Source organism: Pelodiscus sinensis, chromosome 13 (assembly GCF_049634645.1).
Source record: "Pelodiscus sinensis isolate JC-2024 chromosome 13, ASM4963464v1, whole genome shotgun sequence".
Taxonomy (NCBI): Eukaryota; Metazoa; Chordata; order Testudines; family Trionychidae; genus Pelodiscus; species Pelodiscus sinensis.
The window spans coordinates 5,893,735-6,037,913 of record NC_134723.1 but is presented as its reverse complement, the minus strand read 5'-3'; the positions used below and the strand labels follow the sequence as shown (position 1 = coordinate 6,037,913).

General features: G+C 42.3%; 1 long non-coding RNA gene across 2 annotated transcripts; it reads right to left on the bottom strand.

Moving 5' to 3' along the window:
• Nucleotides 1-37,775: 37,775 nt before the first annotated feature.
• On the bottom strand, nt 37,776-114,188 carry LOC142831274 (uncharacterized). Of its 2 annotated transcripts, none has more exons than XR_012906981.1 (4): nt 114,001-114,188; nt 101,460-101,576; nt 65,199-65,411; nt 37,776-38,576 (listed from the first exon to the last, which is right to left on the bottom strand). It is a non-coding gene; the product is annotated as an uncharacterized LOC142831274 (long non-coding RNA). The 2 variants fall into 2 exon arrangements; XR_012906982.1 differs by having other exon boundaries at nt 101,460-101,557.
• Nucleotides 114,189-144,179: the final 29,991 nt, after the last annotated feature.

Genomic DNA, 144,179 nt, shown 5'->3' with positions numbered 1-144,179 from the left:
CCACCTCTTCATTCTTCATCTTTAGCAGGTCATTCTAGACAACCCAGAAAGGCCATGCAGGGCAGATGACCAGTGTGCCAGGCCTATTTCGCCCACCCCCTTTCCAACAGATGATTGTACTTCCTGTGTACTTGGACTCACGTTACCACAGGTCAATATGTTCCAAGTACTGTGAAACTGGGATATACCCTACAGCAGTGGTTCCCAACTCTTTCGAGCATATAGACCCCTTTTCAATCAACTAAAATTTCACAGACCCCCTCTCTTATTTTTAAACTTTCAATGGATCCCTGGCAGTCCTGTTGCAGACCACCAGGGGTCTGCAGAACACAAGTTGGGAACCACTGCCACAGTTTCAGTCCCTATCACTCTCTTCATCATCCCTCTTTAGGGACTACTCTCACTATGCTGTCATCCTCCAGAAGACCATCTTCTCCATGTAGGAGCCTCTTGAAAGATACATATTTCCACATGCCTGTCAAAACAGCAGGCTGTTCCTAAAATTCCTGCTCAGTAATACCTATTATTGCTTTGCCGTCCTGCTCTTTGCCAGAGGTGCAAGTATTTGTATGAGTAAGCTGGTCCACTATTCAGGTTCCTCCTCAGCATTCTGGCCCTGATGATAAATGAGGACAAATGAGTACTCCGCCCACTTCAGAGAACAAAAGTCTCTATGGAGGAGCTGGATTCTACAGTGGCCAGGACTTTTTCTAGCACGAACCTGAAACCCCATCCAACCACACCTGTAAGGAACTGCTTCTAACTTCTGGGTCAGAGTGTTTCCTACACATTTTGTTTGGTATGCCAAATTTCATCTTAGATAGTTGCAGGGCTTTGATAAGGTCTAGGTAATCCCCATCTCATCACCCATTCAACATGCTCATTCAGCAGCTGTTCTCTGGACTAGTGGATGAATTCCAGCTAATGTTTGTGTATGAAAGTTCCTTTCTCTCCTATCCTATCCACATGACTCTGGTTATGGGTTCTGCTTCTTTTGAGTAAGGAACTCCCCAAGACACCTTAAGGACACCTGGTCATAGCAAGATTTGATGCTCCACATAAACATTAGGAGTTGAGAGCTATTCATCCAGCTTGTCAGGCCTTTCTCCCTCACCTCAAGGGACAAAGTCTCCATAGACAACTCTAGGACAATGACAGAGAAGAGTCAATTGTAGGAGTTTTGTATCATCAACTGAGGTGAAAGTAAGCTAATAAAGCTAGGTTCAGTGTCTGCATCCAGGTGACCCATGGATGTAAAGGGCTACTCCAACCATCCTTCTCTTTCTTGTTACTGAACGTGACTACACACACCTTGGTGGTAGCAGCTAGGGCATGTGTTGAGAATTTTCCTGAGACTTCAGTTAAAAGGGGTCCATTTCTGGAAGAGAAATAATCCTTTCCCTTCACCCTTGGAGCAGAGTAGGGAGGCATCAGCAAGACACTGCCTCACATAAGGATTCTAGAACACACGAGTGTTATCCTAGAAATATAGGTTCTGAAAGGGACAGCTTCCGAAAATACCCTGCTTGGCTCCTGCTCCATACCCCTCCCATTAGCTTGGCTCTCTTAGATATTGTGGTGCCAACTGCCAGTCAGCCATTTTCTGCAGCCCAGTCCCAGAGCAGGTCTCTCTCTCCACCCGGACAGTGGGGTATTCTGTAGGCAGCAATTCCACTTGCTTGAACAACAGCAAAATAGGGCCTTAGGAAGAGCATTTTCAAGCTAATGATCAGATCATGCCTGCATCCTTTCCCTCTTCATCACCTTTTATCGTTGTTGTATCCTCATTGAGAATGCATCCTGATCTTTCTAAAATTGACCCGGGATGGCAGATTGCCTTGAATTTCCAGTGGAGAAATCCCATAAGCTCCTGGGCATATTTCTTCCTCCCTCCCTGGATGTCTTGCAGTGCCAACAAACAAGGATGTGGTAGAGGCAGCCAAACTCTTCTGGCAGATACCTACATTTCTGGTGCTGTATGCAAATGTGCTGATCATTCATTTAAAGTCTTATTATCAAGTTTTGTGCATTTCTGTATGTATCCTGTGTTAGGATCAATAGTGTCAGCTGTTCAGACAATAGGGGCTATCAACATGTGTGCTTCAATACAAAAAGAGCCTAAAAGATTTGGTTTATTAGGATTCATTTTTTAAAATCCGTAGATAAAAATCGCCAACAATTAAGCTTTATTGATAAAATATGATTACTCACATTGGGACAATATTTCTAAATTCATGGTCGAAATTCCATAAGACAGAGAAGAATTTAAGTTTTTTGACTCAGAAAATCATCTCATGGTATATACTTCCCTACAGACTATGTTAGTTCAGAGTAACGACAGTTATTCCTAAATAACACTACCATATAGACATACCTTTTAGCTGTCCCTGAACTCCCCTCACAGGAGTCTCCCCAGGGTCCGCCATCCCCAAGCAGCTGCCACATCTGTTTTGACAGGGACCACTGCTCCTCCCACCTTCTTTTTTAGGTCTCCCAGATCCCTCATAGCATGGACTCTCATCTTTCCTGCTGTCCATCAGTCCCCTTCCTCTGGTGCACTGATGGTGGAGACCAGCCAGGGATGGCACGAACACCCTTTGCAAAGAAGAGTTCTGAGTATCTGGGATCCATTGTCCCTTTAACCAGGCAGTAGCCCCAGTCTTGCCTTCCGATTATGTCGGGGTGACTGTCAATGCCCACATTCTCCACTACGTGTAGCAGGTTGGACTGACTGAGGAGGCACATTCTGCTAGTCATGCAGGGAATTAGCTCTTGCCAACTCCATGGTACCCTCCTCTGGCAGTCTCTCACCCACGGTGATCTGCTTTTTCCATCTCATGACCACTCCAGCATTCCTCCCCTTTGGGGAACCAGCTACCTTCCCAATTCCACCACTTTCCTCGGTGACCCTTACAGTCCTTAATCTAGCTCCTTCCTTCAAGAGTAAACTGCAGTCTGAATTGGCCACTCTCCTTATGGGCTAGAGGAGGGACTTGCTGCCTATTTCCTCTCTGGCAGCCTCCTGCAGCCCTAGTTCCTTCTCCCATCCTGGGAGCGGATCAGGCTAGAGCTCTCCTGGCTCCCTGTGACCATCCTCGCTACTGCTCTGTCCATGGTACCTATGTAGATATTTAGGCAGTGAGTTCTTCTCCCTCCAGAACTGGAGAGAGACTGAGCTCATTTTATGCTGGCCACCAGGGTCCTGACTGGTGGCCTTAAACCTTCTCCCTGTTGGCATCTAAAACAGCCCTTTTCTAGGCTGTTTTAACCCCTTCTTCTCCAGTGCAAGGTAACTGCTGAGTCACAGAAGGGACACCATTCCAGACCTTGTTCTATCACCACCCACTTTTCGCATCCCTCTTCAGAGATCACTTTCCCAAGATCATGCTACACAAGAAAGTAGAATCACTTCTAAGTCTCAGAGCTGTTGAAGAAGTGCCTCAAGAATATTGGGGAATAGGATTCATTGCTGATACTTTGTGTATTACCCAAGAAAAAGGGTACTTAAAACTGACATCCCCACCCAGAGAAGTGAAAAATCAGATCGACAGAGCGAGAAGAGTACTCAGACATGAACTATTTCAAGACAGGCCAAGAAGAGAAAAATGAATTCCACTTGTCATCACCTATAGCCCACAACTTAATCCCCTCCAATGCACTATCAACAATCTACAACCTATCCCGGAAAATGACTCCTCATTCTCACAGGACTTCGGCGAAAGGCCAATCCACACCTACTGACAACTCCCTGACTTCAAACAGATCCAATAACCAAGCAACACACCTCCATCATAATTACCCAGGAACCCATCTCTGCAATCAGTCCTGGTGCCAACTCTGTCCACACATCTACACAAATGATTTCAACATTGGACCCTACCATATCAACCACCACACCAGGGGATCATTTAACTGCACAGCGACTAATGTGATCTATGTAATCAAATGCCCCACTGCCATGTATATTAGCCAAACTGGACAGTCTCTATGGGAAAGAATTAATGGGCACAAATCAGATATTCGAAAAGGCAACACACCGAAACCTGTTGGAGAACAATTTAACCTGCCTGGGCGCTCATTAATGGATCTCAAAGTCACTGTGTTGTTTCAGGCCAATTCCACAAGCCAAATACACAGGGAAGCATTGGAACTTAACTTCATTTATAAGTTTGGGACTCATCATAAAGGTATGAATAAAGACATTATCTGGCTAGCACACTACCTTCCACATCCTAACGACTTAACCAACCGATCAATTTGCACCTTCTCTATCAGCTTCATGTAACATTAACACTCTAATTCACTATTTTCTCCCTTCCTTCTTCCCACTCCCATCTCCTATTTATTTTGGAACTGGACTCCATTTATCTGAAGAAGTGGGTTGTACCCATGAAAGCTCATGATACCACCTACATGTTTTGATAGTCTTTAAGGTGCTGCTAGACTATTTGTTGTTTTTTAAGTATTTTCAAGAACATGGTGACTGGTACCATATTCTGGATTTGAGACATCCACATATTCAAGTTCAGGATAATAATGCAAACTTCCCACCCGAGAACCACAGGAGTGGGATGTGGCTCTTGACCTCAAAGACATCTCTTTCCATGAAGTCAATTAATCTGCTCATAGATAATCCTTAAGGATAATCCTTAAGATGGGCAATTTCCATTATAAGTAAAGTGTTCCTCAATTTGAACTATTGACAGCATTTAGGATATTTACCAACTGCCTTGTGGTAGTAGCATCTTCTCTGAAGAAATGAGGAGTCCAAATTTATCCAAACCTCAGTGAAAGACTAATTTGAGGGAGTTTTCTGCAACTGCTGACTGATACCATTCACCAGACATGCCAGTTTTCACCTCCCTAGGCCTTAGTCATCAATGAAAAGTTGGCATTAGTACATACCCAAGAGATAGACTCAAAAAGGCCAATATTTGACTCCACTACAGCCCCGGGACGGCTCTGACACTGAAATGAACCTTATTAACCAATGGCAGGCCTAGTCACAAACATCAGTGAGTACTCTCAGTCATGTGCCCTATTGTATGCTCATAATTCAGCATGCCAGACCTCCCTGTCAATGCATGCCAAGGTGTTGAAGTCTGTATATTGGCTCAGCAGACATAATCTAGGCATGACAGTCTGTATCCCTGTATAAATCTTATCCTTAAATTGGTAGAAAGATCTTCTAAAGGTACCTTTCTCTCCACCGTTGCCATTCAACAACCTGGCGACTGATACTTCCAGTCTAGGGTTGGGAGCTTACCTATATCATATCTGGAACTAAGGACTCTATACTGCTCAAAAGCATACTCAAATGTCCTGAAACAAGAGATACTCATTGGGATGTATAATCTTTTTTCTAGTACCAGGAGGATTGACCACTTAGGGTAAGTCTACACTGAACAATTATTTAAAAATAAGCTGTTCCAGAAGAAATACTCCAAAATAGCTTGTCTACATTACAGGGAAACCTTGAAATTAGTCCAAGCCAGTCTCCTCTAATGTGGATGGCTCTCTCGATTTAGAGCCCCAGGAAGCACTAGGGAACAATTATTTTCAATGGCCCAAGGGAGGAACTAATTCAAAATAGCAGCAGTGGACCATCCACACTGTAGCTATTTCAAAATAGTTATTTGGAATAGTCATTATTCCTCATGGAACAAGATTTACAGAAGTCAGAATAAGCCATCTGTTAATTTGAAATTATTTCAAAATAACAGAATTGCTGCCGAAATAACAATCACGGTGTTATTTCAAAATAACATCAGTTATTCCGAAATAACCGTGCTGTGTAAGACCACGCTCAGATTATGCTGGACAAAACCACAACAATGTTTCAGCTCACCAGGTAAAAGAAAGCAGATTTCCTCACTTCTTTGTCAAGAAGCAGTGTGACGTTAGACCTGGTGCATTCAACATATGATAGCACTTCACTTATCTGAATATTCTCACAGTTTATCCCACTTGCAGGATGTCTGCAAGTGAAGTTGGGGAGTGAGGCTATGTCTACTGTGCAGAGGAAGATCGAAGCTGCTGCAGTTGATCCTCCAGGGTTCAAAGTAGCAGTCCAGTTAAGTCAGCTAATTCAAAGTGAGAGGGGTGCTTTGGTCGATGCTGGTGACCCCGCATTCATGAGGAGTAAGGGAAGTCAAAGGAATATCAGGCAGAAATTGATACTCTGCACACTATCCCCTTCTTTAAAATGTTATGTGACCTGATTTCCTATTCCATATTTGAGGACCCCTTAATTTTATTGAGTTGATTTTTGTTATGTTGACTTAAAATAAGAACTTCGTTTGCTTGGAGCAATGTCCACTTCATTTTTGTCATCTTCCAGTCTATTAGGTTAAAGAAAAAACACTAGTTAACATCTCAAAAGCTTTGGAGGGAAACACATCAACTAATAGCTTCATGGCATGTATCAATAGAAATCTAGCATGTTGGCAAGCAGTTACCCACACAAATTGTCACAGTAACTTCAATTATTGCATATTTAAACAACTTAGCAATATCAGAGGCAATGTATACCCCATTTCTGAAATAAAAGCCTTTATGTCCATTAAGATCACATTCTTCAGTATTCTTCAGCTTTATTCCTTTTGCAAAAAAGAGATTGTCATTCAAATGGGCGAAGAACATTAAACCCTATTATTTGAACTCTGACTGACAAATACATGGTCCTAATAAAGAAACCAATTTACAAACTATTTCCTTGCAGCATTATGCAAAGAGATAGAGAATTAATTTCATATTCTCTCAATCCCTTTTCAATATTCTAATTTTCCAGCCTCCCATTTTAATGTTGATGATTCTGATCACTTCTGTATGACATGGAGGATGCAAGTGAGGACTACATGAGCAGCCAGACTTTTCGTAGTCCGGGTTCTTAATAATATTGTGGTTTTGCCAGTACAAATTTCATACTTTTGGCAGTCTTGTCAAGTCTCTCAAATACAGTAGATATACTCCTTTTTAGTGGCCTAGACTATTGCCTCTGAGGTTGGATTAGCTGGACATCTGGGGCTAGAGATTTTCTCTTAATCTTTAGAATAATGCAATGCAGCTATGTCTTTCCTCTGATGTCCATCCAGAGGATCCTGTAGTCACTGAGATGTGTTGAGATGCTGCTTTATCCTGGCCGGTTGTTGCAGGTGAACAAAAGACAGGAACTGCCAAGTCTACGCTGAACGTTCCACGAGGAACACATGAAAACGAGCTGCATAGTAATACAGATTCATTTCTATCCCAGAGCTGCTAAAAATGTGTTTGGCTTGTGTCTGGGAATTACAGAGCTGCAATTGTATTCACCTCTGACAGTTAATAGATGCTGCAACATGATTGTTTGAGGAAGGGAAAAACAACGTACAGTGTTTGCATTTGATTAGCTTGTTTGTCTATAAAGAAGGGTGATGTGAAATGTTTCTGAAATAACCATTCCAAACCAAATCTGAATGTCTTCTAGGTTTAGATAAGAAACTGCCTCCCTTCTTTCTATATTCTCCAGTCTTCCTAAATTCTCCATGAGACTGCACCTCGCTTCCCAAAGCTTTCTTGCTTATGACAGGGATGGGCAATAATTTTTTTTTTGGGGGGGGGGCTCACGTCACCAATTTTGGTAGTGGTCACAGGCCGGCCCTGGAAAGGGAGGGGGCCTTAGCCAGAAGGGGTGGGGCCTCGGGTAGAAGGGGTGTGCCCCTGGTGAGGGGAGAGACTTTGTGTGTTACTCCATGGAGGGAGGGGAGCATGTGAGGTCTCTCATCCCTGCCCCATCCCCTGCCGGGGGTGCATGGCACCCAGAAGGAACTACCAGCCTGAAGAGTTGGCAGTTCCCTCTGGTGCCGCACCTCCCTAGCAGGGGGAGGAGACTTGGTGCGCTACCTGCCCCCAGGCCTTGACTGGCTTGGGCATGGGGGAGTACATGAAATCTCCCACCCTGCCCAGCTCATGTGTACAATACCTAGAGGAAACCACCAGCCATTTTAAGCACTCCCCTGTGATTGGTCTGGGGGTGTGGGCATGACAGGATGGGCCGTGGGCCAGATCAAATGGATGGTGGGCACAGGCCATATCTTGCCCACCCATGGCTTACGACTAATGTGAGCAGTCTGCCTCTTAGAGCTAATTACATGTGTCTTGAAATTTCTTGCATATGGAAAGACGTCAGGGTACATACACAATATATAGAAATAACAGAGCAGGGCGTGCTAGTGGAGGAGTGACCTTATATGTCAAAGAAAGCATAGAGTCAAATATAGTAAAAATCTTAAATTAAATTGTACCATAGAGTCTATGGATAAATATAAATCCCATGCTTGGCTGATAAGAATTTAGCATTAGGACCACCTGACCAGGATGGTGAAGGTGATTATGAAATACCTAGGGAGATTGGAGACACTATCAAATGGATAATTTGGTAATAGCGGGGGAAGGGGACATTTCTGTGTACATGTCACCTTTGGAAGGGGTGCATCAATATAATTTCTAAACACCATTAACAACTGCTTTGTGGAGCAGATAGTCCAGAAAGGCAATTCTTGATTAAGACCTGAGTGAAGTACAGGATCTGGTCCAAGTGGTGAACCACTCAGTTTAATAGCGACTATAACGTAATTAAACTGAACATCTTTGGAGGCAGGAAAACTCCAAAGAAGGCTATGACACTAGCACTTAACGTCAGAAAGAGGAACTACACTTAATGAGGAAACAAGTTAAATGGGAATTAAAAATAAATAGTCACCAGAGTCAAATATCTACATAGAAACTTTAAAAATAACACCACGCTACAAGTTCAAATGAAATGTATACTCCAAATAAAGCAAACAGAAAGAAAAGAAAAGATGCCATCATGGCTGAGAAGCATAGTCAAAGAGGCACTTGGATGCTAAAAGCATCCTTTAAAAATTGGAAGTCAAATCTTATTGTGGAAAGTAGAAAGAGCATAAACAATGTAAAGTCAAATGTAAAAATATTATTAGGGTGGCCAAAAAAGGAAAAGAGGAACAATTAGCAAAAAGAGGAACAATTAGCAAAAGACTCAAGAACAAACAGCAAAATAATTTTAGAGTACATCAAAAGCCTGCCAAATAATTAGCGGGATCACTGCCCTAGGAAACAGTGCCATTGCAGAACAGCTAAATAAATTCTTTGCATTGTCTTCACTGCAGAGGTTGTTAGGGAAATTCCCACAACTGAGGTAACAAATTACAGGAACTGTCAGGTGTTGATATAGGAGATTTTGGAATAATTAAACAGTAATAAGTCATCAGAAACAGATGGTATTCGCCCAACAGGTCTGAAAGAACTCAAATATAAAATTGCAGAACTACTAACTGTGGTATGTCATTTACTACCTACGTCATCCTCTGTACCAGGTGACTGGAAAATAGCTAATGTGATGCCAAGTTGTTTTTTAAAAAAAGGGCTCTAGAGGCGATCCTGGCAATTACAGGCTGGTAAGCTTAATTTCAGTACCAAGCAAATTGGTTGAAATTATATTAAAGGATAGTATCAGAGACATAGAGAAGCCAGTGGGCAGGCTGTGTACAACCCCACTACCCAGACCTAGATTCAGGCAACACTAGGTAAGTCTTCTTGTCTGCAATATTTATAGTTTATGTTTATGGCCCAAATCCTCAGTAATATGCAACAGTCTAGGTCCATAGAATTCTGTGTAGCTATGCTGAACTACATCAGCTGAGAGCTTGCCATTAAAATCAGTGTTCTTTTGGAAGACCCAATAGTCAAAGGCAAGGAGACTGATCCACCTTTAATTAAGTGAGTTCCTCAATGTACCTACTGCTTTTCTTTTGACAAAAGGAAAGTTATTATGAGAATAAAGCTGGATATTCCCTGATGTGCTTAAAGTACAGAATGGATAAAAGTCCTTTCTGCTTTTTTAACAAGTGTAGTGTTCTGTGTTACTATAATAAGAGCATTCAATGTGAAGTCCTTAACATTCACAGTAAAAAAAAATACATAAAACAGAGATATGGAGAAAGCAAAAATCTCCTGCTCTAAGAGGAAAGGAAAGATGCTGCAGATTTTCCAAAAGAAATTATTGAAATGTTATGTACTGCATGTTAGAGGGCTTGTTTGATATGAAACATAATGTGAGTTCATTGAGCAGTCATGTTTTACCACAAGAAACATTGCATGGTAAAGATACTGCAAATCTGGAAATAACCACATGCATGAAAAGTTTGTGCAGGCTGGCTGCTTGCATGGAGTGCCTATTTTGTTCTAATCAGCCTAACAACAAAAAAGAAACCCAAGAGAACTTGATTAGAAATTGAAAGGAATTCAATTTGGTCTCATCAAATTCCTTACCTAATTATTTGATGTGGCATGCACTGTGAGAGCTAAGTGAAATTGTATCATTTTTTGTTGCATAAAATGGGACCTCAGATGAGTTGCCCTTCAGGTTCCTCTTGTTTGGAGTGTTTCTTGAATCACTTCCAAAAGCAATAAGTCATCTAAATTTAATTTGTAAATTTATTTCTCACACTGTGAAACCTTTGGAGGTGGCTATTAGTTTAAACATGAAAATGGGCATTCTCCCTTTTAAAGAGCTGATGAGAGAGTTGAAGGGAACTCAAGTTCATGTAGTACATATCTTCTACTCTTGAAAGGAACAGAAGATATATTTTGAATATCTGTTCAGCTCAAGGGAATTATTTAATCACACTTAATTAATGTCACATTGAGGAAAAAATGGGATATTTGATCATCCTGCCCTGTTAAACCACAAACTCTGGTCTCCCCAGCCAAGGCAAACAGTTGGGGTCAAAACTCCCCAGCACAGCAACACAGACTCTGATCTGCTCAGCTTTGGGAAGGTTCAACTATAAAGCCATTGAAAACACCCCTGAACACCACCCTCAAAAGGGACCAATACCCCCAAATAAATCCATCTTGCGCTGTGTAAAAGTTTTACAGAGAGAAAGCTCATAAGTTCAACTCATTGTCAATAAAAGAGATATGCACAGTGGTTGCTTCTCCACAAGTATCAATTATTTACACTGCCCTTGATAATAAAATGTTTTTATAAAGAATAAAAAGTAGGGCTTGAGTGATTGTAAATGAAAACAAATAAAAGTCTGAGTCACTAAGCCAAAATAAACACCAGCTAATCCTAAAAGAGATCATTAACACATCATAATTCCAATCTAGTCCTTAGCTCAGATGCAATTGCTCACATGCCAGAGTTGATCTTTCTCTTGCTTGGGTCTAACAGCCATTTCAGTATCCTTCAGGTGAGAAGGTAGTTTCAAAGGCCTGTTGGAGATAAAATACAGTTTGCTTTCCATTCCTCAAGTAGACTTTCCCCAGGGCGGGAACCATTGTTTAGTCTCTCCATCCCCATGAAAAATACCAGAATCAAGATGCATTCCAGTGCTAGGTAGTATGGTCACATGTCTTTTTAGGACAATCCACGCTTTGGTCTTACAGGAAAAACAAAACTATGCACAGGTCATTGACTTGATCACCGAGACATTGTTCCTAAAATATCATTAATGGCTTTTACTTGAATACCTGGACTATCCTATGATTCAATTCTAGCCAACCAATTACCAAATTCAATTGAATTGATTTACATTACTGTAAGCCCATGGATGAACACGCTGTTCAGTGCGTTACTACAGGTTTCAAGTTAATAGGTCTAACGTCACATACAATAAAGACACTTCTACACAACTAGGATACATAGATTCCTATATAGATTTGTTAGATTACAACTTTTAAAATGGCATGTTACGTGACGAATTTTGCATAAAGCATCTTTGAGTTATGCCTATTCATATGCCAAATTTTCATAAAGTATGGGGAGAGGTGTGACAAGCAGTGTTTTGAATCTAAAAACATATCGATCCATTTTGCCAGAGTGGATAAGTACAAAGAGGTGCTGATATGGTAATTTCAATTTTGCCAAGAATATTGAACTTACATAAGAACTTCAACTTGAAGTGTTTGGTTCTTGCTTAAGCAAGACTTCCCATCTTCTGTGGAGGGTGTTAGGTGCAGGGCAGACCTGTAGTAACACACTGAATAGTGTGTTCATTCATGGGCTTACACTATTGTAAATCAATTCAATTGAATTTGGTAATTCGTTGGCTAGAATTGAATTATAGGATAGTTTTCCATTTAAAAAAGTCTCCCTAGCTTTGAAAGAGGAAAATATCAGTCAAAAGGTAAAAATCTAGAACCAAAAAAAAAAAAAAACCAATTGAAAGGTGCTTGATCGATTACATTACCTTGACAGAACTAGAGTTGAGCAGCACTGAAGAAGTAGAACTGAAAGTCTAACGGCATGTTGACATAGTCTTGACTATAGACATGGGAATAACAGTGTGCACCAAAGTGCTGCACTGTGCAGCATCCAAATGGAAGAGTCAGACAGACTAAAAAGTTTGTACTTCACATGTTTGTGGTCCTGTTTGAAGAGAGACACCCTAAAACACCAGCTAATCCTAAAAGAGATCATTAACACATCATAATTCCAATTTAGTCCTTACTAAACGATACATTAGTAAGAGTCCATGTTTTATTGTGTGCGCTATGGAATTAGGGAAACTAAGAAGCACATGTTGTTGCTTTGTTTAATTTAGAATAGGCTCTAATTGTTTAAAGACAAGACCTATGAGATAGCAGCTCCAATTTCCATTCTCACTATGTAACAGACCAATTATAAAAGTGGTTCAAAGGTTATAAAAGTTTAGTTACAAAGTTTCTTCTCTGACAATACTAGCCTTATGTCTTCCCCCTCTATCCCTACAGACACTTTAATGTCAGGGCAAGTTTCTGTAGCTAACGATGTATATATATTAGCATTCAGGGTGATTCACACAATCTGTTAATTAGGCCCTACTCTTATCATATGTGATAAGTCCAAATTGATCAGCAGCCTTTGTGGACTCAGGCAATAGAACTTACCTGAATATTAAAAGTTACAGACTAACACAGCTACCCCTCTGAGACTTTTTACCTGAATATTGCGCATTATGAATAATTTCTAAGGGTCGGGGGATTCATTTTACTGAGAAATCACAGCAGAAGGCAAAGTAAGTTTAAAGGAGCCCATGAATGTTGATGAATGGGAAGTTCCATCCTGAACTTAATTAACAGAAATTATTCTATTAGTTTTCCTGTTCTCTGGTTGGAAGAAAACATTTCAGGATCTAGACAGCAGCAGCACAATAAACATATTTAAGTTTTGGAACATTATTATATCATGAGCTTTCCATGGAGTAATGGAAAGTGAAATAGGTGAAAACTTTTCCTGGGGCTTCCTCATGTTATGCTTATAAGAAGCAAATGGCTCATTTTTCAGGGAAAAGAAATATACCATGTTTATTAAAAATACAGTATGAAAAGCAGCATATGCATTTACACGCATACACACACTTCCTGCAGATAATCTTACAGTTCTCAGTCTGCCATGGCTTAAGTCAATCTATTAGCCGATTAGATTGAATACGAGTGAGGAGTCAGAGTCTATCAATCACCATTTGTGGCTCCTCTGAGGCTTGGCTTGTAGGATCAGACCTAGAGTCCAATGGCAGGAACACCCCATTTTTATGCTCGTCATGCTGCAATCTGTGAAGTGTTAATCTTGGGGTTTCCCCACAGTTATCCTTTGATGTTTATGGTCAGGCTTCATTATCTCCCTTCTGGTTGTGGGCTCATCTTTGGGAGTGTCTGCCTTCTCCAGGGCTTCTCTTCTGCTCATTCGTTCAGCCTTGGGCATAACAGATGCTTTCTGATCACCATCATTGTCAAATCTTCTTGACCATCATGAAGACTTTCACACATATTCTTCACTCACACCAAACACTTGTATTACATAGTTACTAGAAGTCACAACTTAGCTGGCAATGTAGACAAAAGACACGGCTTAATTTGCAAAGCTTACAAGAGTCAAGACCTTGTAGCAGGGGTTGGAAACCATTTTTGCCTTGGGGGTCACTGACCCACAGAAAAATCAGTCGGGGACCACACACAAGTGAGAAGCAGAGGGACTGGAGCACTAGCACAGGCTCCCCAATGCTGGAGGAGGGACCCTGAGCATGGAGGACCAGAGTCAGGCAAGCTGGGAGCTACATCCTCCCCTAGGCCTTATAACATTGTTTAATCATGAGAGGCAGGGTGAAACAGAAGCATAGAGAATTAATAAGCAAATCATTATATAGCACTTATCATCATTATACTTGTATTTTTATACCAACACTAAAATACTACATTTTGGCTACAGTCATAATTTGCAAAGAGTCCTTTGGATGAGTGTCTCTTCTGCAAAGACCAAAGTCTATACAAGTGCACTAAGCTTCAGTATGTAACATGCTGGAGCCAGATAGAACAAGTCTGGCAGTGAATGGAGAATTAGGTTCTCTGATGGTAAGAAAGCACCATCTATACACAAGCTAATCAGGGTCACATTTTCAGGGAAAATGGTGAAAATGGATCTGAGTTGCAGATGTGCAAGCCTGGAGCTGGACTTAGCTCAACTTTCCCAGAGCTTATAGAGCAAAGTGCAAGTCTAGTGTTCCAGTTTGGACCCATGTCTGAGTCTGAGATGAGCTGGGGAGATCGGGCATGTTTCCTGGCTGGAATACACCTCTTGTGATGCCCCTACTCATCTGATTCCCTGTTGCGCCAGTCAACTAATTTGGTATTTTATTGTGGGAGATGTAGGACTCCAGGAAGCGTTGCCCATAACTAGCAGTATTGCCCTTATTGTAGGCTATGGACTATGCTGTCTGGAGTCCTATATCACTTGTTGTGTTTATCTGGATTATTCCTGAAAAAATCTGGGCAGCTTTTCATGGAAGCTTTGAGTTGGGACTGCATGACTGAAGTCTTCTTCTCCCAATTAAAAATATTTCATTTTTCTAATAAGAGCATCAGCAGCATTTTTTTCCCCACTCAGGGTGAGTTAGCAATGACTGTTCAAGCCTTTCATAGAACATCCTAAATATAGGAAGAGCAATTATCAGAGAGTATGAGATTATATCTAGAAGTGAGAGATAAATGTGAAATGGATATGCAAACATGTCCTTAATTTCACTAAGGCAAAAGAAACAAGCATTGCGATAATACCAATTAATGACTTCTCTGTACTTTTCCCATCCTTTATTTGCCATCTGTTATCTCTCAAATATTGAAAAGAGAGGGGGAAAGAGCAAGTAGCCATTTAAATCCCAATGTAGGATCTTCTGTGGGAAGTGGCTGTTGGGCAGATTTGTGATGTTTCAATTGTCTGTTTTGAAGACGCATCCGAATTTTTGATACACAGCATCTCCTCAAGATAGAGCCACAGATCATAATATTTTTGACACAATTCATAGGTTTCCAAGAGCCCAAACTATTATATTTGTAAGATTTTTGGGGTCCTTTCAGCATTTTATTTTTGTTTTTGAAAGCTTAGGTAAACCACTGTATAATCAGAAGTTAAACACATTTAATGGAATTGGACCGCTGGTTGTTGAGAACATATTTAAGCCCTAAAGGGAGTGCTGTAGCATTACAGTCTTTGATACTTACTTATCTTGTCTTCAGCTTTGCTTTCAAAGAATGCAAAGATTTTAACATTAGCAGTATCGGCTTGGGAGCTGTTTTTACCTGATGGTAGAACCATGAAAGCATAATTGCATAGGTAAGCCAGGTCCTTCAATGCAGAGAAAAAAAAGATTCCTATAACCAGAAGGCACATATGACTATTCTATTGTGTGTGAAATTGTGGTAAACCAGGACATAGAACTAAAGTCCAACTTTGCAGGTACAATGCAAATGAAGCAGCCAGAGAACTGGGTCTCTGATGGGGTTCCATAACACTGGAATGGCTTCATGGTTGGGAAATCAGGGCTGTATCTCAAGCTGGGAGACCATATGTGGGATTCCTAGAGAAGTGGAGACTTATGCAGCAGCACCTAGTGAGGTAGTCTATTTAGTCTGTTTCAGCAAAAAGAAAGAGTCTGAGTCACTTTAAAGACTAGCAAATTTATTAGGGCACAGGCATACATTAATCTTAGATTTTTTTGACGAACCTATGAACCTTTAATTCCAGACCAATTCAGATGGAGTCCATAGAGAAGTTTTGATTTGCCACTCAAGAAGCGCTTGTGCTGTTGCAATTTTTCAAAAGATTTGGAATTCTTTGTAACCCATGTCTTATCTAAGTGTGGTCTAAATGAGCTCTCCCTTGACATCAAGTGATGAGCTGGGGGAAGAGAGCTCAGGAATGGACCTTGTTTCCATAAACACACCCGCTCTTCCCAAGTGCACAGCGAGATGGAGCTGCTGTGCCCAAATGATACCATAGGGCTGGGACTGGAGTACAAGTCCCTTTGCTATTCGGTGCAGGGGGCAATAAAGTGTTGCTATCCTTAGTATGTGAATAAAGAGCAGTGCAACTGTGCTTGGCCTGCCCAAAGTGAGGGCTTTAGCCTCAATTGCACTTGCTAAGTAGAGGAAAAATGTACTAACTCCCAGGGGAAATGAGACTTCCCTATTACCCACTGAAGTCAACAAGAGCCGAAATCATTGAGAGCCGTGCTAAGAGATGAGACCTCAAGATATCCCGGGGATTTCAGTAGAGAGAGATGATGGAGTGGCTGGTGGCAGGGAGGGTGATGGTGCAGCCATGGCAGAGTGCAGCAAGATGAATGGTGCTGCAGCTGCCGATGAGGCATGGCTCAATGCATTCCTATCCTCTGCCCCCAACATGGGAGGTGAACTCATGCAAATGCACCTCTGAATTCTGGGTCTTCACTGAGCCAAGACAACAACTGTGGGTGGGGTAGAGTAGATAGAGAGGGGAATGAGCTCGAGCCAATTTTGTGTTGCATTGTTAAAAGGAGCTCAAGATATTGAACCTGGCTCTTTTTGCCACCAGTTTCACCTTCTTGGGTTAGCCCCAGGGTGCATCTAGATTACATTCCTCTTTCGAAAGAGGAATGCAAATGAGGGAAATCAAAAATGCAGATGAAGTGCTGATTTACAAATCTCATGCTTCATTTGCACAATTGCATCCCATCACTTTTTCGAAAAAGGTTATTTTTTTTAAAAAGCAGTTTAGATGCGGTTCTTTCAAAAAAAAGCCCCCCTTTTTCAAAAGAACCCTTATTCCTAAAAAAAGTGAGGTTTAAAGGCTTCTTTAGAAAAAGACATTTTTTCCCCTAAAAGAACCGCATCTAGACTGCTTATTTTTTGAAGAAACCTTTTTCAAAAAAGTGATCGGACATGGTTATGCAAATGAAGCATGAGATTTGTAAATCAGCACTTCATTTGCATTTTTGATTTCCCTCATTTGCATTCCTTTCGAAAGAGGAATGTAGTCTAGATGCACCCTCAGAAATGTGCACTTCTTATAAACCAATCTTTTTAGTCAACATTGATGTCAAAATCTTATATAAAATTTTTGTGCACTGCCATTGGAGAGTTCTCAGAAAAGTTAACCTAGTCACATGAATGAGGATTTTACTATAACAGAAATTTCTTTAGTCATGTTTGATGTTTTATTAAACATTCTTCAGTTCCCTAGGAAGAAAAAGACCTCTGCAATTTTCATCTTTATGGACAATGAAAACTATTTTCACCGGGAGTCCATTCGTTGTTCTCAAAAAGGGCTTTAGAGCAATTTCTCTGCCTTATTTTGGCTAACTTATTTTAACTGTGTATTATTGCATTTTGTTCGTAGCTCTTCAATTTTCTACAAGCATAGTATAGTACATTATGTAGTGTTTCTACATGCTCTTTAACTACTTTCATGTTCAGTCTTAATGGTAGCTGAATTTTAATGATATACAAAACAATTTCTGTATCTATGATTAATTCTTTAGAAATGTAAGATACCTGGCTATTATTAACGCTGAGTGGTGTATTGTATTAGCATGAATACATAAAGAAACTCAAGTTAAAAATTAGTAAAATGAATTCAGAAACAATAGGAGAGAGTAGTCCAAGATAAAGAAGGGGTTTGACATGCCCTTCTCTACGTTACAGCTTACTGGATAAATATCAGCTGAGAAAAAAACTAACTGACTTTCAGAAAAGTGATATGGGATTTCCTGATTAAATACATTTTTCTAAGAAGGCGTCAACCTGCAACCTTCTAGGGGTTCTGGACTATTATCAGAGTGGTGAATTAGCGGGTATAAAGGAGGACAGGTGTATTATTACTTTCAATATGGGTCTTTGTTGTATCATCAGACACACAAATACTATCTCTCTTATACTGCACTTTTGATCAAGCTACATAGAATCAGATGCACCAGAGATTTTAAGAAAGACCTATTAGCTCTCCCCAAATCTTTCCTTTCAAACAGACTTCAACGATCAAATCCACTAACTTTCATCTATCGATGGATCAGCACTGCTAAGACATTTGGTACAGTATCCCCTTGGCGATGCTTTGGTCAAAACAGAAGGAGTCTATATTCGAAAGGGGTCCAGACTCTTCCCTTTTCCAGCACTCCTGGCAAGAAGGATGTTTAGTTGCCAGACTTACCTTTTTCAGTTTTGTCAGTGAAACAGATCTGCTTTGTGTCATACAACTGCAGAGTTGTGTTCTTCCAAATAAAGCTAAATGTTTAGGAAGTTGTACGCAAGGCTCCCCTTCAGACAAGTAACAGCATCCATTCAGATTACCACAGAGGCCTCCTTGACACACTTAAACTGACACAAAATTCAAGGGAAACGGTCTCCCGAGGAAACAATGATACGCATCAGTCGACTCGAACTAAGTTTGGAATGCATGCAAACACTTCTTACCAATGATAGGAAACAAATTGGTATCAGTAAAGACAGACAACATAGCCTTGGGGCAGTGTGCTTCCATTTGCTATGCACAGAAGCCTGAAACTATGGAACTACAGGTTGGCCCTCCCTCGGGACCTGACCAGTCCTAGATGAGGGATTTTGCCAGATGAGAGGAGGTGTCCTGTCCTCATTGCCTTCCCCCTTCCCCCCAGTGCTGGCTTGACTACTGGCTGAAGACTTGTTCTCCCCTGCTGCTGATCCTGCTGCATCACGCCAAGCGCCCAGCCCCGCTCTCTGTGCCGGGCTTCCCAGCCCCACAGGACTCCTGGCCACCAGCCCTCCACCAGAACTCTGTTCCTGCAACATCCATGCTGGACCCACAGATGTTGTCAGACCAGAGAGTCCCAGTCAATAGAAGTTCAACCTGTAGTGCATTACCCATAATATAAGTATTGCTTTCAGAATGCTACAGTTAGAACTTTTCTGAGGGACATATGTTTCTCCTAAGCAAAGGATGCACGGGGAGTGCCTGTCCGAGACAGACATTGCTTCCTTGCACAAAGTGCATTTTTAATGCAGGTGAGCCTGGTATTATTTTAGTATTGTCTTTGTCTAATTAAATGTAAAGGACAACTTGGAGTTGTGCTTTCCATGGGTTTTTTTTTAATTAATTTGAAACTGGAACTTAAGACTAAACATAATACTAAAACTGAATGCTATGTAATACTTATATCTATTGAATAACTAACTCTACTCTCTAAATTAATTTGTTTTTCCTCTGTTTCAGACACTGCTTATGGTGCTCCATTGGCAACTGAGGATGGGTGAGAAGAAACTGAGAGGGGCCAGGACTCGTGGGCACTAATGGAATCACAAGTTACCTTGTGTACGTGAATCACAGGTTACCTTGTGTACGTGAATCCTGACCAGGCACTGCTACCAAAGTCTCTGATCTGTGGTTCCAGGATGCACCGACATCTACAATGGAGCAGGGACACACATCTCAAAGAATCACAGATACGTCACAAGGTAACTTACCTTCTTTTCTTGGGGGTTAATTTTCTGGAGAGGAGGGATTATTAATGATAATTTCGATATTTGGGGGTTAAAGAGTGTCTGTTACAAGGAGCCTTCATAGCTCATGTCTTTTCCTAGGTCTCAATTTCTTTGCTATGTTTTCCTGTTGCAGTTCTCTGTGGTATTGTAGAGGATGTTACTGTCCATGGCCTTTCTGACCCCCTAAGTAAGGGGTTATGCTTCAGAAATTCTTTATTCTTTACCACCTTAATTAAGAGTGAGGGATTTTTACTTTGGGTGGTATGCAGTGCAACAAAGGAGTGATCTGGAAAACCATTTGTCCTCAATATAAAGATTCTTCCATCCTCCTGTCTGTCCAACAGTTTCACAGACCACTTTGATCTCTATCTCTATAGAGAGTCCTCAGTACTCAATGTGATTGATTTTTGATTGCCACAGCCATTGTTCCTGTCTATAAGAGTTAAATCTCTTCCTCATACTGGATGTGTCCAGATTCTGTCTTAACCAATCCTAAAGGTAGTGTGGATTATTAACTGTCCCTTGCTATGAAGTATAAATTATCAGATCCCAGGGGCATATCACAAAGCCCTAAACAATTAGGGAGAAAAAAATCCAACTTCTTAAAAACGCATAGACTTTTCTTCCTTCCAGGTCCTTTTCTTTCCTTCACTGACAGCTTACAATGTCAATTATGGTGTGCTTTTTCTCCCTCCTACTCTATTCTTAGTAATTTGTGATATAAATTCCTTTGAGAAAGCATGAAGGCATATTGGGGTTCAGATTTGTAACTGCATCAGCTCCCTTTTATTTTCCCATTCCAAAAATTGGTGACAACAATGAGTTTGACCCTGAATTTCCTTGTTGTTTTGATTTGATAGGTCTTTAATTGACAGTTATAATGATGGTGTGGACAGTATTGCTATCATAGGATCATTTTTCTAAGTGTCTGTGTGTGTGTGTATGTGTGAAAATCTACAGTTACAAGAATAATAGCTAACTTCCCAATCAGGTGCTCTCACCTTCTGACCACTGTTGGAGATGAGCCGCATCTACTCTGATTTAAATAGCACTGATGTCACACTTCCATTTCTGTATCTCTTTTTCCCTCTTCCTTCATCATCCAATGAAGTGAGTTGTAGCACACGAAAACTTATGCTCTAATACCCTAATAAATTTGCTAGTCTTCAAAGTGCCGCCTGACTCCTTGTTTTTGCTGAAACAGACTAGCACGGCTACCTCTCTGAAACCAGTTATAGGAATGTGTTCCTGTCATTATTTTTTATGTGTACAGAGTCTGTAAAAGTTCAAGGGATTATAATTTTTCCTATTTGACACATTTTTGGAAGCTTTGCTTTGGGAAAATGATAGAATACAATCTACCGAACAATAATTCTTAAAAAATATTAAGTAGAGGTAAATATAACTTCTTCTGAAATTATGCCGTATATAACAAACTTTAGTTTCAGACTTCTGTTGCATAGGTGACACCTTCATAATTCTCAAAATGCTTTTCTTTTCCACTGGGAAGAGCTAGTAAAAGTGAGAAGGAAAAGCTTTACAATTTGTTTGGAGACTGCTTTTGTAAACTAACAAACAAACCATTTATAGGGTAGGAATGGCATTTGTAAAATTTAGTAGTTCACCTCCAAATGTGCCCAAGGAGCTAATTACTTTGCTGCAACTTGGGGAACATGACAAAGGCCACTCTCTCACAAAAGTTCTTTTCCATTTATAAATAGCATAGGAAAATATGCCTCACATCAATAGCCATGGACAACCACATACTTACAAAAGATGTACATAAATACACGTGCTCTAACATTTGTAATGTAATTGGCTTCACAGATGTAGACACATACACAACACTGTAAACAGAGCATCTAGACCATACACCTAAATTAGAAGTCCCTAACTACTTTGTTGTCTAAATAGGCAGGACTTATATAAAATGGTAACCACGTAGATGTTGCTATCTCAAATATGTAAGCCTATAAATGTGTCCTTATTAGGACTGAAGGATGGATTTTTGGGGGGTTTCTAGACACTGTGGTGAAGCTCTGGCTGTGTTCTGTGCTTCTGGTGGAAAATGTTTGCCTCAGAGGCTCACTGTGACCCTCCACACAGACTTTTCTTTTCTAGAGGCAGGGGTCATCATAGGCTAGTCCACAGTTTGGGGTGAAAACCCCTCCACAGGACTGGTCTTTCCTCTCAGAGAGGGAATCTTTGTAGTGGCATGGGGAGGTTTGGGGAGAACCCAGGCCTGCCCACTACTCTACGTTCCAGCCCTGGGACCCTAAAGCAGCAGCAACAGAGAGGGTTTGTTCTACTCCCAATCTCGCACCTTGTTCTCTAAGTCACTTCCTCAAACAGTCTCTCCCACTACCTTTCCTCTGGCACCTGAGCAAGTTAGTCCTGGTTCTCCGCAGAACTCTGCCTTGCTTGTAGTCCCCCGCGTACACTTAGTACACTTTCTCACTCTTACATCCTGGGCTACTGCAGGGAGGCTTTATAAACAAGCCCCAGCAGGCCTCAATGGGCTGCAGGTGCTCTGATTAGCCTGCTGCTTCTGGCAAGTTCTTAATTGGCTCCAGGTGCCTGCCTGATTCTGCTGTGCTAGGCTCAGTCTTGTTTCCTCAAGGAAAAGGAAACTGTTCACCCAGAGCCCAGCACGCCTTCCCTCCATTAGTGTGAGGCAGCCGGCTGGTCTGGGTCTCTCACCACACCTAGTGGGATATTCCAAACCACCTTCATGCCTAAACTCATGGGCTACGTCTACACTGGCCACAATTTCCGGAAAAGCCATGCAAATCAGGTAAGTCAGGATAGGGAAATCCGCGGGGGATTTAAATATCCCCCGTGGATTTAAATAAACATGTCCGCCGCTTTTTTTCCGGCTTGGGGAAGTAGGAATAAGAGTAGGAATAAGAGATCCTCCGGAAAAGGGCTTTATTCCAGAGGATCGCGCCAGTCTAGACGCTTTTTTTCTGGCTTTTCCCCAAGCCGGAAAAAAAGCGGCGGACATGTTTATTTAAATCCGCGGGGGATAGTTAAATCCCCGCGGATTTCCCTATCCTGACTTACCTGATTTGCATGGCTTTTCTGGAAATTGTGGCCAGTGTAGACGTAGCCATGTTGAAATCAATGAGTGAGTCATACCTAAATGCTTCTGAAAATCCAGTAGGCACCTAAACATCTTTAAAAAAAATACGGCCTTATATTATCTTCCTTATGCCAAACCTGAGTACCTGGTTTTGGTGCAAAAATATGCTGCTTGGGGGATGGACGCCACCCCCGGGACCACAGAGCATGTGTCGTGCTGTCCCACACAGCTTTAGACGTTTGAAGTTGGTGCCTTTTCAGGTTCTATTTGTGTTTGGTGCTGGGGGTTATCAGTGTATTTAGAGATTTACTATGGGTGTTTTGTTCAGCCTCCAAAATACCTGAGTAGTGAGGCTGATATAGACCTTATTGCCCCATCCTTCTTGTACCATGCAACCATACTATACTCTTTCTTTTGCTATGGGACAATATGTTTCCACAGATGAAGAGGGAAATATTTGCTTCTCATTTGGGCCAGGAACTCAGGAGCCCTGGGCTGTATTTTTGGCTCAACCACAAAAGTGCTATGTGACTTTGGACAAGTCCCTTTAACCTTCCTGTGCCTCAGTGTACCCATGTGAATTGACTATGTTACTAGTCTCAGAGGGGATTGTGAGACTTAATGCATTAAGTTGGCAAAGTGTTTTTCTGACTTCAGATGAAAGGTGCTATAGAAGTGCAAAGTATTATTATATTCCACATAATTAGATGATGTACTCAGGGAAATTTAAAAAGACAAAGCAAATATTTCCAGAATGTCTTCAAAATCCAATCACTCAGTAATTCCATCTGAGGAAATGGGGAACAAAGCACTGCAAACACCAGAGCTTTGCACCTTTAAGTAATGATGATTTATTTAAAAGTGCTCTATTAGGAACGCTTTGTTCTCTATTCCCTCAGGTCAGATCAATGACTGATTGGTTTGATTTTGAGTGTGTTGGCTCTGCTTTTAAAATGTCCTTTTCGCTAACATTTTACAAAGCTGCAAACCTTGTACAACTTCCATGGGCAGAGAGTTATATGGACCTATGGGCACCATCCACTTTGTCTTACACACTCTCTTTCTCTCTTATTAATCAATTCTATTCTACTCTGGTTCTTAACGTGCATTCAGCATCCTGGTGTTTGACCACCCTGGTTTGCTCCATTTCTTCATGGTCACCCCCTTCAAAATCCTCCTTCTGCAGAATTCCCCTGTAATGTGGCAAGGCCCTAAAGCCTAGTGGGCCATAGAGAAGTCCTCCCAGAAGGCTAGAGTGGCTGTGGAGGAAGTAGCTAATCAGGATCCAGGAAGCGATATATAAGAAACTTGCAGTACTAGTAGCAGCTCATTTGCAGACCAGATCTGAGAGGGTACATCTATACTAGCCCCCTATTTCGAAATAGGGAGGCTAATGAGGGCTACTGAAATTGCTAATGAAGCACGGGATTCAAATATACCGTGCTTGATTAGCATATTCCCGGCCGGTCGCCATTTTGGAAACTGACTAGCCCAAAGTAACTGCCCATGTCTATATGCATCTAAACCTCATTCCACAAGGAGTAACAGTTAATTCGAACTAAGGGGTTTATCTCAGAATCGTGCTTCTCTGCCGTGTGTACACGTAGGCAGTTACTTCAGGCTAGTCAGTTTCCAAAATGGCGTCGGGCTGGGATTATGCTAATCAAGCATGGGATATTTAAATCCTGTGCTTCATTAGCAATTTCAGTTGCCCTCATTAGCCTCCCTAGTTCAAACTAGGGGGCTAGTGTAGATGTACCTGAAGGGAGAAGGTCTGTTGTGGCTGGCTGGCAGAACCATGGACAGCTCCCAGTGGAGAGCTGTTGAAAATGATGAACTGAAGTAAGAACCCTGAACTAGGGGCAAGAAACTGTCTCCAGGAAGAGAGGCCTTGGATTGCACCCCTTGCTCCTGAGTGAGGAACCAAAGTGAGAGAAAAGGGACACTAGCAGAGGGTACCGGGATGAGCTCCTGTAAGGCTTATGCTCCAGAAGGGGTTTTGATTTCACACAAAGCTGTGTGACTTGGCCAGAGTGTTTAGTAGCTAAAAGGGCTTTTCAAAAGGGCAATGCATGCAAATGCACTCAGTCAGATGGGGGTACTTGTGGGAGGTGAGTGCCATCCCATCACACCCCCACTTGTGGGTCTTCTGGTATCCCTCTTCCTCCCTTGCCCATACTACAATCTTATTTGGCATGCTAGCAACCCTGAACTCAATAGTGGGCTGTAATATTATCCCTATTATTGTTAATCACCAAGTACTAAAAGCTATCCTGTAGTGTACATTGCAAAAAAAAAAGGTGAGGACCTAGCAGCAATGACTTAAGGCCCAACACTAAAACATCTACATTTTAATTCATTGTGCATAGAGAATTGTGGTGCCAAGGGGCAGAAGAAAATCCAGCCAAGTCTCTCTGAACTTTTACAGCTGTTCCACTCTGGATAAGTAAATACTCTTTGGAGGAGAGGGACTGTACCCTGGGTCTCCTGCATCCTGTGAGACATCCTTGTGTGTGCCCTCTCTCTCCTCCCTTCTCCCCCTATGACTCTTCAAATATTTATCCAGAGTGAGACTGGAGAGAGGCCCCTATCAGAATGTCCCATAGCCCGATGGTTGGGCATGCACCTGAGAGGTGACAGATCACTATTCAAAACCCGTCTCCTTATTCAGTGGTGAGGTGATTTATCCACCTCCACTTATCCACACCTCAACCACACTAAAGGTGAACACCCTAACGATTTGGATGAAGCTGAGGGTCTGATCTTGGAGGTGGACTGTAAAACCAGTACCACTGGCTGGATTTTAGAAGGATATTTGGGGAAGGAGAGGGACAAGTCAAAAGTTATGCACATCCCTACACACCACATTAAATCAGGTATGATTGACTAGTGTGGCATTGATCCATTGCTGAGGTAGAAGCTAGAAGTCATCCCCCAGAACACTTGCTCACCTGCAGACTCAGACTCAGAGCTGTTGAAGAGAAAAATTGATAGTTCTGCCCATCTCTTACTAACCTCTCCTTATAAGTACCTATATCTCTCAGAGAGAATGTTTATGAAGGGGAATCCTTTGGGAGTCAGTAGGATTGTTATCATTCTAATTTTCCATTCCTTCTGTATGTATGCATTTATCAGTGTGCAAACATAAACTACCTTCAAGAGGTTAATGGGCTATATCAAGACCAAATAGTGTCTAAAGGCACAGAAATGCCATTGCATGGATTTTTCCCCTGAATTCATGTTGATGTTGGTGAAATATGAAACTATTCTTTAACCTGTGCAGTAAACAGCTGCCTTACTCTCTTAAGACAGCCCCCTGGGTGATTGGACTCTGACTGGGACGTAGAGGTGTTTCTGCATTACAAATAATGAATAGTAATAATAATCCTTGCAGAGTTCAAATCAAAGAGAATGTTGTGTAAAAACTGATGGAATGGAACCATACTCTAAGTTTTAAATGGAGAATAAGTTCTATAAAACTTCTCACTTGACAATGTACCTCCCGCATGGGTTTTGGGAATGATTGGCCAATGTCTCTGAACACAGAGCTCATGACTGTATTACTGCCCTTAACTGCACTTGATTTCTTCAGAACAACTTCACATTCTTTGGGGGAAACTGGGAAGTTATTTCGGATGATATTTTTGCTCTATTTGCTAGACTGTGGGATTCATTTTATCTACCCTTGAGTACATTCGCAAAGAAACAGCTTTAGTCAAATTATATACTTCCTACTAGATGTATTTCTAGATAAATGTTTCTCTTTTTGTACAGAGCAGTCTAAAATGGAAAGAAAAAGTAATGAACCCTTTGGAAAAACAATAAAAAAGTCATACATTGTCATTTCAAACTTTTAAAACTAATTCTTTGAACTTTAAAATGAGATGGACTTTTCCCTGATGTCCAATATGAAGAATTAAAGTACTATACATTTTAACACAGATGTAATTTGTTGCCAAAAATTGGCAGTTTTGCTCATTGCCAGAATAAGTAAAAAAATTCTAAAACTATGTATCAGTAAAAGTTCTTGGTATATTTTTTGACACATGAGGCAAATGTGATCAATCCTATGGAATTTGAAAACAGTTGCTTTTCAAGAAGCAGGAAGTTTAATGCCCTCAAGGAATCTTAACTCTGGTCTTTTAACAAGGTTACATAGTGACTCCAGAATACAAGGAAAAAATCTAGGTCTATTATCATCTAACATAGGGCTGAATAATACATTTCTAGCCACAGTAGTTACTAACTTGGCTTTTTCCCAGAGATTCTTTTCCAGAAACTCATGAACAAAGCAACCAAGGTTGACATTTAGGTCTGATTAACAAGCTAAGTCTATTGTAAATGGAATAAAAAAAATTAATTGTTTTTATGTTTAACTCTTAATTTGCATCTGTAATGAGATGTGACCTCACATAGGCTGATGGCTTTTGTTTTCTACTGTTTTGAACAACATCAGGTTTCAGATATTCCCAATAATATACTGCATATTGTTTTATGCATATTTCTCTCTTAAACATACAAAGTTGAAATGGTATTTTTTTCTTTGTGCAAGAAGTATTTTTTTCTTTACTATATCAGGTTTGAATTCTGTCAAGTTTACAGTTTGGAAAAGATAGATTTGAAGATTTCCCTATTTAAAAAAAAACTTACATTCCCAAACTTTTTAACGAGTGAGGTCTAATCCTGTTATCTTCATATATGGAACAATCTTTATTCATGAAAGTAGTTCCATTCTCTTCATTGTTAGGAAAAACTACTCATGGGAGTAAGGATTGCGGGCCATCTCCTCCTCTGATGCTCTCTTAATTTATGGTTCTGTGACTTGTCCTTAGGTAGATATAGTAGTCAGATACTTGTGTTGGTTTTTTCACATTGACTTTTCATGACTTCTTCATCTTGTTGGTTAACATAATGTGTTGAGGTAACATAACATCCATGCACTCACTAGAAATGCATATTGTGAAGAGCTTTGTGGACACACAAGCTGACAAATTCTTTTGTACATTCCCATTAAGAACTGAAACACAAGCCCTACTGGAAATGCTATTGAATTGATATTACTTGAGAGAGTTTTCTAAGGAAAAGCACATGAATAGTAATTGCAATTTCTACTCTGAATTAGTGGTTGAAAGTTAATTTGCAAAAGATTTTAATAAAAAATAGTTAAATTCCTAATGTGTTAGCACCACATATGCAAAATATTCCAGCTCTTCAGTAACTGTACATTGGAAGAATAGTTGTTGCATACAAATGAGCACAATTAACTTTGCACTTTTTTCAGAAATATCCTATCTGGTATAGCCACAACAGGCAGTTTTGTGGGGCTTCAGATTCCAGTCAGCCCACAGAAGTGAGATGATAGAAAATTTTGCAGTATAACAATTTGACGACGTTCACTGTTAACTCAGCAATAACTATATGTAAATTACCAAATGCCTCGGTGTTCAGCTTTTAAAGTTATTATCCCAAGATATGAATATTACTTAATAAACAATAAGCACATGCCAATTATCAGCTGATATACTAAAGCTGGGAAATCCCTAGACTGCTTTCCTTGAGATAAAACCTCTAGTTTTCTTTGTTCCCTATGATTCTATTCTTGTATTACACTAATGCCTATAAACCAAATGTCACAGCCCCCCCGTGCTTTATGAAAATTGGCTTATGAATATGCATATGTCAAAGATGCTTTATGCAAAATGGGTCATGTAACATATCATTTTAAAAGTTGCAATGTGCTAAATCTGTATATCTCATTTCTGTACATGTAACTTTGCTTGTATGTGATGTTGGAAATATTAATTGGGGACCTGATTTTAGTCCACATATTCTAGTAAAAGCCATTTTAGGGACCTAATTGCAGGGAGATCTAGTCATTGACTTGTAAATAGTTTTGTTTTCTCTTTAAACCCAAAGTGTGGATGGTCCGACAAAGACATGTGATCATGGCACCTGATGCTGGAATCCATTTTTTATCTGGTACTTTTCCACTCAAGGTGAGAAAAATAAGAACTGAATAGGAAGAATTTCCACCTTGGACAAGAGATATAAAGCTGGGGGGCGAGGGAGGAAGGAACCAAACAATATAGGGAGTTGCCAGATGCCAGGAGACCCATTACTTATCACCTCAGATGTTTGCCAGAAACATCTAAGATTGAACAGGGTGAAGAATTGGGCCCAAGCTGTGAGGCTCCTTAGCTTGTGAAAAAGGTGATTAGAATTTGCATGTAACATTAGGATTAGTTGGCCTGTTTTGTTCATTTTGCTTAATGACTTACTTTAATGTGTCTGTATTCACTTGCATTCAGTTAAATCCTACTTTTTACACTTAGTAAAACTCTTGTTTATTATCAAACCCAGTGTAAATAATTGTAAATAAGTATGCATAATTGTTACTTGGGGAGGAGGGAGAAGGAGCAGCTAGTGTACTTATCCCTTTTCTCATTGTTAAAGAGGGCTAAGCTTATGAGTTGTCTCTGTGCAAAACTTTTATACAGAGTAAGATGGATTTATTTGGGGTTTTGGTCCCTTTAGTGGTTTGGGTTCTTGGGTGCTGTCAACAGCCTTATAACTGAGCCCTCCCAGAACGGAGCTGGATCAGTGTCTGTGGTGCTTTCCAGGGGGTGGGGGAGGCAGTAACTCTAACTCGATGTCTTAGCTGGAGGAGACCAGAGCTTCTAGCCTAGTGGGGGCTCCTGAGGTCTCTCCCAACCCTATGATTCTATGCCCCAGAGGGCAAGAAGGCAGGTGTCCTTGATCAGCACACTGTGTTAGAACTGGAGAGGGACTTCTGTGATCCAGCCCATTACACCCAGGTTTCCTGCAAGCTGTGCAGCTGTCTAATAAGCCCTGTGCAGGGGCCCAGGGCTGTCACATGGCAGCTCCCTGATGGGGCCAGAGGAGAGCCATACTTCTCCAGCCCAGCAGGGAGATGCCAGCTCAGGTGAGAGGTACATTCCTCCAGCCACAATAGGGCCAGCAGGGAGTTGTCATGGCCAGGGGAGAGGCACACTCCTCCACCCACAGAAGCAGGGCTGTATTAAGAAATGGGCTTTTGGGACTTCAGCCTAGGGCCTTGGGCTGCAACCCATAAAGCCCCGGTTTTCTGGGCCAGCCCTTCCAGGTGGGAGAGAAGGCAGTGCCGTGCATTGCTGTTCCTTCCCCTCACTGGCTGGAGCCGTGTTGCAGTGAGTGAACCTCTGTCCCTGCACTACTCTCCCCTGGAGCCCCCCCAACTAGCTCCCATTGGTTGTGATTCCCAGCCAATGGGAGCTGCAGGGGGTGCCTGCAGAAGAGCAGGGACCACACGAGCCATGCAGAGCTGTCTGTTCCTGCTCCCCGAGACGGGAGCTGCCCCAGGTAAGCACCCTGGACTCCAACCCCCTGCCCCAGGCCTGACTCCTTTCACACACCCTAATTCCATTCCAGCTCCTACACTTAACCTTGAGCCTGCTCGACCACCTTAGATTCCTCCTAGACCCCACATCCCAACCCTGATCTGCCTCCTGCAACCTAACTCCCACCTATACCCTGCACCCTCACTCCTACCTCTTGCATTGAGCCAGATCCTGCACTCCAAACCCCTTAGACCCAGCCTGAAGTCCCTTCTACACTCCAAATGCCTCATCCTTAGCCCTACCCCAGAACCTGCACCCCCAGCCAGGACCCCCATCTCCCCAAAGCCTAATCCCCCTCCCCACATTCTGAATCCTTTGGCCCCACCTCTGCCAAACGTGCAGAATAAATTGTGTTATGTGCACTAATATGGAGATGAAGGTGAGACACATCACCTTCATATTGGTGCACATAACAAAATTCATTCCACACATGTACATATCAAGTTAGAGGAAACACAACTAAGTCCAACATATAGCTAGACAACCCCTGTAAACCATCAAGACCGACAGGTGTAGAAGAAAATACTAAACTGTTTAAGATAGTCAAGACAGAAGCAGACTGTGAAGAACTTCAAAAAGATCTCACAAAACTAAGTGATTGGGCAACAAAATGGCAAATGAAGTTTAATGTGGATAAATGTAAAGTAATGCACGTTGGAAAAAATAACCCCAACTATACATATAGTATGATGGGGGCTAATTTGGCTACGACAAATCAGGAAAGAGATCCTGGAGTTATCGTGGATAGCTCTCTGAAAATGTCCACGCAGTGTGCTGCGGCGGTCAAAAAGGCAAATAGAATGTTAGGAATTATTAAGCAAAATACAGGACTATGTAGCACTTTAAAGACTAACAAGATGGTTTATTAGATGATGAGCTTTCGTGGGCCAGACCCACTTCCTCAGATCAAATAGTGGAAGAATTATTAAGAAAGGAATTATTAAGAAAGGGATAGAAAATAAGACACGGAATATCTTACTGGCCCTGTATAAAACTATGATATGCCCACATCTTGAATACTGTATACAGATGTGGTCTCCTCACCTCCAAAAAGATATTTTGGCCTTGGAAAGGGTTCAGAAAAGGGCAACTAAAATGATTAGGGGTTTGGAACAGGTCCCATATGAAGAGAGGCTAAAGCGACTGGGACTTTTCAGTTTGGAAAAGAGGACACTGAGCGGGGATATGGTAGAAGTATATAAAATCATGAGTCGTGTGAAGAGGGCGGATAAAGAAAAGTTATTAATTAGTTCCTATACTATAAGGACTAGAGGACACCAAATGAAATTAATGGGTAGCAGGTTTAAAACTAATAAGTGAAAGTTCTTCTTCACACAGCGCATACTCAACCTGTGGAACTCCTTGCCAGAGGAGGCTGTGAAGGCTAGAACTATAATAGAGTTTAAAGAGAAGCTAGATAAATTCATGGAGGTTAGGTCCATAAAAGGCTATTAGCCAGGGTGTCCCTGGCCTCTGTTTGTCAGAGGCTGGAGATGGATGGCATGAGATAAATCGCTTGATCATTGTCTTCGGTCCACCCCCTCCGGGGCACTTGGTGCTGGCCACTGTTGGCAGACAGGCTACTGGGCTAGATGGACCTTTGGTCTGACCCTTTATGGCCATTCTTACGTTCTTATAAAAGAACTATTAACATCCCCATTTTGCAGATGTGGAACCAATTTAGGTCAAGTGGCACAGGAAGTCTGCAGCAGAACCAAGAACTGAAACCAGCTCTCTTTAGTTAAAGTGCAGTGTCTTTATCACAAGACCTTCTTTCCTCTCTGGGGTGACCAGTATGGGGCAAACAATTGAAATGACTTTCTCTCTGCTAAGTACGAGTAGTGAGGCTTGGAGCAGAGAGATGCTGCATGCGAGATGGAGGTGAAAATTCCTTTCAATAATGAAAAAAGAAACTTTGTTTTCTCCAAAGGCTACATTCCCATTGACAGGGAAATCAGTATTCAATGATCCCACCAAATACCCCACTACAGCATCTCCAATGACTTGAGTGCTCAGAATGCTTTTGATTAGCACCTTTCCTTCTGAGCTTTGAATCAGTCACCACAGAAATATTATTTTTTCCTCTTTAAATCCAAACTAATACAAAGTAGTTAGATATGATATATGGAAAGTAATCCTTGCATGTTCATTGTATCATGTACCCTTAGAGCTCTTAGTCTTCTGCTTCAAAAACACATTGGAGCTTGTTTAGAATTTATATTATTAAAGTTATTTTTTGTGACCAATTATGTACAAAGATGAAGGGAAAATATATGAAAATTCAGCTCCACGCCGTGAAGGAAGTTCATGTCATATTTATATTATAGTGACTGCTGATGCAATGTCATTACTGTTCCATATCACTACTCTGCTGTACCGCCCACTGGGAAAATGGTAGAGCAGAGCAACTTACCGTGCAATGACTTGTCAATCAATCAAGAAATAGCAGAAAGAGGAAACTAGTGCCATTATTTCAGTCTAGTCCTAGGGGGACACAGCAGACAACAGTGGCAATTGAGAGCTGATTAAATGTGGCTTAATAGAATATATTTGGGTTTGCTGTAAATATTAATTGTATTATAAAGCAACCTAAATATAAGGCAGATTGTGTGAGTCATTGTTGATCTAATTGATGACAATCAAAACACCAATCTCTATAATAAATGATAACTACATAGCACACTTTCATTTGCACTGGTAAGGTCAATTGACTTCACTCATGGGGGTCTTTGTGGATGTTTTAGTGCTGTATAGAATGAATCATTTACATTAACTGCATAGAACCCTGAAGCAAACTCTGTCTCCCTTGCATCGTGTATTAGAAAGAGGTGATCTGGCTCCTACATTTAAACCCGACGAACTGGGACTTAATCAAAAACAAACTCTGTCTATAAAGACGTATCAGTATCTCACAGATCTGTGGCTCATTGAGATTCTCCGTCTCATAAACATTGGTTGCGATCTGCTCACGTGTCTTCTGAAATTATTGGGGTGTTGTTAATACATGTCATGATTTCCAGGGGACAGCCCAATTTTCAGGAGCCTGTAACCTAGTTTTCCCAAACGAGTAGTCCCGTAAATATAGGTAAACTGAAAAAAGTAACAAATAGTCTGGTAGCACTTTATAGACTAACAAAACATGTAGATGGTATCATGAGCTTTCGTGGGCACAGCCTGCTTTTTCAGATGACTGGAGCATTGGAGGTCTAGGACCAAAATAAATAGGGCAGATGGAGGGGGGGAGGAGAAGGGAAAATTGGGAAGGGGTGGGAAACAAGAAAAGACAGTGGGTAAAAAATATATCATGGGAAAGTGTCAGCCGACGGTCAGGGCAGTGTGTGTGTAAATAGAGTGCTCATCTTTGGACAGTCATTTTCTTTTGGGCTATTCCCGGTGGCAACTCCTTTCCCTCCAATATGGACTTAATGATTGGGAGAGGAGTGTGAAGTGTTATGGCTTGAGCTTGGGTTAGCTCCTCTGTTTCCCTTAGTGCTGTGTAGGATGATAGAAGCACTTTTCATAAAGCGTGTAATTTGACTGTGACCCCTGCCATAACTTCGAGCCAAACTGTATGGGGCGGCGGGGTACAGTTGCTCCTTCTTGCCATAAGGCATAGGACATCCCTGTGTTTCTCACAGTAAGGTACAAATGAAATGGGGCATTAGGGTGAATCGGACCTATAGACTGATAAGTGTGTATCTCGTTATCAGCTGTCTCAGAGCTTCCTTGTGGGTGGGGGCTCATTCCCATCGAGCATGCTTCCTGAGCAAATTATACGGGGAGAAGGTATGAATTAAGATTCCCCGTTTTTCTAAATCTTTAATTAGTTCACAGACCGGAGCCATAGCTTCGGCTGGAATGCTGTACTGTTTTATCTTGGTTACAGTGGAAGGCGGGAGAGCGGGGGCTTGAGCCAGCAACATTCTAAAGCCAGCTCCAAAAGCTCATTTTTCTCCATTAATTACTTTCTCCTTCCCCTTTTTACCCTCAGGATGAGCCATTCCTGTAGGTGCTCCATGTCCTTATTTAGGGTTCGCACCCGGGTATCCAGGTTCTGGCATTGCTCCAAGAGTTCGTAACTCTCTCTCTGCACCCTTATCAGCTCTGTTTCTAAGTTCCAGTAGCTAGAGCAGGCTGCTTGCCACACACCCTTTAACAGCCAGATGCAAGCGCCTTTCCCTAACATCTCTTTATCCCACTTAGGGTTGCCCCATCCCTCTCGGGCAAACAGCTAAAATCCATGTCAATCATGACTGGCTTCATTCTGCTGTATTTGAACCAATAGCACAATCCTGCCGACTACGCCAATTCTGTCAGCCGACGGTCAGGGCAGTGTGTGTGTGTGTGTGTTTCCGAGAAAAGTTTTAACGTCTGTGTCTTTACTGCTAGGACCGGGGTCCTGTCGCAGAGGGTGGCCAGCAGGCCAACAGACGCCCTATTATATAGGAAGAACTTATTACACTTTAGATTTTAGCTGCTAGAACACAGGGGTTCCTTCGCAGCGGGCAGCCTAGGAAAGGCTGAAAAGGTGCCCCAACGGATCTTGTCACCTGGGAGTGACACAGATCCAAACGCCCAAGCTCTCCCTATGTCTGTCCCTTTATGACCGGCTGAAGTTCTTTTAAATTGTGCTTGGTTCTATTACAGCAACTGAAGGAGTCAGGTTAAAGCTTAAACAGTTACAGGTTTATTAAAAGACTTATAAAAGCATATGGTTACAATGGCTATTGTTCTATTTCTTAACTGTTAACAAATATATATATATAGGTCTTAACAATGATTACAGGAAAAAGGTAAAGATAGAAAATAGAAATAATGGTACCAAGTGACAGCTTAATCTTTAAAGAGCTCTAACACTATATATATATATATATATATACTTAAACAAAGGACCACATCCAGGTACAATTTTTACCCCTTTCTGTGCCTCTCGACTCCAGCGTGTCAGGCCAGGGCCGGTCTCTCAATTCCTAGGAAAGACGAATACGAGGTGGACGTCCCCTCTGGAACCTCGGGAGATCAAACACCTAACCCGACCAGCAGATAGATGGTAGATTGACACACAGAGTAAATATGCTGCTGGACCCATCTATATACCCCTGGGGGCCCGTATCCTCTTTCTTATCTAAGAGGCTAAATTCTACTGGTCCATTTTGTGGCACCAGTTCTTAGAAGCAAGTTTCAAGTTAATTTACACTTGCAAGAGAGATAACTAAATTGTGAGTACTAGACAGTTTTTTACTGGGCGAGAGATTCCTCCCCCCGCGGACGGATGTGTGTTCGTATCAATATGGGTTTGAGTCAAGGGCACTCCTTGGCAGCCTCTTGGTCAGCAATTGGTATATCTTTGTTTACAGCCATTCACGGTCACACAGCCTGGGCCTTCTGCTCTGTGTGCCCTGCATGCTCCAGGCAAGCAAAAATGGATGTTACAAGGGGGGTTCCTGTCTGGCTACAGAAAGCCAAGCTGGAAAGCAATAGGGAAAACAAATAGTCTATAAGCACCTAAAGACTAGATAGTCAAAGGGGACAGATAAGGACCATTAATTAGCAAACAATAAAGGTGCCACAGGACTACTCATTGTTTTTAAAGTTACAGACTAACACTGCCACCCCTCTGAGGCTTTTCAAAATGGACTATGCCAGCATTAGCGTGTGGCATTCAAGCACCCCACAGATATGGGTTGGCCTCAAGAACAAAGCTCAGAACAGGATGGGAAATCACCTCATTCCAAAAATGTGACCCATTCATACAAGTGGCAGTAATGGGAACATTAACAGCTCTCACGACTGCCACCTGTGCCACTTGATTTGGTATTTATTTCCTTTACTGTCCAGGAGAGACCCTGCCTAACACACTATAAAGACCTCTGTAGAGAGGAATCTACTGCCAATTCTGAGTAGAGAAATTGCAGAGAAGAAACCATTACTTGGCCCTAACAGCTTCTCAAACTGCTGCCCAGCCTCCAACCCCGCTTTTCCCAACAGGTAATTATTTTTCTGATGTGTTGACCTCCTAAAAGAGGATACCAGGATTGCTTTGAAGCTTCAGGCAATTGAAACAGCATTGGTGGATAACCATCTCCTGCTCATAGACAAGAGAAGCAGACTCATGTTCATGCTGTTGGACAACTCTGTGCTATAGATACAGTTGCTATGCCAGTACAGGTTGGACCTCCCTCGGGATCTGAGCCATCCGGAATGAGGGGAATTTGCTGGATATGGGGAAGTCCCCTGCCAATGGCCTCCCAGGATGTACCCCCTCCCTGAGGATGTACCCCCACTGTCACTGGGTTTCAGCCTGCAAGGCTTGGACTTGGGCTCTGGCCTGCAGAAGCCCCTCAGGATGGAGCTCCCCAGCCACTGCAGCCCCGCTTCTCCCCCAACAGACCGGGGATCCTTGGGGATGGGGCTTACCGGCTGCCCCGCTTTTTCCACTCAGCGGTCCCGCTGCTGCTCCGCCTGGCCAGGGCTCCCCAGAAAAGGAGCTCCTCAGCCTCCATGGTCCCATTTTTGCTCTGCCCAACTGGGGATTCCTGCTCACTTACAGTCAGTTCCAATTTCAGTTAAGTGTTACTCTTCACTTCCCATTAAAAAGGTTTTGTAATGGACTTTGCAACACAGAGCTACACAAAAATCATTTAACCTACCTTTTGTAAACTAAATTCTCCCACACTCACAGGGAAGTAATATTTTCACCTTCCTGCACAAGTCCAACCCCAGGTGCTCCAGGGATGATTTAGGAGAGGTGGTATTGCACTGTTATATTTTCTAGATCATGTCACCATTTGGAAGTGATATAAATTCCTAAAAAGGTTGTTATGGAGATGCTCCGCAACAGGGAATCACATGTTCTTTTGGCCATTCCCTCTTTTTAGTCACTGTTGCCCACTTGTGGGTAGCGTTGGCCACATGCAGGACCCTAGTGTATGTAAGGTTGCCTCCATTTTCTTCCATCTCTGTATCCCCCTCAAGGTGGTCTTTATTCTGTTGGTATTCCTCCAATAGGTTCTGTACTAAGAATATCCTGAGGAGACTTGGTCAATTTAATCCCAGCAGGCAGTGAATCCCTTTATGTTCCTTTGGATGAAAGGCACATGGAATCATAGAATCATAGCATACTAGGACTGGAAGGGATCTCGAGAGGTCATCGAGTCCAGTCCCCTGCCCTCATGGCAGGACCAAATACTGTCTAGACTATCCCTGATAGACATTTATCTTAACCTACTCTTAAATATCTCCACAGATGGAGATTCCACAACCTCCCTGGGCGATTTATTCCAGTGTTTGACTACCCTAACAGTTAGGGACTTTTTCTAATGTCCAACCGAAACATCCCTTGCTACAGTTTAAGCCCATTGCTTCTTGTTCTATCCTCAGAGGCCAAGTTTTCTACCTCCTCCTTATGACACCCTTTTAGATACCTGAAAATGGCTATCATGTCCTCCCTCAATCTTCTCTTTTCCAGACTAAACAAACCCAGTTCTTTCAGCCTTCCTTCATAGGTCATGTTCTTTAGACCTTTAATCATTCTTGTTGCTCTTCTCTGGACCCTTTCCAATTTCTCCACATCTTTCTTGAAATGCGGTACCCAGGACTGGACACAATACTCCAACTGAGGCCTAACCAATGCAGAGTAGAGCGGAAGAATGACTTCTCGTGTCTTGCTCACAACACACCTGTTAATGCATCCCAGAATCATGTTTGCTTTTTTTGCCACAGCATCACACTGCTGACTCATATTCAGCTTGTGGTCCACTATAACCCCTAGATCCCTTTCTGTCGTACTCCTTCCTAGACAGTCGTTTCCCATTCTGTATGTGTGAAATTGATTTTTCTTTCCTAAGTGGAGCACTTTGCATTTGTCTTTATTAAACTTCATCCTGTTTACCTCAGACCATTTCTCCAATTTGTCCAGTTCATTTTGAATTCTGACCCTATCCTCCAGAGCAGTCGCAACCCCTCCCAGCTTTATTCCCTGATGTATGAAGATTTTTTCATACAATATTAAGGCATTTGAAGATGAACAGGCCCCCCCAAATAAAACAGAAATCAAAATCTTGCCCTCCCTCCTTCAGGAACGTGATAGGATACCGCTCTCGGGGTAGGAAGGCTGCTCAAATCCATTTCCTATCACTGAATTTCCTCTCCTTCCATGTTTCTCCTGTCACTTCTGAGAAACAATCTTCCTGAGGTTTTCAGGCATCCAAGATAGTCTGCAGCAAGCACAGGAATCTCCGGTTTGGACTGACTCCCACACATGCTCTCTCGAACCAACCGATGTCCTAATAAGCAATCAAGACAAGTGAGAAATTTATAGCAGAAGGGCTATGTTATACATGCAGCAGCAGCGAGCAACATCTTGCTGCTGTTAGGTGTCTCTGAGCTTGACAGCTGGTGATATATCTCAGCCATTTGAGACTGACTGAGGCTAGAGAGATGTGCATCTGGAGAACAATTTGCTTGTTTAGTAGCATGGGGTGAGGAAACCTTAACACCTGGAAGAGAAAATTGCTGTGCTCTTCCAGTCTGAATGCTAAACCTGGCATTTTAACATAAATTCAGATGACATCAATTTGATTCCACATCATAAATAGAGGCATGGGGAGCTGCTAATGGGCTGAAGATATGAGGATGTGGGCCAGGGAAGGACTAAGAGTTTTCTTGTAAAAGTAACTCAACAGACAGCATAGATACTGAGCTGGCCAACACTAGGAAAAGATCCATTGTTGAAACAGGTGTCAGTAATTGGCTCAGCAGCATACTGCTTAGCTGCTAGTGTAAACCAAGATAAACTACATTCAACATCATCTCAGAAAACTAAGCTAATGACAGGTAGCTGGGTTTGATTAAGCACTGAGATGTTCAGAGGCTCAGATGAATACAGGCAGTCCCCGAGTTACTTATCTCGCCCCGGAGCTCGCAGGCAGTGGGACCGCCCAGAGCGCAGTGGTCCCGCCACCTCGACCTCTGGGGCGAGAAAAGCTGCTCCGGGTGCCCCTGGTCTGCTGGGGACCATCTCCAGCAGACCAGGGGCACCGGGAGCAAAGCCGCAGCTGTGGCGGGGTGCTGCACCTCTGAAGCTTTGCCAGAGCAAAGCCTCAGAGGCGCGGCACCCCACTGTGGCTTTGCTCCCCGTGTCCCTCATCTGCTGGGGGGGGGGGCGCAGCTAGTGCGGCCCCCCAGCAGACCAGGCTTTTGTTGTGGACCTGGGGCAGAGCAGCTGGGGTGCTACCGGGTGGTCCCGCAGCGCCGCTCTGGGCACTACTGGACCAACCCGGCAGCACCCCAGCTGCTCTGCCCCAGGCGTCCTGAATCAGGACGCCTGGGGCAGAGCATCTGGGGTGCTGCTGGGTTGGTCTAGTAGCGCCGAGGAGTGGCGCTACTGGAGCAACCCAGCAGCACCCCAGATGCTCTGCCCCAGGCGTCCCCAAGTCAGCCGCTGCTGAAACTGACCAGCGCTGACTATAGGAAGCCCGAGGCAGAGTTGCTCTGCCCCGGGCTTCCTGGAATCAGCTGCTGATCAGTTTCAGCAGCAGCTGACTTGGGGACGCTTGGGGTTCTTAAGTTGAATCTGTATGTAAGTCAGAACTGGTGGTCAGTTTCAGCAGCAGCTGAATCTGGATGCCAGTTCCGACTTACATACAGATTCAACTTAAGAACAAACCTACAGTCCCTATCTTGTACGTAACCCGGGGACTGCCTGTAGTTGAAGTTTCATAAAATCAAACAAAAAAGAAAGAAGAAATCAAACTGAAATATTCTCCAGTATTTTTTAAATGTTATTGCTTCTCCAGAAGGTTAGAGACCAAGTTACCACATGGAGCAGAGCTCGCAAAATCATAATGAATTACTAATTTGATTAACGGTGCTTTTCTCAGCAGTCATGATTTTTCTCAGAAATTCTTTTATTTATTTGAAATTATTGATTAACTTCATGAATTAACCTTGAATGAGTTCACTGAAGAGATTCAATGTCAGTCATTAGTTTTGTGCTGAATGATTAGTTTATCTAAGCAACTGACCATTCACATTTCAAATTAAAAATCTGAGTGCCAAATTCACAGTTTTAAATAAGTGGATTCGCTATGGAATTCATTCCCCTTCCGGTGAAAGTATTATGATTGAAGTTTAACATTTACATAGAGGTTAGAGTGGGTCTTTATCCGTATCAGAGTCTTCTTTTAGCAAAAGAAAGTACAGTTTGAATTCAGTCATTTCCACAAGACAGAAGTCACATGGTGGATAATAATACCTGTTAGCTTTCAGGGCAACAATACCATTTGACCTCATTCGGACTATTCTGGACAGTAACGTTGAGCATGGGTGTTAGGCCAGCCTCCTGTAAATACTTTTTTATATATATATATATTTACCAGTCTTCAGTAAAAGAACACCAACCCAAAGTCATTGGCTCCCTTTGTAATCTGCTAAATACTCTAAGGCTGTGTCTAGACTGGCAGTTGCTTTTGCGGAAAAACTTGCCAGCTGTCTACACTGGCCGCTTGATTTTGTGCAAAAGCACTGACTTTCTACTATAAGAAATCAGTGCTTCTTGCGCAAATACTACGCTGCTCCCATTCAGGCAAAAGCCCTTTTCCGGAAATGCTTTTGCGCAAAAGGGCCAGTGTAGACAGCTGAAAACTGTTTTGTGCAAAAAAGCCCCGATGGCAAAAATGGCGATCGGGGCTTTCTTGCGCAAAACCGCGTCTAGATTGGCACGGACGCTTTTCCGCAAAAAGTGCTTTTGCAGAAAAGCATTTGTGCCAATCTAGATGCTCTTTTCCACAAATGCTTTTAACAGAAAAACTTTTCCATTAAAAGCATTTGCGGAAAATCATGCCAGTCTAGACGTAGCCTAAGATTTTGTCTGTACAAAAACATTGAAAAGAGCAGTCCCGTAGCACTTAGAGACTAACAAAAATATATAGATAGTATCATGAACTTTCATGGGCACAACCCACTTCTTCAGATGAGATTACTAAGTATAATTAAAGCAATTTAACCCCTTAGCATAGAGGAGCAGTCATAACAATCTACAAATGTTTATACTGGTATAATGTATTCCCGTACGAGAAAAGACACCCTTGCTGAGGCCATGCTAGAAGCTGAATAACTATTGTGTTTTGTAACAAAAAAAAAAATCACCCCCTAAATGAAAAAGCTATACTCAATAGAACATCTGTATGTAGCCCATATGTGAACAAAACTCTAATTAACCCAAGATTTATTCCCCAAGGCTAGACAAAACGGTGGAACTTTTCAACCTCCACATGGAGAGATGGAACAGCTCAGCTATGAGCTTTTTCATCTCTTTCCCACTTTTCTCACAATAGTGTAGCATTGCTCTGGAATCCAGGACAACACTGAATGTTTTACTAGCCATGGTGCCATGGCAGATGGTGTCGCAACTGCACACTGCACAGGGATCTTGTACTTTTTTTTAAAGTCCATTTGAGGTTATTAATTTCAACATGTGTGGTAGCAGATTGAGCCAGCCAGGTGATACTATAAATCGGGTTTCTGCGCCATAAAGTACTATAGCTGAGAAGCAGTTTTAATAAAGGTAATGTACGACGAGACAAGTCAGCAGCAATGGTACTAAATAATACAGTGTTAGCTAAATTGGATGATGATGAATGAAGAAAGAGCATGTTAAGGTCAGGTGATGTAGTATTGGCCCATACTGTTTTGACTTTTGTTTAAAAATAACTTGGCTGCTGTTGGAAGCTATTGAAACATAGAAAGTATAAAAGCAAGCAAGGCAATTCGTCAGCTGCCCTAAGCCGCCTCCTCATCAGTCAAGCTTCTTGGCCTTTGCCTCCAAACCATCTTGGTGACATTACTATCACTGATACTTCACAAACATCTGCTCCCTAATAGCCAGTTACTGCAATGGAAGATCGGCCCTGATCACAACAGAACAGCAGAAGAAAGTTATGATAGGAAAACCATTCTGAAAGCCAAGGTCCAAGGTGGAAATAAGGGTATTTTGGCTGCCTGGTGATTTGTGTGTGCTCTGAAAGGGTATGTCTACACTGCACTATTATTTCGAAATAACAATGCGAATGTCTACACAACCATTCCGTTATTTCGAAATAATTTATTATTCTGAAAAATCTGTAAACCTCCTTCTATGAGGAATAATGCCTTTTCCGAAATAGCTATTTCGAAATAAGGCCTGTGTAGATGTTTCACTGCTGCTATTTTGAAATAGTCCCTCACCAGGGTCATTCTAAGTTATTCCTCCCCACTGCTTCCTGGGGCTCTAAATTGAGATACCATGCCCACAGTAAGGAAACCTGCCTCTGACTAATTTTGAAGCTTCCCTGCAGTGTAGAAATGCTATTTCAAAAAAAGATATTTTGGAATAACTATACCAGAATAGCTTATTTTGAAATAAGTATGCAGTGTAGACAAACCCAAACAGTATTTTTTCCTACTCCAGTTGTTTAGTGACAATTTTGGGCCAAATGCATTTCTGAGGTAATTAGACAAGCGCATAATCATTCACTTCAATACCTCGCACAAAGTCTGAATTTGGCCCAGCAAGCTGATTGCCAGCACAACAAAATTGGCTCTGCCCCAAGTACATGCATTCTTAGATGAAGAAGGAGGTATGTCTATCCCAGTACAGTTTTTCTGTTTATCTTAGAATTACTTTAACATATGAGGTAAAAGCTTACTGATGATGTGCTTTTGAGTCCTTATATCAAAACCAGTGCAGTGTTATCAATAAATACAACAGACCTGGGGAAAAAATGAGGGTGTTGAAGTGCCAAGCAAGAAACTAGCCTTTTCTGTCTTAATTTACTTTCCTGTAGCAGAACAAAAAACAGGGCTATGTAGCACTTTTTGTTTGTTTGTTTTTGTTTTTTGTTTCAGCTACACCAGACTAACACTATCACTTTCCTGTAGCAGGTTCTCTGGAGTTCTGTTCAGATGCACCATTTTCTAAAACATATCTGAGGATATGTCTACACTACAAAATTAATTTGAAATAACAGCAGTTATTTTGAATTAACTTTAATAGCAACTATACAGGCAAACTGCTATTTCGAAATACAGCTCCCTCCATACCAGCTCCCTCCTCCCAGGTTTCCCCCTCCCCTCTTCCACCCTCTCTCTTCTCCTCTCCACCTCCTTTCCCCAGTCTCCCCAGAGATTCATCCCCCCCAGTTTTGTTCAATAAACCCAGTTTCTATTTTGAACATATGTGTCTTTTATTTGACATCAGGAAGGGGAGCTAGGGAAGGGTAAGTGGAAGGATGAGAGGGAGGAATGGGGCACGAGCCCCCGGTGGGGAGGACCGGGGAGGCTCTGAGGGCACCTCGGAGTGGACGTTCTCCCTCAGGACCTCCTGGATCCTGACAGCCTTCCGATGGACACTCCGGATGGCAGCCTGCAGCAAGTGCAGCCGGGCTGATGGCAACAACCCCACCAGATGTACCAGCGTGCCCGTGGGGCAGCTCTGGCTCCATGTGGCCGGGTGCTGTGGTGTCCCGAGTGCAGGCACTCAGGGCACTCCGAGACAGGACTGCTTTGCTGTCCCTCATCGAGGTAGACAAGCAAGCGGGGAACCCTGAAAACTGTCCATCCGGGGTGGGGGTAGGGTCCCTTTAAGCATGGAGCTCAGTTAGCCTCAGGCAGCTGCTAAGTCACACACACTAAGTCCTAACCCAATGTCCTGCTGGCACTGATTCCAGCCAGCCTTAACTTCAGTTCAGGGTCCACTCAGTATGGACGCACTAATTCAAAATAGCAAAACGTTATTTCAAAATAGTTTTTGTGTATAGATGCATTATTTCAAATTAGCTTAATTCGAATTAACTATTTAAGTTAATTCGAAATAGTGCTGTAGTGAAGACATACCCTGAGAGACTTTGTGGATCCTACAGAGTGGTTTGAGTTGCAATGCTATTGGTATGCTGATTGTTAGAGCTGGAGGAATAATTCACAGCAAACAATGTATTCCATGATTGTTTCTGATCTTGGATTATCCATAAACGGCTCCAGATTTTCTCAAATTTATTTATTAGTCAAATTATTTTCTGAATAATTTGTACCAATAATTTTTGGCTTGAAGACTGTGTGTGAGCAGTTGATTGTGCAAGCCCCAAGCAACATATGAGGAGGCAGGAAAGGGGAAAAATTGCTATTGCACAGATCCAGGTAGAATATATAATCAGGAGGCAAGCTTAGTGGTGAGGATCTGAACAATGATGACACACATAAATTTCCCACATGTGTGAACATATGCACCTTTCCAAGGTCAATGATGTTGGATCATAATATTCATCAAGCAGTGTAAAAAATAGTCCTCAAGAAGTATCTGGGCAGTTTTTAGTCATTCCAGATGTGAATATCGAAGTGGTTGGAAAGTGGATTGAGGTTTTGGTGGATTTTGTGGTTGCATCAGCATTTTCATTGATGCAGACGAATAAAATAAATCAGGAGCGAATGTTAAAGTTGGTACACAGAAATTGAAAGCCTTAATTGAATCTACTTTTCTCATTTTCAGGCATGTCATTTTTAAGCAGGTTCTTTTGGGTGGGCTGTCATTCCAAAACTTTTTACATGGGACTGTCAGGTCTGTAAATAGAAAGATTTTCAGATGAACAGGAAAGTTGCTAATGTAGGAAAGGAGCATCACTTTGTAGGATTTACTGGAACTCGTATAAAATAATACAATATTTACTTGGCCCTGGATGATTCTTTAGTACACAAAACAATTAGCATTTAATATAGACCTATTTGCAGACAGACATAAATATACCAGGGTTTTGTTTAGTGTCTACCATAATGGAGATGTACTTGCTAATTGGTGCTTCTATGCATTACTGCAATGCAAATGGTAAAAATAACATGAGTAAGGATATAAGAATCTGGCCTGTAGTTGCTCTGTACCTTAGTTTACCCACCTACAAAATTAAGGTTACAGTTATTAGCCTGGCTCACAGATACATTGCTGAGTAATCCTCTCTTTAATCTGGCAATCCCTAGCCACAAATCTGCATGTAGGCAGCAGTAATTAAATTATTCTCTTGCACCTGGACTGAACCAGGGGTGTAATTTGGTAGCTACCATCACAACTGAACAGTTCTCTTTAGTATCCCCTCTGTTCACCTCACACGGGGAGAGTACTAGAAAAAGAGCCCTAAATCTAGGCTCTCTCTGGGTATGTCTACACTGCCACCCTAGTTCGAACTAGGGTGGCTAATGTAGGCATTCGAACTTGCAAATGAAGCTCGGAATTTAAATATCCCGGGCTTCATTTGCATGTTCCTGGGTGGGTACCATTTTTAAATGCCTGTAATTTGAACTACCTGCCCGCGGCTACATGCGGCACGGAGTAGGTAGTTTGAATTAAAGTTCCTAATTAGAACTACCGTTATTCCTCCTGCATCCATCCCAGGCTTCATTTGCAAGTTCGAATGCCTACATTAGCCACTCTAGTTCGAGCTAGAGTGGCAGTGTAGACATACCCTCATACACTCTTGGCTGGATTACAGCATCCAGTGAGATCACTGCGCCTGTAGTCAAAGCTATAAAAACATAGTGAATTTTGCTACATGGAATGTTCACACGCTGATGGATAAAAACGATATTGTATGCCCTTTTTTGGAAAGGAAAATCCATTCATGATGTTGGTTTTGTGATTAGGAATGTTTGTCAGTCAATCTGCAGAATTTCTTGTAGGAATCAATGCACATCTTATGGGTCTTCATCTTGAGCTCAGTAACAGTCATCAGTGTATATGCCCCAACGCTTGCTTCTAGTGAGGATATCAAGGAACAATTCTATACAGATCTTGACAGTGTCTGACCAACATTGCCAAGAAGGGCAAGATCATTGTCCTTTGAGATTTTAATGCTAGAGTTGGGCATGAGTCAGATCTGTCTGCAATTACACTATCAGAAAAGGAGTATCTCCGGCAGCATTCTCCTCCTGAGCAAATACAAAGAACATGGCCTGGTGATTGTGAACACCCTTTTTAGACAAAGGCCACCTGGAGACCTTCTCACTCTCAACATTGGAACCTTCACAACTATGTGATTGTTAGAGCTCTGATTGGAAGGGTGTCTGCATCATGAGGGCTATGCATGGGACCAATGACTGTTGGACAGACCATTGTTTTGTTAGCTTAGTCATGAATTTCCAGATCTCCACAAGACATCACAAGCAGGCAAAATCAGTATGAAAGTAATTCAACATCAAGTCCCTTCAATATACAGTGTCTCAGGGGAAACGTCAGCAGTATATCCAAGTAAAGTATCAGAGGGGTAGCCGTGTTAGTCTGAATCTGCAAAAGCGACGAGGAGTCCTGTGGCACCTTATAGACTAACTGAAGTGTAGGAGCATAAGCTTTCGTGGGCAAAGACCCACTTCGTCAGATGCATGTAGTGGAAATTTCCAGAGGCAGGAATAAATATGCAGGCCAGGATCAGGCTGGAGATGACGAGGTGGATCCTCCTTGATTGGATCCACCTCGTCATCTCCAGCCTGATCCTGGCCTGCATATTTATTCCTGCCTCTGGAAATTTCCACTACATGCATCTGACGAAGTGGGTCTTTGCCCACGAAAGCTTATGCTCCTACACTTCAGTTAGTCTATAAGGTGCCACAGGACTCCTCATCGCTTATCCAAGTAAAGTTTGCCATTCTGCCTACAGATGATGATTTAAATGAAAAATTATGGAGGATTAAAGACTGTCACTCTCTGAGCATGTGCTGAATCCATTGGCTAAGTCTCCCGCCATCAGCAAGATTGGTTTGAAAAGGTTGATGCTGAGATTCAGGGCCTGCTTGACCAGAAAAGAAAAGCTCATTACTTGTGGTGAAATGACATATCATACCAGCAGAAGAAAGAATTGGACACAAAACTTGCGGCTGAAACCCCAAAGAAAATCTGTGACATAAAAATAAGTGGTGGTGAGAAAAGGCCAAGAAGACTGAGCTTTACACTGATAAACATGTGAGGAGCTTTTTTTCTTTTCTTTTCTTCAGACAATAAGGGCCATTTACAGTCCTTGCTCCCACATCACTCAGAGCCCAAGACAGGTCAGCATATTTTAACAACAGCAAAGCTATCAAAGACAGATGGAAAGAACATTTTACATGACTCCTGAACTGTGAGTTGACTGTCTCTGATGCCACTATCAAGTTTTTACCTCAACAACACTATGCAAGCCAAGAACAACAAGGCAGCGGGGCCATATGGCGTACCAGCTGAAGTCTACAAGTTTGGAAGTGAAACTCTGTGAAGGAAGCTCTACAAACTTTTTTCCTCATATCTGGGATAGTGAGAAGATTCCGGAAAACTTGAGAAACGCTAGCACCAAGACAGTCTTTAACAAAGGAGATCAATCAGATTGTGGAAGTGATAGAGATGTTGCTATGTGTTGGAGGGCTTTCCCTTTACATTCGTCATGCAGAAAGAAAGCAAAAGTCAAGAAGTCCAAAGTGTGGGCAATGGGATGTTTACTGGGATTAGTCCCAAGCGTATCCATAGCTCTACATGTTGGCAGAGTCTGTTTCCTAGTGTTCCATGCCTAGCTTTGATGCCACACGGCCTTTATCCCATGTTCCCCTTCCCAGCTCTGACACCACAAAACCTTGCCTGTGTCCCCATTCCCCTGTTCTATTCTGTGGCAAGGGCCCTTCTTCCCCAAGCCACCACTGGGTAGGCCTCCTCCCCTTAACCCCCCGAGTTAGGGGTTTCGCAGTGGGTCTCAATGGTAGGTAGCCCAGGCCAGGTGCCCACAGGCTCCCTCCTTAGCTGCATTTACCTAATGCTGGTCAAAATTGTTCTCTCCAGTTTCTTCTTCTCTGCCTCTCCACCACCTTCCTTTCATCCTCTTCCTTCCCTCCCTCCCCAAGCCTCCAACTGCTGAGGCTTTTAAAGGCCTTCAGACAGACAGCGGAGAAGTCAGCTGGCCCCAATTAGCCTGAGCTAGCTCATCCCAGTTGCATCTCATTGGGCTGCAGTTCTCTGGCCTGACCCTGTCACAATTCCCATTGCTCCCATTCCCTTTCCTCCTCAGCAGGCTCACATGTACCTGCAGTGCATGCCCCAATCACACCCCATACATCTTTCGATCATGTTCTGTTTGGGGGGGATGGGTCGTAAGTCTGAGGTCTTCATCACACCCCTTTTGTACCCCAGGAGAGGAGTAAGAAATGAGGTTGTGTTCTCACCAAGGCCAGGCTTTCCTCTGGCTCTTAATTTTTCTTCTGTCTTCCCTGCTCCCAGCCCCTGTGACCCTCCTATTTGGTTGCTTGACCTTGGCTTGCGAGAGAAGCTAGTCAGCCTTCCAGCGTATGCTCACATATTACACTCCCACCATACCCAGTAATGTCTCCAGCCAGCAGTTCCACACTGGGGCCCTACTTCCTTTCTATAACTTTTCGGCAGAAACCCATCTGTCTTGCTAGAGAAGTCAATAAGCCTTCGTAGTGTAAAAATCTACCGTGTCTCTGACACATTTATGCCGGAGAGATGTCTTAATTAGTTCCTCACCCTCTGTGGTCAGTTGCCTTATTTCATGACAATAAGTCACTGAAGGCTCAGTATAGTCATGGATTATCTCTTATATGTCCTGTACGTAAAATAAGTGCCCAGATAATTTAGGTATGTTAGATATTTTCAGGCATAATCCACAAGCTTTCAAACACATAGTCTATGGGTTTTTTTTATGTTGGGTACAATCCATGTTCTGTGGCATACTTTTATATTTTAAAAGGTTAATGATGTCAAAATGGAATCCATTCAGCTTCTAAGAAATCACAGGCAGTCGACAGAAATGGCCAGGGTATGTCAAGGAGATGGAGATAATGGGATACTAGTTAAAATATCTTGTTTTAAATGGGAAAATATAGATTTAATTTTTATTCTTAAAACCACATTTTGCAGCACTGTGCATAGCTAGTACAAATAGAACAAATAAAGGTGATGTTTTCACTGTAATGGCTACCATCTCTCCACTAATGTATAATGCATGGATGGGGATACTTAATAACTATTAAAGAAGCAGGGACAACAGAATCCGACTCAAAAGGGAATTAATTTTGAAGGTCATGCTGTTGAATGTCAGAAACTGGATATATAGGAAGATAAAATTTCTGCTATTTTATTTTAGGATTTCATTGTAAATGAGTTTGCTGCAGGATTTCTTTGAAGGATGAGAAAAATTGTATCAGTGGTTTATTTCCATTCTAAATCAATTCCCATTTTGTGATGTGCCAGAAAAAGAAATATGTAAAGAAAATTATCTCTTGGATCAGCTGATGAGAGCACAGTGATATTTTCTTGATGTTCCTATACAAAGAATACTTTAAGTTGATTTTCAAATATATATATAGGAAAAAAGACCTCTGAGGCTGGGCAGAATTAATCTAATATCATAAAACAGTGGTCCATCTCATCAACAAATTCAGCTTTGCTCTCTAAGGGTGCATCTATACAGCAGGACATAAATCAAAATAATATGTCAATTGCATAGCATATTTCAAAATTGGAAGCATCTACACAGCACTTATTTCGAAATAAAGCACTCTTTCTCCAACTTCCCTTACTCCTTGTACAATGTGGGTTACAGGAGTCAGAGGCAGAAGTCCTTCAGCTTGACAGTATTTTGACATTATTTCGAAATAACTGCCTGCTGTGTAGATGCGGACTAAGTTATTTCGAAATAATGTTACTATGTAGATGTAACCTAAATGATTAACTTAAAAGCACCTCAGTTAACTCTCTTTCCTTATGAGAGATGAGAAGATGAGCCTGTACTAAAACCCATTTTCTGAAATCCCACAAATGGTGAGGGCATTTGAAATCTGAACCCAGATCTATTTAGATTTGTCCACCAGAATACCAGTGTCCAAATTTTACAGCTGGCCCATATCTTTATTAAACCAGAACCTTGGATCTGAATTCCAAACATATCTGGACATTTCAACTTAAGCTTGTCTCTGACTTTCACATGCCTCTGCACTCTTGGGTTTTGTCAGGATTGAAAATGGAAGTACATCCCAGATGGAGGAAAGAAATATTATCATTCTCATGACAAATTCTAATCTCTAGTGATTCCAAGACTAGTTTCAAAGACAAAATTTCAGATAAACATCTGCTCATACAAAATATAAACTAAATTCAGTTATGGGATTATCCTATCACCATCTATGCGATTATCCTGTCAGTTTCCTTGCAACTGCAGATTTGTTCCTTACAAAATAGAGAGCAGTTATCTTTGCTTCACAGAATCTATGGAAGGGGTTATCCTATATGCTACTGAACCCTTCTGTGGAGCAGACACAGGTAAGAAGTGAATCATTCCATGTGATTACCCAACATTTTCAATCTACAGGATATTTATGAATTAACCTGATGCTGGGAAATAAACCTTTGAAACTGATTATGCAGTTGAGGGAAGAACGAGCAAAAGACAGAATTGCCTTGAAATCTTTAATGAAATATTAAAGTGTAGGATAACTGACTGTTTCATCAGTTTAAGACTTTCCTAAGCTTGGGGACATGGTCCCGATAAGAAATATGAATATATTTCTATACTTGCAACATCAAAACCTTGAAGAACTGAAAAGCAGAATAGAAAGACTGCTACTGATGAATCTGAGGAGAATAGAAATAGACGGCCTAGGTTGGGCAGCATAATATAATGCTGAGCCAAGACTGAATAAAATCACACCTTAAAGTAGGTTCTGATGCAGATCTTGTTTGTTAAACTAGTTTCATACCCTTCAATGTTTGCCTTGTTCACGTGCTGGAACACATTTTTATAGCAGTTGCTATAAAACAGTGAGGAGAATAGGGGTACAGGATTTGGACATGAAGGGGATGGGGTCACTTACCTGGCTCCATGTCTCCTGCTGCTCCCCAAGCACCTCCCCCTGCTGCTACCATTGACTGGATGGTGGGGGAGTGGCAGCGCGTGGAACTGCTTCCTTCACCTCCATAGCGGGAAGTCGGCACTGGCACTCCAACTTCATGGGTGGGGGCGTGGAGCTGGAACACCAGTGCAGGCTCCCCACTGTAGGGAGCAAGGGCAGGCCAAGCCCCAAGCCCAGGGCCCAGCTGCAAGTCAGTTGCAGACCACTAGTTGTCCTCAGACCACACTTTGAGAACCACTGATCAAAAGAGAGGAATGGATATTTATTATTTGTACAGCTCTGTAAATTGTGAGATACAGGAAAGGAAAAATCCTAGTGGTGTCAGACTGTTTATTAATGGACAAGGTCCATGTCATAATTGGAATTAATCTGTACCTTTGTTGGGAGCATGAGAGCCAGGAATGAGGAAGCCATGGAGACCAAATGTATGGTATCCCTAGAAGTGGGGAAAATCGTCTAGACTGGGCTGAGGAAACTTTTTCTGCCATTGCCCATACTTCACTGATTTTATGGATGTTCACACTCCAGTTTCAATTCATTCAACATCTTTGGCGAGAATATTAAAAAAAAGATAAAGAAAAATCCCCAAAATGCTGCAAAGAAAATGAGGCCAAACCCCTTTCCTGATGTAAATGTATGTCTCTTGTTAGGTTAGAAGATAGGTTAGAAGAGTTTTTATATTTTGTTTCATAAGCAAGAGAAAAAGCCTCCTGCACCAGTGTGAGCTCCATACCTGGACCTCTGGTAACTGAAATAAAGTTGAAGGAGTTTGACCTAACCCCATAAAAACCCTTCATTGGATGAGCTTATCAATTCATCTGCTTTCCATGAGATCAGTCAAAGCAAGTTCAGAAAGCCATATCTAATGTTCAATGACAATAAACATCCTGTGCAGCCAGAAGTCAAGTTATCTGGAGAAATGGAAATATTTATAAGTCCAGTGTTTCCCTTTACGCAAATGGAACTTGGAAAGGAATTTCAAAATGAAAAACTCTGCCTCATTTTTTAAAATTGGGATATGGGCAGTAAAAGGAAAAACATGAAAAGACTTAATTACAATTTAATATTCTATAATGTGGACACTTCTGGTAGCAAAAATGATCCTTTGCAGGATAATTTCCATATTAAATGTGGATGTAAAAAAGAACAGATGAATAATAATGCACATGCATTGAATTAGTCTACCTTTTTTGTCCTGGCTCCATCTGGATACTGTAGAACAGTATAGGTAGGAATGAATCTCCTAGCATGGGTAGACAGACTTGTGCATATGAGGACATTATATCTTGGGCTGCAGCTCAAGATCTCAAACCCCTGGATTTGAGGTCAGATACCTCACGTGTTTGCTTGAACCATAATGTCCACACTGCTATTTTTGGCACACTAGCTTGACTCCACTAATGTGAATCTGTTTACCTGGCCTGGATGATTTGCTCTCGGATGCAGAGTAGGCATACCCTAAAAGTCAGAGACTCATCTTGGGTAAATCAATGTAGCTTCTTTAGATTCAGTATACCATGTTGATTCACGCAAGCTGATATTCTGGTCTTACTTTTTTTTACAATTTGGCTACATGGTAGAAAAGATATAACCATTGATGTATATTTCAAGGATGTATTGCCAATGAGGAATGGGAATATTTTGGTAGATTGAAAAGGATGTAACTAGAAGTAAGGGAGTGAAGCTGATCAAGTGAAAAGAAGACTTTCACTGAGATTTATTACACTATTCAATAATCTCCCCTCTGCCATGTTAAAGCCCCATGGCTTGATTAATTTAAAATTGAATTAGACAAAATACATATTATACTGTGCGAAGAACTGGATTATGTTAGGTCTCTCCTCACTCTTATTTCTATGCACACAAAAGAATTCTGGTGGAAGTTGGGAATTGCACGAAAGTTAGTTTGGGCTGAGTATTGGTAAGAGAGGTGATGCCTTTTCCTGATATCCAGAATTTTCATTATCGCCAGAGGTTCTCTCAGTTAAGGTAAGTTGCTTGAATATTCACATAATGGTTCAAAATATCAAGCCCTTACCAGATTTTTATATTCACAATTATTCCATGAATGTCCCTTACACAGAATTTTGCCCTTCCTCCGAAACACCTGGTATTCACTAGTGTTAAACCTGGTCTACACTGGAATTTACTTCAGTATAACTAAGTCTCTTGGGTGTGAAAAACCCACACCCCTGTGAGATGTAGCTATAACAACCAGTCTCTAGCACAGAACAACACTTTACCAATGGAAGAATTCCTCTATTGACCTACCTAACACCTCTCAGGTCGTGTCTATGGTACAAAATAGTCAAATAACTTACATTGGCATACAGCCATCACAGTATTTAATTAAATTGCTTGTGTGTGTGTGTCCACACTTGACTCTCTGTGTCTGTGGTGCCAATATGAGTACTTGTATTGATTGTATATTCAGGGTGAGGCACTGTAGGACATTAATATTTAATATAAGCTACTCAAAGCTACACATTGACACTGTTTCTGCCTAATAACATCATCCATGATTCTGCGCTCCTTGAGGCAGTGGTGTTGCTAAATGGCATAAACAGGCACTTAAATCAGTGGGAGCCAAATGTATGCGAAGACAACTTCCACAGCTAGGTCAATGCAATGCAGTGTGTGTTGTAAATGTGCAGTGTTGACCAGATCATTGGGGAAACCTCCCATTGGTATGGATAGTGTCTACACTGGGCATTACAGTAGCACAACTGCATCATTTTAAGTGTAGTCATTTTAGGAGAACAGGCTAGATAGACTGGTCTACCCATCTCCATCACCTTGGCAGATGCACTCAAAAGAAACACTGAAGCTATCTATATGATAATTGAAGCTTGTCTGGGACTTCACCGCTAGCATTTGATATGATAAACTCAATTTTAGTCATTCTTAGGTAAAGGTATAAGATACATTTTTGTTCATGCTTTATACCACAGTAGTAGCAGGCTTTGGAATCTTCGAAAGAATCCACTGATTGCTACCCTTATCATCGGCACTCTTAGAGGATGGAGGATTGGTACTATGGCTACGTCTACACGTCTACACTATGGCTACGTCTACACTGGCCCCTTTTCCGGAAGGGGCATGTAAATTTCACTAGTCGTCGTAGGGAAATCCGCGGGGGATTTAAATATCCCCCGCGGCATTTAAATAAAAATGTCCGCCGCTTTTTTCCGGCTTTTAAAAAAGCCGGAAAAGAGTGTCTAGACTGGCCCCGATCCTCCGGAAAAAGTGCCCTTTTCCGGAGGCTCTTATTCCTACTTCAAAGTAAGAATAAGAGCCTCCGGAAAAGGGCACTTTTTCCGGAGGATCGGGGCCAGTCTAGACGCTCTTTTCCGGCTTTTTTAAAAGCCGGAAAAAAGCGGCAGACATTTTTATTTAAATGCCGCGGGGGATATTTAAATCCCCCGCGGATTTCCCTACGACGACTAGTGAAATTTACATGCCCCTTCCGGAAAAGGGGCCAGTGTAGACGTAGCCTATGCTTTCATGCTGTAAGGAAGGGTCAACAGTGTGCCCTTGTAGCCAGGAAGGCAAATGGAATATTAGGTTGCATTAGCCAGCTATTTACTTGAATAGCCAGCATGGGTTTGTGAAGATCAAGTCATGCCAAACTAATCTGATAGCTTTCTTTGATAGGATAACGAGCCTTGTGGATAAGGGAGAAGCGGTGGATGTCATATACCTAGACTTTAGTAAGGCATTTGATACGGTCTCGCATGATATTCTTATTGATAAACTAGGCAAATATAACTTAGATAGTGCCACGATAAGGTGGGTGCATAATTGGCTGGATAACCGTAGTCAGAGAGTTGTTGTTAACGGTGCTAAATCCTGCTGGAAAGGGATAACAAGTGGAGTTCCGCAAGGGTCTGTTTTGGGACCTGTACTGTTCAATATCTTCATCAATGATGTAGATATTGGGATAGAGAGTACGCTTATTAAGTTTGCAGATGATACCAAACTGGGTGGGGTTGCGACTTCTTTGGAGGATAGGGACATAATTCAAAATGACCTTAGCAAGTTAGAGAAATGGTCAGAGGTAAACAGGATGAGGTTTAATAAAGAGAAATGCAAAGTGCTCCACTTAGGAAGGAACAATCAGTTCCATACATACAAGATGGGAAGCGACTGTCTAGGAAGGAGCATGGCGGAAAGGGATCTAGAGGTCATAGTGGACCACAAGTTGAATATGAGTCAACAGTGTGACGCTGTTGCAAAAAAAACAAATATGATTCTAGGTTGTATCAACAGGTGTGTTGTAAGCAAAACTCGTGAAGTCATTCTGCCGCTCTACTCTGCACTAGTTAGGCCTCAGCTGGGGTACTGTGTCCAGTTCTGGGCACCACATTTCAAGAAAGATGTGGAGAAATTGGAAAGGGTACAGAGAAGAATGACAAGAATGATTAAAGGTTTAGAGAACATGACCCATGAAGCCAGGCTTCACGAACTGGGCTTGTTTAGTTTGGAAAAAAGAAGATTAAGGGGGCACATGATAGCGGTTTTCAAATATCTAAAAGGGTGTCACAAGGAGGAAGGCGAAAATTTGTTCCTCTTGGTTTCTGAGGACAGGACAAGGAGTAATGGGCTTAAAGTGCAGCAGGGGAGGTTTAGATTGGACATTAGGAAAAAATTCCTAACTGTCAGGGTGGTCAAATATTGGAATAAATTGCCAAGGGAGGTGGTGGAATCTCCCTCTCTGGAGATATTTAAGAACAGGTTAGATAGACATCTGTCTGGGATGGTGTAGACAGAGCTTGGTCCTGCTTTGAGGGTGGGGGGCTGGACTCGATGACCTCTCGAGGTCCCTTCCAGTCCTATTATTTTATTATTCTATGATTCTATGATTAGGAGGAGCACTGACAGCACATCTAGAGAAGTGATTATTCCCCTTTATTCAGCATCGGAGTATTGCATCCAGTTCTGGGCCCCCCACTATAGATAGGATGTGAATGTATTGGAGAGAGTCCAGTGGAGGGCTGGAGCACATAACCTATGAGGAGAGACTGAGGGATTTGGGCTTATTTTGTTTGCAGAAGAGAAAAGTGAGGGGGGATTTGACTTTTTGAAGGGAGGTTCCAAAGAGGATGGAAAGAGGCTGTTCACAGTAGTGATGGATAGCAAAACAAGGAGCAATGGTCTCAAGTTACAGTGGGGGAGGTCTAGGTTGAATATTAGGAAAAACTATTTTACTAGGAGGCTGGTGAGGCACTGGAATGGGTTGCCTAGGGTGGTGGTGGAATCTCCATCCCTAGAGGTTTTTAAGTCCCTGTTGGAAAAAGCCTTGGCTGCAATGGTTTAGCTGGGGTTGGTTCTGCTTTGGGAAGAGGGCTGGATTCGATGTCCTCCTGAGGTCACTTCCAGCTCTATGATTAATATAATATATGGATTCTATGAAGATAATTATTTGTGCCCCCAATATACACAAATAGCATCATACCACAGTGATGGCTATGCTATAAATACTTGTATCAAAGATATTGCTCAGTAGACCACACATACAATAAGTGAAATTGTATTTGAACACTTATATAAAGTATATATTATTAATAAAAATACCCATAAGTTTATTAGTAAGTGCAAATGTGACTTCCTGCAATAATATGAATTACATTTACACGTATTTCTCCTTTGGACAGAGTGTCATATTTTTTATCTGAAACAATCACAATATTTTTTAATCATATTTTAATTGCAAGATAACTGGAAAAGTGTAAAACACCAATGTTAACAATATGGCATTGTCTCATGGGCCAAAAACATTGTTGTTGTGTTGTGTTTACACTTCCAAAAATAGGTTAAATAAATCGAATTCAATTTATATTCTGTCAATAAGCCTACTTCAGAAGTGATGGGTCTGATTTAGATTAAATATCAAAATATCAAATCCAGCACAATAATCTCAACTGGTAACTCCCTTCCTCTTCTGTCCTCTCCATGTTTTCTTAATATTTGAGAAAACACTTCCCCTCTGATATTTCAAGGCAATTAGTCAGCACCATTAGTCCCTACATTTTGCCTTGTTTTCTATTTTAAGTTTCTTCAAGGGTATCGATGTACTTTCCATTTGAAATACACTGTGATGTATTTTTCAGACAACTGTACATTAGCCACAGTTACATTCATGAGACAGTACTTGACCATATCAAGATTTGGTGATAACTAACTCCTTCTTTCAACCCAGAAGTATTTTGCATTATTCCTCATTGTTTCTTGAGTAACCAAAAATCAGTGTCAGTTGATGCTGGAGTAGAACCCTAGTATCCAACAACAAATTTAGGTATAGAAGGACAATTGTAAGGGCATATCTATGGCTATGTCTAGACTGCAAGCCTCTTTCGAAAGAGGCTCTTTCGAAAGAGAGCGTCTAGACTGCACGTTGAACTTTCGAAAAAGCGGCTTGCTTTTTCGAAAGAAAGCATCCAGTGAGTCTGGATGCTCTCTTTCAAAGAAGCCCTATTTACATTGAAGAACGCCTTCTTTCGAAAGAGGAACTTTCGAAAGAAGGAGTTCTTCCTCATGAAATGAGGTTTACCGCCATCGAAAGAAAAGCCGCGTTCTTTCGATTTAATTTCGAAAGAACGCGGCTTGAGTCTGGACGCAGGTGAAGTTTTTTCGAAAAAAGGCTACCTTTTTCGAAAAAACCCCTGAGTCTGGACACAGCCTATGTTGGGGAGTTATTTCGAAATAACTCCTCTTGTTTTGAAATAAGGAGAGTGTCTACATTACCATGCCTGTTATGCTGAAACAAAGGGCTTTATACTTCTAAATAACAACTCCTGCTTGTGAAGAGGAATAGCTTATTTCGAAATAGTTTTCAAAATAACTTCCTGGTGTGGACATAGCCTAGCAGTTTCTGTGAAAACTTCAGAAGGTTGCTTCTAATTGTGCATTATTAGACAGTGCTGAAAAGTAATTCTTTCCTTTAGTTTAAGTAGAAACAAGAAACTTTGTAATGGCTTAAGATTATGTAGTGACCCTTTTATATAGTTCTGTTAACTTCAAATACAGTAATAATCCAATTCTCCGGCATCCAGTGGTCCGGTACTCCTGATAGTCTGTCACCAACTGGAACCCGGAAGTGCTCCGGCCAGCCGGACAATTGGAGCTGCTGTGAGCCCCATGGATGCTCGCAGCTGGGAAAGGGAAGGGGAGACGAGAGGAAGGGGATTATACCCCTGTGACGGGTCTGCTGGGACCCTCACTGCGTCTGGCTGAGGGGTGGAGGGTGGGCAGGGAATGGGGTGTCGAGGGGCAAACCCTCCGCTGTTTTGCAAGAAAGAGGGGGAACCCTCATGCAGCCACGAGAGCTAAGTCCCTGAATTTGCCCCGTTCCAGCTGCGCTCAGCCCCATGATGCCGCCAAGAGTTTCCAGGCGGGGAGCAGGCTCCCCACCCTCCCCAGACCGCAGTAGTTATCACCAAGCAGGGGGGTGAGGGGCGGCATTGCGGGACCAACCTGGCAGCACCCCAGCTGCTCTGCTCCACCGCTTCCCCAAGTCTGCCGCTCGTCAGTTTCAGCAGCGGCAGTTGGTGGTGCTGTGGGACCAACCCAGCAGCACCCCAGCTACATGATTAGCCGATAAGGGAGGAAGCGCTCAATCTCAGCTCTTGCAGGGTCGGGAGCTACCCCTCGCTGTGGCTCTGCAATTTAAATGTAGTAGGAGCCGGGCTGCCTACCTGCCCACCTCTTATTACATTTAAACTGCAGAGCCGCAATGGGGTTGGCTTCCGGACCCAGCATGAGCTGGGACTGAGCCAGGCTTGCTCAGTCCTGGCTTGCTCCAGGTCCAGCAGCCCCTGTCCGTGAGGCCGTGGACAGGGCCTGCTGCCATGAAACAACCTCTGTCTGCGTCAGCCTGGGCTGTGCCTACTGTGGGCAGAGGCTGCTTCATGGAAGCCTCCTCATCCCTCCCCCCCTCCTCCCGCTGCCTCTAATATGGGGGGAGGCAGTGGCACCATGGAGATGGTGCTGGGGTGAACCAGCTTTTAAACCAGTTTCCCCCAGCATTGGCTTCTGTTCCTTCTCCTTGTTGCCTCTGCTCCAGAGGCAGCAAGGAGGGGGGAAATGCAAGTAGTCGACTTGACTAACTGATAAGCCTAGGCTTGTCAGTTAGTTGACTACTTGCTTATATCCCTATGACTTAACTTAGGGTATGTTTACACTACAGTGCTATTTCGAGTTAACTTAATTCGAAATAGTTAATTCGAATTAAGCTAATTCGAAATAATGCATCTATGCACAAAAACTATTTCGAAATAGCATCTCCACACTAAGTGGACCCTGAACCCAAGTTAGGACTAGCTAGAACCAGTGCCGGCAGGGCATCGGGTTAGGACTTAGTGTGTGGGGCTGCTGCCTGAGGCTAACTGAGCTCCACACCGGACAGACAGTTCTCAGGGTTCTCCGCTTGCTTGTCTACCTCGATGAGGGACAGCAAAGCAGTCCTGTCTTGGAGTGCCCTGAGTGCCTGCACTCGGGACACCACAGCACTCGGCCACATGGAGCCAGAGCTGCCCCTTGTGGGGTCGTTGCCATCAGCCCGGCTGCACTTGCTGCAGGCTGCCATCCGGGGGGTCCATCGGGAGGCTGTCAGGATCCAGGAGGCCCTGAGGGAGAGCGTCCACCCCAAGGTGTCCTCAGAGCCTTCCCGGTCCTCCCCACCAGGGGCTCGTGCTCCATTCCTCCCTCACTTCCTTCCACTTACCCTTCCCTAGCCCCCCTTCCTGATGTCAAATAAAAGACACGTATGTTCAAAAATAGAAACTGGGTTTACTGGGGGGTGAACCTCTGGATAGACTGGGACAAGGAGGTGGGAGAGGGGAAGAGAGAGGGTGGAAGAGGAGAAAGGGAAACCTGGGAGGAGGGAGCTGGAAGGGGGAAGCAAGGGGAAAAAGGGAGAGGGGAAATTCAGGGTTGGGGGTCTCGCCGGAACAACCTGACTTCCATGCTCAGCTGCTCCTGGGTTCGCATGTGGCCTTTGGTGGCCAGGCTGGCAGCTATCGTGCCATAGACGGCCGCATTCCTCCATCTAGTGCAGAGATTATGGATGTTGGGGACATCTCCCCCAAACCTGACTTAGGTCCATGATCTCCACGCTAGACCAGGAAGGCACCAGCTCCTGTCAGGCTTCTGGGAGATGGCAGACTGGTTCTGGGGAGCGGTGGAGGGCTGGCTGCCTGTGGCTTGCTAGCTCATGTTTTGGGGCCTCTGGGTCAGGGGCCCCGGTGGCCACTGCTGGCTCTGGGCTGGCAGGCTTGGAGCTGGCACAGGTACTGTGGTCAGGGTCTACCCCTTTAATGTCTCCGGGCTGGGGGAGAGGAGAGTAAGCTTTCCTGGTTGTGCCCGGAGTGGTCACCAGGGCTCCGTGGGAAGGGCTGGAGGCCCCCCATATCTAATTAAGTGTCTACACAGCACTTAATTCAAAATAGCTATTTCGAATTTGGCTCGTAGAATGAGTTTTACCAAATTCGAAATAAGGGCTCCACTATTTCGAATTTATTTTGAAATAGTGGTTTGCCTGCGTAGACGCTATTAAAGTTAATTCAAAATAACTACTGTTATTTCGAATTAACTTTGTAGTGTAGACTTAGCCTTAGAGTTTAGCTTAACACATACACTATATAGGCTTATTATAACAATTCATCTATACTGTAACTTGTAATGTAAAGGGTTACTGAACAGAGATCATTGAAACATAGAAACGGAGTTACTTCCTGTGGACAATATGACCTGGCAATCAAAATAATTGACAAATAATAGACAGAGGTCCTTTGGACCCTCACATTTTGAACTCTTTCTATTCTTGTGATTGCCTTCCCGTGCAAAATGATAACAAACACTTTTACAAGGTGCATGGGCAAAATTACAAAATAAAACAGTATTTAATAATAGATGCATTTTTTTTCTTTTGGGCTAGAAAGCACCATTTTGGCTCATTATGACTTATTGGTAGAAACCCCTATAGAAAAACAGCATCTATTATTGAACATTCCACCAGAAATTCCTGGCTGACCAAGTGCTCTACTTGTTACTCTTACATTGCTATCATTTTAGCTTTTCTGATCACTGCCTCAGGTTTTTTCCTTAATCAGAAGGGCTGCGTCTAGACTGGCATGATTTTCCGCAAATGCTTTTAACGGAAAAGTTTTCCATTAAAAGCATTTGCGGAAAAGAGCGTCTAGATTGGCATGGACACTTTTCCGCAAAAGCACTTTTTGCGGAAAAGCATCTGTGCCAATCTAGATGCGCTTTTGCGCAAAAAAGCCCCGATCGCCATTTTCGCGATCGGGGCTTTTTTGTGCAAAACAAATCTGAGCTGTCTACACCAGATCTTTTGTGCAAAAGCTTTTGCTCAAAAGGACTTTTGCCCGAACGGGAGCAGCATAGTATTTCCACAAGAAGCACTGATTTTGTACATGAGATCGTCAGTGTTCTTGCGGAAATTCAAGCAGCCAGTGTAGACAGCTGGCAAGTTTTTCCACAAAAGCAGTCTAGACGCAGCCAAGGAGAGTTAACACTTCTCTGTAGTAGTTTCCATTAAAATATTGTTTACATGCATTAGCCTTATATGCCCCATCTAATTTCAGGTGAATAATAGGTTCCTTTTCCCCAGGCCAAAGATTATTTATATTAAATCTTTTATATAAGTGGGGAGGGGGCGGTTTTTCATTTTTGTGTTGTCAGAATTTCTGTTTCTGATACAATATATTGTATAACGTTTCCTAATGGATGAAACTCCATTAGACAATAACTTGCCTTTGTCATCTGGTAGTTACATTGTTGTGTAATGAGACCACACTTAAAACAATTAGGCTGTGTCTACACTGGGCCAGTTATTCCAGAAAATCAGCCGCTTTTCCGGAATAAGCTGCGAGCTGTCTACACTGGCCCTTGAATTTCTGGAAAAGTACCGAGGCTCTACTGTACAAAATCAGCTGCTATTCCGGAAAAGCTACGCTGCTCCCGCTCGGGCATAAGTCCTTATTCCGGAACACTGTTCCGGAAAAGGGCCAGTGTAGACAGCCCAGTAGTCTTTTCCAGAAAAAAGCCCCGATCGCGAAAATGACGATCGGGGCTCTTTTCCGGAAAAAGCGCATCTACATTGGCAGGCTGCTTTTCTGGAAAAGCCCTTTTTCCGGAAATACTTATAACGAAAACTATTCTGTTTTAAGCATTTCTGGAAATTCATGCCAGTGTAGACACAGCCTTAGGTTTTTCATAAATGTCACGGTTTCTCAAAGCAAAAATGCTCAATATTTTCCAATGTTTTCTATTCAACCAAATACGTTTTGCCCATATATATTTTTACTCATCTCTAGTAAGACAACTTAAAAAGAAATAATCTTAAAAAAAAAAAAAAGACCAAAACCCTACCACTGCCTCCTCTGACTTCTTTCTAACCGGATTAAGAAAAGGATGTTTGTTTTAATGTGCCTGTGGCTTATCAATGCTAATGTCAAAAAGCAGGCACATTCTCAGACAGACTACAGGTGTTCTTGACATTTATGGATCCCATTTTCTCTAAATAGGCTTACTTTAGAATCAAGATTGCATTCAAAGGCTGCCTTTCAAAATAATTTTATTTCGCTTTGATGTAAGAATATTGTGTTTAGACCATTTGCATTTTTAACAGTTTGTACTTCAGAGAGACGTTTAAAAAAAAAAAAAAAAAAAAAGCCAGCACCCCATGGAATGAGAATTTAATATTAGGTAACAGTTTAAACTGGAGGCACGCTTGGCTCTCTGTAATTAGTTTTCCTATAAAACTTTGCTCCAAACCCCATTTAAATGGAATTAAAACGAGCAACTCCTTTGAAAAATCCAGACTCCGGTGCATCCTCACAATGCTCTGGATTTTGCAATCAGAATTAAAGAGGAGGGATGTCACCATTTTAAAAGATGTTTTCAGTGAAAATTATTACATGACAAAAAAGACAAAACTCTTTCTCACTAATACTAAGGGACTCATTTTCCTGCCAGTCATCCCTCACGCAGCTCTGCTTTTACAGGCATCCCTTTTAACAATGCAAGCTCTTTCATTCACATTTCCAAAATACCGGCTCAGGCCTTGTCTGTGTATGTGTGGGGAGGTGGGGGGCAAACCTTCAGCTGTTGCTAAATGAAGGGTTGGAATTTTTTAAAGAATTATGAATTGCATCTTAGCCCCTCTAACCTGCTTAGAATTCTGTGATAGAGTGGTGGGAAGAAAACAGCGAACAAGACAGAAGTATAGTACACACAGAAAAACATAATCTAAGTACTGCTTTAGGAGTGCATCTATAACTTTATTTATATAGTGCCAATCACTACAGAACCAAGCACTGACAGGCCTGCCAAAGAGGGTAAGGTGGGGAGGTTAAAGGGGCAATTGCCCTTGGGGCCTGGAGCTTTGAAGGGACCCTTAGCAGCAGCTGGAGTCCCGGACCCCGTTGAATTGCTGACGGAGCGCCATTCCACATGACTCTGAAGGTGGTGCTTACTGGGTGGTCCTAAGGGCTGACTATCTTTGACTCTGACTCTTCCACCTTTGGCCTTGCCCTTTCTGGGAGTGCAGAGACACCCCTCCCCGATTCCCCCGCCACACATTGACTCATGGCTCACGGTGGCTGTCAGCTCCACCATGCACTGATGAGTGTCTGGTCTAGATATTACTAGCCTAATAGGTGTCATGATGTATGTGGGGTTCTTAGATAACAGTTCAGGACTCCTAGGCTGTGTCTAGACTGCATCCCTTTTCCGTAAAAGGGATGCAAATTAGACACATCGCAATTGCAAATGAAGTGGGGATTTAAATCCCCCCCACTTCATTTGCATAAACATGGCTGTCACTTTTTTCCGGCTCGGGGCTCTGCCGGAAAAAACCACCAGTGTAGACGGGGATCTTTCAGAAAATAAAGCCTTTTCCAAAAGATCCCTTATTCCTCTTTAAAAAAGTATCCCAATTTGTATGGGAACATTGCTAGCTGTTCTCCTTCATTGGGGAGTGAGGGGGAATATGCACAGTTTGCTGCATTCCTCACTCTGGGTGGGGAACACAGGGGGCAAATGAAACTGGACCTGCCCCAGCTGGGGAACATGCATCCCTCTTCTGGCTGTGCCTGCTGGAGCGAGCCTGCTGCAGCCATGGAGAAGCACTTTGTACCTGGAGCCAACCTGCTGTGTGTGAGAGGGCTGGGGTAGCCCTCTCTCTCCAGGGCAGCCTGCATACTGAACCCTTCATCCAAGCCCCACCCCAGAACAATGATTTAAATCAGGGGAGGGAAAACTTTTTTGGGTTGGGGACTGCTGACCCACAGAAAAATCAGTTGGGGGCTGCACACAAGTGAGAAGCAATATGAGAAGCCCCTGACTGAGAAGGAGAAAGACCCTCCCTACATTCCCCTTGCACACCAGAGACTAGGGGGGTAGGTTTTGTGTGCTCTAGCCCTGCAGATGGGTGTCGGGGGGGCTTCAGCACCAGCACGGGTTCCCCAATGCTGAGCCTCAAGGGATGGATCTAGTCCCTGGGGCTGAGGTTCCCCACCCCTGATTTAAATGAAGAAAAACAAAAATTAATTGAGTGAAGGACCCGAGCAACACCGAGTAAATCTTCTCCTTAGATTTAGAAATAGAATTCAGTGCAGAGACCTGTGAGCACAAATCATACTGACCAGTGTCCCCCGAGTCACTCATGAAACAAGATGCACGCTAATTCCCCCGCCCCGCCTTTTTGCCTCTTCCTGTGTGCCCTAAAGATCAACACTCTGGCTCTGTTGCCCGAGTGGCAGTGGATAAAGCAAATTCCAGAATCATCTGCAGCCAAACACTGCCTGCGGGGGTCTATGAGTGAAATCCCCACTGATGCAGAGCACCAGTCTAGTACTATACGCCGCTTAAGTGGAATCTCTGCCTCCAGGGAAATTTTACGCTGCTAGTCCACACGCCTCAACTCTCCTTAACTACTCCAGTAGCGTATGTGAAAACAATTGATCTCCCCAAGAACCAACCTTTATAGGTGACTGGCAATGCGTTGAATTTTACATAGAAGTAAATAGTAAGTCGGTGCAGATCCTGCAAATCTGGTATAATGTGCTCATTATGACTAATCCTGCTCAGCAGTATAAACATAAATTCCGGTGCACTGATATTAGAGGAGAGAGGTTGTATGCGCTTAGCCCGTTCACAGCTGTCCTCTTCATTTAAAAGTCTTGATCCAGACTCTCAGAACCATGAGAAAGAAAAAAAGAAAAGAAACATTCAAATTAAAATGGATGTACCTAGGCAGTGGGTATATTAATTGATTACACTATATAAAAAGCTATAAAGGCATCAGTATTATGGACTGTTGAGTGGCGCGTTCCCTTTGTGCAGGGCTTTGTGGTCAAAATTCCCCATAGGTCTACTTATTGGGGTCTGCAAAGCACAATGGCCTGTGTCTGAGACTCTGATGCCCCTCTGTTGAAGTCAATACGGACCTGAGGCTCAGGCTTTGCAACCGGCTCCTCTACCAGGGTAAATACGGCCCCGAGACAAAGTCCTTGTGGTGCCCCCCTCTCAGGGTCAATCCGGTCCCATGTTCCAGTCTCTAAAGCAGGCCCCTCTCCTGGGGTAAATATGGCCCTGCGTCCTAGTCCTTCGGATTCCTCCCTATTGGGGTCAATATGGGCCTGCGTCCCAGTCTCTAAAGCAGGCCCCTCTATTGGGGTGTATATATCCCTGCGGCCTAGTCCTTGTAATGCCCCCCTATCGGGGTCAATACGGCCCTGCGGCTCAGTCTCTAGTGCAGGCCCCTCTCTTGGGGTAAATACGGCCCTGTGGCCTTGGCCTTGTGATGCCCGCCCCCACTGGGGTCAACATGACCCTGTGGCCTAGTCTCTAACACTGGCCCCTTTCTTGGGGTAAATATGGCCCCAGGGCCTAGTCCACAGGCTTCAGGGGCTACCTCTGCTTCGGAGCACTGCAGAGGAAGGGGGAGGGGGACCTGGGCCCTCCCACTCCACCGGATCCTGGCCCAGGGCCCTATGAGAAGTGGCTCGGTCCATTGCTCGCTCAGTGGGGGGTTCCCTCCCTGCAACATGCCGAGCACTTGGGGTTTCAATTCCCTGCCTTGGGACACTTCCTACCACCCCACATTTTCTCTCCACTGCCGTTCCTTCAGCCCGTCGCTGGGTCTGGGTCTGGGGCTATGGCGGTTGCAACAAACCTCGGTGCCAACTCTGCTCACATATCTACACCAGAGACACCATCACAGGACCTAACCAGATCAGCCACACCATCGTGGGTTCATTCACCTGCACATCTACCAATGTAATATACGCTATCATGTGCCAGCAATGCCCCTCTGCTATATACATTGGCCAAACTGGGCAGCCCCTACGTAAAAGAATAAATGGACACAAATCAGATACCCGGAATGGTAATATACAAAAACCTGTAGGAGAACACTTCAATCTCCCTGGACACACAATAGCAGATTTAAAGGTAGCCATCCTGCAACAAAAAAACTTCAAGAACAGATTTCAAAGAGAAACTGCTGAGCTACAGTTCATCTGCAAATTTGACACCATCAGTTTAAGATTAAACAAAGATTGTGAACAGTTAGCCAGCTACAAAAGCAATTTCTCCTCTCTTGGTGTTCACACCTCCCAACAGCTGCTAGAAGTGGGCCTCATCCTCCCTTATTGAATTGACCTCGTTATCTCTAGCCTTACTCTTGATTGGTACTCTTTTCTTATGCCTGTATATTTATACCTGCTTCTGTAATTTCCACTACATGCATCTGATGAAGTGGGTCTTTGTCCACAAAAGCTTATGCTCCAATAAATTTGTCGGTCAATAAGGCGCCACAGGATTCCCCGTTGATCTACCAGACATCACTGCTAACTCTTCTATGTGGCATGTGGCTGACTTTTGAATTGTGACTATTGTATTTATACTGTATTTGTGAAGGATGGTTGGGTGTAAACTAATGATCAGTGTTAAAAAGCCAGCATTTATCAAGTTATCACACCAGTCTCTCCAGGTAGCAAGATTTCTTATGTTCAGTTGGGTATTTCTTAAAAGCAGATATTATTCCCTTCTGAAGACCTATAAGCTTATTTATGTGCACAAGCATATATGGGCTTAAGCCGGAAGGAGCCAAGAGCATTGCTGTTAGCTGTGTTTATCTCAGGACATATTGAAAGGGTGCAATTCAATGGTGGAGAGAAGTCATACTGCCAGTCCTGCAAGTGGAATTTCAGAGCTGGCCAGAGAGCCAGGGATACACTGAAGTCTAAAGACATATTTAATTATGCTGGAAATCTAGAAATAAATAATGTTCTGCACATATGCTATCTTCACCTATTCTAGATCTATTTTCAAACTGTTTTTCCCCCCAGAATGGGAGAAATGTGCATTGTTCATTAAGAGCTCTTGATTTGCCAAGCTTGAATGTTCAAAAATGAAACCTTTTGAGTGATGTAAATGCAAAACAAGCATCCAAGACACATTTATAAAGGCTGAAACACTATTAGATTGTTATGCTTGGGTAACTCTAACAGCTGAGTGGATTTTCTGTAAATCATCTAAAAATAATTCACATCTGGGCTAGTGAAAAAGCATAAGAGATTATAGCCCCAGCGGTATTTTTTTTCCCTGAAAATAATAAACCAGTGAATATAGGAACTTAGAATCAAAAGTTATCTCAAGTGTCTCTGTAGTCATGATGCCATGACTTACTAAAAATGTTAAGTGGAATCTTATGAGCTTGTAAATCCTAACTTGCTATAATAAGAAAAGCCAATTAGCATTGCTAACAGGTGCCTCCCTATGTTGGTAACATAAAAATAACAGAGCAATTTTCCTTTAACAAATGCATTAGGTATTTGCAGATAATAACCTCTGAATGTTTTTAGAGGATTGATTCCTGATATGGAGTTCTGCTCAGAAGTTTAAAATTTAGTTTTAAACCAAGAGGTCTTAGAATTCTCCCTGGTTAACCATTGGTCCTTGAAATATATTACAGTCTGTGAAACATGTCTTTGCATTCCTAATCAAAGATATAAAAGCACCTAAATATTATATCTTCCAAGACTCTTGAGTGTAAGTAGGTGGTCTAATCTCTATTTTACATAGTAAGAAACTAAGTTACAAAGGAGTGAAATGACTTGTCAAATAAAAAGACTGGAACAGAAGTCAAATGCACAGTTCCAGATGACTGGTCTTCTATGCTAACCAATAAACCAACTTCCTCTGGTTTACTTTTTTTTAATGACAACCTAAGCATCATGTATAAATATGAGCTAGAAGAAGCCTCTTCCTCAAGAGGCAAATTCAGGTCTCTCGTCAAAATGTTGAAAATTAGATCATTTCCTCAACTCGTCTCCCTTTTCTCCTCCTTGACCAGGAACTGAAGTGGATCCATTTTGTTTGTTAACTGTGTGATCACTGTGTGATCACTGGAGATAGGCTACATTGAAGTTATCATTATCTGGACCAATACTCCCATGGCTTAACTGTATTACAGTACTTGTAGTGGTCCCCCAAAAGCAGATATCAGGTGTTAATAGCTGTACCAGGAGTGACCACTTGACTTTGAGAAGTATGCTTAATTTAACTTTGGCCTCAATGAAAACTTTGCCATAGATCTTAATAAAGCTAGCATTTCACTTGGAATATGTCTACACTACAGCACTATTTCGAATTAACTTAATTCAAAATAGTTAATTCGAATTAAGCTAATTCGAAATAACACATCTATACACAAAAACTATTTCGAAATAGCATTTTGCTATTTTGAAATAGCACGTACACACTCAGTGGACCCTGAACTGAAGTTAGGGCTGGCCAGAACCGGTGCTGGCGGGGCATCAGGTTATGAGTTAGTGTGTGGGGCTACTTCCTGAGGATAACTGAGCGTCATGCTTAAAGGGACCCTACCCCACCCTGATGCGTCTTTTATTGCTTCTAGAGTTGCAGGAGCTATTTGTGCTTTCTTCATATTTCTTGAGCATCTGCTTTTGGAGAGACCCAATCTAGCTTCCAACTTTAAAGCTCCTATTTCCATCTCCCCTGAAAAACTTTGTTCAGGGGTATGTGTTCTTTTAAATTCCAGGGTATGGCCAAAAGGTCCAAGCAACTGAGTTGTCTTTGCAATGGCAGCAATTTGATACTTTCCAGAATTTCATAAAGATTTAGTAAAAAGGAGAGTGCTTGTTGTTTCTAAAGAGTTATACATGTTAGACAAATAAAAAGCTGGATAAAGAAACCAATTCATAAAGCACAAAGTCAAAAAGATGCAAGACTCTCATCCTATTTCTAACCCTCCACAAAGAATGGCATATATAGAGTAGCATCGATATTCTGTACTAAAAGTTTGGGCCCTCTCTAAAGTGATAGTTCTAACTCTCACCCATTTCATGTGGAGATTAAGTTAACTCCTGTTATGTCCCATGCTTTTCCATACATAACTCACAATCTCTCCATGAATCAAATGTTTCCCATCTATATTTGACATTTTTTTTGCTACTAGATCCTTCTCCAAATCCACCCTAAATGAAGAAACTGGCATGAACCACAAAGTAGGCAGATTACTTCCTGGCATGAACCACAAAGTAGGCTTTTGCTTTATACCTCATTCTAAAATATGGCCAAATTGGGATTTAGTTTTATATGACTTGGAAGATTTATTGAGACATAGGGAATGGATTTCCTTACTGTGCTCCTGATAAATGCACACTCCATGTAAAAAGGGATGTATTTATTATTGATTGATTAGACAGCTTCAGTCCAGTTCCCAGTGGGTAGGAAAAAAAGAAGGCAAGGTACAATGAGAAGGTATCCCTCCCTCGGGTGCATGAGAGGGAGATTCAAAGTCTAAAAGAATGAAGGATGGACATTTTAATGGACCATTTCACTTTGAAAGGTCCTTTGAAATATGTTGACTGCTTATGCTAAACAGTCTGTTCAAATCTTGTCTTTTGCAGTCATATTTTGAGTTAATTTCTAAACATGAAGAAGAGTTCTGTGTAAGAGCCATCTACACTAGGAGCACTAGTGTAGTGTTCTAAGCCAGCAAAAGAGAGCTCTCTCATTAGCATAATAAATCCACCTCTATGAGAGGTGGTAGCTGTGTGGGTAGAAAAAGCTCTCCCTCTGACATAGCATTGTCCACACCAGCGCTTAGATCAGTGTAACTTATGTTGCTCATGGGAGTGTTTTTTTCACATCCATGAGTGACATAAATTATGCTAGAGTAAGTGGTACTGTAGATTTGGCCTAAGCTCTAAAGTTTCTCTCTCTCCTCTTCTGCAGTTGGTTCAATAGAAGCTATTGCCTCACCCACTTTGGGACCAACATGGCTACCACAACACTTAACAAATGAAGGAAGAAGGGCAGAAAAGGATCTGCACGTAAGGAGTGATACTGGGGTAGGGGACTAAGGCCCCGTGAGGCGGGAAAGAGAGTCTGGTTGGAAGAGTCTCTAGAAGGAAAGGTGGTAGAAGAGAGAATCTGAAGGAAGAAAACAAAGACCATGAGATGGTAAGAGTGAGTATGGCAAATAGACATAGAAGGGAATGAAAGGAGAGAGAAATCCAAGTGTGTGTGTATGTGCGTGTGGGGAGGAAAGAGATAGGGACAGAGGTGGAGGCTAAAGAGAAAGGGAATCAGGGCAGGGCTACACTTAAAACACTGCAGCTATTATGCTGACAGGTGAATTTTCTCAATAGAAGCTAATCTGCCTGCCATTGACAGAGTGCTGTCTACGCTGGTGGGTGTCACTTAGGGGTGTGGATTCTTTACACTTTTAAGGCTATGTCTATGCAAGGAAAGTATTTTGAAATTATTAAATTTGACTTAATAACTCCCGATTTAACAAAATTGAACAAGCATATCTGCACTATGGGGAAGCCTCAAAATTAGTGCAAGGCAGGATCCATTGATATGACCGTGCTACCTTGTACATAGTGCCCCAGGAAGCACAGGTGACTAATTAGTTTGAATTACTCTACAGAGCATCCACACTACCATTATTTTGAAATAACTATTTCGGAATTAGCGTTACTCCTGATGGAAAACAGTACAGATTTCAAATTCTGCAGTCCAGTAGTTTGAAATAACAGGCGTGTAGTTTGGATGCTCCGCTTATAAATGTGACATTGGGGGGCTTATTTTGAAATAGTCCTAGTGTAGACCAGGGCTATGAGAAACAATGATACCAATAAATAGTCTAGTAGCACCTTAAAGACTAACAAAGCATGTAGATGGTATCAGGAGCTTTCGTGGGCACAACCCACTTCTTCAGATTACAGGAGTATTAGAAATCTAGATCCAAGAATAAATAAGGGAAGGTGTGTGTTGGGGGGAAGGGGAGTGTCTGAGGAGGAAAAAAAGAAAAAAGAAGGGGAGGAAAAAAGAGACAGTGAGTAGATGGTTCAAATAGTTACAAGAGGCTAATAAGAACAATTAGGACATCCATTGTTTGGTTGGTTAGTTAAGTCATTAGGATGTGGAAGGTAGTGTGGTGAGCCAGCTGATGTCCCTGTTCATACCATTTGCATAAGAATTAAACCTGTGAATGAAATTAAGTTCCAACCCTTCTCTGTGTATTTGGCTTGTGGAATTGGCCTGAAACAAAATGGTGACTTGGAGATCCATTAATGAGTGTCCAGGCAAATTAAAGTGCTCTCCAATAGGTTTTTGTGTTTTGCCTTTTTGGATATCTCATTTGTGTCCATTAATTCTTTCCCATAAAGACTATCCAGTTTGGCCAATATACATGGCAGTGGGGTATTGCTGGCATTTGATGGCATAGATCACATTAGTGGAAGTGCAGTTAAATGCGCCTCTGATTTGATGGCTGATGTGGTTGGGTCCAGTGATGAAATTGCTAGTGTAGATTGTGGGCAGATTTGGCCCCGGGACTGATTGCAGGGGTGGGTTCCTGGGTGATTATGATGGAGGTGTGTTGCGTGGTTACTGGAAAGAATTTGTTTGAGGTTCGGGGGTTGCCTGTAGGCGAGAATTGGCCGTTCCCCCAAGTCCTCTGAGAGTGAGGGGCCATTTTCTAGGATAGATTGTTGATAGTGTGTTGAAGGGGTTTACGTTGTGGACTGTAGGTGATGACAAGTGGTGTCCTGTTGGTTTCTCTTTTTGGCCTATCTTGAAGTAGTTCATGCCTGGGTACTCTTTTGTCTCTGTCAATCTGCTTTTTCACTTCTCCGGGTGGGTATTTCAGTTTTAAGAATGTTCTATATAGCTCCTGTAGGTGTTTGTCTCTGTCTGTGGGATTGGAGCAAATCTGCTTGTATCTTAGGGCTTGGTTGTATATAATAGATTGAGAAATGTGTCTCGGATGGAAGCTAGAGGTATGAAGGTAAGTGTAGCGGTTGGTAGGTTTCTGTTACTGGGTGGTGGCAATTTGTCCATCATTTAATTGTATTGTACAAATGCACACCAGCATGAAGGTTGTTTGGTTTTTATTAAAATGAGGGAACTTGATTGTGGTGAACAAGGAAGCTTGAGAGGATGGGTTTTTTTTTTTAAATGGATGTGGAGGACCAATCATTCTGTGAATGGAGAAGAGGAGGAACCAGATTCAGTTTTGGGAGTTATTTGCAAAGTTGATGCTGACCCTATGAATATTTTTCATGTAGTTTGAGCACATGCTTAGGGAAAGAAATTGACCTTTGATACTTTGATGCTTCTTTATCATTGTGGTAGAAATGTAATTGTGCACACTCATAGTGAATTCTTCTCAGCCAGCGAAATTCCGTCTTGCATGCACAGAGAGCCGGCTTGAAGCTTATTCCCCATAAGACCAAAGTGATGCATAAGCCTACTGCTCACCTTCTACACAAGGCTGGATTTCACTCACAGAACTCCAGATCAACACCACTGACACTAATTGGTTTCCATCATGTGTTTGTTCTGAAGAGGGGAAAGGTAATCGGGATGCTAGTTCAGGATACAGAAAACTTGGATTCAATTCCCTACTCTGCTACAGACTTTCTGTATGACAGTGAGCAGGTCATTTATCCTGTGTCTCAGTTCTCCATGGCTGTGTCTAGACTGGCCAGTTTTTTCCGGAAAATCAGCTGCTTTTCTGGAAAAACTTGCCAGCTGTTTACACTGGCCGATTGAATTTCCGCAAAAGCACTGACCATCTCACGTAAGATTGTCAGTGTTTTTGCGGAAATACTATGCTGCTCCCATTCAGGCAAAAGTCCTTTTGCGCAAAACTTTTGTGCAATAGGGCCAGTGTAGACAGCCCAGATTTGTTTTCCGCAAAAAAGCCCCCATCACGAAAATGGCGATCGGGGCTTTTTTGCGCAAAAGCGCGTCTAGATTGGCACGGATGCTTTTCCGCAAAAAAATGCGTCCATGCCAATCTAGACGCTCTGTTTCGAAAATGCTTTTAACGGAAAAGTTTTCCATTAAAAGCATTTCCGGAAAATCATGCCAGTCTAGACATAACCCATAGGTAAAACAGGGGTGTTGAGTGTAAACACACCTGAAGACTTTCCTGGTGTTGCTGGGGTCCATCTTTGGGAAGGGTTTCGGGCCGTGTACCCTGGCTGCTGGCTTGTCCCCAAATTTGCCCCGGGGCCAGCCCAGAGGTGAGGACGGGGTTAGGGTTGAGGGAGAGAGGGAAGGGGAGTAGCATACAGGCCATCCGACAGCACTCACTGGTGCTCTAACTTAGCATAAAAGGTAGGTGCATACCAAATTTTGTGGTCCTAGCTCTTACCATTGAGGAGGAGTTCTTGAAAAGTGGACTCACAGTTAGACAGAGTCAGTCACATTTCTAAAATATATAGATAGATTAAAGATTTTAAGCTGCTTTGATGCTGCAGTATTAAAAATCCTATTCGGTAGAAGAAAGATTGAAAGGTCTTACCATCTTTTAAATTGTGGAAATTTTTATTTAATATTTCCTAACATTTTCAGAGACATGACTCCTGATCTCCATCCTGCATTTTTTTCCTTCCTTACTACTCCCCATAGCTATGCCACGTATTCTGGACTGGCTATAGACCTCCCAAAATCCTATTTATGACCTCTTTAGGTCTCAAATCTTACACACGCATGGCAAACACAACACAGATTTTAGTTCATTCCACATATATACACCCAGGGGTGCGTTTACACAGCAGCGTTATTTGAGAATAACGTCCATTATTCTGATATAACCACGCGAGCGTCTACACAGCAATACCATTATTTCAAAATAACAGATGGCTTATTCCAACTTCTATACACCTCATTCCACGAAAATAATGCCGATTCCAAAATAGCTATTTCGAAATAACGCGTGTGTAGATGCTCCACTGTTGCTATTTCGAAATTGCTCCTTTCCAGGGCCATTCAAACTAATTGCTCCCTTGTGCCTCCTGGAGCTCTAATTGCAGGTAGCACATTCACATGAGGAAAACCTGCCTCAGACTAATTTTGAGACTTCCCTGTAGTGTAGAGTGCTATATCAAAATCAGCTATTTTGGAGCATTTCTTCCGGAATAGCTTATTTTGAAGTAAGTCTGCAGTATAGATGTGCCCCCAGAGATATCAATTCATCTGTGGAGTCTAGGTCTGCCTTCACATTTTGTGTGAGGATTAGATTTTTGAAGAAAAACATCTGGACTAGAAATAAAAGCTTGTCCCATTCTTTTCATTATAGACACAAAAGATGTATTGGCGAAGTTCTGAAAAAGAGACTAAATTTGCAATACCAATTTGTACATTTATTTTTAATTCTGCAGAAGACAGTGTATCAATAATGCATGTATTCTCTTTATTTTATTGGTGAGCTGCCAAAACAGAGGTATGCTTTTGGCATATAGACAGCAGCATCATTGTTAACTAAAGAAATGGAGCAATTAACCCTGTTTGTTTCTTCCCTGCAATACCAACAGGAAGGTAAACATGGGAGGAAGTGTTTTTAATTGGAGTATTTTTATCTTATATGTAAAATGGAATCTTTTGATTTTATATGGCTAGAATCAAGATCTCACTCAGGGCTTTCCAATATTGCAATGTGATTGCAGTCTTCTCCGGCTTTTTTTTCGCATTAAAAATAGGTTGTTGACCTGTTGATTCTGATACTTATATTGATTTCTAGGAGACAATAGCACACCAGTAACTCTGCAAGGAATCTTAAGTCATACTACTGGGAATGAATAAGGATTTAAAAAAAAAATTAGGGTCGTGTTGGTCTTCCGCTAATATTGCTATTGAAAACAGTCTCTGCACTTTGATTAAGAAATCAGGTTTTTGTGTGTTGATCATACTGCCCTAGAAATTGGCTTTTTCTTCAGTTTAAAAGGTATACACAATTGTTTTGATTGTTTCAGAATAAAGCAACACCAAAAAAGCATTCACATTTGTTTTCTTTGAAAAACCTCTCTTTCGAGTGAAATAAATGAGAAATTAAGATCTGCAATAAGTTCCTTGTGGGTAGATTCTTGTGACTGCTGTGTAGCTTCTTGTGAAGATACTGAGGGAAAGGTTTCAAAATGTAAATGACTTTGTATAATATTAAATAGCCAAGCAAAGCACCCATGTATACTCAGGGTACGTCTACATTGCAGAGTTTTTTCGGAAAGATAGCCATTAAAAAAAAAAAACCCTTCACTTACTTCCACACTGTAATCATGTTCTTTTGGAAAAAATTCAAAAGAATGGAGGGGTTTTTTTCTGACATAGGTAAACCTCTTTCTACGAGGAAGAAGCCTTTTTCTGAAAGAGCTCTTTTGGAAAAAGGCATGTGTGGACAGGGAAGAGGGAGTTCTTTCAAAAGAAGAGGAAAGAGGAAAAAGCACCGGTGCCCTTGTAGCCACTCCGTCCATAGTAATCACAGCTTGAATGAGAGATAGTGTCCATTCAGTGTGGACGCTATCTTTGGAAAAAGCAGTTTACTTCTTCAATGCGCTTTTGCTGTGTAGATGCTCTTTTTCTGAAGAAGTTTTTTCGGAAGATCTCTTCCAGAAAAGCTTCTGAAAGAAGCCTGCGGTCTAGACATAGCCCCTGATTGCTGGTGTGCGTGTGTAATGCAACAACATTTGAATGCTATATCCCATCAATTACAGAACTCAAAGACTGTTCTAGGTGTCAGTGGGCAGAGCCCTTAATGAAAATCAGAAAACAGAAAAGGGATATACATGGACCCAGGGAAGACAGAAATGGAGGCATGTTCCTGCCACTTTTAAAAGGATAGTCCCCCCTCTTTTGACTGTCCATAAGGACAAGTGATGGGGGAGGGGAACATGCAGGGTATTGGGAGAAAGAGGTGGTACAGAAGCAGGGCCTCATGGGAAGGGGCAGTGCAGGGGCGGGATCTTGGGGGCCAGGAAAGGACCACATTTTGTGTGCTGGTGCCCCCCAAACTGTTAAGAAGTTACAAACCCAACAACTTACACTAGCTGTGTAGATCGATGAACTGTTTGCTAGCAGCAATTGATACCTTCTAGCATAACAGTATTCCCCATCTCATCTCTGGCCATCCTCCCAATCCAGTTTAACATATTAGAGAAACATGATGAGTGAGGTAGTATCTTCTTTTGGATTGACTTCTATTGGTAGGAGAGACAAGCTTTTAAGCTTCACAGTAACTCCGCTTTAGGTATACGAAAGGTATTCCCTGCATCACAACTAAATACAAGGTTGACCAGATTGTTTAGCAGGGGTTAGTTAGAACAGATTGTAGGGAACCATTCAAGGTGGAATGGCCCATTAACATATCTGAAGTCATAACTTATGGAGACCTTGAATGAGCCACATACAAAACAAAGAAATAATGGGGGAGGGAGGAAATGTGGTCTCACAAAGCCCCTTACATTGGGGTCCAGAATGGGAGACTGTGGCATGGGGAAGAAGGGGGGCATGAGGACATGCACTCCTTACCACGAGAGAAAGAACAGGACAATGGTGGGTGGACATAGCACCTGGTAGGAATGGTGGAGACACAGAGGGTGTGTCTAAACTACATGGCTCCGTCGATGGAGCCGTGTAGATTAGGCTGATCGGCAGAGGGAAATGAAGCTGCAATTTAAATAATCGCGGCTTCGTTTAAATGTAAATGGCTGCCGCGCTCTGCTGACCGGCTGATGATCAGCTGTTTGTCAGCAGATCGGGGCAGTCTGGACGCACCACAGTTGACAAGGAAGTCTTTGTCGACAGGCGCACGTAAACCTGGTTTCACGAGGCATACCTGCGCCGGTCGACAAAGGCTTCCTTGTCGACCGCGGTGTGTCCAGACTGCCCCGATCTGCCGACAAACAGCTGATCAACAGCTGGTCGGCAGAGCACGGCAGCCATTTAAATTTAAATGAAGCCGTGATTATTTAAATTGCGGCTTCATTTCCCTCTGCCGATCAGCCTAATCTACGTGGCTCCATCGACAGAGCTATGTAGTTTAGACACACCCAAAGAGATCCTGTCATGGGCAGGAAGAGGGGGAATTAGAAGGGTGGGGGAGAGAGAGAGCCCATGGCATGTGGAGAAGAGGGACTGGAGGAACATAAAGCACCTAGCACAGGGGATTGAAGTGTGGTGGATACACAGAATGATCCAAACAGAGAGAAATGAAATGATAATGGTTGTTGGAAAGAAGGGGCTCATAGCGTGCTTGGCATGGGGAGTGGGATGGGAAGGGTCCAGGGGTCCCTGAAATAGAAGGGGGAAGAGATAGCGGCACAGGGGAAGAGTGAAGGAATGAAAGGAATGAGTCTGTGGTGTGTGCAATAAGCTCAGCAGAGAGAAGCAACGAAGTGTGCAGCCCCTGGTGATAAGTTCCATTGAAAAGAGTGAAGTGGGATGAGATGCTGAACAACCACAGAATGTGTTATGGGAAGGAGTAAATGACTCTTCTTCACGTTCTCTGCGGCAGTCATGATTTTCTGGATCTCTGTCATGTCCCCTGCTTATTCGTCTCTTTTCCATGCTGAAAAGTTCCAGTCTTATTAATCTCTCCTCAGATGGCATCTGGTCTACCCCCCCAAATAATTTTTCTTGCCCTTTTCTGAACTGTTTCTAATGCCAAGGCATCTTTTTTGTGGTGAGGCAACACATCTGCATGGATTTATACAGCAGCAATAAGATATTCTTTGTCTTATTCTCTGTCCCTTTTTTAACGATTCCTAACATTGTGTTTGCTTTTTTTTGGCTGTTGCTGCACATTAACTGTTATAACCCCAGCGGTGTTCCACCTCCAGGAGAGACTCAGAAATGCTTCTTCAGATGGGATTCTCCAGAGGCCAAGACACCAGGAAAGGACTTTAGGATTAACAGCCTGAATTAAAATTTACTTGGAACACTTTTTTCCTGATCCCGCAGACACACAGGACTTTCTGTTCAGGAGGCCTCCAACCCTAGCAGAAGAGCCCAATAAGACTGATGGCTTCTGGTAAGCTTTTAGTGTACATATAGGAACATTTATTGTTTTTATGGTTTCTCTTAAAACATAGTGCTTTTCTCTCAAGAATGAGTGCGCTTGCTTAGAAAGAGCTGTGTAGTAACTGATGACTTCTGGCAACAAACTGTCCATAGCCCTTGGAGAGAAAACAAAACACAGGCCTTTTAGGCAGATTGGCTTCCTGGGGCTCTCCCAGTGTAGCTTAGGGAAAAGTGTACCTTAAACCCTCTGGTGAGGAGGGAGTAAGATGTGGGCCTCCACCCAGGAGAGGTAATAAACAGGGAGACAGAATCCTCAAGAAAAGGTGCCTTTGAGGAAGACCAAGAGGGGCATCAAAAGTGCAGCTAATTCTGAAACTGTGACACTTGTTACAAAATATGAGGGTTTTTTTTAAAGCAGCTTTCCTGGAGACTAAGGGTATGTCTAGACTACAGGCTTTTGTCAACAGAAGCTTTGTCGACAGATACTGTCGACAAAGCTTCTGTCGACAAACAGCGTCTAGACTACATTCAGTTTGCTTTGTCGACAAAACCCTGTAGTCTAGACACAACCCTAGATGCAATAACACCTTCTGTCGACAGAACTCTGTCGACAAAAGGCGTTATGCCTCGTAAAACGAGGTTTACCAGCGTCGACAAAACTGCTGAGTTCTGTCAACGTTATGTCGACAGAACTCAGCGGTAGTGTAGACGCAGGTATAGTTTTGTTGACAAAAGTCCACTTTTGTCGACAAAACTCTGTAGTCTAGACACACCCTAATACTCTCTTCTCTGGCCAGGGGCTGAAAAAATTAAAACTGGGTTCGGGAACTTCATTGCACGGCGACCGCATCTGACAACAAAAATTGCTACACAATTCCAGGAGGCACCAAAGCCTGAGCCTGCCCGAGCCACACTGCTCTGGGTGCTGGTAGTAGACGTGGAGGGAGCTTCAGCCCAGGGTCGGGGGCCTGTAACCTGAGCCCTGCTGCCCTGAGCTGATGCTGAAGCCCTTGGGATTTGGCCCCATACTCTAGCAGACCCAACACCAGCCCTGCTGACCCCATTAAAATGGGATCATGACCCACTTTAGGGTCCTAACCCAAATTTCACACCTGTTTTCCTAATTAGAGCGGGAGCTTGCTGTGCAAATTGGGATACAAAAAGCATTATTCTTTTCATTGTCTCCCTTCATCCCAGCTGCCACCTGTGTCCATGCTTTTCTCACCGGGATTCTACATAGCAAATCCATTCCTTGGTAGGCACAGGGAATTTTCTATTGCTGCAGATCCTTACTTTCTAGCCTAGGAGAGTGGTTAAAACAGCCTCTCTTCCCCCTGCTTAGGCACTTTATTTTTGTGTGGGTAATGTAAGTCTCTTTCAGATTTCAAATGTAATGAGGTTTCAATGCCTGTTCTGAATTTCAACTTTACATAAAATGTACCTGAATGAGACTGATGAATCCTTGTACTCCTAGCTCAGTTTATTTACTGCCACTGATACAGCCCTTTCCCTTATATAAAAACAACCAAACAACAATACTTTCAAGCTAACTTTTTTGTGAAATCAGTTTATCTCAATTGCAGTCTCTGGGTGAGCAAGGTGACAGAGTTTCTGGTTTTATATAGGTTACTTCAGCTTTGCCTTCTTTTTCTTTTTTTCTCCCTCCACAGGTTTTCTGTCAGCACTGCAGCATTCCTTGCGTGCATATTTATGCACTTAGCTATCAGCCTTTTTGTAACCTCCTCCCCCTGCAACTGTAGTTTGCTAGAATGATGAAGTTGTGAATGCTGAGAGACATTTAATAAAACGGGACTTTATATTACATTTTTCTTGTTATTTGTGATTTATGACAAGAGACCTACTCTGCAGGAAATCATTTCAGTTCTCTCCTCATTCCCTCTTCCCCCTTTTCCCCCCTACAGCTTGAAATCCTTTATTGAAAATACCTCGGTATGACTGGCCCACCTATTTCCCTGTAGGGGAAGTCTTTTGAACATGGACATAAATCTTCAGCAGAGTGGTGGTGATGGGGCGGGATAGTTTTCTCTCACATGCACACAGATGCTCACCTCTATGTAAATGTGCACCGTCTTGTGTTCTGCAAAACTCCCAGGAGGGCCGTTTTTAAATGACATTTTGCAAAGTCAAAGAGCATATCCATATGAGAGATGAGAATTAAAAATGTTCTGCCTGGCAGTCAGGCCTCTTGCTATTGTTGTTCTGTATTTGCATCAGTACGTGGAAAAGAATTTTATTTATTTATATTTGTGCACTAAGAAATTTACTATTAAACAATACAAAAAAAACCAAACAACAACAACAGAAATCCCAGCCCAGTTCTTTCTTTGCAGCTAGAGTCTCCCCTGCACTGGGAAAATCCATGTAAAAATCAAGAAAGTGAAAATATCACCTCATAGAACTTCCCCAGGTAAACGTGTGGCAAATCCCACCACCCTCGCTGAAAGATCAGAGAAGTTACTCTAAAACAGGGCATATCTTCTGCAGTTACCTGTGGAAACCAAAATGGTCATACAACTGCTGGTGGCTCCCGTTCTCTTGATGGTAGTGCAGTTCCTGCATGAGCCATGCAGGGGTCAACAAAACAGGCTGTGGACCTGGCACTCCCCTAATCTGTGTCCCCAATGTTAGGGGAGGAAGGGTTCTACCACATCCCACACCCCTCCACTTTTATTACTGGCAGCAAGATTATGCCCCTGGATGTGTGCGCCCAGTGTGCCTGCACCAGAGATTTTGCCAAGCAGTTTCTGTAGGGGGGTAGCACACAAGCCTTGTGAGTGGTCCCCATTCCCTTGCTATCTGAGGTGGCACCACCCTGACTCCCCTTTACCCCAAATCTTTCTTACCTTGCATTGCTGCAGTCAGAGCTCCTAGGGGCTGTTTCCTTACAACCTCATGGACGGTTTGAGTCAAGTTTCTTATTGTATATAGTTAGCAGACAGTGTGATCCAGACATAGTTGTCTGTGTATATATTTAGCAGCAGTGATCTAGACAAGCTGCCCAGTTAGGAAACTCATAAGAACATAGAGAAGTGCTCTCACATTCTCTTGCAAGGATTTGAGGGGATTTATTCCCATCTGGCCCCAAATTCCCTAGTGACTGCAGTGACCAATTGGGCCCAGCAGGGAAAATTCAAGTCCACCCACAGGGAATAAAATTTCAAATGATTGACCTTTTGGGAGGAAGACTTAATGGCTACGTCTACACTGGCCCCTTTTCCGGAAGGGGCATGTAAATTTCACTAGTCGTCGTAGGGAAATCCGCGGGGGATTTAAATATCCCCCGCGGCATTTAAATAAAAATGTCCGCCGCTTTTTTCCGGCTTTTAAAAAAGCCGGAAAAGAGCGTCTAGACTGGCCCCGATCCTCCGGAAAAAGTGCCCTTTTCCGGAGGCTCTTATTCTTACTTCGAAGTAAGAATAAGAGCCTCCGAAAAAGGGCACTTTTTCCGGAGGATCGGGGCCAGTCTAGACGCTCTTTTCCGGCTTTTTTAAAAGCCGGAAAAAAGCAGCGGACATTTTTATTTAAATGCCGCGGGGGATATTTAAATCCCCCGCGGATTTCCCTACGACGACTAGTGAAATTTACATGCCCCTTCCGGAAAAGGGGCCAGTGTAGACGTAGCCAATATGTCCACATCCTTACAAATGTTAAATAATAATTAGCAGGCCCTGCTGTCCAAATATGATTTTTCTAACTGGACTGTTAGGCTATGTCTAGACTCTGCTCTTTGTCAGAAAAAAGTATGCAAATTGTGCTCTGCAATTTTTGGAAGAGGCTTTTCCGAAATTTGGCCCGTCCACACTGGGCCAAATTTTGGAAAAACCTTCTCTTACAGAAGAACCCTTCTTCCTTGTGAAATGAGGGAGACAGAGCTTCCGAAAGAACATGTCTGCTCTTCCACAAAAAATATTGGAAGAGCAGACGTGTTCCCTGAGCACAACGGAATTTTTCTGGGATACTGATATCCCGGAAAAACTCTGTAATCTAGGCATAGCCTTAGAAATTAATATTAGTTAATAATCTGTTTCCCCAGATATGCCTTCACACATGGCCTTCCTGGAGAAGTGATCCCCACGTGCAAACCGCTAGTTCGAACTTAATTCGAACTAGCGGTGCGCTTAATTTGAACTAGGTAAACCTCATTCTACGAGGACTAATGCCTAGTTCGAATTAAGTAGTTTGAATTAAGGGCTGTGTAGCCACTTACTTCGAACTAGTGGGAGGCTAGCCCTCCCCAGCTTTCCCTGGTGGCCACTCTGGGCACCACCAGGGAAACTCTTCTGCCCCCCTCCCAGCCCTGGAGCCCTTAAAGGGGCACAGTCTGGCTATGGTGCTTGTGCCAGTTGCAAGCCTGCCAGCACCCAGCCAGCAGACCCTGCACCTGGCACGGCACAAGCCAGCCACCCGCTGCCACCCAGTGCTCCGCCTCTTCCCGGGACCAGGCTAGCGGCTCCCAGGAGCCTGCCCGGGGACACAAGAGGCGGGCGCCCGCCTGGTCTAGTGCGGAGATCGTGGACCTCATGAAGGTTTGGGGGGAGGCCTCCAACGTCCACAATCTCCGCACTAGGCACAGGAAAGTGGCCTTCTAGGGCAGGATAGCTGCCAGCCTGGCCACCAAAGGCCACATGCAAACCCAGGAGCAGGTTTGCGTGAAAATCAAGGTGGTCCAGTGAGACCCTCGACCCTGAGCTTAGAACATAAGAACGGCCGTACTGGGTCAGACTAAGGGTCCATCTAGCCCAGTAGCCTGTCTGCCGACAGCAGCCAACACCAGGTACCCCGGAGAGGATGGACCGAACACAATGACCAAGCCATTTGTCTCGTGCCATCCATCTCCAGCCTTCCACAAACAGAGGCCAGGGACACCGTTCCTACCCTCTGGCTAATAGCAGTCCATAGACCCAACCTCCATGACTTTATCTAACTTCTCTTTAAACTCTGTTATAGTTCTAGCCTTCACAGCCTCCTGTGGCAAGCAGTTCCATAGGTTGACTATTTGCTTTGTGAAGAACAACTTTCTGTTATTAGTTTGAAGCCTGCTACCCATTCATTTCATTTGGTGTCCTCTAGTCCTTCTGTTATGGGAACTAATGAAGAACTTTTCTTTATGCTCCCTCTCCACACCACTCATGATTTTATAGACCTCTATCATATGCCCCCTCAATCTCCTCTTTTCCAAACTGAAAAGTCCCAGTCACTTTAGCCTTTCCTCATATGGGACCTGTTCCAAACCCCTGATCATTTTAGTTGCCCTTTTCAGAACCCTTTCCACGGCCAAAATATCTTTTCTGGGGTGAGGAGATCACATCTGTACACAGTACTGAAGATGTGGGCGTACCATAATTTTATACTTCCCCTCCTCCTTCTTCCCCTGGCTTCCCCCTTCCAGATCCCTCCTCCCAGGTTTCCCCCTCCCCTCTCCCACCCTCTCTCTTCCCCTTTCCCACCTCCTTTCCCAGTCTCCCCAGAGGTTAATCCCCCCCCCCCAGTTTTGTTAAATAAAGAGAGTTTCTATTTTTGAACACACGTGTCCTTTATTTTTTACATCAGGAAGGGGGGCTAGGGAGGGGTAAGTGGAAGGAGGTGAGGGAGGAATGGGGTACGAGCCCCCAATGGGGAGGACTGGGGTGGCTCTGCGGGCTCCTCGGGGTGGAAGCTCTCCTGCAGGGTCTCCTGGATCCTGACAGCCCCCCAATTGACCTCCCCTGATGGCAGCCAGCGGCAAGTGCAGCCGGGCTGATGGCCGAGTGCTGTGATGTGCTGAGTGAGGGTACTCAGGGCACTCCAAGACAGGACTGCATTGCTATCCCTCATCGAGATAGACAAGCAAGCGGGGAACCCTGAGAACTGTCTGTCCGGGGTGGGGGTCGGGTCCCTTTAAGCACAGCCGTTGGCTAGCCTGAGGCAGCAGCTCCATACTCTAAGTCCTAACCTGATGCCCTGCCGGCACTGCTTCCGGCCAGTCTTAACTTCGGTTCAGGGTCCACTCAATGTGGACATGCTAGTTCGAATTAGCAAAACGCTAATTCGAACTAGTTTTTAAATCTAGATGCGCTAATTCGAGGAGAATTAACTAATTTGAACTAAGTTAGTTCGAATTAGTGCTGTAGTGTAGACATACCCTGGAGGAGTTATGTCAATGTTATCCCCCTAAAAAGATCCTGTGAAATTCTTTCTAGTACAAGGCAAAATGCCACATTTCTTGACAATGTAACACTATTCTGTTATATGCATATTCACCCATCTCCACCATACACAAATCCCATCTTCCTTTTGCTTAAAGTTACCAATCTGTTGCTCACATTAACACACTGGCCAAGCAAGTTAAGTGTGAGGAGGAGATTCATCTTTTATAATACTTTTTCTTCCATTCAAGTGTATATATTTTGCTGTGTCAGCTCTTTAACAATCACCATTTGTTCTGCTTAATATCTGTTTATCTGGGAGTTATTCTTTATTCTGTCATCAGTATGTTGGTGCTTCCTTTTTAGCATTTATCTCAAGGCTGTCTTGTTTGTAAAGGGATGCTTTCTCTCAACACTCTAAGGCCATCTATAATGGCCTGCATCAGTTTGTCGTCTATTGGGCCCAATTGATGGTAGCTTGGTGCCTCCAAACATACACATTCCAGACTCATTCACTCCACTGCCCCAGGAGCTACACAATTGTTTACTCACACACGGGAAAAGGGAAACAATTGTCCATACAGAAGGTATCAGTCTATTTCCAGTACAAAGCTTCTGTTAGTACAAACTTTTAATTCATTCATCATAACACATACTATATTCTAACTACCCCTAAAAGAAACAGTGTGATCATGCTGAATCACAAAGATCCTTCTGATCTCTTTCTGTCTTGACATCAGATACAGACACAGGCAATCTGTTTGATGCTAACCAGAGAAGAGCGAGGGACAGAGTTATAATTGTTTAACCTTCATTCTGACACTACAACTAAGCTATATTTCATGAAACATTAGGTTGAGCTTTCTAGCAGCCTAGGACTGAACCATTTTGTGCTTGGCCTCAACTCTTAGTCTCACATTCAGACCATCACTAGATTGATAACATCGTGTATCAAGGCTGCAAATGAAATAGCTTTGACTATGCCATGAGATCATATGCCATGAGCACCATCAATGTCAATAACATTCCTCAGAGACATTTCAATATTGGATATTTGCAAGACTGCCACAAGACCATGCATCCATAGTTTTACAGATGATTATACCATTATTGCATCTTCCAGAGCAGATGCAAACTTTGATTCTTATTTAGGTAAACTCCGAGCCGAGCCATGCCTCCTGGGAAGGGTACTGTTACCTAAGTGGAATGCACATCTGCATCTAATCAAATAAATAGAAGCAACAGTTACTTACGGTAGCCATGGTTCCTCAAGATGGGATGCAGATGTGTATTCCATGACCCACTCACCATCCCTTCTGCATTGGAAACTCTTCTCACAGGCCTTTGGTGGTGAAGGAACTAAGGAGGCTCAGGACTGTGTCACCTCATTAGCCACAGGATGGGCCCCAGCTATGAGGTGCCATTACCGCACCTCTACAGGTACTGCTAGGCAAAATCCCTGTCTCTGGCATTCTGGAGGCCCTGATACGTAAGTGCAGTAAACATCTGCATCACATCTCGAAGAACCACAGTAGGAGTAAGTATCATTTTGCCTCATCTTAGACTCTTAATTTCTAGACCAATCTCTTCCATTTTCATTAGCAACTGCATGCAGGAGACCGAGACACTGATGTGGGTTCAGATTTTAATTAAATCATGTCCAGTGTTACCAAATTGTCTTTACTACATAGGAAATGTGAACTGAGATTAGTGTTGCGTGAAGAGAGAACTTCTTCTCGTAGGTTATTGGAAATGTTGTAGTGAGAGTTCTACAACTTCTTCCCTTACATAGATCTGGCTGTTCTTGTCAATGCTAATTAGTCACTTGTCCATGGTGCCCAGATACCAAAAGATTGTCATGCCAGCCTGTAGCTACTTCATGTGGATCAGGAAATTTTCAGTGAATCAGTATATTTTAAGTGAATCACAAGCTGAGTATTATTTTTGCTATTCTATAAATGCACCAGCTATGTTAGATACTTTCTAAGCTTAAAGAAAAACACAGTTCACGTTCCAAAGAATATACAGTTGATGCTGTTTCTGAAGCACATGTAGATTTTCTCCATGTGTTAATATTATTCTGATCTCATGCCTCTAAACAGCATGTTCACCTTTAGACTCCACACCAGAGTTTGGGCTACTAACCATTGGCAAAGAACAGCTGTAGGGGGTTGAATTGCTTTAAGATATACCACTCCAGGGTGACATATTGAACTCTGGAGCCCAGTGTTCTTTTCTAGTGGCTGTCAAGTGGAAGCCAGTTCTCAAAGTATAGAATAATCCCCATGTCTTGGGAAGCATTGCCCGTCTCACTTCAACAGGTTTTAATGGTTGCAGTGTTTCTCTATCAGTGCAGTATACCTGTAGCACTAAAGATTACTCATTTTCCTCCAAATTGTTCTGGGAGACCTACAGATTGAAGACTTTCTTACCCTGCATGACATTATATTTTATTTTAATGTTTATCCTAATTGATTCTGATGGTTTAAGGTATGCAACAGATAGTTGTTTCAAATAGATATTGAAAGAAATTACCATAGTCAGGGAAGAGAAATAAATAATAAAGGTACTATGAACTATTTTTTTTCCTTATAGGAAGCCACTGCTTTTGTATGGGTATAATCAGGAAATGGCACAAGGGAAAAAAGCAAAAAGCCCCATGAAATGGATTTCAGTATTAACCTTTGAGTTTGGGATAGGTGCAGGTGTAAGCAATGTATGTTACTACTCATCAGCGAAATAGGGATGGGAAGTGTCGGTACAGCTGGAGTGGAATGGAGGAAAAAGATGACCATAGAAATGATTAAAATGGTTACTTTTCTTTGAAAATAGGATGTTAAAGATCATCTAGCCCACCCAATGGTGCATGTAGCTTTTCAGGAATTGAATACGTTTTCAAGCCTGCTGCCTATTTAAGCATTTGCCCACACGAAGCTAGAGGAAATATAAAAAGAACAGCATGTCTCTACTGCAGCTTTTTTTTCTTTTTTCTTCTAGGTTGAATTTCACCTCTGTACAGAGACCTCTTGAGGTCTATGCACCACTGAAGCCCTCCAAGTTTTGGTAGAACTTTCTTCACAGAAATGAATTTTACCCTTAAGGATGTTTGTCGCAAACATTCTCTTTTATTTGGCCTCGTCCTGGGGGGAAGAGGTGAAGCTTCCAAACATCTGGAGATCATCCAAAAGTCAATCTCCTGTAGCATTAGAATGTAGATCACCTGGTAATAATCACATAAGGCAGAAGCACTGCTATGAATCATCACCGAAGCACTTACCTACTAGATTGCTGCAGAAATACAATTTCAGACAAAATTAGAAAGCAACAATACTCTTGCAGGCACAGATGAAGACTTAATTTTTGTGTTGGCTACAGAACTTCCAAAACAGAGAAATACAAGACAGGAAATATTATCTGCATTGGCAACTTTGCTGCAACTATGTTTCAAGGGCAGAACTGAAATCATCTTTATGGAAGGTGCAGACAAAGGTCATTGAAGCGACAGCCTCATTAAAAAAGAGGAAGCTGTTTCTTACATATTACAAATGAAACTTAAGGCTGCGAATGTTAAAATATCTTTGCCGTGGTGTGTACGAGCCAGTGGATACAATACTCCTCTGTGTTCTTAAATTATTTACAATGACTTTGGCAGATTTTAGAAGTTGCTGTTCAGAACATATGGCTAGCAATAGGTAATGCTATCTAAATGCTGGGCCATAATAGACAGGTTTTCCTCTCTTGAGTCTCTTGAAGGCAAATGCTACAATATGTCTGTTGATACTGCCTCACTTAGCCAAGCAACTGCAGTCATCAGAATTCTTGAAGGTCACCTATACGTATAGAGACATAGTTCTTAAAGCTCTCTGAAGGGAAATATGGCAGAGCTGTTTATTGAAAGAACAAATGTAAGTTGTATGTATGCTAAGATATGTGACAGTCTTTAAGAAGTGCACTATGTCATAACGATAGCTTGTTTTTAAAATTCCATTATACCTATTAAGTAAAAAGCAACCAGACGATTGTGTCTTGATTTGGAGAAATCTATTTACATGCCATCCTGAAAATTAACCGAGAATCTATCACCTATCAAGTATTATTATGGGGGTAATAAGGCTAATTTACAAGCAAGATATGCTGTTTTTCTCTTTTCTTCTGTTATAAACCTACAAACCCAAAGAACCACATTTTAGGACAGATTTCATTTCACTGCAAATTTGCAAAACCAGAAAAAATTATGAGTCTGGAGGAACTGACTCATAAAAAAAAATCAAAGAATTACATATGTATAGGGTAAAATAACCAGGTGTAAAAATCTAAAGGGTGCAAAAACTAAGGCCAGAGAGAGGGATTGTTTTGGATGACACAAGACACTGAACCTGGGAGAATTGAGGTGAAACTGGAGAAAAGAAAACCCTAAGTTGGATATCTGGGGAAAAATAGACAGTTCTACAGAGCCGAGAGATTGGCTCCCAACGGGAAGTGATGGCAGCCTAGTCTCCTGATTATTTATAGTAGTGATGGGCAACCTAGGCTAGTGAGTGGGCCGCATGGGTAGCCTATTTCATCTCAGTGGGACGCAAGATTGTTGTAACCAAGATATATCCCGGAACCATCGCAGCACTTTGATTGGATACGGAGGGAGCGCATGGCTCTTAGTCAATGTTGTGTGCAATCAACATGCACCTCACGTCACGTGTTCTTGCTTTACGTGTGTGTCACTTTAGTAATATCTGTAGGGAAAAACTACGCCAATGGAAACCAGTGGATATAGCAGGCCTGCACATGGGCCACAAGTAGAACCCCGATGGGCTGTATGCAGCCCACAGGCCCCAGGTTGCCAACAATTCATTCATAGCCAAAAATAAAAAGGGCAATGCATTGTAAGAATCAATCCATCCACTGGAAGCCAATTCAGGAATAACAATGTGACAGGCCTTTCTTTTAGACTTCTTTGATTCTAGAAATATGTTAAATGAGCTATTTCTACTTTCACAAGAAAAGGTAATCCTTTGAGGTAGGAACCATACTATTTATAATTTAAAAACAGCTAGCACACCACGGGTGGTGCTGGAATCAAACAAATAAAGGGACAAATCATTTGGGGGCCCATTTTTAGTTCAGGCTTTTGCACATACCATATATCAGAGGACGGGTTCAGCCTAAAACAGGTATGGAATGAGTTTTCATACTGTTTGACTATGAATTTGTTTGCAAATTAACTGAAATCTGCTATTGTTTACCTGCCACAATACACATTGGGCTCTGATGGCGGAAGATCTCTCCTCTTATTATTGGAACCGTTTGGTAATGGATCTTGAGATGACCCATAAACTTAGATGGCTGTTCCTTTGTTTTTCAGTAGTTCAGAAGATATTTCATTGCACAGGCCAGAGGATGTTCTGCTGAGTCTTCCCCATTTATCAACTCAAGCTTTGGTCTGACTAGTCCCTCATTGTCCTCCTTGCCAGAGGTGGCGGTGAAGGCTAGGACTATAATAGAGTTTAAAGAGAAGCTGGATAAATTCATGGAGGTTAGGTCCATAAAAGGCTATTAGCCAGGGGATAAAATGGTGTCCTTGGCCTCTGTTTGTCAGAGGCTGGAGAGGGATGGCAGGAGACAAATCGCTTGATCGTTGTCTTCGGTCAACCCTCTCTGGGGTACCTGGTGTTGGCCACTGTCGGTAGACAGGATACTGGGCTAGATGGACCTTTGGTCTGACCCAGTACGGCCGTTCTTATGTTCTTATGTTCTTATGACCATCCATGAGAGAAGTCGAGTGTGGGAACCCAAGTTCTTGCATCCTTAGATAGCATACATCACTGTCACCCCCTCTTTATTCAGTTGAACTGAGCCTGCACTAGCTGGGGACCTGACACCCATTTCTTAGGGAAAAAAGATTCTTCAGTGAAGGATTAATGGATAACTCTATGCTTATTATTAAGTAATCAGTGAAAAGCTCAAGGTTTCAGGAAAAAAGGTTGGCTTCAATCTTAGGTATTTAGAAAAGTGCCAAAAGTCTTGTATTTGGATACATGGCCATCTTTTTATTGGTTTCTTCAGCCTTGTCTTCTCTCTTTGAAAGATCTTTATTCTAAGGAATCGAGTCATTCTCTGATTTGGATCTCACACCGATGCAAATCAGAATAACTCCAGTGGAGTGTAGTATAAGGGCAGCAAGAATCAGGACTCTGTTTATTAATCAGAGAGGCATCTTAGAAGAGGCTTCTAGCAAATGCCTGGGAATGATGCTTTTGGGAACATGGAGATGTTATTGTCACACATGATTAAGAATGACAATTTAGTCTGTAATGAAAGGGATCTCACAGCTAAATTAGCTTGCTTATTATCTCTATCCTGGTCCTCCTGGGAATCAGAATTAAATTTAAGAATTACAGAAGCATGGTTGAAAAAAGAAACCTAAAGGATATATATTTTGTTAACCAGGTAAAGCTGACACTTAAAACTGATACTAATCTTGCTTTTGGTTATATTATTCGAATCTGAGGCTGTGTATTTTCTTGTTTGGGCATGTATTTGAAAAGGACTGTTCTGTAAAGGTGGGTAGAATTTTTTTTTCATGGTCAGTAAAGCCAGTTGAGAAAAACGTAAGTCAAGTTAGAATAGATACGTGGGGAAGATTCTTTACAATAAACATTAGCCTCCATGCCTGATAGTAAAGATACCAGTTGTTTTTTTTTTTTTTTTTTTTGCTCAATTCTAATAGCAGCTTATTGGAGTAGACAAAGAACATTTATTATCTGCTGCTGGATACTAGCATGTAAAATCTGGTCTCTGGAAATACTGCAAGTATAATTAATGTGTTAATATTATTCTATACTTAAAACCAGATCACCTTGAATTTTATGAATGGTTAATTCAGTTTTGCCATGCTCAGATGACACCCACATTAGAAATATGATTTAAAGAAACTATTTTTCTTCCTTTTGTGTGCCTAGTACTGGTAAAGAGGAGAGTATCTGAGTATTTTTTTATCATTAGGACAGACCAGACATTGATTTAAATAAATAATATATGTAACTGTTTTACTTTTTTATGATGTGGGACTGAGAATTTTGTCATTCTTTGGATGGCTTAGATTCAGTATACATTTTTCTTTTCACTTCTTGTGAAAGAGGTTGTGGGCCAAGTATCGGCATCGCCCACAGCCAAATGAAGTTTGGGGAAATTATCAAATGAAGCTTTGATTTTTCTGACTTGTTTAATTTTTTTCAAAAAAATCTAGATAAGATTTCAAAATTGATTATAGTCCAAATTATATTTAATACATTACATTTCATTTTGTCGGGACAGTTTATTATTCATAGACTTGAGGTTCAGTATCTTTTGCTTTTACACTATTAAAAGTGATTTCTCATATATTCAGCAATGGGTGAATACTGTAACTTGTACCACTATCTGAAATATGCAATTTGTACCCGTGCAAAATACTGTCATTCATATTCCCAGAACTTCCAATGACCACTCATCTTGTTCAGTGGATGCTTTGAGTGTGAGCATCTCATCAGGGCCAAGCTGAAGACTCCTTTGTGTGTTTACTCCTTAAAAGGAAGCAGAACTAATCATTCCAAATAATCTCTTTATTGTAGCTGTTCCACTATTCCGTTTTGTCGGGACCTGTAGTTGATGTTTGGGGGCAGGAAAGGATGAGCACAGAGATCTGTGCGAGCTGTTTGAACTGCCTCTTTGGTCCACCGTACTGATTGAATGTTAAGGGATCTTTCCGAAAGGACATTCCAATCACTAGAAATATAATGAACAGAAAATATGCAAAATGGCTAGAAGCATAAAAAGCAGCCCAGCTCAGAGGTGATTCGTGCCGCCATTGATTTAGCCGAGCGAGTCACTTGGTGATGAAATAGTCTTTTTGAAGAATATAAATGCAAACACTCCCACATCCAATTTTAATTGAAAACAACTAGTCCCAATTATTTCCTGTAATTAGCACTGGTGATCATAGCCACCCAGGTAACTAGAATAAAACATTGAAGTTGTGTGGCAATACGGCAAGATCACACAAACAAAACCCAGAAGGCTTAAATAGCAAGATTAATCGTTGCTTTCTTCTTTTATTTCTAGGACAAGGGAACGGAGAAGGTTAAACAACACAGTTCTTTGCCTTTCAGCTCCTGCGGGCTTGTTTGGCTGAGATCACCACTGTGTAGGAAGCAGGGGAACGGAAGGGAAGCATGCATGGGGCAGTGAGGGGAAGTTTCTACTGCCACTCTCCCCTGTTGAACTTGTTTTGTGGACCAACAGAGGACTGAGCATCTCAGGGCTTGCAGGACTAGGGTGACTTTCTCTAGTGTTACAAGGCTGCAAAAAGCATTGGCACTTCTTTCTACTGAATTTACTGTAAAAAGCCACTCAAAGATCCCACAGGGCTTGCACAATGCATTATAAATTGAATAGCTACAAGAAGCTTGCTGGCTCAATGTATTAGTGCCACTAACTAAATGCTTGATTATTCCATATTGTGTTCTCCTAATTGTGCTTGCAAATAACAGTCTTGGAGTTATTTGGGAGTCTCTTCCCCCTCTGGCCTGGAGAGGAGTAGTTAGGGGCTTAGGGGCTTGGTAGCTCTCTCTCTCTTTCTCTCTCTCTCTCTCTGTGTGTGTGTGTGTGTGTGTGTGTGTAGGAGGTTGGACAAAGGGGAGAAGGACTATAAAGGTATTGAGTATTAGTGATGAATGACCCAGGAAAGGAAATGTTATGTGGTGTGTTATTCCCAAGGCTCCTTTATGGGGATCTTACCTCCTCCTGCTAAAATGGATGGATTGGTTTAATACGATTAAAGAAAGAGGGGAAGTAACTGGATGTTCCTCTTTTAAAATGTTTATTATTATAATGGAAGTCCTGGTTATTCCCACTCAGAGACACGTTGTCACCTTTATTCACACTGGCTATGTCTTCACTGCACAGTTATTTTGGAATAAGCTATTCCAAAATATCTTATTTTGAAATAGCATGTCTACGCTTCAGTGAAGCCTCAAAATTAGTCCGAGGCAGGCTTCCCTAATGTATATGTGCTATCTCAATGTAGAGCCCCAGGTGGCACTGGGGAGGAATGGTCCTGGTGAGGGGCTATTTCGAAATAGCAGCAGTGGAACATCTACACATGCCTTATTTTGAAATAGCTATTTTGGAATAGGCGTTATTCTTCATAGAATGAGGTTTACGGAAGTCGGAATAAACCGTCCATTATTTTGAAATTATTTTGAAATAATGGAATCGCTCTGTAGATTCTCTCATAGTTATTTTGGAATAATGGCTGTTATGCCAAAATAGCTTTGCTGTGTAGACCCACCCATTGAGTAGTACCTTACCTCATTTATGTCAGTGGGACTGCTTGTGGAGTAAGCACAGGTGTGTAAAGACAGTGACACTTAACACTCAATTATCATCGAGATGTGAGGCTTTTACTACCATGAATAAGACTTTAAGGCTTTATCTATTATACTAGACAGGTATCTTCTTGAATCTCATATTGCTGTCATTGATTACTACTTTATTTTCTGGAGTGATATTTTATCACCACGAGACAGGATGGGCTGTTTAATTTCTGAACCATCTAACTGTGTGCAGAGTACATTTTTAGTGCAGCTTGTGAGGTAGTAACTGATAATAAAAGAGCCCTGTGTCCAAATCAAAATCACATCTGTTAGAGGTTTCATATGAAAGAGAGGTTAATAGATTTCAAAGATCAAATGAACTGGAGTATTTTGTCATTCAATCAGAGCCAGGTTTGATTTCTTTTATCAGGCTGAGTAATGATGTAGGCACTTGACCTTTCCTTATCATTATAATTCATAATAAAATGAAATGCTGGGGACGTTTCACATTAGCCGAGAAATAATAGTTTGACCGCTGACTTGTAGATTCTTGACCTATTCCCTCCTTATTTATTTCAAAATAAATGAGGGAAATACAAAAAATCATATTTATCTATCATGAAGAGACCAGTTTTATTATGGAAATTATGCTGGCCCAGCATCACGTATATATTCTCAAAGGTCTGTGTGTATCAATAATAATTTAGAGTTCGTCTACACTGCAACGGGATACTGGAGTATCCCGAAATAGCTATCCTGTGTCTTCACTGCAAGCCTTTAATTTTGGGCTCACTATTCCGATGTCCCTGTATGCCTCATTCTACAAGGAGTAAGGGATGTTTTGGAATAGCGCTTTATTTCAAAATTTAGCGCTGTGTAGACAGCGCCAAATGACAAAATAAGCTATTTCGAATTAGCAGCAAAATAAGCTACACAATTTGCATCGCTCAAATTGCGTATCTTATTTTGAATTATGGCGCAGTGTAGACTCACCCTGAGAGTGCTTTTATGAGCTCCCTGGTGTGACAGACTAACACAAACAATGAAAATGTGGCTTTTGGTATCACCCAGAAAAGTGACTGGATATATTTCATAAGAATGGCCAAACGGGGTCCTCTAGTCATCAGTGGCCAATGTGAGATGCTTCATAGGAAATGAATAGAATAGGGAAATTATCAAGTGATCCATCCCCTGTCATCCAGGCCTAGTTTCTAGCAGTCAGAGGCTTAGGGACACATAAAGCATGGGGTTGTATCTATAACCATCTCGGCTAATAGTCATTGATGGACCTAGTCTCCTTGAACATAGTATATTCTTTATTAAACCTAGTTATAATTTTGGCCTTAATATCATCCTTTGATAACAAGTTCCACAGGTTGACTGTTCATTGTGTGAAGAAATAAATCATTGTGCTTGGTTTAAACCTGACACCTATTAATTTAATTGGGTGATACCTGGCACTTGTGTCATTTAAAAGGGTAAATAACATGTCCCTTATTCACTTTCTTCTATACATTATTTTATACACCTCTGTCATAACTCTTCATAGTTGTCTGCTTTCCAAACAGAACAGTTGCAGTCTTTTTAATCGCTCTTCATATGGAAGAGGTTCCATACTCTTGACCATTTTGTTGCCCTTCTCTGTTCCTTTTCTATTTCTAATATACGTTGCTTGAAATGAAACAACCAGATCTGTGCACAGTGTTCAAGGAATGGGTGTAGCATTGATTAATGTAAGTGACAATATGATATTTACTGGCTCATATTTTATCAGCTTCCTAATGGTTCCTAACATTCTATTAGTCTTTTTGGCTGCCACTGCACACGGAGCTGATGTTTTCAGAGAACTATACGCAGTGACTCCAAGATCTCTTTCTTAAGTGGTAACAGCTAACTTAGGCCATGTAATTTTTTACATATAGTTGCAATTATATTTTCCAATGTGCATTGTTTTGCATTTATCAACATTTTATATTACCTGCCATTTTGTTGCCCAATCACCAGTTTTGTGACGTCCTTCTGTAACTCTTTGCGATATGCTCTGGACTTAGCTATATTGAGTAATTTTATACTGTCTGCAAATTTTTGCACCTTGCTGTTTACCTCTTTTTCCAAATCATGTATGAATATGTTACACTCTACTGGTCCCAATACAGATCTCAGAGGGACACTGCTGTTTATTTGTCTGTACTCTAAATGGTCCGAATAGGAGAGGCAGACCCCACGAAGAATGAGTAGATGATATAGTAGATTGGTGTGGAGCTAGTCTACAGAAACTAAGCCACTCTGCACTGGACAGGGAAAGATGGAAGGAAATAGTGAGGGAGGGGTCGGACTCGGACACCAAGGGGTGTTGAGCCTATGGTTGTTGATGATTACTCTAAAAACTAACCATTTATTCCTACCCTTTGTTTTCTGACTTTTAAATAGTTACTGATCCAGGATAGCACCCCATTCCTGCAACCCTGCCACACCCCTGTCCCCCTTCTCAGAGTCAGCACCAAACTTCTGCCTGAGCCCCACTCAGAGCTAGAACCCTGTATTCCCCATGCCAACACTCTGCCCTCACCTGACAACCTCTTCCAGAGCCAACACCCCACACCTCCTCCTGTATGCTGAGCCCTGGCCCTCAATCTGCTCCCAGAATCAGCATTCCACATCTCAGTTCTGATCGTCCTCTCACAGCCAGCACTCCAAAACCTCACCCCAACACTGAGCCCCCTCTCCGAGTAAACACCCCATGCCCACCTGTGCACCCTGAAACCACTCCTGCATCCCAACCCCCTGGCCCAGTCTTGGTCCCCCTTTCAGAGCCAGAACCTCTCCTGCCTCTGAGCCTCCTCCCAGAGCCAGCATCCCCTCTTGCACTTCTGCCCCTCCTCCCAAAGCCAGCACCAAGCACCCCTCTTGCACTCCAAGCCCTAGCCCTGAACTCACAGCCCCATCCTGACCCTCCGCCCACAGCCAGCACTCCATAATCCCCCCCAACATTGGGCCCCCTCTCAGAGCCTGAATCCATGCCCCCTCCTGCATCCTGAAACCCTTCTGCACCTCAGCCCTCTACCCCAACCCTGCTTCCCTTCCCAGAGCCAGCACACATCCTCCCCCCGCCCCACACTCTGAACTCTCTTCTGAACCCCTAGCACCTGCCCCAGCCCTGACCCTCCTCTCAGAGCCAGCACCCTGTACTCCAGCCCTGAGTTCCTCCCAGAGTCAGGACCCATACCACCTCCTGAGCACCAACCCCCATGCCTGAGCCCCCTCCCAAAGCCTCTTGCATGTCAAATCCCTCCCAACCCCCAAAACCCTGCTCCAGCCCAGTAAAAGTGAGTGTGCGGGAGGATGGGGGAGGGTGGGGAAGAGTGAGTGATAGAGAGAGGGGGAATGAAGGGAGTGGGGCAGGGCTTTGGAGAAGGGGCAGAGCCTCAAGGAAGTGGCAGGGTAAATATTAGGTTGCTCTTAAATTCTGAAAGTGATCTTGGGACCATTGACCTAAAACAAAAGTTTCGGGAGTGGGATTCCCTCTTGTGTCCTGGGCAGTGAAGTCTAATACAAATAATTCATTTAGCTTCTCTGCAGTGGCCTTGTTTTCCTTGAGTGTTTCTTTAGCACCTCAATAATCCTGTGGCCCAATTGAATGTTAAGCAAGCTTTTTGCATCTGATGTACTTACAATTTTGTTGCTGTTGGCTTTTGAGCCTTATGCTAGCTGCTCTTCAAATTCCTATTCGGTCTTCCTAGCTATATTTTAAAGCTACACTTTACAAAAAGGCATAAAAGCAAAGGAGACCATCTAGCTATTGACCAAGCTTCCCAGACTTACTTAGGATCCCGAAGTCTGACTTGGATTCCTAAATAAGCAGGCTGATTTCAAGAGTACTGAGCACCCAGCAACTCCCATTGCCTTAGTTCTTTTAGAAAATCATGCCTCTTATTTTGATGCTTAACTGTGGATGCAGTGAGCCTAACTTTCAGTATCCACTCTTGAAAATCTTGGCCTTACCAAATACCCAAAAGATATTTTGCAATTGCTTTGAACTGTTACAGCCTCCCGGACTGTAGCTGGGAAACTGCCTCACAGAATGTTAGCTATCTGGCAGCTTTGGAAATTTGTGTGCTGCCCTTCTTTTCTAATAACGAATAAGAGACTTTTTAGTACTTTTAAAGCTGAAATGCATTGATGTTTTTCATCCGCTTTACCATGACCCAAAAATAACAGAGGAGAGATCTTAGGGATTTTAAATGAACCATCCCCTGCTGCCCCGAAAGCTGCAAGAGACTTTCCAAAAGGTTTCAGTCCCAAAGGAAGGCCTTCCAAAAGAGTTATAAACAAGTATAAATGAGTTTATAATGGAACTCCTTTTAGCAGGGCTACTCAACTTTGGAAGTCCCGGGGGCCACAATGATATTCACAGCATATACTGAGGGCCGCAACTGAAATGTGGTTGCATGTACATGCAAATATATATGCAAATATATGCAAATAGCTTCTTTCACAAAATGCCCTGGCACTCCCAGCCAGGACCTCCTCCTGGGGGCTAGGAATGCCAACAGCCTGTACCCGTCTGTTCCAGCCAGCCCACCCGCTTGCACCTTTCAATGCTCACCCCACCTGGGAAACGCCTCACCATTGTGGATCATGTTCCCAGTGGAGGCCATGTTCAAAGGATTCCACCTGTCGGCCACGTGTTAAGCCCTGATTAAACCCAAACCGCACTGCAGGCCACGAACAAATAGGCCGGGTGTTGAGTAGCCTTGCTTTATAGTGTTTATGGGTATGTCTACACTAGCTCGTTAATTCGAGCTAGGTAGGCAAACGAGGTGACCAGAGTTGCAAATGGAGCCCGGGATTTAAATATCCCGGGATTTATTTGCATATTCCCGTCCGGTCGCCATTTTTAAATTTCACTAGCCCGAACTCACTGCCACGTGGCTACATGCAGCTGTAAAACATTAATTCAAACTAAGTCCTTAGTTGTGGAATGAGGAGTAACAGTTAATTTGAACTAAGGACTTAGTTTGAATTAACGTTTCACAGCCGCGTGCAGCCGCGCGGCAGTGAGTTTGGGCTAGTGAAATTTAAAAATGGCGACCGGAACATGCAAATAAAGCCCGGGATATTTAAATCCTGGGCTTCATTTGCAACTCCGGTCACCTTGTTTGCCTACCTAGCTCGAATTAACGAGCTAGTGTAGACATACCCTATGAGTTGCTAAAAGCACTGTAATAAATTTGCATTTACTATCTGCAATAAATCACTTCTTTTCACAGCTTTTATATAATAATCATTGAATGTTTACTAGGGAAAGTAATTTTTTTTAACCAAGGCCTGTTGAGTTCCATAGTGTATTTTCCAAGTTTATACTTGTAGTTTATAGTTGCAAGATGAGGGCAAAGCATACATTAGATTTATTTATGATCCTTTTTCATTCGAAAAAGTATATTTGTTTTTTCAGAAGACCTGTCTTTTTAAATTTTCTGGCTGATGGGTTGAATTGTAATGCTCACGTCAAATTGTATCAATCCAGCAAGAAAACAGGATGGTGCACCTTCAAAAAAGGGAGAACTTGGATGCCCCCTTTTATTCATGTTTTAGTCACAGTCTGTTTGGCCTCCACAGTGTTTTTGCATTTCTTTGTGTTTAGTCCAGTAAAGAGCTGGAAGCCAAATGATAGAAAGAGAACTGTCTTAAACATGACCTTTCTTGTAAGGCACAGGGCAGATGATGCTGAAGGGAGGGTTTTTTTTTCTTGTTTAGTTTATTATTTATCTTTCTATCTCTTTATTTCTTGGGCAAAACAGAGAAGTAAGAGTCAGTCAGGAAGGGCTCTGTTCTTGACTTTTTCACTGATTCTTTTGTGCCTTAGTTACTCCATTTGTCAAACCAAGGAGAAAACTCATAGAAAAAAAATTTAAACAGACCATGTAAAGGGAACTTCCTATATTGACACCTGTCCTAAATGCATTAAGAATGGTTCTGCTCCCCACTTTTGAGAAGGGCATTTACATTAGGCAACTAAATTATGCCAGTTTCTTGAGTGACAAGCTTTATTGTAAAATACCTATTGTCTAAAACATTATGAGGCATTGCTTGTGAAAGTATTTATTACATTAATACCCAGAGGGTCCAGCCAATTCCTAGGCACTGTTCAGACACATAGTAAAAGACAATCCTTGCTCTGAAAACTATACAGTCAACACAAACAAAGACCAAGATGAAATGATTGTATTAAGTTGATATAGCATGTCAGTAGTAGAGTCAGGAAGAAACACAAGCTCTAGCTACTGGACCAGCTAGTTAACTAGTGCTGCTTAAGGCTAATTGGGAGTAATGAGGTTTTTCTTATTTCCCTTAACCTCGATTCTGCTAAAGTATGTTGAAGAGAACTATCTTGCAAGACTTTTATGCCCGCAAACACTAAAGGGGTAGTAAATATTACAACCCACAGACCTCCTCCAGATGTAATGACAGACTGAGTTTGTAAATATCCATTCGCCCAGTGGCTTGGTGTGTTTCTCCCTTTTCAGAGGTAGCTGAAGGTTCAGTATGAAGACATCCATGGGCAATCGGTAAATTGTGCACTAATGAGTCCACATATGTATAAAGAAATTAGGTGCTGTTTAGCGCTCAGCAAAACCAAATTTAGGCAAACATATTTGTTTACCTTGGAAATCAGTTATACCCCCCTCCCACTGTAAGTCACAGTACACGAACAACATTGTGAAAGTATTGGATATACTACATAGTATTCAATGCTGGCAACAGCAGATAATCTGTCTAGCTTATTTTCTTACATACAATATTCACAGTCTGTACACTGGATAAGATCCTACCACATAAACAGAAGATTCTAGAACATAAACAGGCATTTGGTACCTATGAAATCCCTGACCTAAGACCTAGGTTATTTGTTTCTCACCCATACTAACAAAGAATAGCACTTGTATTCCACGTGGGTGCGAGAATCTGACCATTTGTTATCCACAGCTGGAGGAAGATCACATTGACATGTTGTGAGAGATGCCAACGTGGCTGTATTGCAACAGGAGTGCAGACACTGAAAGATGCTGGGTTCACAATTTTTCTTTAAGTGATGGTTGGGCCACATTTTAGAGCATTTCCTACCTTGTTTAATAAATTATTTCATTTGACGCTGGAACCTATTTCAGGAAAAATGAGACTTTCTGAACTTAATTTCGAATCTCCAGGGAAATTGTCTCTGTTTTCCCTGCTGTTAGATTAAGGAAAGTACTTTCCCCCTCCCCACTAACCCCACAGTGCTTTTGTCTGGACTGGACTCAATCTCAGAGCCACTGTGTAGTGAATCCAAAACATAAATAGCAGGAATTCTGCCCTCTGCTCCTCTGTTGTCACAACAAAGGAACTAACAGATCTAGCCTACCTGCATAAACTATGGTACAGCTCAGCTTGACTTGGTCGGACTGACTGCTTCATGCCGTGCTGCCTTTCAATCAAAGAGTCCCAGAGTCAGGTCCAGAGCTGAGAGATACAAAAGATCCTGTAAACCAGAGCCACAGCTGTTTATAAAGGGTAAGAAACATGCAAAGGCAGCATCTGAAAGGGGAAATAACACAAACAGGCTACTGCAGACAGTAAATGCCAAAGTGAAATCCTTGGGCGAATCATTCAATACAGTGGTGGGGAACCCATTTTGGGTCAGGGGGCCCCTTGCCATCAGAAAAATTAGTCAGGGTCTGCACACAAGTGAGAAGCAACAAAACCCAAATGAGCCCTCACTGACCTGGCCCCTGACTGAGAAGGAGAAAGACTCTCCACGTTCCCCTCACACACCAGAGTCTAGGTAGCTTTTGTGGGCTCCAGCCCTGCAGTGGGTCAGCAGGGGGACTGGAGCACCAGCAGTGGCTCCCCAATGCTTGGGAGGGGGGCTAAGCCTTGGGGGCTGGCTCCAGGCTAGCCAGGGGCTGCATCTGGCCCCCTGTCCTGAGGTTCCCCACTCCGGTTCAATGTGATATTGGGCTGGGTTGTGAGGAATGGCTGATACCAGGCTCGGACAGCTAGTTTAACAGGCAGAAGGGCAGAGAAGGACAGATTGTAATGAGGATGCTTGTTAGAGAGGAATGAAAGTTGGTGAGGCAAGAGATAAATCAACAGGCAGACTCTCAAATTAGTGAGTAAGAGTGAAAGATATTCAAGCCCTTAGAAATTAGCAGAGAAGTCCCCTTCAGTAAGGTCCTTTGAGCCAAGAGAGATGAAGGACTTGTGGATTCTGCGATTCTGTAGACCTGTGTTCACTGCATGACTCTGAGATTTATTTCCTATGGGCCAGGCCAGTAGGTCTTTTTGTGCCTCATTTCCACACCTGTAAAATGGGGATAATGAATCTTCCCGATCCCACAGAGGTGCTTTGGGGATAAATACACTGTTTGAGGTGCTCAGTATGGTAACAGGGGCTATATAAACTGTGGCAGAGATGCCAATTTTCTGCCATATCTGTACCAGATTAAGTTTAAGTATTTTAGGAGTTCATTATATTAACATGGAAATATTATGTATTATTGTAGGATTGTCTGTAGAGAAGAAACCTGACTTAGGTAAATTCTGGGAAGTGTTATGAACCTCAAAGGACTCTCTTAAACCAGGGGGCAGAAAAGGAGCTTTTGGAATAAACAAAGGAAAGTAGATTTCCTGGGCACATTGGTGGGGAGTGGGGGGAAGGAATGCAAATTCCCTAACTCAAGACACAATCTTTTGAAACTACACATTGAGGAAAAGCCCACTGTCCGACTCATTACTCAGTCATGGTGTCTAAGGAGCAAAGACCCATAATATCTGAATCAGAAAAGTACAGACTTGTGGGTGGGTTTGTTCTGAGCCAATAGCTGTTGTGAACCATTGACTACAAGAAAGCCCCTGTGTAGCATTTGAAGGATATTCACATACAGAGTTCTTTGTAGAGATGGAGATGAAATCTGGTAAGCTTGTTAACACGACTGTAGTTTTTTAAATTGTTTTTAATATGGGGGGGGGTCTTTTTGGTACATCTTCTACCTTAGGAATAAGTGCTTAGAAAGAGCTCAGGAGTAACTTAAGTGTGGGCAATTACACTGTTTATACCCTCTGAGCAGAAGGCAAAGCAGGCAGTGTGACTTGCTGGGGAATTTACAGTATAGGCAAAGAACTGTGTGCCCTCAAAGTACCCTAGCCAGAAGGGAGAGAAAGATACATGGCTCTGCACAAGAGAAGTGAAAGGTGGGGAGCAAGAAGCCTTAGCGTAGGGGCAATTGCTGGACCACAGAGGGGTAATACAGGTTCAGTTGCCCTGAATTAAGACATAAGTAACCAAACATATTAGAGTTTGCCACAAAAAACAAGGGTGTAACCCACAGATGGATGTGGTCCAGAAGCTCCTAGATGGGCCTTGATTTTGTGTCTACTTATTGAATAACTATAGAGGCTTGACAGCATTAAAGGGGAGAGGTAGCATCTTCATAAAGAGCTACTGGAATTAGATGATGAACTGACAGAAGGCTCTCCGTATCAAAAGGATCACAGTAGCTTATTGGTAAGAAGAAAGAATGTTAAGGTTTTTGCTGACTCATCTTCATCAACACCCTGAGAGATGGGGACAGGTATGGAACAATCATTATTCAACAGGGAGGTCTCTCCAGAAAAAGTTAGGAAATGGCTTATACACAAGGGGTGCATCTAGACTGGCAAGATTTTGCGCAAACGAGGCCACTTTTGTGCAAAAACTTGCCAGCTGTCTACACTGGCTGCTTGAATTTGCGTAAGAGCACTGACGTTCTAATGTAAGAATTCAGTGCTTCTTGCGCAAATACTTTGACGCTCCCGCTCAGGGATAAGCCCTCTTGTGCAAGAATACTTGCGCAAGAGGGCCAGTGTAGACAGGCACCTTAATTTTTTGCGCAAGAAAGCCCAATGGCTAAAATGGCCATCGGAGCTTTTTTGCGCAAAAGCGCGTCTATATTGGGCACGGATGCTTTTGCGCAAAAGCACTTTTTGCACAAAAGCATCCGTGCCAATCTAGATGCTCTTTTGCGGAAATACTTTTAACGGAAAAACTTTTCCATTAAAAGTATTTCCGCATAATCATGCAGTCTAGATGCAGCCAAGGTGACCCCACAGTGTTGTGATTCAGTGGCAACAAAGACGTTCCATAAACCCCTGAGATTTATTTTCAGCAAAGGGAGATGAGGCAACAAAGAAAAGGAAGAGTAAAATGAAAAAGTAAAATGAATATTGGCAGAATTGAGGGGTGTTAATTTTCTTTCTGGGATAGTGATAGCTCCCTGTGCTGGGGGAGTTACTGGACTACAAAGAATAGTAATTTAAAATGTCTTATATAGTGGATGTTTTAAAAATAGCTGGAGACAAACACAAGTAAATGTAACTACAAATAGACACAACCTCTATATAACACCCAGGAGCAGCTTCTCATTTGTGCCTGCTGACAGATTCTGGGTTACCATAGGAGCTCAAATTGCCCCAATTCACTTCCTTGAACTTCCAACCTTCCCTACCCCAGCACAGTCTGGTGGCAGTGCCTGCAAGACAGCAGGATACAGTCACTTCTATTAATTCTACTCTGTTTCTGTGCTGGGGGGATCCTCATTGCATCTCCACAATGTACAACAGGCCCGTAGTTTCCTAAATCACTCCCCCCCCTTCTTAAAAATAGGTACATTAGCAATTCTCCAGTCATAGGATTCAATCCCCGAGTTTACAAATTCTTTAAAAGTCTTTCCTTTGGAGCTTTCCATTTCATATGTCATTTCTTTTTATATTCCTGAATGAATGGTATCTGAGGCCCCCAGTTTAGTCCCATGAAACTGTTTGAGTTTGACGCCCACCTTGGACCTGCTGATTTCATGCTGTCCCAGGACTGGGATGAAGACCCACCCTCCTCCAACCTCCGTGAAATCACCTCATACAGATGAAACTGATGACCTGGGTGAAGTCATAGAAGATAATGTTTGACCACACATAGGTCAGCGCCTGGGTGTGCTCCGGAGACAAAGTGGTTGCTCCCAAACCAGAACACATGATCACCTGTATTAATCAATAGATTTCAGCAGAAATGTTCTGACTTTCTCAGAGCAGGTCACAAAGGGGTAGGAGAGATCAGGGCTTTTTTATACCTTTCTGTAATCTCAGGCAACAAAGAGATCAATGCATTGTGGGAATGGCTACTGGTATGCAGTTCTTGCCCCTGTACACAGTGCATGATAGAACTGGTCATAGTGGAGGCATGCACATATCCACACCCCTCATGCATTCCAGTTTTCATTCACAAAGGCCTCAGATCTGTGTTAGTCTGTAACTTTAAAAACGAGTAGTCCTGTTGCACTGTAGGGTGCATCTACATTGCACCATAACTTGAAATAAATGAAACAAACAAATGAAATAGCTTATTTTGTCATGTGGCACTGTCTACACAGCACTAAATTTCAAAATAAAGCTCTATTCCAAAACGTCCCTTAGTCCTCGTAGAATGGGGTTTACAGAAATGTTGGAATAGCGAGCCCAAAATAACAGGCTTGCTGTGAAGATGTGAGATAGTTATTTTGGGATACTCTAGTATCCTGAAATAGAGTTGCAGTGTAGACATGACATTAGAGACAAAATATATATAGTATCACTCACTTTTGTGGGCAATACCCACTTCTTCAGATGAGATGATCTTGAATGGAGAAAAAAAAAGGAGAACCCTCATAATAATAAGGGAGAGGAAGAAAAAAAGCACCTCATTTGTAGTCCCAGTGCTAATGAGGCTAATTGAGTGCGCTGGAGGTTGTCCCATACTTAGCTTTTGATGTCAATAGGGTGTTGATTGTAAGGAAAGCTGGTGTTATAATATGTTAACAAGTTCAAGTCTTCATTCAAGCCAAGAGAGAGAGTATCAAATTTGCATACGAAGGTCAGTTCTGCACTTTCTCTATAGTTGGCTTGTGAAATGCCTTTGTGGAAGAAAGGCTACTTTTAAGTCCATTAATGAGTACCCCAGCAGGTTAAAATGTTCCCCTTCATGTTTCTCTGTGTTGTCATTCCTAATATCTGATTTGTTTCTTTACATTCTTTGTCATAAACTCAGAGAATGTCTAGTTTGGTGATTCACTAGAGGGTCATTCAAGAACATGCTTTTAGGGCTTCATATGTGGCCAGTTGGTGGGGTTCTGACATACCAGCTAACATGTTCCCATGTGCAGTCACAAGAGTAGAGACAGCCTTAGTATTTGTCTGTTTGTTATGTTTATGTACTTTTAACAAAATAAGCTGGGGAAAATCTTCACTTCACTTTATTATGAACTATCTTTGTTCATACATTTCCCCCCAGTCCTCTCCCCCAGACAATGGGGATATATCTATTTTCAGCACAATAAATTATGATAAACAACAGGTGTCATGGGCATTTCCAGGCAGGCATTTGCCAAAAAGAAAAATGCATAATCCAGTGCTTGGCTTTAGGGACAGCCATTTCTGCCATTAGCAGAGAGTAGAGCTTTGGCTCTCAGACTGGCAAACTGCACTCTGTTAAGTGCAAATGGGATTTTATCCATTATGTAGTCTCCAAATAAATATATGTGCCTGTGCAAATGTAATGTTAAATTCTTCAGAAGAAAAAGAGCTTAATTTGGGAGACTTGCCATTTTTCTGTAATTATGAAATAAACAGGATGAACAGGGACCTGTATAATTAAAGCCTTTGTTTACCAAAATATCAACCATGATTAATTTACATGTATTTCTGAGTTCATATCTGGTTAGGGTTTTTGTATGTTTGTATTTTGTTTTCCAAATTATAAAAAAGGGGGAATTTCAGGACTCAAGAGATGGTGTATTAACTATTTAACAGCAGCATTGATGCCTAGTTCATTCCCTTACAACAATGTGAATGAAGCTTCAGGGGATAGCCAAGTTAGTCTGTTTTGTTAGTCTATAAAATGCTACCAGACCATTTGTTGTTTTTTAACTTTAACAATGTGAATGAACTTCAACTTCTGTTGCATACTAGATGCTTTTATAATAAATTGGTCATCCATGGGGCTGAAGATGGAGGGTGGACACAGAGGTCAGTTACGCTGGAGCCTGGCAATTAGGAGAGTCTGGGACCATGTTACCATGGCAACAGTGGTGGACAGAGCCTCGGGCCTTTTCAGTCACCACTGGGGCTCTGCACACAGGCTCCTGATTGCTATGGGTCCTATGGCACTATCCAGGCAGTATTGAGGTCTGGCTGTCCATAGCCCCACACAGAGGCCCTGTCCCTTCTGGGGACCCAGAGCCAAGACTCTCCCCCCATTGCCCACAACCCAGTCATCCATGAGGAGTGCAGATAAAGAAAGGAACAGATCGTGGTTTATATGCTGTAGGTGGTGAGATTAGAAAGCTAACCTGTCAGGATACTAACAACTCAGGACATTGGTAGTGGGCTATAGAGCCTTACATATTATTGCAGAATCTAGGGACTGAAAATATTAATCAACTCGCCCAATCTCCCTGGGAATGCCAGTGATGATGTCCCCAGTGCTTTATTTGGGATACTATTCCACCATGGATCATAGCTGGAGGGCATCTGAGTCCATTCCCTGACAGGCAAAGAGTTCTCATCACAAAGTTCATTCAAATGTTGGCATTTACTGTTCATCTTAATGAACATTTCCATGTTCATAACACATACTGCAAGGCACATATATTTACTGCTGGAGATTTATTTTATTTTATTGGGAGTTTTTTTGGGGGGGGGCAGTTACTGGCTGGTTATTTAGTATTGTATGGTATGAGGTTGCTGTTTCTTTTGATTCTTTATTTATTGTATTTTTAAGTATTTGCCAGAGGTGCTTAGAGTGCTCAGTCAAGCTGCTTGGAAAATTTTTCATCAACTTTTTTTAATGAAAAATAGCTATTTGACAAACAAGGTGGTTTTTTTTTTTTTTTAGGTTTGCATAAAAATGATGTCTAAAAATGTATCTTCGGGGGGAAAGGTAGAATCGATGCAAACAAAAATATTGGTGGCTTTGAAATTTTTTATGGAAAATTAAATACATTTTCCAATGAGTTTTAGTGTTCAGATTGGCATATTGTGTTTGACAAAGTTAAACATGCCAATTCAGAGTATGTTCACAGTATGTTCTAAGGGAGACAGTAAATATTGTCACTAAAGTTATTATATTAAAGTGGAAAACTCCTATTTGGTTCCAGGTGTTTTAATTGACTCATAGACTCATAGACTTTAAGGTCAGAAGGGACCATTATGATCATCTAGTCTGACCCCCTGCACAGTGCAGGCCACAGAATCTCGCCCACCCCTCTTAGAATAATCCTCTCACCTATGTCTCAGATATTGAAGCCTTCAAATACTTTGAAGGCCCCAACATGCAGAGAGTCCTTCAGCTGTGATCTGTGCCCAATGCTACAGAGGAAGGCGAAAAACCTCCAGGGCCTCTGCCAATCTACCCTGGAGGAAAATTCCTTCCTGACCCCAAATATGGCGATCAGCTAAACCCTGAGCATGTGGGCAAAACTCACCAGCCAGACACCCAGAAAGTTCCCTATAATGAATGGTCAATTAGTTACCAAGATCATGTTATTTCATCCAACCATCCCCTTATCATAGAATCATAGAACTGGAAGAGACCTCAGAAGGTCGTCAAGTCCAGCCCTCCGCTCTAGGCAGGACCAATCCCATCTAAATCAACCCTGCCTGGGCTTTGTCAAGCCGAGACTTAAACACCTCTAGGGATGGAGACTCCACTACTTCCCTAGGTAACCCATTCCAATGCTTCACTACCCTCCTAGTAAAATAGTTTTTCCTAATATCCAATCTGGACCTCTCCCACCACAACTTGAGACCATTGCTCCTTGTTCTGCCATCTGTCACTACTGAGAACAGCCTCTCTCCATCCTCTTTGGAACCTCCCTTCAGGAAGTTGAAGGCTGCTATCAAGTCCCCCCTCACTCTTCGCTTCTGCAGACTAAACAGACCCAAGTCCCTCAGCCTCTCCTCGTAGGTCATATGCTCCAGACCCCTAATCATTTTGGTTGCCCTCCGCTGGACCCTCTCCAATGCGTCCGCATCCTTTTTGACCTGGTTGCTCTGACTGATTCTAGCAGGTTCCTGCTGGTTCTGGATCAGCCCTTGTTAGTCTACCCTGGGAAAAGAGACCTAGTTAATCTGGGGCTTCCAGCCTCAAGGGAGACCAGGAGGCCAATTAAGAACCAGTTGAGACTGGTTTAAAAAGGTTTCCCTTTTCTTCCCTCAGTGTGTGTGAGGAAGGAGTTGATGAGAGGAAGTGTGGTGGAGAGTTTGGGAGAAGAAAGTGCAAGTAGATCCCAGGAGGAAGAACCTCTGGTAAGGAAGGTGCTGGGGAAGGCCATGAGGAAGTGACCCAGGGATTTTTAGCTATCACACAGCTGTTACTAGAAACATTACAGAGAGCTGCTGTTACAGGGTTGAGAGTAGCTCAACAAACAGCAAGCCTGGGCTGCTTGCCTCTAGGGCAAGTCATCTGCCTGAAAGGGAAGGACCCGCCATGGCTAAGGAGGAGCTTTGTCACAGTAGTGAAACCTGCATCTCCATTCATAAGGTGGGATCTTGAGTGGACTTGGCAAGTCTTCAGCAGCAGGCACTTGAGATGCTAAAACAAATGACAATGGCCATCCCTTGTCCAGCAGTACTACCAACCAACTTGCCCTCCAGTATGATGCATCAAAGAAAACTTTGGGAAAGCTCCTTTGCAGGACTAGTTGATCACTTAGGCCAGCAAGTTCCCTGTCAAAGAACATGGATATGCCCAAAGAGTGGATGAGACGCTGAATATGAGTCAACAGTGTGCCCTTGTAGCCAAGAGGGCTAATGGCATATTAGGTTGCATTAGGGGGAGCATTGCCAGCAGATCCAGAGAAGTGATTATTCCCCTTTATTCGTCTCTGATGAGGCCACATCTGGAGTATTGTGTCCAGTTCTGGGCCCTCCACTATAGAAAGGATGTGGATGCATTGGAGAGGGCAGCGGAGGGCGACCAAAATGATTAGGGAGATGGAGTACATGACCTATTAGGAGAGACTGAGGGATTTGGGTTTGTTTAGTCTGCAGAAGAGAAGAGTGAGGGGGGATTTGATAGCAGTCTCTAACTTCCTAAAGTTCCATGAGGCGTACAACTAGTTCGGATTAGGAAGCCTAATCCGAACTAGCTAGTCTGTGCCGCGTGTAGCCGCGCGGCACAGGGTCCGAACTAGCCAGCATTTAAAAATGGCGCCGGCCAGCTTTATGCAAATGAAGCCCGGGAAATTCAAATCCCGGGCTTCATTTGCAACTCTGTATGACTACATTACCCCCCTAGTTTGAACTAGGGGGGTAGTGTAGACATACCCCTAGAGACAATAGTGATATAGCTCCTTCTTAGTGCTCCAAAGGGGCTGTGGTGCATGTCAATGCACCTTGAGCAGTGCTAGATACTGATCAGATTGTCCAGGATGATTATTGGTCTTAACTGGCACCCTGATCAGGTCATATACACTCCTATATCAGCAAGCTGGGGGAAAGGCTTCAGGAGACTGAACATATTATGTCCCCATTTCAATAATGAAGTTGATATCTTAGCAGAGATTATTGATACCCTAAGTATTTTCCTTGGCCTGACGAAGAATTTGGAGTCACTCGAGAGTTTGTCTCTCACCAGTGGAAGTTGGACCAATAGAAGATTTACCTCTCTCAATTTGTCTCTGGAATATCCTTAGACCAATAGTTACACTGCATCCAATTATATGCATCAAGAGAGTGATATTAGCAGGTGGTCCAGAAAACAAAATCCAACTGTCAGTAGGAGCGGAACCATATTTTAGGATAAAGTCATATTTCAAGGACAGAGGGTTGTTGTCTCCACTTTAATATGAAAGGATGTAATGAAAAAATAAACATGCCTCACACGTAGGAACAGACAGCTGTCTTGGACCAGTTCAAGAGTGTGTATACTGGCCAGGAATGAAGATACATGTCCATCCCTTGATAAAATAATGTGGCATCTACTAGTCATGTGATAACACTTGCAGAAAGAAACTGTTACCATATGAACTGTCCATCCAACCATGGTGAAAGGAAGGAGAGGACTTACTTTCAAGGCAAAGTAGTGCTTGATAACAGTGGACTACTATTCAAAGTTTTCTGAGGCTGATGCACTGCATTATACTAGAAGCAAGTCGGTGTTCTCTTATTGAACACCCACTTTGTGAGACATAGCATTCCAGACACTGTATTCACTGGCCATACCCACTCAGTAGAGGTAAGGTGAAATCAGCTGTGAAAACAAGTAAGAGGTTGTCACACAAGGGTGTATCTTTGGTTTCAGACCTCTTTGGTGCACAGAAATATCCCATCATGGGGTCCCAAAACAGTCTGATGCAGGCACTGATGGGATGAAGGATTAAAACCCTACTAACAATGAGTGGAAATCTGTTGCAGCCAGAAGAATTGGTACAACACTGAGAGCAGATGGACAATAGTCAGAGAAAGCAAGCACTACAGTAGAACTAAAGTCAAAGAGTCCATGTTTCCTACAGGCTGTTATTGACAGGACACAAGGGAAGTAGGGAACATGGGGAATAACGGTGGAAGCAACACAGCTATGTGAATAGAATAATCCTCAAGGTTTACTCAAGTTTCACTAGATCAGTTTAATCTATATGGAATAAATTACCTAGAGAGGTTGTGGAATCTTCATCACTGGAGATATTTGAGAACAGGTTAAATAGACATCTGTCAGGGATGATCTAGATGGCACTTGGTCCTGCCATGAGGGCAGGTGACAGGACTTGATGACTTCTTGAGGTCCTTTCCAGTTCTAGTGTTCTATGATTCCCTCTTTCCAAATGAAACAGAGAATGCTCTTGCAATAATATTTGTGATATTTTGGGAAGTGAAAGACTTAGGAAACTATTCCTAGTAAATAGGAAGAAGGAAAGTAGTTGAGGAAAGTGAAGTAAACTCGGGCATGTCCATAGAAAATTTTAGTTTGTATTTCCACTAAAAGATTTGCATAACCCCAGTTGAGAAAGATTGTTGTGTAAATTTGGAAGATGCATACACTGCCATCTTTTACTGGCAGGCATTTATCTACCCACAGGGCCAATCAGCTTGTGTAGCCATCATGTTGCTAAATCCTTGGCAATTTGCCTGCATTTTTCATATTTAATTAAATAGAAGATTCTCCACTCTACTGCATAATCCAGCATAGTTCAGAGTAGCTGCGACTGTATCACTGGCTCACACCATGGCTGGATTTGGTCACATATATAAAATAGTACATTCTCTATGCAGTTCCATGTACATTGGCAATTCAACCATGTTTTCCTTGAAAAGAGAAACTAATCACATCCATTCAGGGCTCAGTTTTCTTCATATACTGTTGCTTTTGATTATAGTGATATCTCTGCTTTCATTACTACTTTTGACAGTTTGCCATGGTTACTTGACCTGAATCTTGGAACTTGATAGTTCAGTATTAATCAGCTGTCTTCTCACATATGTAGAGTGTACATCAACCAATCAAGTAAATATTTTCTTAAGTGCTTCATCCTGATACTGAAGAATTTTTTAATCTGAATTATGTTATTCCTGTTTGGTCATTAGATAGAAAATAATGGGTTGAATATTAGGAAAAAATTTCCTAACTGTCAGGGTGGTTAAGCACAGGAATAAATTGCCTGGGGAAGTTGTGGAATCTCCATCATTAGAGATATTTAAGGACAGGTTAGACAAACATCTATCAGGGATGATCTTAGATGGTGCTTGGTCTTGCCAAGAAGGCAGAGGACTGGACTTGATGACCTCTTGAAGTCCCTTCCAGATCTAGTGTTCTATGATTCTAAAAGAACCACATTTATATCCTAAACCCTTTCCCCAGAATTTGAGTTTCATCTTTCCTGAGGTGTATTTGATTAAATGTTCCCCATTATTTTTCATTTTTCCATAGCATCTGATCGATGAGAAGTATGCCCAGAAGAGGTTGCATTTTAGGTAGATCTAGGTCAGCTTGAAGCAGTCGTATCAATGCTCTGAAACTAAAGGGGACTCAGCCAAACACTACAAGGTAATCTATTTAGAGAAAGACTGGAAAAAGGCCTACACCTAGTATTCAGTCAACTGTGAAATTCTCTGATGGACCAAAGGAAAAACTGGACCAAATATACCAACATTTTGGAGAGCCTAGAAATCTAGGTCCAGTTATGAATTTTGTAGCTTAGGTCCATGTGCATATCTCTAATTTAAGCTACACATGGGTCTAGGCTACAAAATGCATAGCTCGGTAAAGATCTCTTGTGGCCTAGATACTCCTTAGGTAACTGGGTTCAGAGTCCATATCAAAGGCACATGTCCATGTGCTTTTTCTAGGTTAGCATTATAGTTGAACTAGACCCCATGTTGCAAAACCATTCCTATCTTTCTCTCCCTTAAGAACACTTGCTTCCTTTTTTCTGCTTCTGATACTTTTCTGCTGTCTACTTCACCAGCCCGTTGCATAGAAACTCAGCCAATCTGGTTTGCCTGGTCACTCAGTATCCTTAGCATAGCCATTGTTTGGTCATAGCACAGTTCTTAAGGGTATCGACCAACTATTGAGCCTGATCTGGCTGAGATGTGCCATGGCCCCTTCAGCAAATGGTGGATAAAGAAAAACCCTTGTAACTTGATAATATCAACCCAAAATCAGTAGTACACAGGCAAATCATTGGACCAGCATGCAATATTCAGTCAAAGAACTACAAATTTTCAAACATTTTGGTGAACTTGAAACCATATAAAACATCTAAGGACTTGTCTATATTAGAAATGCTACAGCAGCGCTCTGGCACTGCAGTGTAGACACTTCCTACCCCAATGGAAGGACTTCTTCTTTTGGCATAGATAATCTACTTCTCTGAAAGGTGGTAGTATTCTTCCATTACCTTAGCACTGTGTACATTGGAGGTTAGGTTATCTTCACTCTGCCATGCAGCAGTGTCAATTTTTCATACCTCTGAGTGACATATTTAAGCCAACTTAATTTTCTTGAGTGCACCATGCCTCAGACCTTCTTGTTTCCTCCTGAAATTTCAGTAATTTCCCCACCATGGTTCCCAGATTAGGCACAAGTTCAAAAACATCAATAGTGTGGTGAGTATGGCTTGAGTTCAGGGATTGTGATGAAATACAACTCGGAACTTTGGCTGTTTTTGTGATGCTTACAATAGTCTTGAACTCTTTGAAGGAAACACTTCCTTTTTGCATAGACTAATAATAATGCCCATTCAGAGGTTGATTCTCTGCAGTGCTTTTTTTGTGACAGTACTGCTCTCTAGTCAGAGTTTACCTGGAAAGAATGGAGCATACCGACACCTCTGTAATGACCGACAGCCGGCTGGACTGTGTGTCTTAAATGGGGCAATGCCCCCCCTTTTTTTGTTTGTTTTTGCTCAACAACTTTTCCCCTGGGCTGTGTCCAGACTCAGGGGTTTTTTCGGAAAAAGTAGCCTTTTTCCGAAAAAACTTCACCTGCGTCTAGACTGCAGCCGCGTTCTTTTGAAATTAAATCGAAAGAACGCAGCTTTTCTTTCGACGGCGGTAAACCTCATTGCACAAGGAAGAACGCCTTTTTCGACAGAGATCCGTTGAAAATAAGTGAGTGTGGACGTAGGGAGGCCATTTTTTCGAAAATAATGGCCTCCAGGAAGAAGCCCTGGTGGACAATCTGGGGCATGGCTTGCATGTCTCTGGTTCCTGTCTGCAGCCATTTCTTAAAGGGACAGGCACTCTCACAGCCACTTGTGACAGCAAAGCAGCCAGAGCACACGGCTGGTGAAGTGCAGCATGTCCCAGCCCCAAGACCCTACTGGCCCTTCTAGAGAGCCTTCTGGGGACCCAACCAGGGGCTCCAAACGCCAGGCACCATCATGGTCTGGGCCAGAGCTCAAGACCCTTCTCGAGCTCTGGGGAGAGGAGGAGGCCTTACAAGTCCTAAAAAGCCGGCGGCGAAATGCAGACATTTATGGCCGCATGGCAGAGTCCCTGGCCCAGAAAGGCCACTACCCCCGCACCCAGGACCAGGTGCGCTCCAAAGTTAAGGAGCTGCGCCAAGGGTATGTGAAGGCCAGGGAGGATAGCTCCCATTCTGGGGCAATCCTCCACTCCTGCCCTTATTATACTGAGCTGGACCAGATCCTGGGTGGTGGTGAATCATGCACACCACGGCGTCTCATCCAGTCAGGCTTGGCGGACCCTGTGGTGGACGCGCCAGAGCAGGACCCAGAGCACTCAGGAGACGGGGACATGGTGCCAGAGGAGGACAGTGAGGAGATGGCGACCCTCACCCTGGAGCCAGTCACACAGACCCCAGAGGCCTCCCAGGTGTCATCTGATGCCGGAGATGAAGCAGCAGGTGAGTGCAGTGAGGTTGTGTAACACCCGGGGGAGGGGGAGGTAGGTGGGTGCACAGTGGGTGATGCACAAGGGAAACCTGTCATGATCAGGCTGATGCCCAGGTCACACATGGTGTTACCTTCAGAATGTCTGATTCCCCTGTCTCAAGGAGAGGGCATGCCCTTTTGGACAGCTGTTGCACACATGACTGATTGTGATAGAAATGTAGCCGTGTTACTCTGATCTGAGGAAGTGGGTCTGGCCCACAAAAGCTCATCCCCTAATAAACCATCCTGTTAGTATTTTAAGTGCTACATAGTCCAGTTTTTTAGGATTGGTTGTGTCTTCCTCTTTTCCTCCACAGCCGGACCAGCCATGCAAGAGGGCTGCAGCACCCCAGCCCCACCTCCATCTCAGGGACATGGGAGCCGCAGACACAGGCGTGTGTATGCAGACATCCTGAGGCAGCATATGGAGGCCGTGCAGGAGCTCAACACTATCCTGCGAGAGAGGGCAGAGGCAGAGGATCAGTGGCATGACCGGCTGATGGAGGAGCTGGTCCAGCAGCACACGTCCCTGAGTGCCACTCTCAGAGAGGTCTGTGGCTTGCCTGCTCCTGTGCCTAGTCCTGCTCCTCCAGCACCCCATGACCCCGCCCCACCAAACCCCCCCTTCCACAGCAGCATCCCTTTCCCCCCTTGGACCTCCCTCTCCCCCAGCCCCCCCAGTTCCCCAGCCCCTCTCTCCCCCTGGCCCTCCTCTCCCCCAGGCCTCCCAGTCCCAAGAGCACCTACCCGCTGTTATCCAGCCAACCGACAGGTGCACCACCCGATTCCGTGGCCATGGTGGACCCCGAACACGAGGCCCAAGCAGGAGACTGAGATCAGGCAAGCACCGGGCAACCTGATCCCATTCCCCACTCCAGGTTTCAAGTCCCCTTCCCCCCTCCAGGTTTCAAGCACCCCCATCACCGCAGTTAAATGACAAGGAAAGTGTTCAACAAAATGTTTATTGTACATAGTTTGGCATGAAAGTATATTTTCTACATAAAAAATGAACAAAAGCTTTTTTATGTTTGCAACAGTTATACTATTTTCCAGTGAGTGATATTTAAAAAAATAAAACAGAACTTATTATTTTGAGACAAGCCCTGGTGTTTATTATTTCTCCAAACAGGGTCAGGAGATGGGTTGTGGAGGGAAGCTTCTTTTGGGCCAGGGCCCAGTCCCCAGGCAGAAGCCCCTCAGTAGAGTCAGTGGCCTCCAATTGAGAATTGCTCCCGTAGGGCCTCCCTTATGCAAACAGCAGACCGGTGAGCCTGGCGGATGGCAGCTGTCTGGGGCTGGGCAAAGTGCCTCTCCTGACCATCAGCACCTGTACCCCACCCTGGTAGGAAGGCCTCCCCTTTCCTCTCCACCAGGTTATGGAGAACGCAGCACGCGGCCACCACCTCAGGGATGTTGCTCTCCCCCATGTCTAGGCGTGTGAGCAAGCACCGGAATCTGCCTTTTAAACGTCCGAACACACATTCCACCTGGTTGTGAGCCTGGTTAAGGTGAGCATTAAACTGCTCCTTGCTCGCATCCAGGTGGCCGGTGTAGGGCTCCATCAGCCACGGCATCAGGGGGTAGGCGGCATCAGCCACTATGCACACCGGCATGTGCACATCCCCAACCGCAAAGTTGTGATGCGGGAAAAATGTTCCTGCCTGAAGCCTCTGGTAGAGGTATGAGTTCCTGAAGATGCAGGCATCATGTGCCCGCCCTGACCACCCAACACAAACGTCAGAAAACTGGCCACGATGGTCGACCAGGGCCTGGAGGACCATAGAAAAGTAGCCCTTTCTTTTAATGAATTGGGCTGCTCGATGGGGTGGTGCACGGATTGGAATGTGTGTCCCATCGAGCGCTCCTCCACAATTCGGGAAGCCAAGGGCAGCAAAGCCGGCCATGACGCTGTCCAGATCGCGTAGACAGACAAGCCTGTTCAGCAGCTCCGAATTGATGGCCCTCACCACCTGCAGAACGAGACAGACAACAAAATGTTAGAAGGGGTGCCTTATCTCTTAGGAGGAGAACCCACCACCCACCTTCCCTCTCAAACACCCCGGGAATCCCCTCCTCAGAACCCCCCCCCCCCAGCAGTTCAGGGTGAGTGGAGGAGCTCCCTCCCACTCACACTCCACTTTGCCCTTCCTGACAGTCTCCCTTTCCCCCACCCCAAACTGTGACTGTCCTCAGACAATGACTTACCTCCATCAGGATGTATCCAACAGTAGACCTGCCCACTCCAAATTGGTGTCCCACGGAACAGTAGCTGTCAGGGGTTGCCAGCTTCCAGAGGGCAATGGCGACCCTCTTTTCCATGGGGATAGCGGGCCGCAGGTGGGTGTCTTGCCGTTGCAGAGCAGGGGCGAGCCAGGTACACAGCTCCTGGAAAGTGGTCTTTCACATCCAGAAGTTGCGTAGCCACTCTTGGTCATCCCAGAGCTGCATAACGAGCCGGTCCCACCAGTCAGAGCTGGTGTCAAGCCTCCAAAAACGCCTGTCCACAAAGAAGTTTGGAGGCAAGGGCAGCGGGGCTGCATGACGGACGATCCCTTCATACCTCTGGTCTGGATCCAGATGGGGAAGTAGCCTCATGACTGTGTCATGCAGATGCAGCAACACTTGCAGTATGGTGGTGTGGGGCCATCGCCTGCCATGGGGCAGCTCTGGCTCCATGCCAAAAAAAATGGGTCTAAGACAGAAAAACCTCCACACAAAAAACCTGCTGGGGTGTCCCAGGAAGCTGAGCACTCCAAACCAGCACTGCAATGCCTTCCTTACCTCCTACAGGGACAGCAAAGGCAGCTGCAGAAGCAGAGCAACGGGTGTTCAGGGGCATCCCTTTAACCACGCGTCTCTGCAAAGGGCAGGCAGCAGCACCCGGAAGGAAATGCTGCCCCCATACCCTGGCAGAAGCAGTTCCGGGTGGCTTTTAATTTCGAAAGAGCGTCCAGCAGTCAGGACGCTCTTTTTCGAAAAAGCGGATCGATTTTCCGATCCACGTATTGTAGTCTAGATGCGCTTTTTCGAAAGAGGCTTTTTTGAAAGTATTTTTCGAAAAAGCCTCTTTTGAAAGAGGCTTGCAGTCTAGACATAGCCCTGGAGTACTGGCACCTTTTTTTTTCTTACAAAAAAAGCACTGATTCTCTGAAGCCTGATCAAAACTCATTGAAGTTAATAGAAAACCTTCTATTAACTTCAATGTTCTTTGGATCAGGCCTTTAATATTTAGGCAAAACTGTACATGAGAGGTGCTAAGAAGTAAATTTTTAGCACATTCATAGCAAGTTGATATGAAACAAATTAGGTTATTATTTTCCTCACCTTTAATTTTCATTTTTGACTTTAGCATGTTATGAAGAATAATCTGAAACATATATTTTAAAAATCATCTGAAACATATATGTAAATAAATTTAAATACAAATATGGAATCTTTTGGAATACATATATAAACATTTCCTGACTCCTTTTTGGCTTTTCTCCAAAAGTTTTCCATTTTGCTGAGTTCTGACCTTGTTCCATACATTCATTTCATAAGTTTATAAATTAATGTTTGAATCAATCAAATGATTTATAAACTGGTTTTCCATATCCTTATGCAAACAACTTCAAATCAATTCATTGATCCAAAATAAAACCTCCATGCTTGTCCAGATTTTCACAGATCATGATGTAACCTATAGTCCTGAAATACTTCAATGGGCTTTTTACAGAACTGTGTATTAACCTGCAATCAATTAAATAAAATCCTACCTTCTACCTGCAATCCTCTTTAAAAGCAAGCCCCAGTTCATCTCATATTACTTGAAACCTTATATCCTTTCTTAGACTTCAAGCATCTTCATTCTGGTCTCAAGGATACCATCATGTGGTATAAAATAATCATTTTCTTTCTTCACCCTTTATCCATATAGAACTTTTCCAGATTTTCCATCCACATTCCTTAACACCTTGATTAAAATGAGCTTACAGCCCTGGTTACTTTTGGCAGGAACAGCAGAGAATATAACTGTGATTCTTAAATTTGCAAAGTGCTTTGTGGCATTGTTAGAGAACTATATAAATTATATCCTATTGTATTGTTAGAAAGAAGCATGGCTTTTTTAAAGATCTTTTAACGTGAGGTTTCTCCCAGTGTCGTGTTATTCTTTCTTTGTCTTATTCTGCCAGCATGAATAATGACATAGTGACACTTAACTTAATGGGCAGCTAATATTGCTTGTAACACTGATGTGAGATGCTGGTCTACAGGGATCTGGGTAACACTGTTGGGGATTAAAATGCAGTTTTCTTGTTCCTATGTGGGGTGAAATGTACTTGTTTTCTTTTAAAACTCCCTTCACTGTTTTGCAAGGATGAAAAATACTTCTGCATGCAGATGGATGGGGGGAAAAAAAGAGGAATATAAATTCCTGATAGCTTTACCGCTTGGAATGACTTTCTAGCGTTGTGCAGTATCTTTGGTGTACTTCCTGACCAAGGAACCCAGAGCAGAGCATTTCACTAATTACATAAGCATAGTAGTTTGAATTATTCATAACTGGAATATAGTCACCTCAAAGGAAAATGTTAGCTTTGTAACAATATATAGCCACACACTTCAACATCATTTTTAGTACTAGAAGAATACTGTATCTACTCTAAACTGCAGGAGGGAGAATGTAATTACCCAAACTGGAAATGGGCCAGAACACCAGAGTTGACACCCATTTCTGATGCAAAATGTGCCGGGGGATTTCTGAAACAATTTCATACATCCAGAGTTAAATTCTATATCCATAGAACTCTGGCTAATCCAATTCTGTAGTCAAAAATATTTGATATACCCTGGCCGGGAGCTGCCAGAAAAGTACTGGAAATCATCAAAATGTCTCAGAAAATAACCTGAAAGTGCAACAAAAGATGCACCTTACACTTAATGAAGACATGCTTAATCAGATAACCACTTCACTGGACTGTCTTCAAGTGAATGTGGCTGAGTGATGACTGCTACTTAGCCTGGGAAAATATTAGCAAAAACTCCTACTAACATTAGACCATTTTGGCGTGAATGAGTCCAAATGCAGTAATGTGGTAGTATTAAGATTTGAAAATTATTTTGACTATAGAGAGGTGTTTGCATCAAAACAAGAAAATTTAGATATTCAAAGCCATTTTGTGCACATTTCAGGGCAGTAAAATTATGTACAATAAAAGTGTATGTCTGAAGTAAAATATTGCACAACACATAGGCAGCTACTGTCTGGTGTCGGCAGTTTTTACCAGGGACAAGTGCCCAGGCACATGAGAGTGAGTTCATCAGACCAGCCTCCAGAATATTTAGCAAAAATTGAACTTTGATTGTAGGAAGTTTCTCCATAAGTCATATAGGCACAGTCTATGGTGTACACGTTTCTGTGTTGTGGTGCTTGTGGTTCACGGGCATCTGAGGTCTTAGAGACTATCTCAGAGCACCAAATTTTAAATTTTGACTCATACATTTCATAATTAATTTTGGAGTCTGTGTTTAACACCAATACTAAGCGCCATGATGATCAGTTTCTGTGGCATGGAGGTTGCCCTGACCTGACTAAAAAAGGGTTAAAACAGCCCTTATAGAGGGCTGAGGCAGGACCCAATAAGGAGAAATCTTAAGTCAGCCAATCAGGGCCTAGCTGGGTTGTATAAAAAGGGCTGCAAGTTAGAGTGTGTTACGCTCTCTCCAGACCTGAAGGGAGAAAAACTGGGTGTTTTAACAGGGAGGTACAATGGACAGAACAGTGCTGGGGAAAGTCATAGGGAGCCACAGCCAGCTCCCAGGCTGAGGCCCTGACATAGGGGCCTGGGATGATACTAGAGCTGAGGGAGACAGCCAGGGAGGAAATAGGCAGCAGGTCCACCCCCATCTTGACAATGATGAGAGTGGCCAATTTAGACTGCCATTTGCCTCTGAGGAGGGAGCTAGACTAATGAGTGTAGTAAGTCATTGAGGAGAGTGTTGGGGCTAGTTGCCCAAAGGGGAAGAACCCAGAGGTGGGCTTTGCCAGAGGGCAGTTTCCAGGGGATGGGGTGCCATGGTCTGGGGGAAGGGGAAATCCCAATGTAATGGAGATACTGAAGGAGATAGGTAATGACGGGCAAGACACGGCCAAAGGAGGGTGCTCCTGGATGGCAGAGCTAATTCCCCGGGTGTTCAGAAGGAAGTGCTTCAGTGGTGAGCATGACCCTGTTACAGTTCTGAGCACAAAGGCTCCCAGTGTTACAACCACTGCACTCTGAGGACCAAATTTTACATGTGCATGGTACCCACCCCTGGGGACTGACTTCAGAAGAGCGAATCACACCTCTTGATACCTAGATGAGTCAGATTTTCAAAAATCACACCTTGCAGCCCCCATTATGGCCAAACTTCCTGAAGAGCCTACTACCTAGTATGCAAAGCTAGTGGACTTGTGGCTACTTTTTTTTCCACACAGAAATGGGATCTTAACTGTCTTGAAAATGTGGGCGATAGAGTAACAGCTGTTCCCACCTGAAGAAAAGGTTAAGCTTCCTGGTACATTTCTTTATACTACCAGTGTTAAAAAGGATGAAGTGTTTCATTTAGTATATTTTATTCGGTTCAATCCTTTTCCTTCTGCAATTCAATAGCCCACTTTTAAAAAATGTTCTTCAGTTTGTGTTTGCAGCATCATTTTGCACCGTCATCTCATGTATTTCATGCTTTCTGTGAGCAGCAGGCCCATCGCATGTACATTTTTATGCATGTAAAGGGCTCTGGAGCCCAAAAAGTTTGAGAACTGCTGCCCTAGTGCATACATACTGCAAACAAGTTCTTTAAAGTAGTGTTTCTCCAGGGTCCACACATCCACTCTGAGAAAGCTGCTACCAGGCCGCTCCTGTTTGTTTACCTACCAGCTCTGCAGCCACGTAGATTTGTGGCTCCCGTTGGTGGTGGTTCACCGTTTGCAGCCAAGGGGAGCCATGTGATGCAGCATGACATGGGCCACGGCTTCCAGCAGATCCCCTTGGCTGCTAACGGTGAACCACAGCCAATGGGAGCCATAAGGCTCCGTGGCTGCAGAACCAGTAAGTAAACAAACTAGAACAGTCCCATAGCAGCTTTCTCAGAGTGGGTCCACGGACCACTGTGAGAAACACAGCTTTAAAGTATTCCTATCTTAGAAGCATTGTATTGCCTTCTGTCATGTTGCAGTACATCACACATCTCATGGTTCCTTGGCTCCCAAATGTATGTGGTGTCAGATAGCTGGCACATCTGTAGTTTACAGCAGGGAGGTGCGGGGGGGGGGGGGGGGGAAGGGAAGGGCACGACGAAGGGTGTATTTATAGCAGATTGTTATGCAAACTTAGCTTATGTTTATAAAAAACCATTATGAAACAACTGTATCTGTTTCTGGTTTATGGATATACTATAATAGCTTTATGCAAGTCCATTTAACACAAAAAGGAAAAGCACAACATATTAGCCGGTTGATGGTTTATCTTAAGGCAGAGTTTCAGGCATGATGTCCTGGGTCAAAACCAACAGTAACAACAAATGCAAGTACAGCAATATACTAGGAAAGTGCCACAATAAAATCCAAGTTATTCCTAGTCAGAAGGACTCATTCATTGCTGCCCTTAAAAAAAACCAACAACTCTGACCTGTTTTGAAGTCTAATGGTGACAGATTTCATACTTCTCGAGCCGTTTAGTAGAAAGCTTTCTTGTCCTTAACTTGCATTCATCTCTGAGTACAATAACCTCAGTCTCCGAGTTATGCCTGACTGTTACATTAAGCAGCTAATAGGTTCAATCTAATTCAACATGGTACTATTAAACATTAAGCTACATTAACACAAAGGTATTGATGTGTCTGCTGTGCAGCAAAACATGCTGGGTTTGAGTAAGAAAACTGTAATGGGCATCTGGTCCTTTTTGCTGAGGATATAAATTCACTTTGTCTAAACAACACAGAAATGTGAATTGGACTGTTACCATATTCAGGAGCTGGCCACAACTGAGGAAGGGTTTAACTGAGCCATAGCTCATTAGCCAATTTTTTGTTTTAAGTTGTCAGGAGGCCAAGCTTAAAATTGTCCATTTATGTTGCTCTATAAGTACCTTAGAGTGTGTCTACACTGCACCGTAGCTCAAAATTAGATATGCAATTTGAGCTACGCAAATTGCATATTTTATTTTGATCGTATTTCAAAATAGCTTATTTTGTAATTTGGGGCTGTCTACAGAGCCAAATTTCAAACTAACCCCTCTATTCTGAAAGGTCCCTTACTCCTCGTGGAATGAGGTTTACAGGGACGTTGGAATAGCGAGCCTGAAATAATGGGCTTTCTGTTAAGACATGGGATAGCTATTTTGGGATACTCCAATAGATGGGAAAGATGGTTTGGAGAGTGAGTCTACAGTAGATGCTCCTGTCCCTCAGGGCCGGGCACAGATTTTTTGTTCCAGGCATTGTGATAGGATGTATGACAGGGTGGGAAACCTAAGGCCAGGGGGCTGGATGTGGCCCCTGGGTTGCCTATATCTGGCCCCCGAGGCTTAGGGCCTCCCCCAGCATTAGGGAGCCCATACTGGCAATCCAGTCCCCTCGCTGCCTCCCCACAGGCCCCAGCTCCTGACTGATTTTTCTGTGGGCCAGCAGCCCTTGACCCAAAAAATGTTCCCTGCCCTTGGTGTATGAGGTTGCAGTGCAACCTATTCACATTTGGCCGAGTCCCGCCCCCCACAAACATTATGGACAGACAGCTGGGCCAATTCTGAGTGACTCTGCGGCCCTATGTGTCTGATTGCAATGCCTGGAGCAGGGAGGTTGGCCTGGAGCAGGGAGTGTGGGATGGGCTTGTTCTCTAACACCTCACTCTGCAGGGGTTTCTCTGTGCACTGGCCAGGGATTAAGATTATGTTGCTGAAGTAATAGGTGCATATCCGTTATGATGGGTCACAAAAAAAGACAAAACACAGTGGATGGGTTGCCTTTGTATTCGGGAGTCAGTGCTTTACATATGTAGATGCATTAGCATCCATTCTTGAGGGACACTGTAATGATCAGTAGTCACTGATGGCCAAAGTGGTGGGGAGGAGTGTGTGAGGTATCGGAAGGGCAGTGCCTCCCCTCCAGCCCTTCAGGCAACTCCTTCCATGATGGGATCTGTGGGAGGGAATGTAAGCAGCAATAGGATATGGAGGGAGGGATAACGAAGCCACCGCTGGCCCAGCAACAGCAGAGGCCTCTTGCGCTGACAGGGAGAGGAGCTTAGCAGAGGTGTTTCTGCATAGGGAAGCCTGCGTGAGGAGAGAATTGTGCAGTTTTTGATGGACTGAGGAGAAAGGTAGAACTGAACTGAAGACGTAATGTCCAGTTGAGGAAGGGAATATAAGTAGTCAGCAATTTGATGGATAATTGATCCCTTTCATGTAGCATTGGTATTGACCTTTCTAACCTTGACCCATTTCTTGTGACTGGTATTGAGAAAGAAAGGGCAGTTACTTACCATCATCTTTGCATTTTAAACTCACATCTGTTGCTCAAGAGCACATTTGGAAGTTAATTTAAATCAGTTATATTTGCTTAAGAGGTTGATCCAACATAAAATATTATCCTCTTGCCGAAGCGCTCACGAAGTATATCGAGGTGGCAAGTCCTGTAGGCAGCACTAGGAGTCTGGGTGCACTGTTCATAGAAAACCTTTTTCCACAGAAAAGACAATCTTGCAGATAAGAGTTGGCAAGCAGGGCAAATCCTAAAACAAGAATCAAAGTGGTGAAGCACTGTTGTACTCCAGGAAATAGACTCTTGTAGTGTGCTTTTCATTTGGAAAGTGAAAAAGTCTAATTCTTTGGCTTTGTCCTTTGCTCTAGATCTCCATTTTAAAGATCCTACAAAATACTAATACTCTTTGGCAGCTTAAGCAGGTCACAGCTCAAATGAGCTCTGAACAGTGTTCCCAAGGGAACAGAGAACTATGCAACACGTATCCATTTTTAACACATTTCAGATATTCTGAAAGTGAGATTTGTACATTAGAAATGGTTTTGACAGTAACATAGACTATGAAAAAATAGTTTTTTATTATTATTAGGCAGCTTCAGCTTGGAATATTTGCAGGTTAGTCATTATTCACCAGCAACAATGACTGATAGTGTTAAAGAAATAAAGACAAAATAGAACTGGTATAGTGGTTAACCTGGTACTATACCTGGAATAGCATAAAAGGAAGTATAGACAAAATATCATTGTTGAGATGTGTACAAATTAGGGTAAAATAATAATTTGAGTTCCAGGGATTTTAGATGTCAGCAAACTTCGTATCTGTAAACAGAACAGGATTTTGCTTGGGACCCTAAGGGCTTGTGGGTGATAATAACAAGGAAAATACTAATATTGATAGTATCTATGGACTTTACGTGCATTGTATAATATTTATATCAGAGAGAAAAAAATGAATGGAAAATTTAATTTTTTTACGAAGGTGAGTAGAAAATTGAAAAATTCAAATCACTATAATGAGAAAATGGCAATTGGGTATAATAGCTTATTTTCCATAATATTTGTTCCAAATTTAAACCTAATTAAACTTAGTAAATTGTTTCAGTAAATCCTGATTTCTGTGAAAGTATTGATTATTGGAGATTATTATTAAATATCTTTGAAAATTTTAATACCTCATATTCACTATTCCTTGGTCCAATGTGTGATTTTGTACTAAGTGTTTGGCTCAGTAAATCATTTGCCATTGTTACTCACTCATTTAGGTGGTTTTAGGAATCCAATCAGAGAGCAGAAAAAAACAATAAGCTTCTGATCACATTTTTCTAGATGAATACATTGTAGCAACACTTGTGAAACTTTTAAAAGTAGAAAGCACTTTAGCAAAGAAAGCCATCTGAATGCATGCAGAAAACAACTAGTATAGTCTTGTGAATAATGGCAAGCCAAGCTCATTGGCAAAAAAAATTATTGTGTCTATTCTAGATAATCAATTCTTGATGTAGCAGGCATATTACAGGGCTATATATCTCAGCAAAATAATATGTATGCCTATTTCTCACTCTAGAATTTAACAATATGGTGACAAACTCTGCATCCTTTCCTCATCAGAGCTTCCCTTGTTGCTACCCTGTGAAGTTGCACTATTGGTGACTTCTCTTTTGAGTTTTACTAGAGTAACTAACTCCTCATCCCAAAGTTCTTTGTGTTCTAGACCACGATATCAATGGATCCTAATGGTTTATGTGCTCATGTGATGTGTTCTATGTGCCCAGAAGCCACCCACAAAATATGGGTAACAATGAAAAGCAGGATGATATTCATTACTTTTGGGCAGGTCTTCCAGCGGGTATGCCTGCAGATTTTGAAATAGAATGGATTATGGAGGATAGCCTGCTAAAATTAGGAAAGTTAAGAGATATGCCACATGAGAAAAATTCTTTCCATAGAAAATCATTGTCTGAATTTTGATACTGTGGCCATTCAAAAGGGAAGACTTATTAAATAGGAAATCACACAAGCAAGAGGAGTGAAACCGTGAGTCTGGTGTACCATTACTGTCTTTCATTACTTTTTAATGAAATCATTTACCATGATCTCTCTTGGTTTTCAACACTTCTAGATAAGTTCAGCACCTTTCTTATCAAACACATATCCCAAAATGGAGAACATATAAAAAGAGTATTTTGTCTTTCTTGTTACTCCATATCCAATTTACTCTCAGACATTTCTTTCTTTTTTAAATAGGTCATGTCTAGCCTCTCTAGCATTGAGAAATTATACAATAGACACCAATTTCAGTGTTGTTACGCAAACAGCTTTAACTAATGTCTACCAGAAATATTTGAACTTAGAAAAAACTTTGAATGGTTTTTTTTATATAGACTTTTAGCAAACTTGGCTAAAAATGAAAGCAGAGTACAGATAATCAATCATTCAAGTGCATGTTCTTATTGACAGATCTGATTCTATTCCCATAGAAGCCAGTGGAAATGTTTTTCGGTGAGAGCAGTATTTGGCTTATCCCATAAAAGAGGGCCAAGGAAACAAAACATTAGAAGTCATTTTGTTTTACTACAGATTGCATTTAAGCCAGTGATACATCCACCCATGTCCACGCACATACGCTAGATGAAACATAATTACACCATCAAAACATTTTGATTGCTTTGTTTTTCAACCAGTTTTGAAGATTTTGTCTGTCATTAGACCCATTCCCGCTGTCACTTTCAACCATAAACAAATAGATTTCAAATTTTACTCGATTGCTGCTTAGAACAGTAGACATTTTTTGAAAGGAATGTAGCCGGTACATGCAGCAGTGTTCACTATCTCTTATTGGCAATTCCGTACATACACCATTATCTTCTGTCAGTGCTTGATGAAGTGTATTAGGGTTATCTTCCAAATGGGTCATTACAATTTTTCTTCCTTTTGAGGTAAGCTTTCTAGACTGCAATTCTGTCTTATTCTATTTTGTGTTGCCTGCACACAGAGAGATCTTTTGATACACCGCATAGTTTGTATGGTATGTTGCATAAACATTTACATGTATAAAAAGTAGAGACTGCTGCAGAGCTGGACTATTTTTTTAACTCGAACAGTTTCATCTAACATTTGATCTAATCCAGAACTGAACATTTCTGAGATACAAAAGAGTTTGGATAATTCATTTTTCCAATTTATCATTTTCCCATGCCTGCTTCCATCTAACAGCATAAACACAGAAATATTGTGCTTAAATGGGATTCCTATTTATATAATGCAGGAAATGTGCACAGTGATTTTGCAAAACACAGAAAACATTCAGGAAGTGGTTAATTCTTCATCCTCCTGTGACTGGAGTAATCATCTGAGCCAGTGCAAAATAGGTGTAAAATGCCACCCTTCTAAGTGATTGACTTGGTGCTGTAGTCTCCCTTGGCAGTAGTGAGAATGACCATGCAAGGTGTGAGACAGCCTGGAATTGAGCCCAGCGTTTGCCACTGAAGCCTTGTAGTTAAACAAAGAGCACAAACTGAGGGTGAACAGATCAGATATAAACTTAAAAAACAAAAACTAGTCTGGTAGCACTTTATAGACTAACAAAACATGTAGACATAGAAAAGCACAAAGACAATGGACTTAATTTTCCTTCTGCTTACACCACTGCAGGTCAGGAGTAAGTTCTTTGGAGTCTGTGGACGTGGGGGGCAGATATCAAAGGCTGGGGAAGGTTGAACCTCCCCCAACAGCCTTTCACTCTGGTCCTAGTCCCCTTTATATTTCCCAGTGCTGTGCTATGGGAGACTCTTTCCCCTGTGGCCAGAGCCCCAGTCTGGGGCTGCAAATAATGGGTGCTTGGGATTAGGGGGACCTAGCACTCTAGGGCTGGGGAAGGGAGGCCATGCTGCCCACCAACCTGATGTTCTGGAATTGGGGGAGGACTCACATGTTGCCTGGTACTCCAGGGCTAGGAGTCCTTGGGCGGTCTGGAGGAGAACTCAGGGTTCTGCTGGGAAGGGGAAGGAGCCTGGGGCTAGCCTTCCTATGTCCAGGGTTCAATCACTTTACAATTGGCTGTAGTAAATAAAAGGAGAATTGCACATTTCCGACTAAAGAGATAAATGGTAGAGATTAAACAGGAAAATGGGATTCACAAAGGGATTGGTGGGGCGTGTATGTGTGTTAGAAGGGGAAGTATGGGAGAAGTCAGAGAATATAGAGTGGTACAAGGAAGGACTCAGCTGAGAAAGATGCGTGGGGAAGTGAGTGTAAGAGGAAAGCAGAATAGAGATATAGCTGGGTAAAAATGTTTTATCATGTTTTTAGTGGTGGTGTTGAAGCACCAGGTCCTGGAACCTCAGCTTTGCAGGCCTCATGGTTGCATAGAAAAACTTTAAAATATGACCCAAGTCCACTGTCAAGGCCAAAAAAAAGAGAAAGGACTCCCCTCCTCCCCCCCCCCCCCCCCCGAATCTAAAGAACCTAATAGTTTTTACATAGGGAACAGGTGAAATCATGATTTTGGGCAGTTGGGATTGGCAATGCGGAATAGGTGGAGAAAAGGAAAGCATCCAGGACCCTTCAAATGTGGACTTCTCTTCCTGTCAAGGAGGCTAAAAGGAGGGCTATTTGGGGGAAAAGGCATGTTACCTCACCAGGCAGAACTCCTGAGAGAAAGCAGATTGTGAACTGGAGGAGTTATCCTTTCCACATAGCTCTTCAGTCTCTATTTTGGACTCTCTTGGATGTATGTTACCTGCAGGAGTAGCATGTTCCTAAGTCATTTTTCTAGCTTGAAGCAAGAAATAAAAACCTTGCTTTCAAGTAATCCCATCTTCTTTTTATTCTCCTTTACTCCCATCTCTTTTGTGGTAGGGAAGAGTTTCTTGACACTTTGAAGCAGCTGAGCCACATCAGCCTAAAAACAATGTCAGGGAGGGTGATTAAGAGCAGTGTCTTCTATGGTGGATGCTTTCCAAGCATGCAGAAGAGTGGCTTCTGCTCTGGAAAGGTCACAATAAGGGAAGAGCCAAGAGCAAGTAAAAAACAAAATCACAGAAAGAGGAATCGTGTACATTTCCAAAAGTGTGGACGCTGGCAGTACTCAATGGCTCAACCAATATGAATCCAACATCAACCTTACTTTGTGAACTTACATCTCTTCAGAGAACATTCTGGATCCAACCTGCTGCTCTATCATCTCACATAGCATATTACTAGGTCAGGAGGAAAGAACAATTTGGACGGTAAATAGGAACATCTCGAGCCTGCAATGGGAAAGATAAATTTACATTGCTGATATACAAGCCGGGAAGGCTGCTTAAAATCAATCATCACAGACAGTATCTACTGAACTGGAATCATATACATAAGCATATTACCTATTATGAAAAGAATCAATCACTGATACTGTCCCAACACTTACGAACTCAGAAATGAACACTGAATGGCACATGCCTCAGACTAGTTGATATAAATGAAGCAGTTGGCATTGCAGTATGAACGTACAGAGCTGCAAAATGGTTCAATTTAGCTATGCTTGCACAGGCCTTGTGAGGAAGCAGATTGATCCCTTTGCTTATCGAGGGACAAGTGTCGCAAGACTAACTACTGCACCTTGGTAATTCTGAGTCCCTGTAACGTCCCAGAGGAGTCTGTGCAACAGGACACAAGCCTTCAGAGTAGCCCTTGCTTTTCTGTAATTCTTTTCTGTAATGCTTCCTGTCAGAAGAACTAGTCCCTTTAAGGGGAGATAGGCTTAACAACATCTGGACAAACTATTGGCAGTTGGTGATGAGCTTCCTTCCACCTTTCCTATGTAAATATGCAGTGATGGGAATATCTTGGGTGTCCGCACTAAGTAGAAAGGCTGAAATAGGTTATTGGTTCCATAACTAATGAGGAAATAAGGTTTTTATACTCAGTGCATTTCCAGTGTTCCAAGCTAGAGACTTAAGGGATCAGGTAGACAAGATCCAGTAAGAATCCTTGTTAAAGATAAACAGTTGAACCCTGTGGATTCAATAAATGAATTTGGAAGAGGTAACAAGAATGGTCCTAATTTCACAGGAGGCTGAAAGATCTCTAGTGGAAAGCTACATAGGCTGTTTAGCTGAAGCAAACAGCTCAGATAAAAACTGCTTGCTGAGGTGTTTTGAGATCAGAGGAAATAAGTTCATGGAAACAAGCTGGAGAAAGAAGGAGATATACCCTAAGACAAAGCCACTAGGGAGGACAAGCTTTAATAAATAAAGCTATCCTCTTCCCTAGGAGAATATTTGGTCTCTCAGTTTGATGGCTTTGTGTCAAAAGCCTCTCTCTTACCTCAGCGGTTCTTATTAAATAGAGATCATCCTTGTCTGGTACTCTGAGGTATTCCTGGTGGTATTGCAGACAGCTCTGAAACTTCAGGATCAGTGTAACCGAGTGAATAGAAAAGAGGATGCTATTCCATCATTTGTAGCAGAGTCTAAAGAAGGGCAGGAAGTGGAAGTGTGGAAATTTCACTTCTCGTCAGGGGGCTGATGTTGTGGTATGACATGGCATTATCTTATGTGAGTGGGGATGACACAGAAAAGAGAACAGAAGGCCACAGACTAAATGTTTCTGAAAGGAGACCCTGCTCTCCTGTATGCCTGGAACAAGCCAAAAATCTGCATGCAGTCTGTGGAATAGTATAGGCCAAAATTGTTATGTAAGTCTTCTTTCCACATCAATCTCATGCACTTTAAAGATTTGTTCTTGAAAAATCCATGCTGACTGTTACTTATCACCTATCATCTTCTAGATTTTTGCAACTAGATTGCTCAATTATTTGCTCCATTATCTTTCCAGGTACTGAAGTTAAGATGACAGGTCTGTAATTCCCTAGGTTGTCCTTGTTCTCCCTTTACAGATGGACACTATATTTGCCCTTTTCCGGTCTTCTGGAATCTCTCCTGTCCTCCATGACTTTTCAAAGATAATCGCTAATGGCTCAGATATCTCCTCAGTTTGCTCTCTGAGTATTCTAGGATTGATTTCATCAGACTCTGGTGACTTGAGGACATCTTACTTGTCTAAGTAATTTTTAAATTTGTCTTTCCCTATTGTAACCTCTAATCTGACCTCATTTTCACTGGTATTAACTATGTAGATTTCTAATTACCACCAACCTTGCTGGTGAGAATCAAAACAAAGAAGTCATAAAGCACTTCTGCCATTTCCACATTTTCTGTTATTGTTTTCCTCCCCTCAGTAAATAACATTCATACCCTGTTCTTGGTCTTCCTCTTGCTTTTAACATATTTGTGGAATGTTTTCTTGATACTTTGTGTCTCTATTTAGTTTGACCTAATTTTGTGTCTTGACCTCTCTAATTTAATCCCTATATACTTCTGTTATTTGTCTATCTTCATCCTTTGTAATTTGACCTAGTTTCCACTTTTCAGAGGACTATCTTGATTTTGAAATCATTCACTATCTTCTGAATTAAGCCAGGATGGTATCTTACCATACTTACTACACATACATGGATAGTTTGCTCTTATGCTCTTACTAATGTGTCTCTGAAAAAAAAAAGCCAAATATCTTCAATTGTTTGTCCCCTTAGACTTGCTTCCCAAGATCTTACCTACCATCTCCATCAGTTTGCAAAAGTCTGCCTTCTTAAAATCCATTGTCTTTAATTTGCTATTCTCCCTCCTACAATTCCTAGAGATTTTCAACAAGTCCTGTTTCATCTCAACCCTAGTCCAAATGTACACATTTTTAATATATAAGGCAACACCTCCTTTTATTTTCCCTGCCTGTCCTTCCTAAGCACGCTGTACTTCTCCATACCAATATTCAGTCATATGTATCATCTCACTACATCTGTGATGCTAACTATGTCACAGTTGTGTTTATTAGTAGCCTTTCAAGTTCTCTCTGCTTATTAATCATACTTCTTGCATTAGTGTACAAACATGGTTCCCCCATCCTATGCTAATTCATGCTAATTAAGCAATACAGCCACTCTCAGCAGTTTGGAGGACTCTCTCAACTGGGTAACAAGGCCTCCAATGGGGGGCCACAGAGGGTCTAGTACACCAAATGACATGTTCATTCCAGTTTTTTTGTGCAAAAGTTATTAATTAAAATGTTACATATAATTGGATCAAAGTCAGGTTCCTGAGGAATTCTACTAGTAACTGCCCTCTGGACTGACAGTTCACTTTTCAGTGTGACCCATCGTAGTCTTGCCTTAACCAGTTCTTTATCCACTTTTCAATTCTCATATTAATTCCCAACTTCTCCAATTTAATAATTTCCCATGTGGAATTGTATCACATGCTTTACTGAAGCACAGGTAGATTAGATCTACTGAATTTCCTTTATCTACAAAATCAGCTATCTTCTCAGAGAAGGAGATCAGGTTGGGCTGACAAGATGTGCACCTTTTGTAAAACCATGTTGCATTTTATCCCAGTTACTGTTCACTTCCATGTCCTTAATTACTTTATCTTTCAAATTTTGTTCCAAGACCTTGTTGACAATTGAGGTCAAACTAACAGGACTGTATTTTTCCAGATTACTTTTATTCCCTTTCTTCAAAATAGGTAGTATCTCAGCAATTCTTCAATCATAAGGCACAACCCCCGAATTTTCAGATTCATTAAAAATCCTTGCCCTTGAGCTTCCAATTTCATGTGCCAGTACCTTCAGTACTCTTGGATGGAGATTAACTAAACCCCCTTTTTCAGTCCCATTAGCCTGTTTGAGTTTGACTAGTACCACAGATGTTGTCGTTTCTACCATTACATCCTCATTCCCATTATCCACCCTGCCACTACGTCTAATCTCTTCATTAGCCTTATTAAAAACGTAAGCAAAGGATGTGTTTCGGTGCTGGGCCTTCCCTAGATTATCTTTAATCTCTTCCTCATTCTCAGTGGTTAGTGGTCCCACTGCTTTTTTTCTTGTCTTGTTTTTATTTATATGCCTATAAAACCATTTATCATCCGTTTAAATTCCCCTTGCAAGGTCCAACTCTACCTGTTTTTTTGCAGTTCTCTCTTAATCCTTTAACTTGCTGACCTTTTAACAAGTTCAGACTCACTACAATGGCACCTCCTGCTGGTCATTTCAGGAATTAACTCACTTCAGCATCAGAATGCCGTCTTCTGGCAGTGTCTCGCCCGTTGTTAACTTAAAGCTCGACCCCACAGACGTGTCAGGATCTGTGTCCCGCCCAGACTGTGGTACCACTTTCCCGCCCACCTGCAGGTCCCTTCCCTCCCTGGAGACTCAAATACTTTGGTGACCCACTGCCATTCTTCCTCTAGCCCCCCAGCCCATCCCTCAGTGGAAACTATAATCTGAACTGACCACACAACATCAGCAAGTACAGTGGGATCTGCTGCTTATTCCTTTCTTGGCTGCCCCTCTACATTTCAAGTGCCCACTGACTTCCCCGAGCACTGTTCTGCTTGTGGCACATTTACCTATAGGCAGCAAGTTCTTCCCTCTCCAGTCAAGAGAGAGACGGAGCTCCCTCTGCTGCGCACCCCATTTTATAAACCTGTTTGAGATGCTTGTTCATCCAGATTGGTCTCAACCTTCCTTGTGAATTTTTCTCCTTTGCTCGGGACACAAGCATTAAATAATTACTGAAACGTTGACTTAAAATAATTCCAAGCCTTTTCCACATTCAGTTCCTTGAGTTCTTCTGACCAGTCCACTTCCCTAACTCCCATAATATTTAAGTTAGCCCTTTTGAAATCAAGGGTCCTAGTTGCAGATCTGTTTTTGTTTATCTTTCCAATGGAATTAGCTCACGATCAGTTGAACCAACATTTTCCCTTACTAGCAGTTCATTGCCACACCTATGCCAACTCCTGCCCTCCAACACCTGGTAGGAAGTCTCCAGCCACCCCAAATTCTGGCCCTAGCCCTAGATATAGTTACAAAATATAACTTAAATATCATATGGCAGAATCAAAGCATCCAGGAAGAGCAGACTGGACAGCATCCTTGCAAACAAACTTCTATTGAGGGATTAACAAAGTTGGTGGTTTTGAAGGCAATCTCTATTGTTCCATTCTCCAGAGGAAGACATTTTTGAACTGCAATGAAACAGAGAAATAGAAAGTAAAGAGGTAGCTGTTACTTTAATAGAACTAATTTTCACTTGGCTTATGGCTCCCATCTTTGCCTCTCCATGGATGCTAATTCAAGATAGCTGTTGCCCTTGCATGGGCAAACTCCCCAGTGAAGTTGGTGAGGGTTCATGCAAGAAAATATCCAGCTGGTGAAAATATTCTGCAGGTGGGGAGACTGAGCGGGGATGTAGCTACAGGCCATAGTCCACCCAATTAGCACCCAGACCAATCCAATCTGAGAACCAGGTATGGTACTTAAAGTGCAGAGGAGGGAGCACATAGGATAATGGCAAATAAAAGAAGTATGTGAAACAGCCCCTGGCAGCAGCTCTCAGTTTTTCCAGACTACTGAACCCCTTCGGGAATCTGATTTTTCTTGCATACCCCAAGTTTCATCTAATTTAAAAATGACTTATTTAGAGAATAGGACATAAAAATACAAATGTGTCATATCGTACTACTGCAGAGAAATTGCTTACTTTTTTTCATTTTACCATATAATTACAAAATAAATCAATTGGAAAATAAATATTACACTTGCATTTCAGTGTATACAATGTATGCGGCAGTATAAGCAAGTTATCAACTGCATGAAATTTTAATTTGTACTGATTTTTCCCTACTGCTTTTTATGTAGCCTGTTGTAAAACTAGGCATATATCTAGACAAGCTGATGTACCTTGGAACACCGCCATGTTCCCTCAGGGCACCCGTGGATGAGAACCACTGCCTATGGGATCCTACTTCTCCCAGTCTCCACCCCAGCTCATGTCTCCAGACAGGCTCTGCCAGTGAGATAGGAGCCTGGGAGCCCAGATCACAACACAACTCAACTTTGGCTAGCTGCCCCCTCCGTCATGCCAACAGGAAAGGGTCTTCACCTTGCAAAAATAGATTTAGGGGACTGAGCCCCCATTAGTTCTAGCCACTTGCCATCTATGTGTGCAACCCACAAGTTAATGCAGATCAGGCTCTTAGAGCAAAATATTTTATTCAAGGAAGCAGTAAGATATTCCTTTCACATTTCTACCCAAGCATGTCAGTTGGCCGGAGCCTGATCCCCAGTGAAGCAAGAATGAATTTTGACTTTGACCCAATAGGACCAATATTCAGCACAGCATGCGGGGATGTGAACAGATTTAGAAATCAAGTTCAGCACTCTACTTTGGAGGATATAGGTAAATAGCACTGATATGTGACAGAGTCCGTATACTGTCACTGTGACAGAACAGAAATGTAGTTTGAAACCCAGCTCCAGATCACGCCAAGTTAAACTACAAATGACAGTATGTATGTAGGATAGATGTCTTAGACCAGACATTTTCCTGCCTTTAGTAACTTGTAAATATCAGTCAGGGTTAAACAACCACACTTATGAGGTTTTTTTAATATAGAAATTATCACCAGAAATATTTCTTGCAATTGTGAAAGTAGGTAAAAGGCATGCACCGTATAAGTGTTTCTAATTGGTTAAAACTCTAGAAATGAAAAAAAATGTCTCCACTTTATACCTTTCATTAATCTGAGTCTATATTTTATGGGCAACATTGAACATCAGAGAAACAAGATGCCCACTAATACTTTATATTATAAATTCTTTCAGTATTTATTCTGTGGGGTTGTGGGGTTTTTTTTAACCGCTTTCTTACTCGGCTTGACATTTTCATGCGAGTAAAATACAATGCCACCATCAAGTTGTTCTCACTCAGGTTTACAAAAGGAAAAGTCATTCAATAAACATAATAAAAAGGTAAAAGAAAATGCTAGAAGTCAAGTCACAGCTGGAATAGGTTTTGCTGTTTTCTCTTTCACTTTGATTAAAACTGCATACGCGGGTGAGTTAGAAGAAAATGATGTTGCTGTTTTGCTAGCATGTCTAGCAAATGCTGAAGTATTCTATTATTTTCCCTCTCACAATCAGATGCTGTATGCCTTACTCAGATAAAACAAAGTCAATGTACAGTGTTCTCTTCATTACCTTTAAATTGGGGGTTTTTACATTTTTTCTGTTTCTTGACCTCAGATACGTTTTGCTCTTAATGTTAATTTTGCCTGAAAGAAGGCTGAATTCTCCCTGATATTCTATGTGCTATATGCTGTGTGGAAGAGCAAAGAACATACAATTAGTGGTGTCTAAATATTAAAAGATACATAGTTAGGGACTAAATTGATAAATAACCTCACTGATTTAATCTAGGTTGCACAGATTAAATTGACAATGGATTAAATGGGGAATCAAAAATTGATTCTTCCCATCGTTGTAGTAGTGCTTTTCTTGCTTCCCTTTTTAATATCCACCAAATCTGGCAACTTTTTGGAATAGTCAAATGCTACCGTGGCAGGCATGATAGAAAGACCTCCCCAAAGTATGTGGTTGTATATGATGTTTATCCATAATTCCTTGGATTTACAGAACGGCTATGTCTACACTGGCATGATTTTCCGGAAATGCTTTTAACGGAAAAGTTTTCCATTAAAAGCATTTTTGGAAAAGAGTGTCAAGATTGGCAGGACGCTTTTCTGCAAAAGCACTTTTTGCGGAAAAGCGTCCATGGTCAATCTAGGCGCCCTTTTCCGCAAAAAAGCCCCGATCGCCATTTTCGGACCTTTTGTGCAAAAGTCTTTCGGAAAAAGACTTTTGCCTGAACTGGAGCAGCATAGTATTTCCGCAAAAAACACTGATTTCTTACAGTAGGAAGTCAGTGCTTTTGCGGAAATTCAAGTGGCCAGTGTAGACAGCTGGCAAGTTTTTCCGGAAAAGCTGCTGATTTTCCGGAAAAACTGGCCAGTCCAGACACAGCCAACAGGATTAGAAATTTACCAGAACAATATTTCGCTATTGTTCTGAAAGCCACAAGCATAGCTACAAATTACAATTGCATTGCTCTTCATCCCAGATAGAATTTCCAGTGGCAAAAGAAAAAAACCTGACATGTTATTTAGATTAAAAGTTTGGTTCAGGTTCAGACGGGGTTCTGTGTAGGATATTTTGAATGGAAGTTGGGATTTAGTTTTATCTAACTCTAATAAATGAAATATCACAAAGGAAAATGTGGTGGTAATCCACAAGTGATTGTAAAAGAGTTGACCATGGCAACGTACCCAAGCTGCAATATTTTGGTCCCATTCTGAATCTTCCCAAAGTTTTGGCATGTTTGGTGTCAGAGTTTTTGGTTTTAGCCCATCTCTATTTGATTCTGCATGAAACTTGCGATAACAAACTGTATGCCAAGTGCTCAAATATGGACAGAGCATATTTCAGCAGAGTAGTGCATAATGAATTTTCTGGCAGACCTTTTTGAAAACTCTTGATTGAAGCAGACCTAAGTCACTGTGCCCCATCTTGGAGGATATTTTCAAGAAAGGCATTGCTTCCTACACATGCCTGCCCCTTTAAAAAGTGATGATTTGTGTATGCTTGTTTGCAGCAACCCAAGCATAGCTTTGAAATATTATCCCAGTAAGTCTCTAACAGATAACAAGGATAAATAGACACTTCCATCATGACCCTCCCCCCCAGAGATTTCCTTGAATTACAAAATTCCTATCCAGCGTAATATCTGGTGTCATATTCTCTTATTCCAGAGGCAATCACAAGTCTAAAAATTCAGCCTCCCTAATGTTTGAAAATTTTGAAATCTCTCATGGTCAGTTCCATCTCTAATCCCTGTCGACTAACTACTATTTTTAAATCATTAGCTCCATCTCTAATCCCTGTCAGCTCTATACTATTTTGAAATCATTAGCATTAACAACGAGGAAACCTTCAAAAAGAGCTAGTTTTGAAAAGTTCAGACTAAAGCAGAGTAAATTGTGCTGGCAAATCTCATAGGAACAGAGGCTTTCTTGTGAGATTTCTGATAATTCTGGTTTTATAGTTGGAAATATTGAGAGAATAGTTTTTCTCATTGTATTTTGACAGTTACCTGTCTCAGGTAAAACCAGTTAGTTTAGAATATATGTGGGTATGTAGTAAAGCAAGATTTAATTCATATTGGCTGTAGGGTTATGATGATGTGAATGAGTGCTTTTCCCCCGTTTTGCCTCTGGATTTATTCGACACTATTTTGTATATGGAAGATTTAAAGAAACAAATTTATTTTAGAATTCTGTCCTGATTTAGAGCTCCCTAGTAAATGAGTATTGGAAAATTTGCTTGGGGTTGGGTTTTTCCACATAGGAATGCCTAGCTGAACTTAGCTGCTTCTGGGGTCTTCTTTGAACTTAGCTGGGAGGAGAAGCAGGAGAGAAAAAAATGTTTCCCTCTGGAAAGTTTCCTCACCTGAACTTCACTGCCTCTGCAAGCTCTGGATTCCATTTTGGTCCCTAGTTTTATTGTGTAGACATTTATCTAGGAGGGTTCTCTTTTGAATTGGTTGACCCTCGTATTCAGAACATGTCAGCTGCAAGCTTCATTACCCTGTTGTGAGTAACAGAGTAAAGAGGTAAGGTGTCTGCTAAAATGACCAACTTAGGTGAATGATCATATTTAGAGGACAGCTGATGTTAGTAGAAAGCTATAGCACAGTTCCAAAAAACTGGCACTCTGTTCAAATGTAAAAAAAAAAAAAAGTTTAAAATGACTAGAAAGATCTACACAAAAGCTCAGACACCTGTTTAAAGACACCTGGATCATCTGTCAACCCCAAACCATTCACAAGAATACAAAATACTGATGAAGAAGTTTCTGACCCTAATTGTCCTTTATGGACAAATTATAATTGCTGAAATGTTTGAATTGAACCCGTGAAAGAATTCAATATACATAATAATAAAAAACGGCTAGGGAATCCTGCTGTGAAATCCCATGGAGCAGAATGAATGGGGAGAATAAGAACAGTTACTTTTTCAGAACTAAAGCACAGCAGACTTCTCCATAACAGCAGCAGTACAGGGATCCAGTATTCAAGGCTCTGAAACTAACTGGGGCAGAAAGGGAGGCTTCCAGGAATGAAAGCAGAAGCTGTACTATCTGACTGGCTTTCTACATCGTTAAGTTGCAACTGATTTACGAAGATCACCAATTTTTTTTCTCCCATTAATCATATACTGACCCCTTCTTTTCCATAGAAAATATTCTATTAGCAGGGGAGGCGCCTGGTACTAAAATCTATCATTCATGAAGGTTTTTTTTCTGCCTCAGCCTGTTATGGCATTTTTGTGTTTGTGTGTCACGTAAGTTTCAGAGTTTGTTCCTGTGACTGAACCATGACAAAGACTTCCTTTGGCATAGCAAAGTTAATACACTATTGGTTTGTCTACACTACATGGAAGATTGACACAGCCGCAATTGATCTTCCAGGGTTCAAATTAGTGGATCTAATGAAGATCCTCTAATTTGAACTGAGAGGATGCTCCTGTTGGCACCAATAGTCCTCAGTGAAGACTAAAAGAAGTCAACCTTCCCCTGTGTAGACAGAACCAAACCACGATTTAAGATACTTCGACTCCAGCTATGTAATTAACGTAGCTGGAGTTGTGTATCTTAAGTCGACTTTCCCCTTTAGGCCTTAGTGAGCCTAATCAATTTCACGCATTATCCTTGATCCTGGCTACAAGATTGGCAATCCACCCCATGTTTGTTTGTTCATCTGTTAGTTTCTCTCCCCAATTTTGCTTGTTACATTGATGTAATACTAGTGGGTGAACTGCTAAGGGAACAGATATTGAATCTCGGTATTACATTTCAAAGCCTGTCTCTTACAACCCTCCCTGGTTTATTTATTAAGAACCTTTAATGTATTTATGCCATTAAAATCAGAATTTACCAATACCAACAACTGTCCCTAGGCAGCAAGTATTCTCCAGGGGAAGGATACCTGGATGTGAATTTAGTGGTGAGTGTAGGGTGCTATCTTGACATCCCTGGAGATTTAGGATCTATGTGCTCTGGCAGGTACAGATGCAACACAAATTCTCACCGTTCTGCTGCTTCCTGCATGTCCCATCCACCTTCTCAGAAGAAGGAAGGGGAGTTCATAGCCCATTTGCTCCTTGAAGCTTCTGCTAGGAAATCTGTTTAGGATTTTGGAATACATTTTTCTAGATCTTGTCTTTCCCAGGCATTAATCATTACACAGTAGTTGCCTACCTGTCTTCTCTGGCATGATTATAATTGCCTTTGTTTTAACATTTCCTGTTTCTCCGTAGAAGACTCGGAAATATGACCTTCCATTTGAGAATGTTCAGTCAACAATAAATACATACAAAATAGAAAGCAAGTAAGCAAGAAAGCATCTAGATTGTGGACTGTATCAGCCTAATGTGTCACTTGCAATCCCCGTTTCCTTAAATAGCCTCGTGTCTGCTTGACTACTCAACTTTTAAGAATTCCCCATTGATTATTCTGATCTCTTTTTATGTTTGTATATATGTATTTATTTTTAGTTACCTTTTCTTTACCTATGTCTGCATTCCCTAAAATTACTTTTTTCCCTTAATGAACTCATTTAATACATTTTCTCCTAACATTTTAAGAATTCTAACAAGATGATATATTTGCCTTTATCACTCTGTGAGTGTCCTCATCAATCTTTATCAATTCACATATAGCAGATTGCTTTTGTGCATCATACATTTTGCTAATTGGAAAACAAGCTTTCTTTGTGAGGTATATTTTTCTTTCCTTTGCATTACCCTCTACATCTTCTCTGTTTTTTTGACTCACCCTCTCCCCACCATCCGCACATCTGATTTTCATATTTATCAAAGTTTGTCATTCTGAAAGGTAAATGTTTTTGTCCTATCTACCTTTGCCTTTCACATTTGTCATAACATTGTCAAGCTTGCATCATTATTTAAAAAAAATCTTTAAATGTTATGCATGTGGATCTGCTCATAAATATTCACAAACCATCACCATGCACAAAAAAACCCCACCTCCACAACCTAGGAAAATATGTCAACTGAAACATTAGCAGTATGTTTAATCAGCAGTACAACTGGAGCTCATTTGAATAATAGAAACACAAGGTCTTCGGCTGAAAAATAAATACTGCACTTGCAGACTAATTTTAAACAATGCAAAACTTAGCAAATTAGGGGCATCTAATTAAACCTAGGGCCAGTATTAACAGATGGGCTGAGTAAAAACTGCTGGGAAATTATATCATGCAAAAGGACTTAATAATTACTCATCTGAATCTTATGTAAGATGTCAACTATGCAATGCTGATGAGACTGCTAACTACTGTAGTTAACTATATATTTTGAATGTAGCCAACACACAGTCTGTACAATCCTTCCGTATGAATTGACTACCCAAGTCAAAAATGATCATAGCAGGAGAAGGGGAGATAGTCCTGCATGTTAAATGTCTTGCTTTGTCTGATCACTAAAGTAGAAACCATTGTGGTGCATTTAAGATCTTTCAGGATTGGTAATGTTATCATCACATGCATGTCATAGCCAATCAGTCCTGGTACATAAATGCATTAACCATTGGTGATCTTATTTTCATATTAACACACATTTGTATAAGTTAAAGAACTGGAAATAAACCAAAGCCAGTTCTATAAAACACCCACTAATTAAAGATCCAACTCAGGCTCCTTCCCTATCTGCATCATTGATTTAACCTAATTTGTTTCACAGAAAGTGACAGACTACTTCCTGAAGAATATAATCTCTTCAGGGGTGACGTTTCTTGGTTTCTTGGTCACCAGAGGCATGTAGATTAGGCTACCAGACATAGGAAAATGAAGCGGCGATTTAAATAATCGCCACTTCATTTAAATTTATATGGTTGTCACGCTGAGCCGACAAACAGCTGATCCCAGGAGGCATACCTGGGTGGTCGACAAATACCTTTGATGTCGACACCTGCACGTCCAGACTATCGCGCTGAGCCGACAAACAGCTGATCAGCTGTTTGTCGGCTCAGCGCGGCAGCCATGTAAATTTAAATGAAGCGGCGATTATTTAAATCGCCGCTTCATTTTCCTATGTCTGGTAGCCTAATCTACATGCCTCTGGCGACAGAGGCATTTAATCTAGACGTACCCTTAGTGTTGTGTAAAAGACAAGACATTTTAACCAGTGGTATTAGGTCAAGGATCCAGCTTGCTTCATTGATATCAAAGACACCTTTATAGTCTGAGAATGACTTTATATATCCAATTGTAGGGAAATCTTGGGTAGAAATAACTTCCCAGTATTAGGTTCAGAATTGTGACTTCATATGATATAGCCCTAATATTCATTTTTAAAAATTGTGACACAAAGAAAGAAATGATGGTGAATGTATAACGTCATGAAGTATGTAGAAGAATGGCTTAAATAGCAAGATCAAGCTTGGCCTAAGAACTCCTTTTAGGCCTACCAACCAGCAATGCTTTGCTTTGTGATGCATGTTTCTATATTTTATACAACCCCAAAATGTTTACCAGGACTCACCTTCAATCTGTAATGCAAGTTAATCTTGGTTCATGGGCTTGAGCCTTTCTTCATATTGTCCAGAAATCTTTATCCTTGTATTGTGGTAATTTAGCATTGTTATACCCAGGATGACTATGTGTTAATATAAAACTATTGTCTGGCGGTCCAGCTGGAGTTAAGTGAAAAAAAATGGACTTCAAAGGCTACTAGATTGAGCCCTCCATGAAGATTTCTCGTTATACTCTTTTAATTTAGTGTAATTCTTTTTGAAGTACTGTAAAAAAAAAACCCATTCAAGCATTGAAGAAAAAGGTAATTAGGGCCAGCAGTTCATGCATGTTAATGCAGTGCAAGTAGCAAAAATAGCCACCAGTTGCTATGGACAATTATTGAAACAGGTCCTTATGTCAACCTGTGCCTGTGTCTTAGTCTTTAATAAGTGGTTAAGAATATTCAGATGTCTAATTCCAACCTCGTTTACATCAGTGTAATGCCATTGACCTCACTGCAGCTACTCATTGTTGACTGATATAAGTGAGATCAAAATCAGGTCCTCGGGGATTTGTATTTTTTTCATACGTCTGAGCGATTTTTTGCAGCAGAATTAATCTTGTTCAGTATTACATCAGCATCTTGCAAAGAAGAACAGGGCTGGATTGTATCTTTGGCATCCTATAGTTGTAGGATGCTCCCTCTGTCCCATAC